The 144179-nt window shown below is 29.2% G+C and overlaps 10 protein-coding genes and 2 long non-coding RNA genes across 14 annotated transcripts in view; 5 read left to right on the top strand and 7 right to left on the bottom strand.

Annotated features, from left to right (window-relative positions):
* Positions 1 to 2330, bottom strand: part of LOC123270292 (toll-like receptor Tollo) — a 4869-nt gene extending 2539 nt beyond the window's left edge. Inside the window, exon 1 of the mRNA XM_044736285.1 lies at positions 1 to 2330. This exon is cut by the window's left edge and continues 2539 nt beyond it. Coding sequence (XP_044592220.1) covers positions 1 to 2151 — 2151 coding nt within the window. The 5' untranslated portion in view covers positions 2152 to 2330.
* Positions 2331 to 70434: 68104 nt separating this feature from the next.
* LOC123270556 lies at positions 70435 to 75763 on the top strand. Of its 2 annotated transcripts, none has more exons than XM_044736668.1 (5): positions 70435 to 70700; positions 71958 to 72299; positions 74626 to 74711; positions 74794 to 75034; positions 75471 to 75763. In XM_044736668.1, exons 1-5 carry the CDS (start codon positions 70526 to 70528, stop codon positions 75728 to 75730), a joined length of 1104 nt encoding a protein of 367 aa, XP_044592603.1. In that variant the 5' UTR covers positions 70435 to 70525; the 3' UTR covers positions 75731 to 75763. The 2 variants fall into 2 exon arrangements, with proteins under 2 accessions (XP_044592603.1, XP_044592602.1); XM_044736667.1 differs by having other exon boundaries at positions 74791 to 75034; positions 75471 to 75759.
* Positions 75764 to 78270: 2507 nt separating this feature from the next.
* On the top strand, positions 78271 to 78480 carry LOC123271087. Its single transcript, XR_006510775.1, has 2 exons — positions 78271 to 78312; positions 78420 to 78480. It is a non-coding gene; the product is annotated as an uncharacterized LOC123271087 (long non-coding RNA).
* Positions 78481 to 86699: 8219 nt separating this feature from the next.
* On the bottom strand, positions 86700 to 88529 carry LOC123270818. Its single transcript, XM_044736966.1, has 3 exons — positions 88503 to 88529; positions 87012 to 87251; positions 86700 to 86936 (listed from the first exon to the last, which is right to left on the bottom strand). Exons 1-3 carry the CDS (start codon positions 88527 to 88529, stop codon positions 86700 to 86702), a joined length of 504 nt encoding a protein of 167 aa, XP_044592901.1.
* Positions 88530 to 89192: 663 nt separating this feature from the next.
* Positions 89193 to 95866, bottom strand: LOC123270817 (fibrillin-1-like). Its single transcript, XM_044736965.1, has 17 exons — positions 95608 to 95866; positions 95156 to 95545; positions 94830 to 95084; positions 94515 to 94772; positions 94171 to 94431; positions 93864 to 94115; positions 93550 to 93801; positions 93230 to 93481; positions 92914 to 93168; positions 92592 to 92843; positions 91608 to 91859; positions 90841 to 91092; positions 90513 to 90764; positions 90185 to 90436; positions 89857 to 90108; positions 89529 to 89780; positions 89193 to 89452 (listed from the first exon to the last, which is right to left on the bottom strand). The coding sequence occupies exons 1-17, from the start codon at positions 95834 to 95836 to the stop codon at positions 89193 to 89195; spliced, it is 4428 nt and encodes a 1475-aa protein (XP_044592900.1). The 5' UTR covers positions 95837 to 95866.
* A 91-nt stretch (positions 95867 to 95957) lies between these two features.
* LOC123270565 lies at positions 95958 to 100745 on the bottom strand. Its single transcript, XR_006510628.1, has 3 exons — positions 100713 to 100745; positions 100401 to 100649; positions 95958 to 96044 (listed from the first exon to the last, which is right to left on the bottom strand). It is a non-coding gene; the product is annotated as an uncharacterized LOC123270565 (long non-coding RNA).
* A 155-nt stretch (positions 100746 to 100900) lies between these two features.
* LOC123270816 (multiple epidermal growth factor-like domains protein 6) lies at positions 100901 to 103685 on the bottom strand. The gene is made up of 5 exons (XM_044736964.1): positions 103643 to 103685; positions 103292 to 103556; positions 102843 to 103229; positions 101016 to 101101; positions 100901 to 100945 (listed from the first exon to the last, which is right to left on the bottom strand). Exons 2-5 carry the CDS (start codon positions 103518 to 103520, stop codon positions 100901 to 100903), a joined length of 747 nt encoding a protein of 248 aa, XP_044592899.1. The 5' UTR covers positions 103521 to 103556; positions 103643 to 103685.
* Positions 103686 to 113007: 9322 nt separating this feature from the next.
* On the top strand, positions 113008 to 113987 carry LOC123271086. The gene is made up of 2 exons (XM_044737325.1): positions 113008 to 113223; positions 113281 to 113987. Exons 1-2 carry the CDS (start codon positions 113115 to 113117, stop codon positions 113925 to 113927), a joined length of 756 nt encoding a protein of 251 aa, XP_044593260.1. The 5' UTR covers positions 113008 to 113114; the 3' UTR covers positions 113928 to 113987.
* Positions 113988 to 114990: 1003 nt separating this feature from the next.
* Positions 114991 to 121267, top strand: LOC123271084 (augmin complex subunit dgt6). Its single transcript, XM_044737322.1, has 4 exons — positions 114991 to 115453; positions 116774 to 116921; positions 116993 to 117135; positions 120147 to 121267. The coding sequence occupies exons 1-4, from the start codon at positions 115063 to 115065 to the stop codon at positions 121112 to 121114; spliced, it is 1650 nt and encodes a 549-aa protein (XP_044593257.1). The 5' UTR covers positions 114991 to 115062; the 3' UTR covers positions 121115 to 121267.
* Positions 121268 to 123202: 1935 nt separating this feature from the next.
* LOC123271085 (ankyrin repeat domain-containing protein 17-like) lies at positions 123203 to 124553 on the top strand. Its single transcript, XM_044737324.1, has one exon. It carries the CDS (start codon positions 123303 to 123305, stop codon positions 124548 to 124550), a length of 1248 nt encoding a protein of 415 aa, XP_044593259.1. The 5' UTR covers positions 123203 to 123302; the 3' UTR covers positions 124551 to 124553.
* Positions 124554 to 126876: 2323 nt separating this feature from the next.
* On the bottom strand, positions 126877 to 130966 carry LOC123270814 (homeobox protein 2-like). Its single transcript, XM_044736963.1, has 5 exons — positions 130764 to 130966; positions 129767 to 130534; positions 128690 to 129367; positions 127114 to 127265; positions 126877 to 127030 (listed from the first exon to the last, which is right to left on the bottom strand). Exons 1-5 carry the CDS (start codon positions 130795 to 130797, stop codon positions 126917 to 126919), a joined length of 1746 nt encoding a protein of 581 aa, XP_044592898.1. The 5' UTR covers positions 130798 to 130966; the 3' UTR covers positions 126877 to 126916.
* A 1925-nt stretch (positions 130967 to 132891) lies between these two features.
* Positions 132892 to 143976, bottom strand: LOC123271083 (major facilitator superfamily domain-containing protein 8). 2 transcript variants are annotated; one of them, XM_044737320.1, is made up of 9 exons: positions 143944 to 143976; positions 138387 to 138437; positions 137887 to 138324; positions 137463 to 137706; positions 135779 to 136087; positions 135372 to 135471; positions 135143 to 135277; positions 134954 to 135066; positions 132892 to 133546 (listed from the first exon to the last, which is right to left on the bottom strand). In XM_044737320.1, the coding sequence occupies exons 3-9, from the start codon at positions 138079 to 138081 to the stop codon at positions 132975 to 132977; spliced, it is 1668 nt and encodes a 555-aa protein (XP_044593255.1). In that variant the 5' UTR covers positions 138082 to 138324; positions 138387 to 138437; positions 143944 to 143976; the 3' UTR covers positions 132892 to 132974. The 2 variants fall into 2 exon arrangements, with proteins under 2 accessions (XP_044593255.1, XP_044593256.1); XM_044737321.1 differs by lacking the exons at positions 138387 to 138437; positions 143944 to 143976 and having other exon boundaries at positions 137463 to 137702; positions 137887 to 138024.
* Positions 143977 to 144179: the final 203 nt, after the last annotated feature.

Here is a 144179-nt window from a genome sequence, read left to right as displayed (position 1 = left end):
GGGGCTAGCGCGCTTGTGCACCATTTCACACACTACCGCATCTAAATCCATAACACGTGGGTGCTGCCTTGACCGTGATAGTTCGTTTATCTTAGGCAACCACTCCATTGAACAGTCACACAAAATAGGATTATCACCAATATAAAATTCCGGAATATTACGTTCCATTGGTACTTCTTGAATTGCTAAAGCCGTTAAATCTAAATGCCGGATTTCATTACCGTAAAGCACTACTTTCTCAAGACTGGTTTTACGCAAAAAAGTACTAGGAGCAACACTACGAATGTTGTTGTTATTTAGAAACAAAGTTTCTATCCCATCTGGAATACTAGATTCCATAATTTCAGTAATAAGATTCCAACTGGCGTCCAGCATTTTGATCTTTAAGTTACCGTGTACTGTATAATAATTTCCTAGTTCACTTATCTGATTATTGTGCATGTCAAGCCACTCTAAATTACCCGGTAAGTAACTGTAATCGAACCACAACAATTTATTGTCTGAAATATTTAACCAAACAAGCGTAGATGCGGTTGTAAATACTCCGCGAATTTCGGTCAATTGATTACCGTCCAAACGTACAGCACGTAAAACTGGATTGTTTGCAAAAGCATTCTGTTCAACGTGTCTTATAGCATTGCTCGCTAAATTAAGCACTTGAAGAGCTGGAAGCGTTGAAAAAGTATCACGGGATATATTTTCTAGTTTATTGTCCACTAAACGCAGTCCATACAGTTCATTTAATCCATAAAAAGATTCATTGTCCACTTTAACAATCTTATTGTTCCCCAAATCTAAAGTCTTAAGGTCTTTCAACTCGCGAATTGATTCCGGAATTTCCGTGAACAAATTACCACTTAATGAAATATCCTGAAGGTTGCTCATATTTGTAAAAGTCCGTCGGTGAAGAATCTTCAGTTTGTTAGCATCCAGAAACAATTGCATCACAGAATTCAGTCCTAAAGTATGTGTGGCTTCAAATCGCGTGATCCGGTTGTGGGAAAGCGTCAAAGATTGCAAATTTTGCAACGCGCTGAAGCATCCGTCCACTAGGATATCAATATTGTTGTGCTCTAGCTTGAGAATCTGAAGACTGACGAGTCCTTTGAAGACACTAGCATCAATTTTGGTCAGTGCATTGAAGGACAGGTCCAGATAAACCAATTCTCGAAGTCGTGTGAAGGTATCCCGGTTCACCCAATGACTGGTCAATTCGTTGCTGCTCAGGTCCAGGTTCTTAAGCTTGGTTAGATTGTCCAGCAGACCTGGAGCTATCACGGACAGCGAATTGTTGCTCAGCACCAGCTCCAGGAGGTCCGAAGTATCCGAGAAAAGCTCAGGCGGCAGCGCAACTAGCTTATTGCTTGAGATATTGAGTTTAAGTAATTCTCCAAGACCTGCTAGTGCATGATCGCCTACATGACGGATCTCATTATCCTGGAGCATCAACGCTTTGAGATTCTTGAGCGCAACGAATGAATTATCCGGCAAAACACTCATGTCATTGTCACTTAAGTCCAAGGATTCGAGATTTGGAGTGCAAGCTGAGGTCCAGTCGGTAAATCCAAGCGAGACAGTGTCCTGTAACTTGTTACGCGTTAAGTTTAGTTTCTTGAGATTAGTTACCGGACAGAGAATCTCAGCAGGTAGGGTCCAGATATTATTATCCGGCAAATAGAGTTCTTGTAGCGCATCAAGTCCTCTTAATGAGTCTCGGTGTAATTCTAGGGTCATTCCTGACCAGTCATTGTTGAAACTCTGCAATGTTAGCAATTGGAGGGTTTTTAAGGTTGCAAATGCACCCGCGGGTACGTAACGCACTTTACACTTTTCAACTTCCAGAGTTTTGAGATTCTTACACGCCCCCAGAAAATTTGTGTTCTCAAATTGGCTTTCAAAGAAGAGAACGTCATTGCATTGGAGTTTAAAATTCTCAATCGACTCTAATTGGATTGATGAAAGATTTCCGATTATTTCTTCAGCGCTCCCGATAGTCCGTAATTTACAACCGAGGGTCTGGATGTCGGTGTTTGAATTTGACCAGTCACAACCACGAGGGGCCTCTAGGCTCGTTATACTGCGGGCCGTTGTAGACTCATAGGTTATTGTGCCCAATAAAATGATACCCAGTAACATATCACACAGCGACATGATGCCTGATAGGTTTATTAATTATTTTTCACTAATTGTCACGCACTCATCACAGTATTTAATATTATTTTAAACTAAGTGTTAATAGTCCGTCTATTAGTACACTAGCATCGCGTGAAGTTTTTAAGCCACCGGTCTGACCTTTCGCGTTCAGCGGCGGTGGATAACTGACAATCTGCGATGCGTGAGTCCACCAAGACGCTCGCTCTCCCCACTACTCACTTCTGGGTATCCCTACTCCAGGCGCCACTGGAGATTCTCGGAATCCCTTCCCGAGTGCTGTCTTTGTTTAGGGTTACAACGTAACTGTCGAGGAAAAAGTTTAGGTGGGGGGCTAAGGGCTGCCGAGTGAATATATCCGAGTTGTGAAGTGAAGCTGAGTAGAGTGGGCTCAGGAGTGTGTGTAGAGTTGAGGGAAGGGAAGGGAAGGGGAGAACAAGAGCGACTATGCTACTTACTAGGTAAACATTAGAGGCACGCTGGCACTTGTGGGTGAACATCAATAGAACTAAACTGGACAACCTAACTATTTTAGAGGAATATAGTTTATTAGCAACTGTTTTAATATTTATTAAGAGGAGATTAAAAAGGGAAGTTTTTGGTTTAAAGTTAGACTTTATGGGGAATTTATTTTTGAATTAAAAATAATTTGATAAATTATTTAGGACGAGGAAATTTAAAATGTTTGAGGAAAAATTTTTTAAACGTTTTTATTGGAAGCGGTTTTAAGTAGGATATACTGACCATTTCTTAGAAGATGTTTGTATGTAGGGTAAAGGTACCGTTACTGACCACTGTACCTTTTTGGCCACTCTACATTCAAATTAGTATATAAATCATTCTATAAATATAAAATAGATCCACGGGATCTGAAAGTATTAAAATTATAAATATAGTACTTTTATTATATAAGTTCCGTTAAATGTGTTTTTAAATTTTGTTTTTATAGCAGAAAATAACGTAAAAATTTTGAAAATTTAAGTTTTTTACTTGATTTATAATAGAAACAAATTTTTATAAATTTTATTATAATTGTAGTTATAATTAATTATCTATATTATTAAGAGAATAAGAAAAATTTTGTGTCTACGATAGCCATAAGATAAAATCGGTTTTTTTAGTGAAATTTAGTGTCATTGCAAAGGTCTTGAATTTGTGCCTTTTCAAGGTTTTATATCATTTTAGATAGTCAATTTATTATGATAAGTATTTAGACTGAATTCGAAAATTCTCTATCTCTAGATACATAATTAAGAAATGACCTTGTATCTTGTGAACTACTGACATTTTTGAAAATATAAGCTCATCCTGATGTTACACTCATCGAGACCTTTCATTTTAATACCCACATCAATTTTTCATATATTTATATATATTATATATATGTATGTATGAAAAATATATCAAAAATGCATGTAGGTACTCAAATTCAAGCTCTTGATGAGTGTAACATCAAAATGAGTTTATATTTTTAAAATATCAATAATTAAGAATTGACCTTGTATCTTGTGAACTATTGACATTTTTAAAGATATAAGCTCATCCTGATGTTACACTCTTCGAGATCTTTCATTTGAGTATCAACATCAATTTTTCATATATTTATATATATTATATATATGTATGTATAAAAAATATATCAAAAATGCATGTAGGTACTCAAATGAAAGCTCTTGATGAGTGTAACATCAAAATGAGTTTATATTTTTAAAATATCAATAATTAAGAATTGACCTTGTATCTTTTGAACTATTGACATTTTTAAAGATATAAGCTAATTACGATGTTACACTCATCGAGACCTTTCATTTGAATACCCACATCAATTTTTTATATATTTCATATATTTATATATATTATATATGAAAAATATATCAAAAATGCATGTGGGTACTCAAATGAAAGCTCTTGATGAGTATAACATCGGGATGAGCTTGTATCTTAAAAAACGTCAATATTTAAGAAAGTACAGTGCAATTTAACAAAAGTCATTAAATATTTTTTGTAATACGACCTGTAAATACGTCTAAAATTGAATAATGTTCTAATAAAAATTTTCATACAATCTATCACTCAAACTATCTATATATCTATACTATTTTTGTATATTTATCAAGAATTCATTTTTGTAATTAATATTTGTGTCATAATATGACTTTCACATGATATTCAGCGGATCACCTGCAGAATTCCGCAACTTTTTTACACGGGAGATTTAATTTTGGAAAATTTATCAACGATTTATATAGCTAGTAAAATTTCGATAACTTTCAAACAAATCGACTAGTTATTTAAAATTATTTAGTAGAAAGCTTCTGTCTTTCAATTAAAAATTAAAATGAGTGATATTTATTAACTAAAAATTGTCTAGACTTGAGATTAAATGGCTATTGATAAAACTATTGTTCGACAATGTAGAATTCAATATTTAATTGAATTCTGATGCATTTGTCCAAATTAATATTTAAAAATTCGATGTATTTACAGTCTTCTTAAGATATAATGAAAAATCTATAAAATATACAATTAATTATTTCCGAAACAAAATTTTCTGTATCATAATGAAGCTCATAATGAAATAAAAGCTAAACTAATAATCATAAGTTGGATATAAATGTATACATTTGACATTTATGTGCATTTTATACATTTATATATATATATATATATATATATATATGAGAGTGTCTTTGGAATGTAGTCATACTTTGTAAATATTAAATTTTTTTATAATTTTTCTTTTGATTTTATGCATTAAAAATTTTTTAACCAAAAAAAAAACTACTTTAATTGTATTACTAAGTTGTTAATTGTATAAAAGTAATGTACTTGACATAAAAACAAATTTCACTAAGTGTAATAAGCATTTAAAACGTCCTTGGCCATCTGTTTGACATCCCAAGCGTCTAGCTAAACAAATCGCAGCCGTATATACATATAGACACGATGGATGTACATAAAATGTCATATATATATATATCTGCTCATCTTGTATCTTGTTATTTTATTCTCTCAGTACAGTCTTGTCTCCCTTTTTATTTTTCTTAGTTCTTTGGTGCTTATCCAATTCAAACGAACCGCTCAGCTTGTCGTCTAGCACCCCACACGTGTGAAACCCATTTTTCGTGTGCCCCCATGCTATTTTATTATATTATACAAAGTCGGGATTTAAAAGCATGCTTTACACCCTCGTTTAGTTAAAAAAACAAATTTTTTTTCTCAAGCTTTAATTAACAATCTCATTAGAATTTGGATTTAAAGAGTGTGTTATATTGGGCGCGTTAAAAGGAAATTCGGGTTACGCTTCTTTCTTAAAATGTAAGCAAGTCACTTTATTCCAAAATAATGCGTGGATATTTTTAAGTACTTTTGGTAAAACGTGGGATTTTTCTCTTAGAGGATCATTCTAGTCTTACATAAGTTCAGGTGATTGATAGTTGTTCGTCAAAGAATTTTTATTTCTTAGCTTTAGCAATACAAACAATTTAAATAACAAATTACATTTATTTTGTGGTTTTTTTAAATATTTTTGATTTTGGCGACTTAAATTGGACATTTATTAGGATAACTAGCAACCTTGCAGTCACTATGTGACTGCCGTGATTTTTGAACTATAAATAAATAAAATTTTGCTTAATAATGAATTTTGTTAAATTGCACTCGGAAAAAAGTTAACTGTAATATTCACTCGGATTCCGGTTAATTTTTATAGTTTCAAACAGTAAAGCGGACATCGCGGTGGCAAAAATATAAATATTACAGAAATTAATGTAGAAAGTATAAAAGCCACAATTTATAATTTAATATCCGAAATAAGTAATTAGTAGCTGTCACTATTGTAAATAACGATTTTTTCATGTTAAAAAATTACAGTTTCAAACAGTAAAAATTGCTATTTCAATATATAGTCCATATTATGAAGAGAAGGGGAACTCAGATGAAAAAGAAGTGGGTCTCACTCTGAGAGAATTTAACATTTGAATCAGTAAAAATTATACTTTTAAAATATACATTTTACCAGTCCAAGCAATAAGTCAGTAATTACGGTTTGATTTTTAGCGTTGCGTTTAAAATTTACCATTTTACTTTGTAAATATTGACGTTGCTTGTATTAGAAATTTACTAACTTTATTTTATACTTTTTACATATCATTGCGATCATTTTTTAGGTACTAAATGATAAATATCAGTCTGAATTCTTAATTATTATACTTTAACATTTTAGACATTTACATAGCGAATATTACTGTTTGAAATAGTATTTTCTTCCATGTAAAGAGTAAATTGTAACGTTTAAATTGTAAATATTATAATGTGAATAGTAAAATCACGATTTTACTGTTTGGAATGGTAATTTTTAGCAGTTGATCATTAATTATTATAAATCGACTGTTATTTATTACAGTTTACTTTTTTCCGTGCACTGTATTTTTTTAAATATTGTGATTTTTGAAAATACAAGCTCATCCCAATGTTACACTCATCAAGAGCTTTCGTTTGAGTACTCACTTGCATTTTTGATATATTTTTCATATATACATATATATACTATATATAAATATATAAAATATATGAAAAATTGATGTGGGTACTCAAATGAAAGATTTTGATGAGTGTAATGTCAGGATGAGCTTATATCTTTAAAAATGTCATTAGTTGACAAGATAGCAATGTTTGTTCTTAATTATTGACATTTTTGAAAATATAAGCTCATCCTGATGTTACACTCATCAAGAGCTTTCATTTGAGTACCCACTTGCATTTTTTGATATATTTTTTATAAATACATGTATATAATATATATAAATATATGAAATATATGAAAAATTGATGTGGTTACTCAAATGAAAGCTCTTGATGAGTGTAATTTCAGGATGAGCTTATATCTTTAAAAATGTCATTAGTCAACAAGATAGAAATGTCAGTCCTTAATTATTGACATTTTTAAATATATAAGCTCATTCTGATGTTACACTTATCGAGACCTTTCATTTAAGTACCCACATCAATTTTTCATATATTTTATATATTTATATATTTCACAAATATCATATACAGGGTGTCGCAAAAGTAACGGACGCTACTGTAGCATCTGATGAAAAAAATGATTCTGAGACGAAAAGTCCTTAGCCATTTTTCAATTAACCGCATAGATAATTAATTATTAATTAAAAATAACGTCTCTTTATTTGTTAGAAAGAGAGCGCCAGTGTCCAGTAAAGTATGTGCCAAACAAAGACACAACTAACTATATGACTAACTAGTTTCTATAGCTAACGTAGTCACACATATTTACTTACACATTCACACGTGCAAGCGTCTTCGTTGGAACGCACTTGACTTGACGCTAGTGCTCTCTCTCTCTAACGCATAGAAAGACGTTATTTTAATTAATAATTAATTATCTATGCGTCTGATTAAAAAATGACTAAGGACTTTTCGTCTCAGAATTATTTTGTTTATCAGATGGTACAATGGCGTCCGTGACTTTTGGGACACCCTGTATATAATATATATTTTAAAGATATAAGCTCATCCCGATGTTACACTCATCAAGACCTTTCATTTGAGTACCCACATGATATTTTTTATATATTTTATATATATATGATATTTGTGAAATATATAAATATATAAAATATATGAAAAATTGATGTGGGTACTTAAATGAAAGGTCTCGATAATTGTAACATCAGAATGAGCTTATATTTTTAAAACCGTCAATACTTAAGAAAGTACAGTGCAATTTTACAAAAGTCACTATTTAATAAACCAACATTCATTTATTTATAGTTTACAAGTCACATAGTGACTGTAAATTTCAAAAATCCAAATAAATATTATTGAATCTCTAGCTCTTGATCTTAAAAAAATGTATCTGCAAAAAAAATGACCGTGAAAACAAACAATAGCCCCTAAAGTGTAAAAGTAAGCGATAAAGAGACTAATAGGACGTTATCGAATTAAAAAGTGGATGTACACGTCAAGGTAAAGACATGTCAGCTCTTCGATCATTCGAACGCTCACTCAATCTCTCTCGAACTTAACTCTTTATAAACTAAACCCTTTTAATCTCATTGAGTCCCTCAACTGAGCTGCCTCGCTCGGATTCAGTCGGTCCCCAGTCCAGAGTAGAGTTTGATCAGGATCTCGATCTCATTCTTGGCAACAACCTCGTTGTCGTTGTCGTTGAATTTATTTATTCTTTTTCACAGTTGTCTGTTGTATCAATTCCTCTTTCCACAGAAGATGCCAAGATCTTCTGTCCTTCTGAACACAACAACAACCAACAACTGTAGTAGAGTGTGTATGGTTATGTGTTCTCTTGTGATCTGGGTTTACTGTCCAAGCTAACCGCTATCAAACACACCGATCAACGAGGATTCAACTAACAACGAGACCGATAAATCAGGCGATACACGGGCAAATCAGTCGTTTGGTGTGGCCTTGTGCCTTCTTTACTTATCCTCCTTCTATTCCCCGGTTTATTTTCTTCTTTAACTTGTTCCTTTTCTTACCAACAATTCGTGTTGCGATATTTTCTTGGCTCCGATTATATTCTTTTTTCCATCCTTTTTATTCCTATACTTACTTATACTTATATGTATCCTTAACTTTATTTTGAAACTTGTAAACTTGTTGTAGTCCTTGTTTCGTTTTATTGACCGGTACTAAAGCTATAAGTCTTTTCATTTCTTCTTCTCTCATTTCCATTCTAAGCAAACACATTCTCCCTTTATTCCATTTCAACTTTTTGCACAGCTCTGCTCCTTTTATCGTTAAGTAATTGCTTTCAAATTGACAGCAAGTACTTTCAAGCGCTTTTTTTTGCAAACTTTTTTATCAACAAATAAAGACTTTTGATCGATATATCTTTAATGAGAGAACTTCTTTTCAAAGGACAATTTTTAATATTTTATATAGTCATTATAGTATTTTTTCAACCAGAAAATTTATTCAAGGGTCATTAATTATTTTTTTACACAGAAATTAATATAAAATTAGCTAAGCTCAATAATTATGCTAAAAATATCTACTTTTGTTGAATTGCACTGTACTTTTTTAAATATTGACGATTTTAAAGATATAAGCTCATCCTGATATTACACTCATCGAAAGCTTTCTTTTGAATACCAACATGCATTTTTTATATATTTTTAATATATACATATATATATAATATATATTTTAAAGATATAAGCTCATCTTGATATTACACTCATCAAGAGCTTTCATTTAAGTACCCACTTGCATTTTTAATATATTTTTCATATCTACATATATATAATATATATAAATATACAAAATATATAAAAAATTGATGTGGGTACTCAAATGAAAGGTTTTGATGAGTGTAACATCAAGATGAGCTTATATCTTTAAAAATGTCGATATTTTTCAAAATACAAGATCATTTCTTAATTATTGACATTCTTAAACATACAAGTTCATTCTGATGTTGCACTCATCAAGAGCTTTCATTTGAATACCCACTTGCATCTTTGACATATTTTTCATATATACATATATATAATATATATAAATATATAAAATATATGAAAAATTGATGTGGGTATTCAAATGAAAGGTCTCGATGAGTGTAACATCGGGATGAGCTTATATCCTTAAAAATGTCAATAGGTGACAGGATACAAGGTCATTTCTAAATTATTGATATTTTTAAAGATGTAAGCTCATTTTGATGTTACACTCATCAAGAGCTTGCATTGGAGTATCCACTTGCATTTTTTATATATTTTTCATATATACATATATGTGGGATATATAAAATATTAAAAAAATTGATGTGGGTACTCAAATGAAAGCTCTTGATGAGTGTAACATCGGGATGAGCTTATATCTTAAAAAATGTCAATAATTCACAAGATATCTGTAAAATTGCACTGTACTTTCTTAACTATTAATATTTTTAAATATCTAAACTCATCCTGACGATACACTCAAGAAGTGCATTTATTTGAGTACCCACTTGCATTTATGATATATATTTCATATATACATATATATAATATACATAAATATATAAAATATATGAAAAATTGATGTGGGTATTCAAATTAAAAGTCTCGATGAGTGTAAGATCGGCATGAGCTTATATCTTTAAAAATTTCAATAGTTTTCAAGATACAATGTCATTTCCTAATTATGTATCTAGTGATCATTTTCGAATGCAGCCTATAGTAGACTTTTTAAGTCTCTTGGTAGTATTTTTTCTTGAATAAAATTTATAATAGTAGATCGTAAAAATTATTAAGTTACAAGTATATTCCACCATTACTATTTTATTTAATAAAAATCCTTGAATTTTCTTTCCGTGTATAATTACCTTAGTTTATTAAATTCATTACCAATTATTCAATTCCGATCGACGTAATTGGTCTAGACAAAGATAGATTAATCAAGCACCCGTTACAAATAATTCTGCACCCAACCTAGTTTTTAAATGGCATGATAAAATAATTAGATTCCTCTGACGTAATGTTTCAAACACCTCCCACATAATCTGAATTAAAATCCCGAAATTTAAAATAGACGGCTCTCACATTGGATTAATAGATTGACCTGATAGTAGCGTTAGTGGTTCCAAGACGCGTGCGGTCGGGTGTGGGCCGCATTTAGTTTAATAATGGAGCAGATAGTAACGATCGGCGTGCTATGCCGTACACAGTTGCATCAGTGAATCCAAAGCGTTTACGGTTACCCACTTGAGGAGAATAGACTCCATCTCAGGAGACCCTATCAATTATTAACAATCCTGACGACGTGATATGTATTTTTCATGGACCATTGAATTATTGAGTCATCTAGATCCCAAGCAGCATTCTAAGACTCTAGAATGGAGGATCTAGATTGATATGTGTAGTTAAGTCGTTTCCAGAACAGAATGCTTAAAGTTGATGGCTGGTGGCCAGAGCACTGCATTTAAAAGGCTGATATGAAGATGAGCGGTGGCATAACTCTTTCTGCTCGCTTGACAGAATAATTTGTTAAATGTTCCGAGGGCATATGGACAGAGGGGCCCAATACCAATACTAAGGCTAACATATATGCACACACACATGTCGAGAACTTACTCGTACACTTGAGATTCGCATACGAATGCCCATCGGCAAGCTGCCAGGCTTACATCACGTTAACAAGACTGCACAGCCCGTTAGCTCTGTCAGGAATTATTTAGTTGTTGACTTGAGAATTAACCAGATTCATTTTTTTAACTAATTATCTTTGTCATGCTTAGATGGTTATTTTAGTGCTTCTTTGTTCAAAAATTCTCTATCTCTAGATACATAACTAAGAAATTACATTGTATCTTGAGAACTATTGACATTTTTAAAGATATAAGCTCATTCCGATGTTATGCTCATCGAGACCTTTCATTTGAGTACCCACATCAATTTTTCATATATTTTATATATTTATATATATTATATGAAAAATATATCAAAAATGCAAGTGGGTACTCAAATAAAAGATCTCGATGAGTGTAACATCAGGATGAGCTTATTTTGCCAAAAATATCAATCATTAAGAAATGATCTGGTATTTTGTCAAATATTGACATTTTTAAAGATATAAGCTCATCCTAATGTTATACTCATCGAGACCTTTCATTTGAGTAGACACATCATTTTTTCATATATTTTATATATTTATATATATATATTATATATATGTATATATGAAAAATATATCAAAAATGCAATTGGGTACTCAAATGAAAGCTCTTGATGAGTGTAACATCAGTATGAGCTTATATTTTAAAAAACATCGATAATTAAGAAATGACCTTGTATTTTGTGAAATATTGACATTTTTAAATATATAAGCTCATCCTGACATTACTCTCATCGAGATCTTTTATTTGAGTACACACATCAATTTTTTATATATTTTATATATTTATATATATTATATATATGTATATATGAAAAATATATTAAAAATGCAAGTAGGTATTCAAATTACAGCTCTCGATGAGTATAATATCAGAATGAGCTTATATCGCTAAAAATATTAATAGTTAAGTAATAACCTGGTATTTTGTCAACTATTGACATTTTTAAAGATATAAGCTCATCCTGATGTTACACTTATCGAGACCTTTCATTTGAATACTCACATCAATTTTTCATATATTTCATATATATATATATATATATATATATATATATATATATATATATATATATTATATATATGTATATATGAAAAATATATCAAAAATGCAAGTGGGTACTCAAATGAAAGCTCTTGATGATTGTAACCTCAAGATGAGCTTATATCTTTAAAATATACGTTATATATATGTATATATGAAAAATATATGAAAAATTGATGTGGGTACTCAAATCAAAGCTCTTGATGAGTGCAATTAAACAAAAGTTATTATTTAATAAAGCAAAATTTTATTTATTTATGTGAAATTTTCGCAGAATTTTTTTTTCGTGTACAAATTGTTTAATTTAAATTGTAGGGCAAAAAAATAGTTATTCCATAAAAAAGTCTAAATATAACTGAATTTTTTTTTTTTTTTTTTTCATTTAAAAAATCCTAAAATAAATAATTACAATGATTGATATCAGCTAGAATGTGAGTGAGTTTACAACGAACCAATGACTAACGAGAAACGTGATGGGAATGAAAACAAATAGACTCTCTTATAAAGTAATGTAAGTAAAGTGACAAAGGAACGAGTTGCGAATTGCGGGTTGTGGTTCAGTTGACTTTAACTCGAGGATTTTCGATTATTTTTCACTTCAAAGTATGTCGGGCGTAATGATACCGAGTATTAAAGTATTAAGTTGACGCAGCACATGGGACATGCCCGATCGAGAATTGCATCTGCTTTTGTAACTTAAACTCCCTATGTTGGTACTCTATGGGCTTGTGTGGTTTGTTGTCAGCTCGTTGCACAATTACAGAGAATTAAAAGACCCGAGCACTATATACTATATTTGTGTTATGGTATATAGCGTGTGGTTGCTTGATAAATCTAGTGTGGGTTACATTGGGATGAAAAAAACGAGACGCGTGCACTACAGCCACTCGCACATCTGTACGGCCTTTTTTTATTTTTTTTTTTTTTGCGATAGACAGACATGTGATCGCTGATCGAGAATGTTGACATCAGAGGAATTTTTTTTTTTTAAATATTTTTGCAAAGTCTTGGAATTTTTTAAGTAATTTTAACTGCTTTGTTTTCACAAAAGAAAGTCATATTTATATTTATATCACGTAGGAATTACTCATAGATTCAATTGTCCTGAGTCTTGTCATCGATAAAAATAACTAGCGGTTTATTATTTTATGAATTCAAAGTCACAATTTAAGGCACGTATTATAAATTAAACGACTTTAAAGGATATTTATACTTTTCTTGACATAAAGAACAAGAGTTTATAATTTATACGGGTATTTCCGAGTATGAGAACGGCATTCGAGTATTGAATCACCGTTATCTTGATATCTATGATACGAACAGAGTAATATCACAAAAACGCTGTTCTTTTATGTATTTATTCATGTTATCACTTATCTGGCTATCAAAAAACCATTATTGATAAAGACACTTGATATTGATATACATTTACAATAACTTTTTTTTTTTCTTATTTATTTCAACATCCACACTTGAGCTCTCTTTGCTCTATGATTCATTTCTGATAAATATGTTATCATCTTTAAAAAATTTTAAGTGCTTTAAATCTACCTGTTACAAATATTTTATTATTATTACTAGCTACATATAAATGAAGAACATTTTACTTTATTAAGTAATAACTTTTGTTAAATTGCACTGTACTTTCTTAACAATTGATATTTTTAAAGTTATAAGCTCATCCTGATGTTACACTCATCAAGAGCTTTCATTTGAGTACCCACATCAATTTTTCATATATTTTTTATATATACATATATATAATATATATATTTTCAAAATATAAGCTTATCTCGATATTACACTCATCAAGAGCTTTCATTTGAGTACCCACTTGCATTTTTGATATATTTTTCATATATACATATATATAACATATAAAAATATATAAAATATATGAAAAATTAATGTGGGTACTCAAATGAAAGGTCTTGATGAGTGTAATGTCAGGATGAGCTTATATCTTTAAAAATGTCATTATTTAACAAGGTAATAATGTCAGTTTTTAATTATTGACATTTTTGAAGATATAAGCTCATCCTGATGTTACACTCATTAAGAGCTTTCATTTGAGTACCCACTTGCATTTTTGATATATTTTTCATATATACATATATATATATATATATATATATATATATATATATATATATATATATATATATATATATAAAATATATGAAAAATTGATGTGGGTATTCAAATGAAAGGTCTCGATGAATGTAATGTCAGGATGAGCTTATATCTTCAAAAATATCATTAGTTGACACGATAGCAGATCATTTCTTAATTATTGATATTTTTAAAGACATAAGCTCATTCTGATTCATATATATATACATATATATATATATATATATATATATATATATATATATATATAATATATATATATATATATATATATATATATATGACAAATTAATGTGGGTACTCAATTGAAACGTCTCAATAAATTTAATCGCAAGATGAGCTTATTTTTTTTAAAAATGTCAATAGTTCACAAGATACTAGGTCATTTTTTAATTATGTATCTAGAGATATTTTCAAATGCAGCCCAAATATCATCATAAATTGACTATCCTGAAAACAAAATTTCTCTTATTCTCTCAATAATATAAATTACTATTATTATTATTTCTTTTGAAAATAATAAAATTTTCCGAGTCCCTAATATAAAACTCTGTTATACATTTATAAAACAGATAAATATAAAATAATAATATATAAAACCCGGATTTATCTTTCTCGTGAGCTCTAGCTAGATTTTTACAACTTATCAGTAAATACAATAAAAAAAAAAAAATAACATTTCAACAAACCAGACATTCTCTGATAATAATTCAACAAATTAAATTATTATTTTTCCAGTTACTATAAAACATTTACGAATTTTGTCGAGTAGATAGCGAGTTTGTTTAGTAACTTATAAACTAGCGTTCAGTGAACTTGGGTGACCTCCACTACTAGAGTACTAGCCGTCGAGTGTATGTTATGAATTTTTTAACACACCCTACTACTCTTTACTCCATGACCTCCGTACTCTTAGATTCACTGCTACCATACTCTGCCATATAATACACATAATACCTAACAAACTATATAATACAGAATACAGTAAACTTTATCTACATAACCTAGAATAGTTATATTATACATTAAATAGTTACATCAACTACAACCATAATGCCAATAGACGTATCTAATTTTTTTTTTCTCCTACTTGTGCGGTTACTCGCTCTTTATCATTGTTTTAATGCCACCGTTTATTAAAGCCTTAACATTTGCTCACTAATATAATGTCTCTTGAATTTTGCTATACATCTAACCTCATATCACTTCTTACGTAATTACTTACGTATGTCTTAATTACGTCAGAAAATTATTATTATTATCTAAAGTGGCAATTGATTTTGAGAGTTTAAAGATAATAAGAGAAGTTTAAGGAGATCCATGCGAAGACAACTTTTTAAAACTTCCTGAAAATTTGTAAATTTAATCTACGTGAATAATTCATAAAAAAATTATAACAGTAGATTTTCGGGGTTTAATCAAATAATTAGCTTTGAAAATTGCAATTTTTACATAAATGGAGATTCCACCAGTTGTTTATTTGGTTAACGATTTAATGCAATTAACGATTTAAAAAAAATTTTATTTTCATTAAATTAATTCAAGAATTGATTCATTGAATTAATTCAAGAATTAATTCATTGAATTAATTCAAGAATTAATTCATTGAATTAATTCAAGAATTAATTCATTGAATTAATTCAAGAATTAATTCATTAAATTAATTCAAGAATTAATTCATTGAATTAATTCATTTAATTAATTTATTGAGTTAATTCAAGAATTTATTTATTTATTTATTTATTTATTTACTTCCCAAAAAGATAGATATACAAAAATCGTACATATAAATCCTTAAGAGGAAACACAATGTTCCCTGTGCATAGGTTCGAGAAGAGTTAATAGGCATATATGGTTAATTTATCATGTGTGCCTATTTAACAAAATATACTTAGTATTGAAAAATTTGTACATTATTTATAATAGAAAAATATAAAGCGAAAACATAGAATAGCACCAGAAATGTGCAAGTTTTGTAAAAGTTATAATTATTATTCTTCATACGATTAAATACTATTATTACGACTAGCGCAAGTGACATATCTTTTATTCGGTTGCTAGTTGTTTCTGACTGGACGTCAACCATATTTTAATATTATTTTTAGTTTTTTTAGTGAATGTATGTGTATTCTTTATTTCATTCGGTAGCTTATTAAAATATTTAATTGCAGTATACAGTGGACTGCTTTGAAATTTAGTCTTCGTTATTTTAGGTGCTTGGATTATTTTGTACCTAGATCTACCTTCATAATTATTATATTTATATAAGCACGTACTAAAGAATTTAGTCAAACTACAAAGTACTTATTGCTGTTTAATATTTAATATATATTTGTACTCTACTCTAATTTTTTTTAGAATTCGTTCTTGTACAGTAAAAAGTACAGTAAAAATTTAAGAATTAATTCATTGAATTAATTCAAGAATTAATTAGGTTTTAAAATTGTAATTTTTACATGTAAAATAGAGATTCCACCAGCTGTGTATTTGGTTAAGAATTTAATGCAATTAACGATTTAAAAAAAATTTTATTTTCATTGAATTAATTAAAAAATAAATTCAAGAAATAATTCATTGAATTAATTTATGAATTGATTTATTGAGTTAATTCAAGAATTAATTCATTGAATTAATTCAAGAATTAATTAGGTTTTAAAATTGTAATTTTTACATGTGAAATGGAAATTCCACCAGCTGTGTATGTGGTTAAGAATTTAATGCAATTAACGATTTTAAAAAAATTTTATTTTTATTGAATTAATTGAAGAATAAATTCATTGAATTAATTCAAGAATTAATTAGGTTTAAAAATTGTAATTTTTACATGTAAAATGGAGATTCCACCAGCTATGTATTTGGTTAAGAATTTAATGCAATTAACGATTTTAAAAAAATTTTATTTTTATTGAATTAACTAAAGAATAAATTCATTGAATTAATTAAAGAATAAATTCATTGAATTCATTCAAGAATAAATTCATTGAATTCATTCAAGAAATAATTCATTGAATTAATTTAAGAATTAGTTCATTGAATTAATTCAAGAATTAATTAGGTTTCAAAATTGTAATTTTTACGTGTGAAATGGAGATTCCACCAGCTGTGTATTTGGTTAAGAATTTAATGCAATTAACGATTTTAAAAAAATTTCATTTTCATTGAATTAATTCAAGAATTAATTCATTCGAACTCATTCAAGAATTAATTCATTAAATTAATTCAGAGGTAATTTCAGTTAATTCAAGAGAATTAATTGAATCAATTTAAGAATTAATTCGGAATTAATTCAGGAATTAATTCATCGTTAATTCAAGAATTAATTCATTAAATTAATTCATTGAGTTAATTCAAGAATTAATTAGATTTTAAAACTGTAATTTTTACATGTAAAATGGAGATTCCACCAGCTGTGTGTTTGGTTAAGAATTTAATGCAATTATCAATTTTAAAAAAATTTTATTTTCATTGATTTAATTAAAGAATAAATTCATAGAATTAATTCAAGAGTTAGACAGTAAACATAAATAAATTTGAAGGTTAGGGACACTCTTTTTGTGTTGTCAACTGTATACAGGTAATTCAGAGTGATAAATTTTTTATCAGTCAATTAAATGTTAATAATTATTTAATGAGTAAATTTATCGGAAATTTCCTCAACAAATGTCATTAATTAATTTTAAGACGCATAACAAATATATTTCTACGTTTTATTTTTTTGTAGACATTCTTTACACTAGGAGGATACTTGGATCTTCTTAGAAGATAAACAACTATCTCAGTAATAATATTTCACTCAAATGGATATTTCTCAGCAAGGTTTGCAAAAAAACAAAGTATCACATGTGCACAGGTGGACCAAGAAGCGAATATGACGATCGTGATCACAACACTCTGCTTAAGATTCATATTACATTCACTTTAAGCTCATATTACGATAATACGATCGTCAAATCATCTGACCCTTAGTCCACGTGCAGCATTAATTACTTCAAGCATTTCAAATCTTTGATTTTTTCTTAATAAGTTTGAAAAAACTTCTACGTAATTTTTGATAATTATATTTGTTAGATAAGCACTTGCTTTTTGTAAGGCTCTATTCTTTTGGAGAAAATTCTTATGTAACATTTAAAAAGTCTAGCCGGGTGTTAATTTGTTAGATACGGTCAAGAATAATTGAGATGACATTTATTCAAATTTCAAACGCGAGATAATGTGAAAGTATTTATATTATAAGAGCCGTTTAAATGTTTGAAAATAAGTATCGAGATAATTGGAGATAGCCTTGAATAATTTGAAACTCATTTAAGATTTTTAGTTGAAAAAAAAAAATTATTTTATTTAATTAATAGAAAGTTTAAGGAAAATTAAGAAAATTACTTAAAAATTTTCTCTTTATAAGGAATTTTTGAATAAATTACAATTTTTATATTTTATTTTTTAATTATAAAAATTATAAGAACAAATTTTAAAGCTTTTAATTTTTACAAAATATTTATTCAATTTTTTTTTAACTTCGAATTTTTGATAAACTTTAAAGAAAATCTAATTAAAAAAAAAATTGATATCTTTGTCTAAAAAATTATGAACAAAAATTTAGAGGTGAGATTTTTAAAATATTTAAAAAAATATGTTAAAAAATCAGGATAAAAAATATTACTCTAAAAATATGAAAAAAAAAAAACAATTTTTCATTTTTCTAACTGGAACAATATAAAATATCAAAGTTGTATAATAAAAATAAAGAAAAATTATTTTGTGGACTTTCTTTTAATTAATAGAAAGTTTAAAAAAATTACTTAAAAATTTTCTCTCTATAAGGAATTTTTGAATAAATTACTTAATTTTATTCAATTGTTTGAAGTAATTTGACTTATAATAAAACTTAATCATAAAAATTATAAGAACAAATTTTAAAGCTTTTAATTTTTAACAAACTATTTATTAACTTCAAATTTTTGATAAACTTAAAAAAAAATCGAATTAAAAAAAAATTGATACCTTTGTCTAAAAAATTACGATAAAAAATAATGTTACTCTCAAAATATGAGAAAGAAAACAATTTTTCATTTTTCTAACTAGAAAAAAGTTGCATAATAAAAATTCAATGCAATAGAGATTTGTCCGATCAAAAAACACAATTGTCGATTTCATCTTACTGACATATAACCTTAAAAGTTCGATTGCCTAAATTAAAAAGAGCCTAATCTTTAAATGCAATGTGAATAATCTTGGCTTGAATATGAATTAATGAGAAGTTAGTTACAGCTCCCGTCAAGAGCAAAAATATCAACGCGTCAAAATAGACACAACTTGTAAAAATATAAACATAGAAATCAACGAAAAAAATAGTTTCATCAGCCTATTGTACTTGAGACTTGAGACAGGTAATATTTGAGCCGATGAAGGACCCAAAAACTGCTGGTTCACGCTCAAGCATTTGATATTACCTCATATAAAAAATCAACTTGTCATTCTGTGAGGAGGAATCACGCAATTAAATTCTTGGTATCAACGAAGATCCCATTGTTATTGCCAGTGTCAGAAAAAAAATATAATAGAAATTTAAAATAATAAATGATGTCATAATTTTTGTTCGAATGATTTATTCAGTTTTGTTGAGATTGTGTAATTTTTGATTGTGATACAGATAAATAATTATTCTCTCGTTATTTTAGATTGTGTAAGTTCTAAAGTTGTTTGAAGCTTTTGTCAGGATTTTCGTAGCTACACAATAAGTTTTGATCGATTATCGATTTTAGATTGTTCCAATCAACTAAGTTTAAGATTTTAATTCTAAAATTTTTAATTTTTTTTTTTATTTAAAAAAAATTTTTTTTTTTTAGTTAATTGTTTTTTAATTATTATGATTTTTTAAAAGTAAATATAATTATAAGAAATTATGTGCGATTACAATTATAAAAATTTGCGGATAGTTCCGTAACATCCGCTAGGTGGCGACGGAGCGTCCAAAGTTCTCACTTGCAGAGCGACGATTCAATTTATTAAGTACCATTTAAAATTTTTAAGTTTACAGTTTTTTTTCGCTTGATTTATTTCTGAAATTTTTATGTTAATTTCAATATTATAAATATTAAAAAAATTTCATTAATATTTTCCGAGCATTCTTTTATTTTGTAATAAAATTTATTAATTTTTTTCTTTAAGATTTTAATTCTGAAATTTTTTTAATTTTCACCGTAATTTTCTTTTCAATTGATTGTTTTTTAATTCTTATGATTATTTAAGGAGTATATATAATTACAAGAAATTATCTGCGATTACAATTATAAAATAATAGTTCCGCGACAGCCGCTAGGTGGCGACGGAGCGTCTAAAATTCTCACTTACAAAGCGGCAATTTAAGTTATTAAGTACTATTTAAAATTTTTAAATTGACAATTTTTTTTCGCTCGATTTATCTTTGTAATTTTCATAAGTTAATTTTAATATTATTAATATTAAGAAAATTCTATTATTTTCTTATAAAATTTTCTAGACATTAAACAAATTGGTAATTTTTCAGCTAAATTGCCCGATCCAATGTGTATTATTTTACCTCAATGATATTATTTGTCCAACCACGACAAAAATTTATATAAAATTATAAATGATTGCAATCTCTCAAGAAAAAAATCATTTCGCGCAATTGAAACAATTTTTGAATTGCATTGAGATTTGCTGTAAAAAATTTTATTACAAAATTCTGAAGTATTATATGGATCATTTTTATGGGTGTAAATATTTCGAAAGCTCTAATTTAATTTAAAAATGATCAAAGTTTTTTGGATATTTAACAGATAGAGATTACGTTACTTCGATTGTTATTGTAAGATAACTAACGATTATCTCGTTATTTCGGATTGTGTAAGTTCTAAAGTTATTTGAAGCTTCTGTTGGTATTTTTATAGCTACAAAATAAGTTATGATGGATTATCAATTTTCAAATTTTTATTCTAAAATTTAATAATTATTTTTTTTAATTCTTATGATTTTTCCAAGTTAATATAATTACAAGAAATTATCTGCGATTATAAATATGAAATTCGCTTATAGTTCCGCGACATCCGCTAGGTGGCGACGGAGCGCTCAAAGTTCTCACTTGCACAGCGGCAATTCAAGTAATTAAATACCATTAAAAATTTTTAAAATAAAAATTTCTTCCACTCAATGCATCTTTAAAATTTTCATAATTTAATTTCTATATTAAAGAAATTTTATTGTTTTTAATAAAAATTTTCTTGATATTAAGCGGATTATTTTATTTAGCCAAAATATCTGATTCAATTTGAATCATTGTTCTTCAAGTTTATTAATTTTCCAACTACGACAAAAATATATTAGACAGCTTAAAAAAATGTAGGTAATTTTTTGAGAAAAAAATTATTTTGCGCAATTGAAAAAATTTTCAATACGGAGCGATCTACTGGGCTACAAAAAAATTTACCGCAAAAGTATGAGGAGTTCATCATTTTTTTGATAGAATTCATTTAGGAAGACCAATTTGCTTTTTGAATTTTATAAAATCCATTGAGATTGTATATTTTTATAACTGTGAGCAAAAGATAAAACCAAATCATAGAAATTTCCATTTTTTGCTGTAAACATTCAAACAAAAATTACGTATCAAGTTTTTATACAGCCGGGAGTCTAAAATCTACCCAAGCAAATTCGAAGAAACAAAGCGGCTTTAGAAATAAAACTCTACTTATTTTTTTTTTTATTATTATTTAAACAGTTGAGAGTCTCGTTAACACGCACGCGTTCAATTCAAGCAGTTATCCCGTTCCCTGGTATAAGGTATAGTATCGTTGCGTCTTTTCACTCATGCAGCATACACGTAGTAGGGTACACACTCTTGCCAGCAGTTAGCAGTAAGGAGTAAAGTTAAGCGGAATTCTAGCGATTTTATTCGTACGTGTGGCATCGGTGCTCGAGCCACGCGATGTTAAGCTAACCGAAACTTCAGGGGCGGTCTCCATGTCTTTTTTATTAAAAATTAAAGCTCCGCCTGCGCCTGTATCTTGGCACGCCTTCCTCAATTAGAATAATTTAGCTTATTAAATTCTGCATATATATTATACTTGTACACACACATCATATTTTACATAATTACGGATTGTAATTAAACTAAAACCGAAGTAATAAATCCGTGCTTGGTAAAGTCTCAATGCATCCAGAATTTCCTCGGACTTGTATTGAGGATGTGGTCACATCCGTTCTACATTTTACATTATTCTGTGATTTAAAAAACAGATGGTTTTTTTTTATTTCCACAAAAGATGCCTGACGTCTCCACTTTATATTACTATACTCCAGGACTCTGCAGTTAAGTTACACCGGCGATTAAATCGGACGTGGCAATCGGATGCCATTTTGCTGTCGTCCTGCTCGAGCTGATAGGGTGGTCTAGCCAGAGAAAAGTTCGTTAAATTGCATGGAACTCAGCCAGCAAATTTATAAAATTGTAGACAAATTTTAGTTTGTAATCAAATTGATGAAAATATGGAAGTTTTTTTGATTTTAAAGTCACACGGAGAAATAGTATATTACACACCTAGGGGAGTAAAGTAAGAAATGTCTCAGATCACATGTAATTGTTGGCCGAGGCGAAGCCGAGGTCAACAAACATGTGATCTGAGGCTTTCTTATTTACTTCCCGTGGAGTGTATACTATTTTTTTGTCCGACGAAGGCGGAAAGCGGCAACTTAGTTTAGCGCAGCGGGACGAAAGTTGCCACTTTCCGCCCGGAGGGCAAAAAAAAGTATTGCTATTGTAGCGATCCAGTGGATCGTGAACGTAGTATTGTGATTAGCTCAAAACAGTATTGTCATTTTCAAAATATTATAACCTGATATACTCTATACTTCCGATTCTTATATTAACTTTTCATGGTATGTGAATATGTCAAAACGTATTGCGATCATAAAGAAACGTTTCCTTACTATGGCGAAACGGATCGTGATTATCACGATCCACGACGCCTTCAGCGCCACCACGCATAACCAACTCTGAAACTTACGAGTGGATTTGTTTACAATTTTGGTGATGAAATAGTGATACCCGTGTAAAAATGATATGATATCATTATGAAGCTCATAATGAATATCATAATGAATCTCATAGTTTGGCACTAATGTAAGATTCATATATGAGCCATATCAATACTTTGGAAACCCGTAATAAGTAAAATACCTGTGAGAGCGAATCTTTCTTAAGTAGATTAGTAAAATTTTAATTTTTTCTGTTAATCAGAGGAAATGTATAACAATTGAGAAAAACAGTATTTTTATCATGCACTATACTGTTGAACTACTTAACTTTCCTCCTTGATTTTCTTAACTTGGAAGAATATTTAGAAAAACATTGACTATCTTGGTTTAAAAAAAATTTTTAACTGAAAAATTTTTTTCGTCTTAAGATAATTATTTTTTATTTTGAAAACAATTTATATCGTCCTAAAAATTTCTTTAATTTAATTATTTTGCATTATTTCCTGTGTATAGTTATGACTCAATAACTTTATATCACGATTTAAAAAGGCTAAAAATATCATTATGATTTTATGCAGATATGACCATCATTACCATTAAACTTTGAATTCAATTCAATATCATTATGATTTCATAATTAAATTATGTTAATATCATCATGGAGATACTATCCTAACGAATTTCCAACAGTAAAAAAAATTTTTTTTCTTGAATTATGAATAAAAGGCAACAATATATTATGACTTGAATGTTTTGAATGGATTCGTGTTTTTGGAACATCACGACACTGTATCTTCAATTTAAAATCGTAAAAACACAATATGAATGTGAAAATGTTCTATCTACCAAATTTTGAATTTAAATTTGCTTTTTTATATACACAGAAAGAAAAATTTCTTGACTGGAGTTAAAATTTTTCTTTAAATTATATTCTTGGTAAGTCATTTTTTCTTAATTCTATCATAAATACTTGATTCAATAAATTTTAATATTTAATCAAGATTTTTAGATACTTTAGGGATGCAGTGCCACCTACTTCAGCTGAGAAAAAAATTTTCTCACCTTGAGAAAATTTTTCTCGAGAATATTTGATACCCTTCTTATATTATTTTACAGTGCAATTATACATATTGAATGAAAAAAAATGATGAAATATTATTTGATCTTCCCAATTGACATGTTAATCAATAAAAATATTTATGAAAATTAACTTCTATCTTTATATTTAATTTTTTGGACCTCGAGAGAAATTTTCTCTCGACAAGAAAATTAACTTCTATCAAGAACTTAATTTTTTAGAGCTCGAGGCTGAATTTTCTCTTCACAACAAGATTTTCTTGACTTAAATAAATTTTCTTGGATCAAGATCCGTATTTCTTAAAGCAAGAGAATTAATTTTGTTGGAATAGGTGAAATTTCTCGTCAAAAAAAATTTTTCTTTCTCACCTACGGACGGAAAGCGTCAACTTTCGTCCCGCTGCGCTAAACAAAAATGCCGCTTTCCGCCTCCGTCGAGGAGAAAAATAGTATACACACCACGGGCAGTAAATAAGATAGCCTCAGATCACATGTTTATTGACCCTGGCTTCGCCTCGGACAACAATTACATGTGATCTGAGACATTTCTTATTTTACTGCCCTAGATGTGTAATATACTATTGCCCTCCGGGCGGAAAGTGGAAACTTTCGTCCCGCTGCGCTAAACAAAGTTGCCGCTTTCCGCCTTCGTTGGACAAAAATAGTATATAGCCCTTAGGAAGTAAAAAAGAAAACCTCGGATCACATGTTTGTTGACCTCGGCTTCGCCTCGGCCAACAATTACATGTGATCTGAGGCTTTTCTTATTTTCCTGCCCTAGGTAAGAAATATACTATTTTTTCTTGTCTCGAGTGAACTTTTTTTTCCGTGAGTATTTCTCAACAGATCTAATAATAATTAAAGTTTTGATCCTACCTAGTGCTCACTGGACTATTTAAAAAAATCGCTATCGCTCCGTAAAATCCTTTTATTAACCATCTCCCCTTATTAAATCCATTATATTCACGTAGATTTTCCCCTTTGGATCCCTGCGCTAACCCTCAGCCCTCTAACAATCTAATCAGGGTCATTTTTATACCACAAAGCACATCAACCTGCCGCCACATGGTGTCTTTAGTCTTCTGTGGCGCTTAACTGACCCGTTGGCTACTTTTATGCACTTACATATCCACACGCGTGACATGAGGCTCTAGAATATTTTATCATCCGGCAAATTACGGCTCCTCTCCTTGCAGTACATAGAACATACCACATACCACATAGAACCCACTACTATCTACTAGATATTCACATCTATAAGCTAGCTTTATACACTTCGCTGATGTATCTGTTCCGACGCAGCATGTATAATACATTATATAGAATATAGGGATGGATCCAAGCTCCCCAATGGTCTTTTATATTATATCCACAGCCAATACATAGTCTAGAGCCACATGCATCGAACACATACTATGAGATCACAACTTGCAACCCTAACATACAGCTTCATGAATTTTTATTCCTGTTAACAAGATTTAGTCATGTGAAAGATGTTTTTTTTTCAAAATCTCCATCATGTGCTATAATCTAATCAATGTTACATATACCACGTGGTTATTTATATTTTATTTTATACCGTATATTTAATATTTATTCATTTTATTCATGAGATAGCGGAGCTGACCTCTTCAAGCTATTGCAGATTTATTATCATTGACATAATGGTGCTGGGTATCATGTCCGGATACTGCCAGTTTTAATCAGCAATAATTAATACAATAAAATAATTATTTTCACTAGCGCTTTGTTCTGACGGATTTATAACGCTCTATCTCCGGGATTTTAATATAATATTGTGAGTATATCAGTATTTGTGCTAATTAATGATTGATATTCATTCATACATTTCTGAGAATTATTATAGATTTTAATAGTGGAAAATTACGTACGGGATAGAAAGATAATGGAAGTATTAATAAATTAAATTGATTCTATTTTAATTTGTGGTGAATTTTGAAGTGGGTTTTTAATAATTTAGGTGACGTTTGAAACGGAAATAATTCTTTTATTTTAGTAGGAAGTAACATCTTATTTAGTTTATATTTAATAAGCTTTGTTAACTGATTTTTTAACGTAGGATTTAATAAATATTTATTAACAATAAATTATTTTTTAAATGTTTATAAATATTTGTTAACATTTAACAAATATTTATTTACAGTTAATAAGTAATTTATTAAGTAAAATTTATTAACTGCTAATAAATATTTATTAATGGTTAATGAATATTTGTTAACTGTTAACAAATATTTATTTAAAATAAAAAGCAAAAATAGCAATTTTCTTTTGACACTTTTTATAACCCTACAGCTAGAATACGTGATAATAATTAAATTCACTAAATAAATTAACATTTTTAATATTTAAAAATATAAAAGATAATTGTTCACTGTGTTAGAATTTGGTATTTTACAATAAACGTTATTATAATGTAATATAATTAATCCAAATAATTTATAAAGATGATTTTTGTTTATAAGCAATCTTTATATCATATGAAATTGCAAGCCAAATAAATTCACTCAACAAAATATTTATTAACTGTTAATAAATATTTGTTAACAATTAATAAATAATTATTAACTATTAATAAATGTACTTTCCTCTCAAAGAAATGTTTATTGAATGTTAAAAAATATTTATTAAAATTTAATAAATTAAATAATTGTGTTCAAATAAATAAAATTATTAATAGTTAATAAATCCTATTAGTGTAGTTATACGGACGATATTTTAATAAATATTTTTCTGTTATCGTGTTAAACAAAAAATTATTAGCTGACTGAAAGGTAGTTACGGACAATGTCTCGGATAGCTTAACTGTCCGAGCCCGAAGCGCGTAACCAAAAGATCCGGGTTCGATTCCCGGTCCGGGCTGTCCGAATTATTTTTTCGGTTGTCGAAAAATTCCCACTGAGTGGTCCCCCCTTTTCCTTTATCCTTTCTTCTCTCCTTTCCCAAAATTTTTCGTTCAATGACAAATTAGCTACCAAATGTATATGATTAACTCTCGAAGGATAATTGAGTTACAGTAACTTAAAATGTAGAGCTAGACATACTGAGTTAAAGTTTTGGGATGTGAGGGCGTTGAGTTATTTAGTGAAGTAAACGAAGATGTACAATTATAATTTTTATTTAAATATCTTTAATTGCTAATACACGCGTGTACTTAAAACGAGGTGAAGTTACGATTATGCGATACGAAGCTTGGGGGTCACTCGGTAGAACTCAAAATTTTCAAGTGTCCATCTCGGCCTCCGACCTCTCCTGGGGTAGGGGGTACTCGATGGAAGTATATAGAAAATATACTAAGGGTAGGAGTACTTAGTTGTATGTAAGTATGAAAAATTGATATACGTAGGTACATGTACAGGAATGATTCTTTAGGTACACACAAATTATAGAATTGATATACGTAGGTACATGTACAGGATAGATTCTCAAATTATAGAAAAGTAGAAGTATTTTAGTTAAAAGGGATAGATAGAGAGAGAGAGAGAGAGAGAGAGAAAAATAGATATATAGGTATAGGTATAGAGAGCAATTAGTGAGGTCTTGGGTCCGGTCGCTGGCCAGGCGACAAGAGTTTTTAATCCCTTAATTGCTCTTTAGAAAAAGGTATGTTATTGAGAATATTTTGTGGAAAATATTTGGGAAAAAACCCTTAAGCTTCTTACAACAAACTTATACCTATTTTTAATCTTATGACAATTCATTTTATTAGGGTCTCGCCAGCTGCAAATGTGAATTTTATTATATTGCACCAAAATTATAATAAACTAAAATTTCCCAAAAATGCTCTTGCAGCAGACGAGATTTATCAGTTGTTTGGAATCACCAAGTAAATTATAATCTAGTATAATTGATGGTGATGAGACACAACTGAAACTTTTCTAACAAAATTCTTAATACCGTTGTAAAAAAATCTACAACTTAAGTAATTACTATATTAATTACCTATTACTAATAAATAATAATAATAATAATAATAATAATCATAATTATTAACTAAATAATTATATGCTAATAATAATAATTAAATAATGTTAATAAATATAAATAATAATCAAATAATATTAATAATCATAACTGATAATGAATTAAAATTAATAATTATAAATAATAATTATTTAAATTAATTTACAAAAAAAATGGTGGAAGATATGACCCCCACAAAGTTAATCAAGATGACTATTATGCCGATATTTAACTAAAAATAGTTTAAGTAACTATGTTATTAACGTACAATATAATAAATTATTTTAGGTATAAGAACTTTAATTAAATAGTGGTGATGGTAACTAACTAGATTTTCCTAGTTCAGAGAACCAACATTTTTTTTCTCTCAGTAAATTTCCATGATAATCAATTAAAAAAGCCTCTTTATAAAAGATGATTGAAAAAATTTTCCGGTCTCTTAAGTGCATACAAAACTTTAATTACAATAAATCTAAGACTGAAAGCTTACTGTACAGAAATATCCAATACCAATAACACCTTCGTTACTAAAAACTTTTTTTTCCCCTTTTTTATCACAGCACGCTCATAAGTTAACATACAATAAATATTTTAATGAATTCTTTATATCTCGCATCAATACTGTCACTGTCAGAGCTTTTATGGATAAATTTATAATAAAATCACCTAGAAGTAACTTTATTATTAAAGTACAATATAATAAATTATTTTAGCTAACTAAATTTTCAATTTTGACAAAATTTCTTTTGTAAAGCATACAAACAAGCATGTAAAATCAATTTCACGGGGAAAAATTCAACTAAAACCATAAATTACCGCTCAACGAAGAAATAAACTAATTACTCATCTAGAAGATAACAAGCGGCTTTAAAATTCATAAACTCTTGATTAAAAAAAGCATTGAAAATAAAAACAAATAGATAACATTAAGATAGTCTGATTACTCAAAGCAAAGCGGTATTCCACAATCCTCTAAGGATCCTCGGTTTAGGCTCTGATGGGTAGATACATAATGACCGGCCATCAAAATATCATTACCGAGATATCTGACGTAAGGGTTTTTCGAGTTAAGTTTTAAGTGCCAAGACTTGAATTCTGAGGCACGGTATATCTTGCAGTACATTAACATTAACATTAGTAGAGGCACAAGTATGAGATATAACTCAGTTATGCCTCGATGCGAGTCGTTAGTCCGATAAACTCGTGGCTAGATTCCACAATTCACAATGTATAAATATAAGTAACCATCGATGTAATTTAACCTGGCATTACTTGGCAATTATTCTGCTTATTGTTGGGCTATTATGTTCTTAGAATTATTACTCTACTGCTTTTTAATTACCTTTTTTTTTTTGTAACAATAATGCTTACTGATTCTATTCCACGGAACTTTTCATTTATTCATGAGTCATGAATAAATTAATTTGAATTATAAACAGACGTGCCACGATTTTAGGAATCATTTTTTATTGTTTTAGTCTTCCCACGATATTTCGTTACTTTTATTGAATTTTATTTTAAGTTATAAATTATTTATTACTGGCCAATTTCCGATTCACACCGGAAAAATATTTAGTGTTTTCGTCTTCTTTTCGTTTTCTTTTAAATAAATAAAATTTTGCTTTATTAAATAATGAATTTCGTTAAATTGCACTGTACTTTCTTAATTATTGACATTTTTAAAGATATAAGCTCGTCCTGATGTTACACTCATCAAGAGCTTTCATTTGAGTACCCACATGCATTTTTCATATATTTTTCATATATACATATATATATAATATATATAAATATATGAAAAATTGATGTGGGTACTCAAATGAAAGGTCTCAATTAGAGTAACATCAAGATGAGCTTATATCTTTAAAAATGTCAATATTTCACAAGATAAAAGGTCATTCCTTAATTATTGACATTTATAAAGATATAAGCTCATCTCGATGTTACACTCATCAAGAGCTTTCATTTGAGTATCTACATGCATTTTTCATATATTTTTCATATATACACTGATAGAAGGATTTAGGACGGAGTAATAAACTGATTTAGTAAAAAAATTTTTAGTCATTTATTTGGGAGAAAAAAATATTTTTTACCCATCAGTATTATTTGTTACAGTTTAATAAATTATTTTTTTATTCTAAATAAATTATATTAATATAAACAAAGCCTTATTATATAAAAATAAATATTTCTTTCCACCAAATAATATTTAGTAGTAGTTACTAAATATTTGTTTGGTAAGTATTGTCGGTAGATGGCGATGCTTTAATTCCAATGTCATACATAACCTATTAACTGACTGAGATTATTTTATTGAGCTTGATTTTGGAGATTTATCTTCCCTTTGAAAAGACACATCCTCCCAAATGGCTTGTATGTAATTTCTCAGTGGAGTTTAGTTTAAATTTGTTCAATTAGTCTATTATTGATATGTTAAAAAGTTGTTTAATTTAAAATTTTATAAATGTCTGAAATAAAAAATAATAATTTAATGAGATTATTTTCTTTATAATACCTTATATTTTAACTTAAAATTATTTATTTTAATTATTTTGATTTATTTTTAGTAACAAAAGTTAGGTTATACGGTAAAATTAGTTAAAAAAATTAATTTGTTTAATAGCAATAAAAGATTTATTGCGAAGCAATAAATCATTTGTTAATACTAAATATTTATTTGGCGGCAATGGGCTTTAATAAATTATTTAGTAACTATTACTAAATATTTGGTAATTAAAGGTTTGTTAATAAATCTTATTAAATAGAACTGAATTTATCTATCAGTGTACATATATATATATATATATATATATATATATATATATATATATATATATATATATATATATATATATATATATATATATATATATATATATATATATTTATATATATATAAATATATATAAATATATTTTATATATATATATATATATATATATATATATATATATATATATATATATATATATATATATATATATATATAAATAAAATATATGAAAAATTGATGTGGGTACTCAAATGAAAGGTCTCGATGAGTATAACACCAGAATGAGCTTATATCTTAAAAAATGTCAATATTTTACAAGATACAAGGCTATTTCTTAATTAAGTATCTAGAGATAGTTTTTAAACTTCAATTCTAAAGTTTGTCGAATCAGACGAATAATAATAACATAAATGCATATATTAATCGAGATAAGTCACTCTATAGACTGGAACTAAACCAATCAGGAATGATTTACGTTATTCGATAGCCAATTCAAACTCTAAAACTGCCAAAGTAAGTTTAGTTGTGAATAATATCAACATTTAGTTTGCGTGCATACGAATATATCACCCAGTTCTAAATACAGTCGGATTATTTGCGGATGGACATGATGCGCTATCAACCAGAACGACCGTTTTAATTTTAAAATAAGCGTAATCGAAATTACGAGTTAATATTTGCTTGATCACCGGGTACGTTAAAAGCATCGTTATCGATGACTTTGTGTACTCTCTATTTGAGAGCTTCAAATTGTGGCTTTGACAAACTAATTATTTGAATTTAACTGTGGTTACTACTGTGAACTTATCTCGATAAATAAACACATATATGTTATTTATTATAGATATAAAAATAAAAAGTTTAATTAATTCATTGAATAAATACTTCTCTTTTGACCGCAAATTCCTACCAAAAGGATGATCTTCAAATTTAACGCTAATTAATAATTATAATTATAAATTTTTTTTTTTTTTAATTAAATGTATTTTAATTGATTTTTATAAATAAATTTTGTTAAATAAAAAAATGTTTTATTTATATAAGTGAATTAATTTTAACGAGAGTCATGAATATTCGTTTTTTTTACGTGTCAAAAAATTCGAGACAATTGTTGCGTACAATATTATGCAATTATTATTGAAAATATTTTAATTGTTTGATTTTTTATAATTTATTTATCACCTTTCAAATGGAATAAATAATTTTTTTTTGTAATTTTAATTACAGTATGTTGTGGTCATGGTATGAAAATATAACATATGTGAGACACATGGATGTACTAGTTATTCTGTGTTAATTGAGTGTTAAATTTGAAGGGAGTTTTATTGTAAGAATTTAGGGAATACATTTTTTTTTCTTAAATAAAAAAAAATTTATTTAAGATTTTTTAAAGCTATTAATAAGATTTAGTAATAGTTACTAAATGATTTAGTAACAAACCTTTAATTACTAAATATTTAGTAATAGTTACTAAATAATTTATTAAAGCGCATTGCCGCCAAATAAATATTTAGTATTAACAAATGATTTATTGCTTCGCAATAAATCGTTTATTGCTATTAAACAAATTAATTATTTAACTAATTTTACCGTATAACCTAACTTTTGTTACTAAAAATAAATCAAAATAATAAAAATAAATAATTTTAAGTTAAAATATAAGGTATTATAAAGAAAATAATCTCATTAAATAATTATTGTTTATTTCAGACATTTATAAAATTTTAAATTAAACAACTTTTTAACATATCAATAATAGACTAATTGAACAAATTTAAACTAAACTCCACTGAGAAATTACATATAAGCCATTTGGGAGGATGTGTCTTTTCAAAGGGAAGATAAATCTCCCAAAATCGAGCTCAATAAAATAATCTCAGTCAGTTAATAGGTTATGTATGATATTGGAATTAAAGCATCGCCATCTACCGACAATACTTACCAAACAAATATTTAGTAACTACTACTAAATATTATTTGGTGGAAACAAATATTTATTTTTATATAATAAGGCTTTGTTTATATTAATTTAATTTATTTAGAATAAAAAAATAATTTATTAAACTGTAACAAATAATACTGATGGGTAAAAAATATTTTTTTCTCCCAAATAAATGACTAAAAATTTTTTTACTAAATCAGTTTATTACTCCGTACTAAATCCTTCTATCAGTGGAGAAATTTTAAAATTTGGTTCCAATTTTTAATATTACGACGAAAATCTTGGTCTTATAAAATTTTTAAACAAAAATAATATTTAATTTTACAAAAAATGTGCCTTATGATTTTTTAAAAAAACCAAAATTTTCATCATAATTCCAAAATAAAAATCATAATGAAAGGTTAAAATTTTTTTGTAATAAAATTTGAGCTATGAATTTTTTTTCATATTTAACAAATTACTTTAAAAATATTTGTTAAAAAATATTTTTTTGTGATTTTTGGCAAGTTGTATCTTAATAAAAAATGGCTATAAAAAAAAAAACATTTTGTAGCTTTGAGATTCTAGTTTTCAAAAGTTTTATAAAAAAAAAATTGACTCTGCAAAAACTTCCTAATTAATATAATAAATAAATAAAAAAAAAATAAAGCAAGGTCAATCGGTGCCTTTATATAAAAAAAAAAAAACTATCTTTTTAATTAAGAATTTATGTCGCAACAATTTTATTCTTCTTTTTCACATCCGATGACTCAAATAACAGCAATCCGCCAGATCAACCCATGACAATTAAACCAAAACCTCAATCATAAAAATTTCCGCGAACCACCAGATTAAAATCTCAATCTTGGTCCGAAAAACAATTATAACCTGTCATGATCAGAATGAAAAGCAGAACTAGAACAAGTCATGTAAAAAAAAATTGGATTTTGTATCTGTAAGCAAGCAAAAAAAAAGGAAAAAGAACCAACACAGCATTTACTTAGCGAGTTAAACTAACAAAGAGATTCTCGTGCTGGAACACCCGCTGTGGGCAACACGGCGTCCCGTAGCTAGACGAGGCAAACTCAGCGGCAAACAACACAGAACGTGTCAAAATAGCTATTATATAGACTATAGTCTGCAGATCCTGAATATAGAGCCGGAATTTCGTTTTATAATACTAAAAAGACTGACAGACAGGAAAATGCGGACGTTTATAAGCTCTGCTCGACCATTTTCAGCTATTGTGTGTTTAGTTTCAGCTAGGATTTGACTGGGTAATCCTGCAAGGTCTGCAAGGTCTGCTAGGAAACATCATGAGTCCAAACAAACTTAGAAGCTGCTACAAAATGAACTGGCCTATGTCAATAATGTTAAAATCTGCATTAAATTTAAAGTAACCGAACCCAATCCTTCCGGTTTTGGCTTAGGCTAATACCAAGTTTTATCTTGATGTGCCCCTGGGTTTTATTTGCTTTTCTAAAGAAATTGCTTTCACTCTTTGCTATCCTTGAATTGACGGCCTTGAAGCCAGGTCACTGGGTGAAAAAAGGCCAAAATCGGGTAATCTTACGATCCTGGCTTGTGTCCTGCTCGTGCTGGACTGCAGGACGCCTGTCGGTAGTTTGTAGGCTGTAAATCTTGGACATAAATGCAATTGGACTTACTAACAGCCTCACAAGATTTCATTTGCTACGCTCGTTTTTGTTAATTTTTATAGCACATTTTTATGGAGGTGTTTTATTTTTCGAGGTTGAAAATAGGATTTTTAATGGGTAAATGTTGGATTGGAAGGGGAGAAAAAAATAATTTATGAGGAGTTTTAGAGAAAATAGTTCGGAAAAGGTTACGGAGAAAACTAGTTAGATAAGAAATTGTTTTTTTTGAAAAAAATTTATTTTTTTTATACTTTTTACGAAAATTGAGGGAGGAAAACTAATTTTTTTATTTTTTTTTTCGGCAAAAAATAAGAAAACTGGGATCTTAACGCTACAAAAACATTTCTTTTTCAATTGAGATACTTGTAAAAAATCACCGAAAAAATTGAAATTTTCCAAAATTCACACCGATCAATCCCGTGTAAAAAAAAATCGTCTTAAAATTGTCGTTCGTTTAAGATCTTAAACGTGACACAAACTAAGACTATTTTAAGACTCTTTTAAGACGCCAAAAAAAAATTCCGAGAGCAGATTTTTGAAAATTTTCTTCTCGAATTTGTTTTGAAAATTAATTTTTAGACGATTTTACGACTTTCTAACCGCAATATTTTTGAGTAAGATGTTTTTAAATTGAATTTAAAATTTTTAAAAAATTATCTGACAATTTTAAGACTTTTTTAAGACGGTCCGTTTTAATTTTCCGGGGCTCTGTCGCTGTTAGCTCATCTTAAAATAGTCTAAATTTTTTTTTTAGATTTTTTTAAGACAATTTAAAGACACTCCATAATAATTTTCCGGAGCTGTCATTGTGATGTCATCTGAAAATAGCCTAAAAATTTTTTAATAATTATTTTGATTTTTTTAAGATTATTTTAAGATTTTTTCATGACGATTTTAAGATTTTTTTAAGACTATTTTAAGATTTAAGTCTTAAAATAATTTTTAAATAGTCTGAAAAAAATTTTAGAAAAAATATTAAAAAATTTTTAGGCTAATTTCAGATGACATCACAGTGACAACTCCGGAAAATTATTATGGAGCGTCTTTAAATTGTCTTAAAATGATCTTAAATTAGTCTTAAAAAAATCTTAAAAAAAAATTTAGACTATTTTAAGATGAGCTAACAGCGACAGAGCCCCGGAACATTAAAACGGAACGTCTTAAGAAAGTCTTAAAATTGTCAGATAATAATTTTTTAACAATTTTAAATTCAATTTAACAACATGTTACTCAAAAATATTGCGGTTAGAAAGTCGTAAAATCGTCTAAAAATTAATTTTCACAACAAATTCGAGAAGAAAATTTTCAAAAATCTTGCAACTTCCCGCTAATTCCATACTTAGGCGCTTAAAATTGCACCAATGACGTTTTTGAGCTTTTCGAGCTCAAAAATACAATTTATGGGTTATTTTGAGCTCTCCGAGCTCAAAGAGATTGCTTTCCTATCCTTTAAAGCTCTTCGAGCTCAAAAGTCTGATAGAGATTTGATAAGACACTATTTTTTGAATTTTTAAACCACAATAACTTTTGAATGAATAAACCGATTTTTACGCGGTTAGAAGCATTCGACGCAGTTTTTCAAGCCTCACAAAGAATCTTAAATTTTGAATTGATCGCGCTAGGAATTTTGGAGTTATTCCGAAAAAACACTTTTTTCGGTTTTCTTTCGTTCACGATATCTCTCGAATGAATCAACCGATTTTGACCGGACTGGTGGCGATCGACGTGGTTTTTTGAGGTTAAGAGCTGATTAGTTTTTGGAATTGAACCTCTAAGCCGTTTAAAAGTTATTCCAAAAAAACCACATTTGAAAAAAAATTTTTTTTCAGTTTTTTTAAGATTTCTCAAAATTTATTGATCTGAATCGGTCTAAATAGTTTTCAAAATCTAAGTTTGGTCAACCTCTTTTGAATGGCACCAACCGCGATGAAATCGGTCAAGCCGTTCAAAAGTTATAAGCGGTTCACATACTTTCACACACACACACACACACACACACACACACACACACACACATACATACAGACACCGTGACAACCTCGCGGGGATAGTCAGGGAAGCTTCCTATGACCTTCAAAAGTCGAGATCTGATGAAAACTCGATTTTTGCAAATCGGGGTGAAAACAATAACTTCCCGATTTTTAAAAATCTTCGATTTTCTTAGCGGGAAGTTAAAAATATAAATTGTGGATTACATTTATGTAAAGCACACATACATTCAAATCCCAACCGACTTAAGCGAGTAAAATTTTTGAATGCGTTCCAAAAAGCCGCCGAGAGGATAAAAAAGAAAAAAAAAATAAGCCTGTTTCGAATCGATTCGTGTTTCCGGAACATCAGGACACTGTATCATCAATGTGAAATCGTAAAAACACAATATGAATGTGGGAATGCATCCTGGCAATTCAAAGTTCGACAACTGTCAGGTATATATTTTATTATTGTGATTATTTATTATTATGGTTGCATGTGTGTTTTTGAGATTTAAATGCCTAGGACGGATAGGATAGAGCGTAAGCTGTAGTAGAGGTAAAAAATTTAATTTGCTACGGATGTGCTTTTCTAAATGGCATAAGCGTTTGTTTACATTTGTGAGCTGGCGTAACACGCCCAGAAGCTATTAATTTTAGTTTCTATGAGGTTTTTTACTATTATATTATATTATATATATACTATATTTTATATCGTATGAAAAGGTGTCTGGTTACTTTCTTGTATCAAGGATTGTAACATATGCTGATGAAAGGCTTGGAAGGATCCAAAGGATTTTAAATCTCTGGTGGATCTAGAGCGAAAAGAAAATATTTAACTATTTTTCCTACTTATTTTTTATTTTATTTCTTTACAATCTTTCAGGTTACACTGATAAAAGGATTGAATAACTATTAATGATTTAATTTATTTGAAGAAAATTATTTAATTTATTAAATTTTAACAAATATTTATTAACAGTTAATAAATATTTTATTTGGGAGGAAAGTACATTTATTAATAGTTAACAAATATTTATTAACAGTTAATAAATATTTTATTGAGTGAATTTGTTTGGCTTGAAATAAAATATGATATAAAGATTGCTTATAAACAAAAATCATCTTTATAAATTATTTGGATTAATTATATTACATTATAATAACGTTTATTGTAAAATAGCAAATTCTATTACAGTGAATAATTATCTTTTATATTTTTAAATATTAAAAACGTTAATTTATCTAGTGAATTTAATTATTATTATGTATTCCAGCTATAGAGTTATAAAAAGTGTCAAAAGAAAATGGCTATTTTTGCTTTTTATTTTAAATAAATATTTGTTAACAGTTAACAAATATTCATTAACCATTAATAAATATTTATTAACAGGGAATAAATTGTACTTAATAAATTACTTATTAACTGTTAATAAATATTTATTAAATCCTGATGTTAAAAAATTATTTATTATCAGTTAATAAAGCTTATTAAATATATAAAAATCCTTCTATCAGTGATGAATAGACGTCAAGCATTTTTTGTGGAAATAAGTAAAAAAACATCTGTTTTTTCATATTGTCATATTTTCATCAATCTGACTACAAACTAAAACTTTAAAACTTGTCTACAATTTTATAAATTTTCCTGAATATCAAACCTATCGTCAACGATACATCGTCGAACCCCCAATTGTACTCCCCCATCAATAAAACTTTCACCAATTACCCCAACAACTCGCCCCTTCAAAAAAAGGACAATGAACGTTGGCAATTAGGGCACAGACTAAATCAGTATAATATCCCGGGGTTTTGTGGTAGCAAATAGCAGGCTCAACACTAGTCACTAGACACTATTATCCAAACTACAGCCTCATAGGAAACATTGCACTGTCAATTGTATTCATTCAATATTGTCAATTCTCAGCATACATACCATATTGCCAAAAGGGCTTACAAGCAACGCCAACTGTTAAAATCTGTTTGCAAAATGCCCAATGTTACGTCCTGGGTTTCTGACCAGGCAAGGGGAGGCGACTGGTGCATGATTTCATTAAATATTTATCAATGGCTGTGTTTACACCTACACCACTGTTGCCGACTTAAGCGAACAATAGAAACGGAATATTTTATTGCTTATAATATTGGGAGTGCATTCATACTTTGGTATCATGCTGGTCTGGTGCTTATTCATTAAATAAAATATATATATGGTCTACGCCCAACAGAATCAAAAGTTAACATTTGAACCCATCGATTTTATTCGAAAGTGAGATAATGAAAAATTTGGGGAGTATTGATAGGGTCCGCCGCCGTCGAGTCAATGAAAGTGAATTCAATATTTTGACTGGATTGGTTGATTTGGGTGAAAGACACTCCATTTGGTTAATTAGAGTGGGTAATCAATTTATCCTGATCAAAGGTTTTTATGTTTACTGTTTATTGACTAGGGACAGGAATAGAATGGACAATTGTGGTGGTATTGGAGAAAGAGAGGGGGTTAGTTTAAATAAGGAGGTTGGCTGTCTAGACTACCGACGCTCGTCACTTAAAAGTTTAACGGTAAGTTTTGAAACAAATATATTATATAGGTTTTGGAAAAATTTATAAGTTACTTGGAAATTGTGGGTATTGTTTAAAAAGAATAGTTTATTTTGTTATTAAGAAGTACTTTCGATGTTCGGAGAATTTGATTGGGAACGGTGTTAATTTTAGAAATTGTTTTACTGATTAAAAATTGAAGTCGGGAAAGTTTTTAAAAGAAACGGTTATAGGGTTTTTATTTGATGTGATAAAAATAAATGCTTTTTTTAATGAAGAAGCCATAAGGGCGTATCCTGTTTTTTCGGTTTATTATCAATTATAGGTCAGAGTAAGAAAAAAAATTGCAAAGGCAATAGAAATTATCACTCCACAACTTAATTTATATCAACAAATATTTATTCAAGTGAAAAAACAAATGAAAAAATAAATTTATCAGGGTATTAGTCCTATGCCATCGTCATCGTCAGGATCATCTGTACCTAAGATCATAAAAAAAAAAAAATATAACTTGATAATAATAAAAAAATTTATAAACTATTACCATCGCTGAAAATTAAACTTTGATAATAACGATGATGTTTTTGTGAGACGGTGCTTGATGTACAAAATTGATTTAGTTCATCGAACTTGCTTCAAGATATTGGTATTAATGAATCATAACAATTCTCAAGAACAAAGTTCTTTTTGGTTTTTTTTTCAAACATCATCGGTATTACCAAATCCACGCCCTTATGACTGTAAAAAAAATTTTTCTTAAAACTAAAAAAGCGTATGACAAAAAAAATTTTTTTTTCGTTTTTCTCATAGATGTTAATGTGTTCAACATTTTTACATTGATTGGAGCAAAAAGAAATTTTTTATACGCCCTTTTGATTCTGCAGAACCATAAGGGCGTTTTTTTTAGATACGCCCTTATTGTTTTAGTAACGCGTTTTATCTATAAACAAATTTAAAGTACTTAAAAACATATGATTTTTTTCTTAAAATTCGAGCAGCTTTCATACTTCTGAGCCAACAACTTTTACTTTCTAGAGTAGATTCCATAACGCTCAAAAATCCCAAAACCAAAAGTTTCCATAAATCATCTCCAATCCATCCTTGTATTGACACACCCAAAATGAACCTTAGATCTCGCCCCATAATTATATCCTTAGATCCACCCGAAAACCGGCAAGCTGCTTAAAAAATTACAAAAAAGCCAAAATCTTACCAAACTGACTCCTAATTACCCATTTAGGAATCCCATAAATAATTCAAAATCTCCATAAAAAATGACAACGAGGATGTGCGTCCCAAATGACCATATTGTCCCCGGACATAATTCCCAGCAGGGAATCCCAATGTTTGCAAACGTCGCATAGCATCTTGTATATCCAGTATAGCATTGATCGCGATAAAACAGAATACGAAGGTGTGAAGCTCATATAAACAGAATCTGTGTGTATGATGATGCCCACACGCCTATTATATCCATAACCGCATCTGTCGGTCTGCTATTCATCGACGAATTCAATGACTTTTCCAATCTGACTGCTCATTGTCCGCCGTGCAATCGAACCTTTTCCAAAATACCGGCTTAGGCTCCAACAGAGCCAAGGAATCGTCTGCCTTTGTCAAAACGACTGAAGTTCCAAGAACAGGATCATGACCAGGATCTGTTGGTATGAACTTGTGCATCACTATTTCATTCCATCAGATCGGATACTTAATATTTACCAGAATTTTTTACGGTGCCGTTCCTTCCTTCAATTCCCCTTGAAGCTCTTTCTGGGCTTTGCATCACAAAAGTTCCGTTTGGTGCACACAGACCGTCTTAACATCCACTCAGTCTGGCACACGCACAGCCACAGGTATATAATGTATTAAAAACGTGACCTCGTAGTGTAGTGGATGATGGGGACTGTGTAAACAGAGGCCCAACCTCAATGTCTAGACTTACCTGGAGGCTAAAATATCCCCGTTCTCCTTCTTAGTCTTCAGTCTTCAGTCCTCTGTTGTTTTGTTCGGAAAAAATAAATTAAATGAAAAAAGGCGATGGCTTGAGGCCCGCCTCTTTGGGATTCCTTCACAAGAACCAAACCAGCGTGCAACAAGCAACAGGCAACAGGCAATAGCTAACACGGAACATCATCCTTGATCACAATAAGAAATAAGGTCTATTTCAAGATACCAGGAACATTCAATATTGTCTTCACAACTATGAGACAATACCCTTCAATCTATCAGCTATCATCAAGTGCAACAATACTGCCTTTTTCTCATGGCTCTAAGGGACCAAAGTCTTGGTCCCCAATTGGAAAATCAGGAGCTGGAGCAGGATTAGTGAATAGCAGAGAAATATTGTCGAAGAACAGATTTGGGATTCAGAATTTAGAATTGCTTTGGAGATCTGCTAGATTGGATTGTTGGATTGGGACACGGATATCTGTATCAGATCGAAGGTGAATGCTGATTTTATCAAGGCTTGGGAAGTTTATAGCATTTGTCGGAGGAATTTATTGGAGCGGTAATTCAAATTTTTAATGATCCTGGTGATTATATATCAGAATATTGATTTCAGAGAATTTTGTGGAGCTAAAGTGATTTATAATATTGTACTTTAATAATAGTTACTTTTATGTGATTTTTAAATAAATTTATCCATTAAAGCTCTGACAGTGACAGTATTAATGCAAGATATAAAGAATTCATTAAAATATTTATTGTATGTTAACTTATGAGCGTGCTGTGATAAAAAAGGGGAAAAAAAAGATTTTAGTAACGAAGGTGTTATTGGTATTGGATATTTCTGTACAGTAAGCTTTCAGTCTTAGATTTATCGTAATTAAAATTTTGTATGGACTTAAGAGACCGGAAAATTTTTTCAATCATCTTTTCTAAAGAGGCTTTTTTAATTGATTATCATGAAAATTTACTGAGAGAAAAAAAATGTTGGTTCTCTGAACTAGGAAAATCTAGTTAGTTACCATCACCACTATTTAATTAAAGTTATTATACCTAAATTAATTTATTATATTGTATTTTAATAACATAGTTACTTAAACTATTTTTAGTTAAATATCGGCATAATAGTCATCTTGATTAACTTTAACTCAGTATGCCTAGCTCTACATTTTAAGTTACTCTAACTCAATTATCCTTCGAGAGTTAATCATATACATTTGGTAGCTAATTTGTCATTGAATGAAAAATTTTGGGAAAGGAGAGAAGAAAGGATAAAGGAAAAGGGAGGACCACTCAGTGGGAATTTTTCGGCAACCGAAAAAATAATTCGGACAGCCCGGACCGGGAATCGAACCCGGATCTTTTGGTTACGCGCTTCGGGCTCGGACAGTTAAGCTATCCGAGACATTGTCCGTAACTACCTTTCAGTCAGCTAATAATTTTTTGTTTAACACGATAACAGAAAAATATTTATTAAAATATTGTCCGTATAACTACACTAATAGGATTTATTAACTATTAATAATTTTATTTATTTGAAGACAATTATTTAATTTATTAAATTTTAATAAATATTTTTTAATATTTAATAAATATTTATTTGGGAGGAAAGTACATTTATTAATAGTTAAAAAATATTTTTTAACAGTTAATAAATTGTACTAAATAAATTACTTGTGACTTATTTAGCTAACATTTCACTTTCCATGAAAAATTGATATTTTTCCAAATTCAATAAAAATGCTGTTGAATAATTCCAGTAATTCACCGCGGAAGAATCAGAAGATCAATACTGGCCTATATATTCCAACCTTTAATAAAATAAAACAATAAAACCAGTAGGTGAAACGGCAATATAAATTTTCCAATTACGTAAACCCAATTCTTGATTTGATTGAATAATCATTGAACTCGTGAAAGGAATATCTATCTCTGTGACAACGCGTCACAGGAATTCAATCACATGTGTACCTGTTGAAAGACTGGTAGTTCTCTCTACAGATATCTACTACCTCTCGAATCTCGGTAACATGATTCGTTGATTACTTTAATATACATATATTTCAATCCACTTTCCTCTCTATCAAATGACACTGTTTGTTATTTGTCATTTTGTCACTCTTCCAATTAAATTTCATGCTGTCTCATTTCTGAATAATCAAGGCCCTATCAAGATCTTTCTTCCCTTTATTTTTTTTTTACTCGGGTTTTAATGATCCGGATCATTAAAAATCATGTATGGTAACCCTATAGCTTGGGACGATGGAATCTCCATTTGGAATCTTAGGTTTTTTTTTTTAAATATTTTTTCACAATAGATTTTAGAGCACAATAGTGTTTAGGTTGGAGAAAAGATTTTTTGTATAGGTATTTTTAAATTGCTTGAGAAATTCTAGAATTACATCCACAATTCTTACTGTTTTTCATTTTATTATTATTATCATTACTCACAATATTTTTTTTTTTTTTAATAAATGTTTGATGATCATTTAAATAACTAATATTTAATCGGAAAAATAATTTTTTTAAATTTGATGTTATTTTGTTTTACAATAAGTTTAATCATTTTTTCTTGAACATTAATAGCTTAAAAATAAAAGGCCATTCGGCAGCCGAAATGGAAGTAGATTTCATTTATTTAGATTTTTAGATTTTAATGAATTAAATTTATTTTCATTACAATTATTATTACAATTATGTTACATAGTTATTATTTATTTATTTAATTTAAATGCCAAAGCAATCGCCGAATGGCAAAAATACAAAATAGAAGAGTATAAAGTACATGTAAGAGTAGAAACAGATCTACTAGATATTTTAACAAGTTATTAGTAATTACATATAGCTTATAATAATCAATTCTGTATTGTTTTGATATAATTTTGTGAACCTAAAAAAGTTGTGTTATACATCTCGCTAGTCATTTTTATATTTTTTGCTTCCAATAATTTCTGTGAATTATTTCCTGAATGAAAAATATTTAAAAAGTACTTTTGTTGAACGAACTTATGATTATTTTCTCTATAGTATTATTATTTTTTCGTTTTATTCATATCTTTTTTTATTTTTCTCGTGGTTTTTTCTTTCATCTTTTTTAACCAACTATTTTTTCTTTAATTATGTTTTTTTATTTATTTACTATATATTTGTTTATTCAATTCATCTTTTTTATCAACTTTTTAAATATTTTATTCAATTTTAATGTAAATGGTAAATGCTATTTATAGAATTTTGATAAGATATCGCGTTCAATTGTATTTGCATGGAAAAACGGAAAAATTGAAAATTTTTGCGATTTTTAAAAATTTTTGAATTGCTATTATTCCTGAACTATTCAATTTGGGAAAATAAATCAGTAGAAAAATTGAAGCTTATTAAATAAGCTTTCAAATACAATTTACAGAAATCCGATAGGATGTCGCTTTCCATTGTTATTGCACGGAAATAAGGTAAAAGCGAAAATTTTTTGCGATTTTTGAAAATTTTTGAATTGCTCTCATTTTTAAACTAATCGACAGATTTGGCTCATCTTAGAACTTAACCTCGGAAATCGTCCTAAGAATAAGTATGTTACGTTATATTGAGATCCGTATAGAATTACGGGAGTTAGAGAAGAGACACTGCCGATAATATCGTATATATATATACGAGGCCATAATTTATAGCTAAATTTGTCATTAAAGACAAATTTGGGAACTGGGGAAATAAAGGATAAAGGGGGGAGGAGGGACCTTACTCAGTAGGAATTTTTCGGTAACCGAAAAAATAATTCAGACAGCCCAGACCGGGACTCGAACCCGGATCATTTGGTTACGCGCCAAAGGCTCTACCAGTTAAGCTATCCGAGACATTGTCCGTAACTACCATTCCGTCACCTAATAAGACCTACCGAGTAATAAACACCACCGTCCATCTTACGGTAAAGAGCCATAATTTATAGCTAAATTTGTCATTAAAGACAAATTTGGGAACTGGGGAAATAAAGGATAAAGGGGGGAGGAGGGACCTTACGTATATATATATATATATATATATATATATATATAAATACATACATATATAAACTTTTGAACCATATGCATTTTCTGAATCCGCTTGACGAGCTGAGTCGAAATATAGCAAAATTTTTTAAAAGTTCCATCATGAGGACCAATGCAATAGTTAGATTTCTATGAAATCTACTAAAAATAAAAATAATTCATGGGCTTACGAAAGAATCTAATAAAAAATATTCTAGGTTATAAAAACATCCAAAATAAACAAATTAATAAAATTAATTCCCACAAGATAAAAAAAAAAAATTTAATTCAAAAATAACAAGCTAATACTGCTGGATTATAAATATATAAATAAAAATAATCATAACCTCTAACAAGGCATTTAAAAAATAGTCGGAACTTTAACAAAGCGCTGAGGAGACTAAAGAAATTTTTCTAAATTTTCTGTCAATTATTTAAAATTATTTCTCAATCCTTCATGAGTTACATTGTTATTTTTTTCGTAATAATAATTGTTAGGATCATGAATAGAATAAATACGTTGAATCTAACCTAATGTCGCAATTTTTTCGGTTAAAGCCACACAAAAAAAGTGATTGTTAAGAACTTTGGACCACTACCGCCATCTAGCGGAGGAAATATACTCCAGAGACCTCGTAACCTTGAAAATACTATGACTCAGAACGTACTGTAATGTTACATATTGTTCGCCGGCAGGTAGAAGGGGATTTTCAGAGTATTATTTACAAGAACTATTGTGTCTAGTACCTGCGCTAAAATTGTTTTGTTATTGAGACAGGGTTATCTATATATACGAAATATTTAGCTTTCATGCTAGTAAAGGTAGAGAAAATAAATATATTTTCTTATCGGAATGTTGCGACCTTTTCATTAGAAATTTTTCCGATTATGGCTTTATTTTATTTTTTTTTTTTTTACAATGTAAGAGACATAACAAAGTAAAATATGAAAAGATAAAAAAATTAGTTTTTTTTTTTTCTTTATTTTATGGACCACAAATAAATTTCCAAAGTTAGATATTCCAGAAAAGGTTGTTTAGTCTAACAATTTTTTCTAGATACACTTATCATGTGTTGGACTCAAGAAGTGACTTCGAGTTTAATAGCTTCATATGTTATGTAGTCGCCGCAGGTCATAAAATGTATTTTTCTTGAAAAATACTGCAGTAAAATTAGAATTCTTGAAAATTAATAAAATTGTAAACATAAAAATTTTCTATGTACAATAAAAGATTTAAAAAATATAATTTTATTTTATTTTCCTGTAGGTACTTGACGCTTGACTATTTAATGACTTCTATTTTTAAATCATTGATGTTCAAGGAAAAATTATAAAATTTAATTGATACTTTTGTTAAATTGCTCTGTACTTTTTTAACTATTGACATTTATGAAGATATAAGCTCATCCCGATGTTACATTCATCAAGAGCATTCATTTGAGTACTCACATGCATTTTTGATATATTTTTCATATATAATATATAAATATATCAAATATATTAAAAATTGATATGGGTACTCAAATGAAAGGTCTCGATGAGTATAACATCGGGATGAGCTTATATTTTGAAAAATGTCGATAGTTCACAATTTTGATATATTTTCATATATACATGTATATAATATATATTTGAAAGATATAAGCTCATCCCGATGTTGCACTCATCAAGAGCTTTCATTTGAATACCCACATCAATTTTTCATATATTTTATATATTTATATATATTTTATATATTTATATATGAAAACTATATCAAAAATTGATGTGGGTACTCAAATGAAAGGTCTCGATGAGTGTAACATCGGGATGAGCTTATATCTTTAAAAATGTCAATAGTTCACAATTTTGATATATTTTTCATATATTCAAATATATAATATATATATTTTTAAGATATAAGCCCATCCCGATGTTACACTCATCAAGAGCTTTCATTTGGTACTCACATGCATTTTTGATATATTTTTCATATATACATATATATAATATATAAATATGTCAAATATATTAAAAATTGATGTGGGTAATCAAATGAATGGTCTCAATGAGTATAACATCGGGATGAGCTTATTTTAAATATCGATAGTTCACAATTTTGATATATTTTTCATATATACATCTATATAAAATATATTTTAAAAGATATAAGCTCATCTCGATGTTATACTCATCAAGAGCTTTAATTTGCATACCCACATCAATTTTCCATATATTTTATATATTTATATATATTTTATATATTTATATATGAAAACTATATCAAAAATTGATGTGGGTACTCAAATGAAAGGTCTCGATGAGTGTAACATCGGGATGAGCTTATATCTTTAAAAATGTCAATAGTTCACAATTTTGATATATTTTTCATATATTCAAATATATAATATATATATTTTTAAGATATAAGCTTATCCCGACATTACATCCATCAAGACCTTTCATTTGAGTACCCACATCAATTTTCCATATATTTTATATATTTATATATCTATATATATAAGCGAAATACCACTCACTCATCACGAGATCTCCGAAACTATTCGCCCGATTGACTTGAAATTTAGCATAGTTACTCCATTCGTGATGTAGACGCTCACTAAGAACGGATTTTACGCAATTCCTAGCCAAAATGAATTTTTCGTCTACCATCACATATGCCCTCCCCTCCCTCCCTCTCATTCTTCTCCTCCCCTCCCGTGCCCTATAATCTTTCCCCTTCCTATATCTCTCTCTTTTTTTGGGGAGCGAAATATCATTTTGACCCTCTAATCTAAGAAACCATCAGTGGCACCCGTAAATTATCGAACTCAACCCCTACAACCACCACGCTAATCAACCTTTGCCATGGTTACCATTGTCATGGTTATCGTTGCCATGGTTACCGTTGCTATGGTTACCGTTGCCGTGGTTACCGTTGCCATGGTTACCGTTACCATGGTTGCCGTTACCATGGTTACCGTTATCATGGTTACCGTTGCTATAATAACTGTCAAAATGATTGATTTTAAATTTTATCGATTGACTGTTGGGACAGTAGGAATTCATAATCATACGTTTTTAAGAAAGAATAGCTAAATCATTAATAACTGAAATAACTTATATGTATTGGAATAATCATGAAGGATGAACTCGATTATATCATAACACAGATAAATTAAACATAAATATTATCAAGTTGATATTGTTAAATGATTATACTGATTTTAATGATTAAAATTAAAATGGTAAATTGTGTCTGATGCGTCTTCTCTAAAATTTTACAACGATATCGTTAAATTATTATAAAAAACGGTCGATTTAAGATAATTTCTAATAAAATGAGTAATAATAAATATATTTTTAATACCACTTAATTTGTTATGAATTTATTAATAACTAGCTGATACCCGCCCGCTTCGATAGGAATACAATAAATTTTTATGGTGTAACCTAGATGAAAAATATAAACAAAATGGTTAATTTCAAAAGATAATGAATATAAATTTTGAATTAGAGAAAAGTGATTGTTTGTGATGACCGGTGTTAGCGAGTATTAAATATATGAGAAAAGTATTTTATTATTAACATTTTTTTAAAATTAAAAAAATTATTGACATTTTTTAAAATTAAATAATACTATGAAGCGGAAAAGAATAGGAGTTACGGATAATTATTACGTGAATCGTTCCAACATTCACGGAGGAGGAAGAGATTGAGAAAGAAATAGGAAGGACCTTCTTAATAAGAGGTTATAGAATATGCGAGTAACATTCAGATAGCTCGGACAGGGATTCGAACCCAGAACCTTCCGGTGACATGTCGGCTACTCTACCATTTGACCTATCCGGTCTAGACTAAATGTTTAGGATAACATTATTATAATGGGAACGCATCTCACTACACAGTACGTCATGGGTGATGCGGAAATCTGTCTAATGACAGATTTACTGACTAACTGACCCATTGATTGATTGATTATTAATAATAAAATACTTTTCTCATATATTTAATACTCGCTAACACCGGTTATCATAAACAATCACTTTTCTCTAATTCAAAATTTATATTAATTATCTTTTTGAAATTAATCATTTTGTTTATATTTTTCATCTAGGTTACAACATAAAATTTTATTGTATGCCCAGCGAAGCGGGTGGGTATCAGCTAGTATTTAATATATTTATATATAAAAAATATATCAAAAATTTATGTGGGTACTCAAATGAAAGGTCTCAATAAATGTAATCTCAGGATGAGCTTATATCTTTAAAATCTTCAATAGTTCACAAGATACAAGGTCATTTCTTAAATATGTATCTAGAAATAATTTTTGAATAATATAGCACTAAAAAAAAATCCATTGTTTTCGGCCCACCCTAATAATTATATACATTTTGGCAATAACTTATTCCGCCTGATAAAAAAATTCCCATCGCCTCTATAATTCAAAGGACCCTCAATTGTCCGGTAAAAAATTTCACACACCACTCAAAACATCAATAAAAAAAAACTATATATTTCTTTTTCCGTATATTAAACCACAAGAGACTTGAATTCCCATAAAAAAGACAGTTTATCACCGAAAATATTATTTAACAGGAATAGTAATAACAACAACAATAATGTCGTGTTGTCGTCGTGGAGATAATAGAAGAAGTGAAATTAGGGAAGGTATCACAACTACAGTATATGAAATTTCTACATATGACATAAATATATAGTTGTGTACACTTTCGCGAACAAAAAGACGACAAAGAAGGAGAAAGTTGTCAGATGAGGATGAGAGTGGAGGATATAGGAGCATATTATACATAGAGAGAATGAGGGATGGGATAGGAGTAAAGATGAGCAGAAGCAGATGCAGCTAAGCGTGAGCTGGCTGCCGTATGTCACACGCCTCATGTACTATGCAGATGAGCAATACATTATACACCTAATGTAATGCACGGTAAATACCACAAACCAGTATCTGCATATATATGCACACCGTACACCATATATGCACACCATACATACGAGATGTAGTCTACTCACACATCACCAGGTGTGTAAACATACTTGTGTATATTAAATTATTTATGTACGCTCCGATAATCAATAGTTATTATTACCGTGACTAATTAATGTTGTGGTTATTGTCCGGTAATTAATTTGAATAAATAGAGTGATTATTGATTTATTCGGTATGGATAATTTTAGGAAAAGTAATAATTGATTCTATATTTTTAGAGAAAAATTAGTGAGGAATATTATTGATAAATAATAATTTTATTGCAACAGAAAAAAAATTTTTTTGATACATTAAGAAGATCCAAGGGACGCTTTTTGACCAAGTAATTAATTAATTAATTCGTTGAATTAATTAATTCTTTGAATTAATTTATTCCTTGAATTAATTTATTCCTTGAATTAATTCATTCCTTGAATTAATTCATTCCTTAAATTAATTAATTCTTTGAATTAAATAATTCTTTGAATTAATTAATTCTTTGAATTAATTAATTTTTTGAATTGATTAATTAATTGAATAAAAAAGTATTTTTTTGAAAAAAAATTTTTTTGATATGTTAAGAAGATCCAAGGGACGCTTTTTACAAAGTAATTAATTAATTAATTACTTGAATTAATTAATTCCTTGAAATAATTAATTCCTTGAATTAATTGATTCTTTAATTTAATTAATTCCTTGAATTAATTAATTCCTTAAATTAATTAATTTCTTGAATGAATCAATTCTTTGAATTAATTAATTCCTTGAATTAATTAATTCTTTGAATTAATAATTCTTTGAATTAATTAATTACTTGAATTAATTAATTCCTTGAAATAATTAATTCCTTGAATTAATTGATTCTTTAATTTAATTAATTCCTTGAATTAATTAATTATGAAATAATAAATGATAAATTTAAATTAACTTCTATCTTTATATTTAATTTTTTGGAGCTCGAGAGAAATTTCCTCTCGACAAGAAAATAAACTTCTATCAAGAACTTAATTTTTTGGAGCTTTGAGGCTGAATTTTCTTAAAACAACAAGATTTTCTTGACTTAAATAAATTTTCTTGGATCTAGATACGTATTTCTTAAAGCAAGAGAATTAATTTTGTTGGAATAAGTGAAATTTCTTGTGTTAAAAAAAAAATATTTTTTCGCTCAAGAAAATAATAAGAAAGAAAAATAATTTCTTGGCTATAGTGAACCTATTTTTCTGTGTGGATCTCCTTAAGCCTAATATAAGATATAAAAATGATTCTAAGTGTTTTTATTTTATTACGGTTATAATTATAAACGTTGTTGTTGTTATTGTTCATAGGCTTCATGGCCAATTAAATAAATAAATAATAATAATAATAATATTGTTATTAAAATGAATAATTTATATGAGAATTTAGAAGCTGTCATGCCAGAGTTCTATTGAATTTAAATAATTATTATTCATAAGACGTTTTGATGCTGTCAGATTGATCCTTATCGATACTTTCACTGGGCATGTGATGATGTTTGTAAATGTCACGGTTTTATTAGGCAAGTCTGTACTGTAGCATTCGTATAAATACATAGAAGGTTTAGATTTGATTCGATTCGATTTTAGATTTAAGATCGGAGTTTAAGGGAGAGGTAGTGGGTAGTTATGGAAATCATGACAAGTTCTGTTGATGAGTGATTATATAATTTTTTTTGTCAATGAGGTTTGATGGAGGATGCTGCGGCATTTACATATTTGGCTCGGAGGTTAGAAAATTAGGCGTATGGGGAATGACGCAGGAAAAAATGGATTAGGGTGTCTTAACGTAGGAAACAGGTGGGATGTATATTATACGGACAATATTTTAATAAATATTTCTCTGTTATCGTGTTAAACAAAAATTATTAGCTGACTGAAAGGTAGTTACGGACAATGTCTCGGATAGCTTAACTGTCCGAGCCCGAAGCGCGTAACCAAAAGATCCGGGTTCGATTCCCGGTCCGGGCTGTCCGAATTATTTTTTCGGTTGCCGAAAAATTCCCACTGAGTGGTCCCCCCTTTTCCTTTATCCTTTCTTCTCTCCTTTCCCAAAATTTTTCGTTCAATGACAAATTAGCTACCAAATGTATATGATTAACTCTCGAAGGATAATTGAGTTAGAGTAACTTAAAATGTAGAGCTAGACATACTGAGTTAAAGTTAATCAAGATGACTATTATGCCGATATTTAACTAAAAATAGTTCAAGTAACTATGTTATTAAGGTACAATATAATAAATTAATTTAGGTATAATAACTTTAATTAAATAGTGGTGATGGTAACTAACTAGATTTTCCTAGTTCAGAGAACCAACATTTTTTTTCTCTCAGTAAATTTTCATGATAATCAATTAAAAACGCCTCTTTAGAAAAGATGATTGAAAAAATTTTCCGGTCACTTAAATCCATACAAAACTTAAATTACGATAAATCTAAGACTGAAAGCTTACTGTACAGAAATATCCAATACCAATAACACCTTCGTTACTAAAAACTTTTTTTTCCCCTTTTTTATCACAGCACGCTCATAAGTTAAGATACAATAAATATTTTAATGAACTCTTTATATCTTGCATTAATACTGTCACTGTCAGAGCTTTAATGGATAAATTTATTAAAAAATCACATAGAAGTTACTATACTATTAAAGTACAATATAATAAATTAATTCAGGTATAAGGGCTTTAATTAACTAAAGTAATCCCAGATTTTTCTTGTCATACCTAAAAGCACAATCAAATAGCTATCTCAAATTCGAAACATACCACAACTGTATATTCTTTAGACCATTTTTTTTTTTTTTTTCATATATAAACATATACAATAAGTAGATTTCAAAAGCGACTTTTCAATAGTTGAGAAAATATTTGGCAGTTAAGAATCACAATATACACACGCGCATGTAGGTATGCACCTGGTAGGTCACCTCCCAATAGTAGTATAAATAGTACTATTTAAAATTTATTATATTTTCTATCCAAAAACGTTTCATGCTGTTTACCCCTCGTTCCTTTATTCAATCCAATTCAACGATCTCATACAATGCTTTTCTTAAATATAATGCCTTGTTGTGTACCCACAATGGTTTTGGTTGATACAGCAGCCAGCGCATCAATGAATAATTCTTATTTTAAGAGCTTGTGTCGGTAAGAGCTACCAATTGTTAACAAGGTTGCGCTTTTATCTAAGAGATGGAGTAACTTCCTTAACATTCATAGTTTAAATTGCATAAAATGCAATCCTTTTTTTTTAAATGGTTAACATTGATTAAATAACTAGAAAGCAAGTTAAATAATCTCACTGTAAGTTAAAAGACTTAACTTATTGCCGTAACATTTAATCCGTTGGCGTTTAAAGTTTCTAATGGTCTTACTATCGCTATTTTCAATTACGATTTAAACTGTTTGACCAAGTTGTAACTTGTGTGAGTCAAAACAAACTTTAAACTCGGGCAAGAGTTAGTTTTCACACCACAAAAGCGAGAATCCGTATAACTAAATCTTTGTGGAACCTGTGCGCTACTTGATCTATGGTCGCGCGGTATGTTAATTGATACCCATCACCTGTTTGTAATGGTATTACCAATTTGATACCAAGTGAAGGAGAATCCAAACGCCGGGTGCTATCTGTTAAGGTATTAATTTTCACAGGTGCTAAAATCAATATCTTATCACAGAAAAAAAGGTTCTTTGAGCCAAGAAAATATTTTTTCTAATTATTTTCTTGAGCGGGAAAAAATTTTTTTTGACTAGAAATTTCTCTTATTCCAACAAATTCTCTTGCTTTAAGAAATGAGTATCTTGATCCAAGAAAGTTTATTTAAGTCAAGAAAATCTTATTGTGAAGAAAAAATTCAGCCTCGAGCTCCAAAAAATTAAATATAAAGATAGAAGTTAATTTTCATAAATATTTTTATTGATTAACATGTCAATTGGGAAGATCAAATAATATTTAATCATTTTTTTTCATTCAATATGTATAATTGCACGGTAAAATAATATAAAAAAGGTATCAAATATTATCGAGAAAAATTTTCTCAAGGTGCGAAAATTTTTTTCTCAGCTGAAGTAGGTGGCGCTGCTTCCCTAAAGTATCTAAAAATCTTGATCAAATATTAAAATTTATTGTATCAAGTATTTATGATAGAATTAAGAAAAAATGACTCACCAAGAATAGAATTTTTCGAAAAATTTTAACTTCGGCCAACACAACTTCGGTCTTCCTTCAGGCACCCGACAAATTTTCTTTAGCCAAGAATTTTGTTCTCCCGTCAACAAATTTTTCTTTCTGTGTACCTATTTTTATTCATAATTTAGTTATTTTTTGTCAATAATTCAATTTAAAAATAAAAGAATCAATTTACGAAGGACTATTATTTACATACTCTTGACAAGTTTAATGATTTTTAATTGAATTAATTACTTGGTAACAGTAGATCGTAAAAATTATTAAATTACAAGTATAGTCCATCGTAACTATTTTATTTAATAAAAATTACGATAGTTAAATATTAAAAATTCCTTCAATTTTTTTTCCATGTACAATGTAAATATTTTACAGAATATTTACACGCAATACACGGAAGAAAATTTCTACGAAATTTTCCAATAAAGTTGTCGTAATTCTGGATTGTACTTGTATTACCAGTAAATTTCAAATATTTTAGACGAAAATTGTTCAGCGCTGCCTCTGGATCTTTCCAATAGAACTAACTAATTTTTCAATAGTTTAATTGGAATGTTTTCAAATTAGTGTGAGTGTTGGCCGTGCACAGCGCTAGACTCGCGAGTTTATGTAAATGCTGAAGGACATTAATAGTAGTTTACCTCGGATAGCGTAGAGGGAGAGTCGTCTGGCTACAAACTAAACAGTTCTGGGTTCGATTCCCGGACGACAAATTCCGATTTTTTTTTTTCGGTTACTGCAAAGTTACCAATCAGTCGAACCTCCTACCTTCTCCCTTCCTAAAATTTATTCAAAAAAAACCTTGTGTCAATTTTTACAATAGTTTAATTGTAAAGTTCACTAACACATCTTGTATAATTAGCTCTATAGTATTGGACTTTTTAAGCCTGTTGGTAGTCTTATTTGTTGAATAAAATTTACAATAGTAGATCGTAAAAATTATTAAATTACAAGTATAGTCCACCGTTACTATTTTATTTAATTAAAATTACGATAGTAAAATATTAAAAATTCCTTCTATTTTCTTTTCAAATTAATCTATCATTGTAGCTGTAACAAAAATATTTATCTTATTATTAAAAAAGCTTAAATTATAAATACCTAATTCAAAAATAGTCACTGACACGGAATTATATAAAAATATATATCATAAAATATAGAATTTCAGAACCAAGTCTCAGTTGGGTGTCGACGGAGGTGGCATTAGTATATCATGTATATTTCTTATGCTTTTATATATTACTGCAGTATCTTTGTGTTATTGTCCATTGCACTTCTGGACATTTTCCATAAAATTATCCCTCTAACTTTTTTATTTTTAAAAATATTCTAAACTCTCTTTCATTAAAAAAAAAAATAATTTAGAATAAATAATTATATAATTCTTAGTTCGATATTTTATTAAATTTGACGTTTTAACAATTAACGTTTAAAATTAATTAAATGGCTAAACTATATTTTGATAATGAGACAAAGCACCGTAAAGTAACTAAAAAAAAAAAAAAAAAAAAAAAAAAAAAAAAAAATATTAAAAACAAGCAGGCTAAATTTGTAAGCAGCCAGACCGAGTGAATTGAGTTTTTTTTTCCGCGTTTAAGCCTTCTTCGTATGTTCGATCGACCGGAAACCAATTTCACGGACTGTCGAGAACCTTTAAAAATCAGAATATTTTTTTTTTTATTTATTTATTTAAAAAAGAAAAAATCTTTTTTAAATTATTGTCATAAAACTTTTTTTTTTCTCTGGTATTGTTGCGTTGTAAAGAGTCAATTGGACTTGGCATTTTTATTTGCTGAAATTAGCAGTTTTCTTTTGAGAAATATATATAGGACGCTCTAACTACTGATCGTTTGTCAAATCGTAAAAAGGTAATTGTGTGCTCTGCTTGTTTTAAAGCTTGTTAAGAAAAATATACTGGAAAGATTTATTGGATTATATAGTTTTCATTGTTTTTATTAATAGCTTTAAAACTTTGAGGATTTAAAAATAAATTTCATGAGAAAATACTCATGTAAGTCAACAATTCTAAAATTATAAGAAGATTAAATAAGAAAAATTATGTTTTCAGGATAGTCATATGATAAAATCGGTTTTTTTTTTAGTGAAATTTAGTGTCATTGCAAAGGTCTTGAATTTGTGCCTTTGAAAAGGTTTCATATCATTCTAGATAGTTAATTTATTATGATAAGTATTTAAGCTGCATTTGAAAATTATCTCTAGATGCATAATTAAGAAATTACCTTTTATCTTGTGAAATATTGTTATTTTTAAAAATATAAGCTCATCCCGATGTTATACTCATTGAGACCTTTCATTTGAATACCCACATCAATTTTTCATATATTTTATATATTTATATATATTATATATATGTATATATATAAAATATATCAAAAATACATGTGGGTACTCAAATGACAGCTCTTGATGAGTGTAACATCGAAGTGAGTTTATATCTTTAAAAATGTCAATAATTAAGAAATTACCTTGTATCTTGTCAACTATTGACATTTTTAAAGATATAAGCTCATCCCGATGTTATACTCATTGAGACCTTTCATTTGAGTACCCACATCAATTTTTCATATATTTTATATATTTCACAAATACCATATATGTAAAATATATAAAAAATGCCATGTGGGTACTTAAATGAAAGGTCTCGATGAGTGTAACATCGAAATGAGTTTATATCTTAAAAAATGTCAATAATTAAGAAATGACATTGTATCTTGTGAACTATTGACATTTTTAAAGATATAAGCTCACTCCGATGTTACACTCATCGAGACCTTTCATTTGAATACCCACATCAATTTTTCATATATTTTATATATTTATATATATTATATATATGTATATATAAAAAATATATCAAAAATACATGTGGGTACTCAAATGACAGCTCTTGATGAGTGTAACATCGAAGTGAGTTTTTGGGCGAGAGGAGGGAAATCTTCATAGACACCGGCTAGATGTTGGTGATGTTGGTTGCCGGTAGTGTGAGATTCTTACTCACTAAAACCCTCCCCTCTCTTGTACCTGATACTACGGGACCGCGTTAGCATTACTTCGCAGCACCAGGCCCCCTCCACGCTGCTCCCGCAGCTTATTTCTCCGCTTCATCTTATTCCTCCGCTTCTTCTTTTTCTTCTTCTTCCTCCTCTTTTCTCTTCTCCAGCAGGACCTCTCTTACATATCCCGTCATTGCTGTCCAGTTGTCTGTCGACGTCAGCATCCAAGGGACGACGTCTTCGGGCCTTTGAGGCACTTCCTTCTCTTCCCGCCAACGCAGTCGTATTTCAGACCAACGTTGGCAGTCGAAAAAGGTGTGCTCAGCAGTGTCAGCAACTCCCGGACAGTAAACACAGTAAGGATCGTTTCGGATCCCCATACGATGTAGGTAGGCATTGAACTGTCCATGACCAGTAAGGAACTGTGTGAAATAGTAGTCTACCCCCCCGCAGTCCCTCAGTACCCAGTCACGGATCTGCCCAATAAGTCTATACGTCCAACGCCCTGTCTCCCCGGTTTCCCAGCGCTCTTGCCAGAGCTCAAAGGTCTCCTCACGTTCGCGGGTTCTCACGTCTTTCATGAGTCCTTCGCCAGCCCGCCGGGCATCCCAGATCCGCTTCCTTTCGAGACCCAGTAGGTCGATTGGAATTACCCCCGAGATGACCAACACAGCTGCCTCTGAGACCGTTCGATAGGCGCAGGCTATCCTCAGCGCACCTCTTCGTTGTACCGATGCCAGTTGCTTCCGATATTTCTCTACTTTGAGTGCCTCTCCCCATATCTCTACTCCGTAGAGCATAATCGAGTTAGCGACACCCATGAGAGCTCGTCTGCGGCTGCTCCTTGGTCCCCCGACATTTGGCATAAGCCGGGAAAGATTTGCCACCGTCGTTGCTGCTCTTGTGGCCACACTGACAATCTGGTCTCGAAACGTCAATTTCGAGTCTATTGTCACTCCGAGGTATTTCAGAGCCCCCCGACTCTCGATGTGTTGATCCACAACTTGAGTCTGGAAGGGGTTCGGAAACCACCTCTGAGCTGTGAGTACCACCACCTCCGTCTTCGCGGTGGCCAGCATCAACCCATGATCGTTAAGCCATGCGTTGATGGAGGCCGCAACAAGCTTCACCAATCCCTGCGCTTCGCCTTCGTTCCGCGCAAGTATTAGTGCTGCCACGTCGTCAGCAAAACCCTCCAGCTTTACCTCCTGCGGTAGATCTAGGCGCAGAAGTGCATCATAAAGGATAACCCAGAGTTCTGGTCCGAGGATTGAACCCTGCGCTGCTCCTCCACTCAGCTCCTTCATGACCTGTCCTACAGTAGTCTCATACATCAAGTAACGATCACTTAAGTAATCATTTATGATGCGAATGAGATACTCCGATAGACCTAATTTCCGAAGCGCCCTCATTATATCCGGCCATCTTGCCGAATTAAATGCATTTTTGACGTCAAACGTCATCATTATGCATACTGGACGGCACTGATGATGACCCGTCCAGGCTTGTTTAGCAAATGAAAGCGCTTCCGAAATGGCACCAATTGTACTGCAACCCGGCCGAAAGCCATGTTGGTTTTCAGCCAGGCCACCAGCATCGGTCACTTCTTTCCGCAGTCGATTCCTAATAAGGGCTTCGAAAATCTTCCCTGCGACATCTAACATGCACAGTGGTCTGTAGGACGAAGGTGTATAGGGTGGACCTTTACCTTTATCCAACAGAACCAACCGTTGCAGTTTCCATCTTTTCGGAAAGACTCCAGTCGAGATGCAGGCGTTGTAAGTATCAAGGAGCAGTTGTTCATGCTAACATCGAAGTGAGTTTATATCTTTAAAAATGTCAATAATTAAGAAATTACCTTGTATCTTGTCAACTATTGACATTTTTAAAGATATAAGCTCATCCCGATGTTATACTCATTGAGACCTTTCATTTGAGTACCCACATCAATTTTTCATATATTTTATATATTTCACAAATACCATATATGTAAAATATATAAAAAATGCCATGTGGGTACTTAAATGAAAGGTCTCGATGAGTGTAACATCGAAATGAGTTTATATCTTAAAAAATGTCAATAATTAAGAAATGACATTGTATCTTGTGAACTATTGACATTTTTAAAGATATAAGCTCACTCCGATGTTACACTCATCGAGACCTTTCATTTGAATACCCACATCAATTTTTCATATATTTTATATATTTATATATATTATATATATGTATGTATGAAAAATATATCAAAAATGCATGAGGGTACTCAAATGAAATCTCTTGATGAGTGTAACATCAAGATGGGCTTACATCTTAAAAATATTAATACTTAAGACATGACCTTGTATCTTGTCAACTATTGACATTTTTAAAGATATACCCTCATCCCGATGTTACACTCATCGAAACCTTTCATTTGAGTACCCACATCAATTTTTCATATATTAATATATTTATATATATATTATATATATGTATATATGAAAAATATATTAAAAATGCATGTGGGTACTCAAATAAAAGCTCTTGATGAGTGTATTATCACAATGAGCTTATATTTTTAAAAACGTCAATATTTAAGAAAGTTCAGTGCAATTTAACAAAAGTCATAATTTAATTTTGCAAAATTTTACATATCAATAGGTCACAAATACACGGCAGTCACGTAGTGACTGCCAAGTTGCTAGTAATTTATAATTTAGGTCATCAAACAAGAAATAAATTATTGAGATTATTTATTGCTGGATTATTTATTTATTCAGCCATATTTATAGCTTTACACTCTAATTTACATAATTATTATTCATATTCATTTTCAAAAATAATTTTTTCTAATTATCTAAAATAAGATAAAGATAAATTACAATTTTCAAAAATTTTATTTCTTGACCTCGAACATAATTATCTCATTATATTCCAACTATTTAATATTGATATTCATTAATATTGAATTTTTTTTTAAAGGAAGGATTTTCCTCGTAGAATTTTTTCATGATAGCCTCAATATCGATTGGCGGTGAGTCAGTAGGACTGAAAAAAATATATATTTTAAAAACATATTTCAATCAATTTAAAAATTTTTAAATTATAAATACTTAAAAAATAAATGAGCATTATGAGGCGTGCACTTTTAAATTTTTTCAAAAATATCCAATAAAAAAAAAAAATTTTAATTACCTGAAATAAATTGATCCATCCGTTGTTGTAAATGGATTTAATTGTATTGGACGACTGAAAAAAATTTAATTTTAATTAAATATTTAAATTTATGCATTATAATATTAATAACACTTACTTATAGTCAGGATTGAAATCATCTTCGTAATGTTCCGGTCTAAAATAAAAAAAAAATATATATATTAAAAATTAAAAAATTATTAACTTAAAAAATAATTAAATAATTACTCAGGAGGAATGTAAATTCCCCAATTTTGATTAGGGTCCTCATAGATTGGCCAGCTTGCCGCCATACCGACAGTGCACAGGACAATAATTAACTTCATTTTTATTTACTGTTTGATCTTTAACTTACGTAGAAAATTTTTAAACTGAGTCAGCGAAAGTCGTAATTCTTCTATATCTCTGAATACAATGAATAATATAATGCGGCATTGTCAAAATAGACGTCATTTTTTAATATAAAACATCTGTATGCCAGATATTTTTTCACTTTTAGGTTGTTATCTTTTTTTTATTTAAACACCATCAATCATTAATGCGATGGTTAGCAGGAATAATTAATAACTTTGGGTAATTTAAATTTTATTAGATAACTCAATAATATATGTGATAAAAATGAGATAAATTCATATTTTAGCATTAATTAATGAGAAATTCTATTTAAAATAAGTAAGAGATAAAATATTTAATTTTATGACTAAGTTGTTGAAAAAAAAAAAAAAAAAAAAAAAAAAAATAATAATATTGAGAAGAATAATAAAACAAAACAACAATAAAAATAAAAAAATTAAATTTTAGAGATAGAAGAGCGCAGAGTAAAGCGAAGATGGAAAAAGTAGTAAAAAGTGGGGATGGAACAGAAAGAACTATCAAGAAGTTTAAGTTCCTCCGAGAGATGGCGTACAGTGACAAATCTAGTCATGTGGATTCTTAATTCCTCTTTAAGGAGATCCAAGTACCCTGGTGTAAAGAAAGTCTATAAAAAAATAATACGTAGAAGTACTTTTTCTTAAAATTAATTTTTGAAAATTAATAACATTTCTTGAGGAAATTGTCCGATAAATTTACTCATTAAATAATTATTAACATTTAATTGACTAATAAAACAATATAGCAGTCTGAATTACCGGTATACACTTGACAACACAAAACAAGTGTCCCTAACCTTAAAATTTATTTATGTTTACTGTCTAACTAAAATGACTTCGATGTTCTAGCATTTAAAAAACCTTGGTTACTTATGCGCATGGGTAACTAAGCAAGCGGTGTTGCCAAGTCAAATACAAGACTTTAAACAACGCAAGTTCCCAGTGATTTTTCATAAAAATTATAAAATATCTCCGCAATACCTTCGGAAAGCTACTTTTTTAATTGTTTTAATCTTTAGCTTATTATTTTTTCAATCAAATTCAATGAAAATAAAATTATTTTTTAATCGTTAATTGCATTAAATTCTTAACCAAATACACGGCTGGTGGAATCTCCATTTTACATGTAAAAATTACAATTTTAAAACCTAATTATTTGATTAGATATCCCGGAAACTTACCGTTTTTTAATTTTTTTATTAATTATTAGATTGAATTTACAAATTTTCAGGAAGTTTTAAAAATTTGACTATTTCGCATAGATCTCCTTAAATATTCAGATTTTAAAATTCCAACTATGAGAGCCGTAGCCACCTAGTGGAATTTTTTGAAACTAACTTTTTGATCCAATTCATTTTTTATTACTAAAAAGATCCAAGTAGCCTCCTAGTGTAAAGAATGTCTATAAAAAAATAATACATGGAAATACTTTTGTTATCTTAAAATTAATTTTTGAATTAATTAATAACATTTGTTGAGGAAATTTCCAATAAATTTACTCGTTAAATAATTATTAACATTTAATTGACTAATAAAACAATATAGCAATCTGAATTACCGGTATACACTTGACAACACAAAACAAGTGTCCCTAACCTTAAAATTTATTTATGTTTACTGTCTAACTAAAATGACTAAGATGTTCTAGCATTTAAAAAACCTTGGTTACTTATGCGCATGGGTAACTAAGCAAGCGGTGTTGCCAAGTCAAATACAAGACTTTAAACAACGCAAGTTCCCAGTGATTTTTCATAAAAAATATAAAATATCTTCGTAATACCTTCGGAAAGCTACTTTTTTATTGTTTTAATCTTTAGCTTATTATTTTTTCAATCAAATTCAATGAAAATAAAATTTTTTTAAAATCGTTAATTGCATTAAATTCTTAACCAAATACCGGCTGGTGGAATCTCCATTTTACATGTAAAAATTACAATTTTCAAACCTAATTATTTGATTAAACCCCGAAAACCTACTGTTATAATTTTTTCATTAATTATTAGATTCAATTTACAAATTTTCAGGAAGTTGTAAAAATTTTACTCCTTAAATTAATAATATCTGGTTAAACAGTAGAAAATTTTGCGTTAAAAAATTTAGAAGATCATTCCTTATTAATCAATGAAAAGATGTGAAGATTGTAAATCTGGGATGAGTCAATCCTTATTAATAAATAAATAAATAAAAAAGCATAAACCAGGAGACCTAAGAGCATCATTAAACCTCAAGTTGATTCATCTTTCTCAAGTACCGCGGAATATTTTCTTTTCCATATTTAAGCTCATCATGATCATGGTTGCTCTTTACCGACCACACAACTTGCGGCGTTTATGGAACCGTACCAAGCCAATTACCTCAACTCATTCCAGTTGCCTCGAAACTGATTGAAATGAGAAACAGACGGCCGAAATTCAAAAAAAGTATAAATTTTTCTGTAATTTAAGTCACACTTGATTGATGGGACGGTTTAATTTAACAATTTAACATTAATCACCCCAATAAAATAGATATTTAATCCAATTGGTATTCAAAATAATTTTTAGCATTAAATTCGAATTCTTGAAACAATTTCAAATATATATTGATAACATAATTTAAAAATTAAAAATAAACTTTGATCTGAAAAAAAATCAAGTGTTTTATTCACTAGAGACTTTATTCCGCAGAAATAATAATGGTTTATTCCAGTAAATAAAATATACTGGACGGTTTAGTTTTTAGTGTATAACCGAGCTAATCTCAAAAGCAATCGTCAATACTTGTCGGACTTATAAATGTGAGAAGGGATATTGGTAAGTCGTTTTATTGGGTATATTGGGCCTTTGAGCGTATAAAAGATGCGAAAACTGCTTGTGCATTCAAGGGAGATCTCGGTCTTGTAGTCTCCCTGGATAGCGGAAAATATTAGCGGCACCTTTTAACACACTACCCAAAAAAACAATCTTGGATCTCCATTCTTCATTCCCTTCTCAATATCCTTCGCATTTTTCACGGTTCCCTTGCCTCCAATCATTCTCTTTTCTTTTGCACTCTACACTCCATTGCTACATGATCTTTTATTCAATATTTCTTATGCTACTGTAGAAGATACTTGACTTATACTGCACACTATACTAATCCGAACTCGTGCTTCAGCAATCTCGATTGGACCAGCATTGTTTTTATTCACCGAGGCATTCCGAGTCATTTAATAAAAGGGTTAAATTAAACAGTTTGGATGAATTTTAAAATCCTGGAAATACGTTCTGCAATGTCAAAAGGATTTATTAACTATTAATAATTTAATTTATTTCAAGACAATTATTTAATTTATTAAATATTTTTTAACCAATAAATATTTACTTGGGAGGAAAGTATATTTATTAATAGTTAATAAGTATTTATTAATAGTTAACAAATATTTATTAACAATTAATAAATATTTTGTTGAGTGAATTTGTTTGGCTTGCAATAAAATATTATATAAAGATTGCTTATTAACAAAAATCATCTTTATAAATTATTTGGATTAATTATATTACATTATAATAACGTTTATTGTAAAATAGCAAATTCTATCACAGTGAATAATTATCTTTTATATTTTTAAATATTAAAAACGTTAATTTATTTAGTGAATTTAATTATTATCATGTATTCCAGCTATAGAGTTATAAAAAGTGTCAAAAGAAAATTGCTATTTTTGCTTTTTATTTTAAATAAATATTTGTTAACAGTTAACAGAAATATTCATTAACCATTAATAAATATTTATTAACAATTAATAAATTGTACTTAATAAATTACTTATTAACTGTTAATAAATATTTATTAAATTCTATGATGTTCAAAAATCATTTATTAACAGAAAAAATGCTACTATAAGCGTAACTACACGGAAAAAAGTAAACTGTAATATTCACTCGGATTTCGGTTAATTTTTATAGTTTCAAACAGTAAAGCGGACATCGGGGTGCCAAAAATATAAATATTACAGAACTTAATGTAGAAAGTATAAAAGCCACAATTTATAATTTAATATCCAAAATAAGTGATTAGTAGCTGTCACTATAGTAAATAACGACTGTTTCATCTTAAAAAATTACAGTTTCAAACAGTAAAAATTGCCATTTCAATATATAGTCGATATTATGAGGAGAAGGGGAATTTAGATGAAAGAGAAGGGGCTCTCACTCTGGGAGAATTTAACATTTGAAACCGTAAAAATTATACTTTTAAAATATACATTTTACCAGTTCAAGCAAGTCAATAATTACAGTTTGATTTTTAGCGTTGCGTTTAAAATTTACCATTTTACTTTGTAAATATTGACGTTGCTTGTATTAGAAATTTACTAACTTTATTTTATACTTTTTACATATCATTGCGATCATTTTTTAGGTACCAAATGATAAATATCAAAGTCTGAGTTCTTAATTATTATACTTTAACATTTTAGACATTTACATAGCGAATATTACTGTTTGAAATAGTATTTTCTTCCATGTAAAGAGTAAATTGTAACGTTTAAATTGTAAATATTATAATGTGAATAGTAAAATCACGATTTTACTGTTTGAAATGGTAATTTTTAGCAGTTGATAATTACTTATTATAAATCGACTGTTATTTATTACAGTTTACTTTTTTCCGTGTAAAATTAAACATTAAGGTTTTACCATAGAAGGATAAATATATCACGATAATATTTTTTGAGTCATAATTTATCAGTCAAAAAATTCTCAAACAAAAAATTCTTAATCTAATTCTTCAATAACTTTCATGAATTTCATGAAATTTCATAGCCAAAAAAAAATATTGAATACCTGCCTGCAGTTAAACTACTAAAAAAATAGCATTGATCTCGAAACCGCGGCTTACAACGAAGCTTAACCTCAAGATAAACAGCCTAACAAAAAAAAAATATGTTTTACTAAAGAATAGATTAAGAATCACGCACTCTTAGCTTTCGGTGTTTATACATAGTCTTTTGGAGAGTCGAAAAAAAATTAAAGAAGGGACAATAAGTCATTCTTTAAGTAACTGTGACATCGAAATATCAACAAGGTATAAAAGTGCTTCCCCTATTGATGTCCCGAGGTAAGAAAGGTGTTCGTTTGAACAATTTAACTCCCTAAGGCGAAGATTAAAGCGACTACAGTCTACAGTAAAAGATTTTTAAATAAAAACTATTTGAGGGTAGGTTCAGTCTTTTTTTTATTCTTCTGCTCACCTTTACTTAGATTGGATGTATCGCATCGATGTCGGTAAATAGACGACATGATATATATATATGTATGCGGATGAAGGGACAAAACGATCTTACATCAATGGAATATTGTCAAAATATTGCTGCGGTCTTGGATATGTCGATAGTTTCTTATTATTATGAAGGATATATGGATGAAAAATACGGGCGTAGATTCTTTTGAAAGTTACCTTTGTGGCCACTGAGAACATGTGCCTCAGGGTGACTCTCGTGTGGTGCAGGATGCTGAGAAATAATAAGTTCACCGTTTTATATGGCTCAAATGATCGGCTGGTAGATACATTGGATACCACAGAGATATTCAATTTGGTGAAGGAGTTTTAAAGAATTCGTATTGGATGATAATTTTGGTGGTAAAAAATATTTTTAACTTTCCGCTAAGAAAATTGAAAATTTTCAAAAATCGGGAAGTTATTTGTTTTACACGGAAAAAAGTAAACTGTAATAAATAAGAGTCGATTTATAATAAGTAATTATCAACTGCTAAAAATTACCATTTCAAACAGTAAAATCGTGATTTTACTATTCACATTATAATATTTACAATTTAAACGTTACAATTTACTCTTTACATGGAAGAAAATACTATTTCAAACAGTAATATTCGCTATGTAAATGTCTAAAATGTTAAAGTATAATAATTAAGAACTCAGACTTTGATATTTATCATTTGGTACCTAAAAATGATCGTAATGATATGTAAAAAGTATAAAATAAGGTTAGTAAATTTCTAATACAAGCAACGTCAATATTTACAAAGTAAAATGGTAAATTTTAAACGCTACGCTAAAAATCAAACTGTAATTATTGACTTGCTTGGACTGGTAAAATGTATATTTTAAAAGTATAATTTTTACTGTTTCAAATGTTAAATTCTCCCAGAGTGAGACCCCCTTTCTCTTTCATCTGAGTTCCCCTTCTCCTCATAATATCGACTATATATCAAAATGGCAATTTTTACTGTTTGAAACTGTAATTTTTGAAGATGAAAGAGTCGTTATTTACTATAGTGACAGTTACTAATCACTTATTTTGGATATTAAATTATAAATTGTGGCTTTTATACTTTCTACATTAAGTTCTGTAATATTTATATTTTTGGCACCCCGATGTCCGCTTTACTGTTTGAAACTATAAAAATTAACCGGAATCCGAGTGAATATTACAGTTTACTTTTTTCCGTGTGCCCCGTTTTTCGAAAATCGAGTTTTCATCGGATCTCGACGTTTCGAGGTCCTAGGAACCTTTCCTGACTATTTTCACGATGATGTCCGTACGTCTGTATGTGTGTGTGTGTGTCTGTGTGTGTGTGTGTGTGTGTGTGTGTGTGTGTGTGTGTGTGTGTGTGTGTGTGTGTGTGTGTGTGTGTGTGTGTGTGTGTGTGTGTGTGTGTGTGTGTGTGTGTGTAAACCTCTCGTAACTTTTGAACGGCTTGACCGGTTTCATCGCGGTTGGTGTCATTCGAAAGGGCTTCGCCAAACTTAAATTTCCTGTAAGTTGGAACCGATTCGGACCAGTCGGTTTCGAGAAATTACAAAAAAAGTTGTTTTTTTTTCATTTTTTTTAAATATCTCCAAATTGGCTGAACCGATCAACTTCAAAAACTAATCAGCTCTTAACCTTGAAATTCCGCATCGATCGCCACATAGAGCGTCAGAATCGGTTGATGCGTTCGTGAGATATCGTTGTCGAAAAAAATCGAAAAAAGTGTTTTTTTGTAATAACTCCGAAATTTTTCATCAGATCAATTTTTTTGTTCAGAATCATTTATAGAGCTCAAAAAACCACATCGATTGCCGCCTACCGCGTAAGAATCGGTTGATTTATTTATTTAAAAGTTACAGCAGTTTGAAAATTAGAATAATCGTGTTTCATCGAATTTTGATAAGACTTTTGAGCTCAAAAGCATAGCAAAGCTATCTCTTTGAGCTCGGAGAGCTCAAAATAACACATAAATTGTATTTTTGAGCTCGAAGAGCTCGAAAACGTCATAAGTGCAATTTTAAGCGCCTAGGTATGGAATTAGCGGGAAGTTGCAGGGATGGCCTTCAGGGTCAACCATTTTTCTAATTTTTTTTTTTATCAATTTACACTGATAAAAGGATTTGTTTATATTCAATAAGCTTTATTAACTGTTAATAAATGATTTTTTAACGCAGGATTCAATAAATATTTATTAACACTTGATAAATTATTTATTAAATACGATTTATTAAATGTTAATAAATATTTGTTAACAGATAACAAATATTTATTAACTGTTAATAAGTAATTTATTAAGTACTATTTATTAACTGTTAATAAATATTTATTAATGATTAATGAATATTTGTTAACTGTTAACAAATATTTATTTAAAATAAAAAGCCAAAATAGCAATTTTTTTTGACACTTTTTATAACTCTATAGCTGAAATACATGATAATAATTAAATTCACTAAATTAATTAACGTTTTTAATATTTAAAAATATAAAAGATAATTATGAGCTGTGATAGAATTTGTTATTTTACAATAAACGTTATTATATTGTAATATAATTAATGCAAATAATTTATAAAGATGATTTTTGTTTTTAAGCAATCTTTATATCATATTTTATTGCAAGCCAAACAAATTCACTCAATAAAATATTTATTAACTGTTAATAAATATTTGTTAACTATTTATAAATACTTATTAACTATTAATAAATGTACTTTCCTTCCAAATAAATATTTATTGAATGTTAAAAAATATTTATTAAAATTTAATAAATTAAATAATAGTCTTCTAATAAAGTAAATTATTAATAGTTAATAAATCCTTCTATCAGTGTTATAGTATACTAAAAATATCTAATTTATAATTCATTCGCTCATCCAAGTGTTGGATTTTTTTTCAAGCAGGTATAAAAATCTTTAGATCCTCATTCATACTATTTCTAGTTCTTACAAATCTTCAGAAATTATCTCCTACTAAATAGAGAAATTTAAATCCAGAGCCTTTGAATTCTTCTACGATCTTGAACTCGGGGAGGATTAAGAACCAGAGTCTACAAAAATTCTAAAAAGTTTATAGGATAAACTGAAATGCACAAAATTTTATTGCTCTAATTAATGAGTGGCTCTATTTATTACTATCATTTATAATCTATCATATTGATAAATGTCTATGTTTATAATTTTACAGGTACTTTATTCTCTTTTATATCTGTGCTATCTGGCTTTTACCTTGGCATTGAAATTTGAATAAATAACAAACAAAAATGATAATTTTTCTAGAGCGATATTAACATTTACCTAATGTCACCAGATACCTGCAATAAATGTCCAAAATGGACCTGTCCAAGTGCCTGAGCGACGAGAAGAACCTCCAGGAAGTGATAAAAATATTAAAATCGCTAAAAATTTTTACAAAAATATAATCTAGTCTTAATTTTTAAATTGCAGTCCAAATATTTAGCTATTATATTATTTAATCAATTATTATGGTTCAAAATTTTCATGCATGTATAATTGCTTAAATATTCATTTTATTATTTTCAATGTGTTCTTTAAATATTATTTAACATTATTTATAATCTTGAAGTCGCTCATGACCATGCTGTTTATGGAACTGTTAAATAAACTAAAATAAAAAATTAAAATTAACATTTGCACATATAAATATTCTAAAAAAATATTTTATCCCCTCTAAATTGATCTCTAAAAAATAACCAACCAAATTAGTAACCAAAAAACAGGTTTAGATTTAATAACCTACCTCTACTCCATGAGAACGTATAATATTATACTCCAGCAAAAACAAGGTACGTCGATACCCAGAATCCCAGTACCAAGCCTGCTGTCGACCTGCCTTATTCAATAATAAGCCCCTCGGATCGAACTGTGCCTTCACGACTTCTCTGCAATCCAAGCGCAAGCAGATTACCAACGGCTGACGCAGCTGCGTAGCAACTGCGCCTGCGCGTACTAACACTCACACACTCACTTCTCTGTAGTTGACTTGGCAGTAGCCGAGCACACAGCTGTGTTATTGAGGACAAAGAATAGAACGACTACACTAATACCTAGCCTACTTGGAGCCTCGGCGTCCTACACACATTATCGAGTTTCTCAGTAGGTCTTTGTGTACTGCGTAGATACCACGTTGTTTTACTATTCATTTTTATTTTTAATATTGTTATTTATTATTTATAAATAATTATTATTTACAATGAATAAAGGCTACGCGTTGATTTATTGGGTTAATTCTAAGAACACCGAGACGGTTAAATTGTCAACGATTCCTAAAAAATGCAGGCAAAATGGCGCTGTTATAGCCTTGAAATGGAAGAATACCGTCACGGGTGCTAGTGAAAAAAAAGTTGCCAAGATTTTGAAAATTGCTAGTAAGTTTTTTTATTTCATATGTTTATTTATGACGATTTAAATCTATTTTCAATAGATTTATTTATAGCAAAAGTTATTTTACCCAACCACGTGGTCAAAATTTTTATTGATAAAATTTTGCTTTATTAAATAATGAATTTTGTTAAATTGTACTGTACTTTCTTAAATATTGACGTTTTTTAAGATATAAGCTCATCCTGATGTTACACTCATCAAGAGCTTTCATTTGAGTACCCACATGCATTTTTCATATATTTTTCATATATACATGTATGTAATATATATTTTAAAAATATAAGCTCATCTTGATGTTACACTCATCAAGAGCTTTCATTTGAGTACCCACATGCATTTTTCATATATTTTTCATATATACATGTATGTAATATATATTTTAAAAATATAAGCTCATCTTGATGTTACACTCATCAAGAGCTTTCATTTGAGTACCCACATGCATTTTTCATATATTTTTCATATATACATATATATATATATATATAATATATATAAATATATGAAATATATGGAAAATTGATGTGGGTACTCAAATGAAAGGTCTCGATGAGTGTAATGTCAAGATGAGCTTATATCTTTAAAAATGTCAATGGTTGACAAGATAAAAGCTCATTTCTTAATTATTGACCTTTTTAAAGATATAAGCTCATCTTGATGTTACACTCATCGAGACCTTTCATTTGAGTACCCACACGCCATTTTTGATATATTTTATATATATGATAATTGTGAAATATATAAATATATAAAATATATGAAAAATTGATGTGGGTACTCAAATGAAAGGTCTCGATGAGTGTAACATCGGGATGAGCTTATATCTTTAAAAATGTCAATAGTTGACAAGATACAAGGTCATTTTTTAACTATTGATATTTTTAAAGATATAAGCTCATTCTGATGTTACACTCATCAAGAGCTTTTATTTAAGTACCCACATGCATTTTTATATATTTTTCATATATTTATGTATATAATATATATATAAATATATAAAATATATGAAAAATTGATGTGGGTACTCAAATGAAAGGTCTCGACGAGTGTATCATTAGGATGAGCTTATATCTTTAAAAATGTCAATGGTTCACAAGATACAATGTCATTTCTTAATTATTGATATTTTTGAAGATTTAAGCTCATCTTGATCTTACAAATTCTCTTCTTCTCTTAATAATATAGATTAAATAATTAAAAATTATTTGTTATTTAATTAATTATTCCTTAAATTTATACAGAAGACAAACACGAGTTGAATAATTTAACAGTTGATACTTCTACGGGAATTTTATTGGAAAAACCAACGCAATCTACCCATCCAAGTTTAATTATCTCAAGATCGGATTTATTGTATGCAGCAAAGAAAGCGGCGAAAATAAAAATAGCCAAGCAAAAAGACTTTGATTCCAACAAATCGCAGAAAAATAAAAATTACACTTCTGCTGTATTTACTGCGCTAAGTGACGACGACACTTCGTCTTCTGATTCCAGCGACGACGATAGTCAAAGCGATAACGAAGATAATAGACAGTGTGAAGAGGATGATGTTACTGAGCAAGTTAAAAATTTATTGCAGTCCGGTAAGTTGAAATATTTAAAGTCAAATTTAATGTTTGTAACTGGTTTATCGTCAGCCATTTATTCGAATAAAGATTTGAAAACATCGCGTCAACAGCTGAGAAAAAACAAAAGGATAGAAATATAGTTACAGAGAGAGAAATGTTTAACTCACACACTCAACTACGTCTCAGGTTATGGGTATAATCAAGCGCGCTATTGCCAAATCTGTTTATTTATTCCGGCAAGTAATAAATACCAAAGTCATTTTATTACTTTACTTTATTAAATAAGTAAAAATCATCAATTATTAAATTGTTTAAATTATTTTAAATTATGTAGTAGTCTATTTCTTTAGTTTAATAATTTATTCAAGTTATAACTATACTCTTTACAATATTCGAATGAAGTTAATAAAGTTACACAATAATTAATCAATCCCGTAGAATATAGTTATCAGTAAAACGATACAATAGATTAAGTTCGTGTATAAGTATTAATGTCAAGATGGTACTCCGCGGTTACAATAATACGATACGTTAAGTAAAGGAAAATATGATAAATGTAGTAACCCGTAGATGTGTGTTTCTCAGAGGCTGAGGAAAATCTGCCTCGTGCCCCTTGACTCTTGAGAGTGTTAGTCTTTGCTAACACTTAGCGTTGTTCTTGGGGTCCCGTGACGTCATGAGCCCCTTGAATGCCGGGGAAGGGATTTTATGGCCCAAAGAGTAAGGTGGTTGACGCAAAATTTTCGAGAGTGGAAAAGTAGTCCCACAATTAAAATAAAGAATTTTTACGAATATTGGGAAGACTAAAATTAAAAAAAGTTTGGAAAATCCAAAAGTGCACGCCTCATAACGCTCATTCATTTTTTAAGAAAAAATAAATTGTGTTACTGATAAAAAAAAAGAAAATTATAATTAAGTAATTTCTTACAGAGTATTTTTTTTTTGTAAATATCAGCGCCCTTTTTTCTTGTTATATGCGTACGCAGTCTAAAAAAATCTAGCTTTATCAAGTAGCGCCATAGTTTTCATGTGACAAATAAGAAAAATTCGTTTGTCTTTGTACGGTTATATCGTAATAAATTTTAATAAAAATTCAATTTAAAAAAAAAAATACGTAAACTAGGCTACTGATATGAAATACGGACCCAGTTCATCGCATTCGTAAACTAATAAAAAAGGTCCGGTCTTGAAATATCAATTTGTTCGGGAGTAATCATTGGTACATCCAAAATGGGGTGACATCCGGACGTCCACGTAAAATTTTTTTCAAAACGTTTTTTTTTTCAAAATAGCTACATGAAATGATTTTAGAAAGTAAAAGATGGTTTAATTTAAGTGTTTTTTCAGTGTACATCTACTTATATTATTGTATAAGTGTAATATGGTTGTGATAGAGGCATTTAAAGGTCACAAAATTGCTTGACCTTGACGAGTCGAGTATAAAGCACAACCTCACGCGCTTCGCGCTATGAGGCGTGCAAAAAATTTTAACATTATTTTGATTCATTAGTTACGCTAGAAATTTATTTTTATTTTATTTTTTAGTAGAATTTTATTTTTAGTAGATTTCATAGAAATCTAACTATTGCATTTGTCCTCATGACGCAACTTTTGAAAAATTTTGCTATTTCCTGACTCAGTTCGTCAAGCTGGTTCAGAAAATGCCATTAGTTCAAAAGTTTATATATGTATGTATTTATATATTTATATATATATATATATATATATATATATATATATATATATATATATATATATATATATATATATATATATATATATATATACACAATATAACGCGGCTTATCCGGACGATAGCGTCTCTAATTCATAATGGATCCGTTTCAAACTCAACATACTCCATTTTTAGACGATTACCAAGGCCAAGTTCAAAGATGAGCTTAATCGGTTAAGTAGTTCAGAAATTACAGAGTTTCAAAATTTTCAAAATCCTAAAAATTCATTTTTTGGCAGATTCTTTCGCGCATAACTTTTGAATGAAATAACTTATCGAACTTTTGTAAATTTCATTTTAAAGCCCATTAAACAAGCTTCAATTTTCATGTCATTTTATTTACCTAAACTTAAAATAACCTATTCGTCTGTAGGTTTTTAATGAAATTTTACTTTTGCAGTCGTTATGCAGTCGTCAATATTATTCTATTACTCCAATTAATGAATAAATGAATTATGTTATTATTATATATAATTAATAAATAAATAAATTATTAATATTTATAATTAAAATTTGCTTTATGTGAAATCTACTTCCATTTCGGCTGCCGAATGGCCTTTTTTATTTTATAAATCTATATTTTAATAATCAATAATTTTTTTTCAGCGACAGTAGAAAATCTTAATTTTCTAAAACGATTAATAGGAGTAATGGAAAAAGTTTGCCATCAACGAGTCCCTGTAAAGCAAGAAGTAATTATTCTGGTTTCTTTTTTAAAAATTCAATCAATCTATTACAATTTATTTAAAAAAATACTTTTTTTTTTTTAAGAAGGAACCAAGCGTGCAAGAAATAATAAACCAAGAAAAAGAAAACATTCACTCAAGCCTTGGTTCGTTTTTACCACCGATGACAATAAACGCAATATCGCACCGCAATCCAGATTTAAGCGACTGGAAAAAGCTAACTACTGACATCCTGGTTGAAATTTACGGCAAGGAATTAGCATTTTTGTCTGCGAAAGGTCGCAGAGGTGCTCGGGGTATCGATCCAAATGTATATCGCTCTGTCTATGGTATGCTCTGCATAAGTTATAATTTATTTATTTATTTACCAAAATTTTAGACCCTGAAGCCTTAGCTCCCTAAGGGCCTTACATATAAATTAATACATATTACATAGTAATAATAAAAGTTGTTAACAGTAATAGAAATGATAATAATACAATAAGAATAAGAAGTAAAGTTGTCTCAGAGCAAAGCAAAGTCTATCTAAGTAATTGAGTTAAGTTACCAATTAATGACTCTAGTTTATAAATCAAAAGAAAGAAAAGAAAAACATAAATTTGAATAATTAGTAATTTGGACAGTTATGTAGTGACAATTATTTATCATCTTTATCCACAAAAAACTTGTAACACTTTGATCGAAATTCATTGTAATCAGTAATCGACACATTACTTACATATTACTTACATTTTTTGAGGCTAATAAAATAATTATTGTTTTTAGATTTAATTAATATGCGATTAGGCTGGATATTGCCCTCCAAGGAATTTGTGAGGCATGTTAATAAAGTGTGCTCTAACCGCAAGAAGTACGCCAGGAAACCACCCGCGGGAACTTCAACTAGTCAAGAAGTTGTTAGTGAAGAAGACCCTATTGCTACTTTGGAACAAGGTGACTTTGATCACCACCACGAAATTCAGTATCCTGACAGTAATTTTTGCACGATTCAAATTTCTGAAACTTACAGCCAAGCTCAAATGTAATTTATTTTTTGATTATTAATTTTTAAGTATAGTTTAGTTTGTCATTTATTATAATATAAAATAAAATAAACAATTGTTTTGATAAAAAAAAAAAATATTGATTATTTAATATTAATAAAAAAATATTATTAAATAATTATTGAAACTAAGGATATATATTTTTTTCACCTTTCAAATTTTAATCAAAAATTTGTGAACTGTAAATAAATAAAATTTTGCTACATTAAATAATGAATTTTGTTAAAGTGCACTGTACTTTTTTAATTATTGGCGTTTTTAAAGATATAAGCTCATTTTGAGGTTACACTCATCAAGAGCTTTCATTTGAGTACCCACATGCATTTTTTATATATTTTTCATATATACATATATATAATATATATTTTAAAGATATAAGCTCATCCCGATGTTACACTCATCAAGAGCTTTCATTTGAGTACCCACATCAATTTTTTATATATATTTCATATATCCATATATATGATATATATAAATATATCAAATATATGAAAAATTGATGTGGGTACTCAAATGAAAGGTCTTGATGAGTGTAACATCAGGATGAGCTTATATCTTTAGAAATATCAATAGTTGACAAAATACAAGGTCATTAGTTAATTATTGATATTTTTAAAGATATAAGCTCATCTTGATGTTACACTCATCAAGAGCTTTCATTTGAGTACCCACATGCATTTTTTATATATATTTCATATATACATATATATAATATATAAAATATATGAAAAATTGATGTGGGTATTCAAATGAAAGGTCTTAATGAGTGTAACATCGGCATGAGCTTATATCTTTAAAAATGTCAATAGTTGACAATATACAAGGTCATTTTTTAATCATTGACATTTTTAAAGACATAAGCTCATCTTGATGTTACACTCATCAAGAGCTTTCATTTGAGTACCCACATGCATTATTGATATATATATATATATATATATATATATATATATATATATATATATATATATATATATATATATATAAAATATATGAAAAATTGATGTGGGTACTCAAATAAAAGGTCTCGATGAGTGTAACATCAGGATGAGCTTATATCGTTAAAAATGTCAATATTTCTCAAGATATTAGGTCATTTCTTAATTATGTATCTAGAAATAGAGCATTTTTGAATGCAGCCCAAATATATTAACTATAAAAAAAAATATTTTTTTTTTCTCATTAAAAAAACTAAAATGGTCGATTTTTTATGTGCTACCTTAAAAAAATTAAAATTTAAGATAATAATTAAAAAACAAATTATTAACTTAGCATAATAATTTTAATAGTCTAATTTAAAAAATAAATATAAATTTGTAGTAATTATGAATGATATATTTAATGAGAAAAATATATATTTAATTGACTTTAAAATAGAATAGTATTTAGTTCTATAATTTAAAGTCTAAAGGCATTATCCAGTCCACTGAATTTTATATAAACGTTGGATCCGTTTAATGGAAATAAAATATCTCGGTGTAAATTCGTAAGCTGGACAGCTGGTTGATGGAGAATTTACGAAGTCAATCGATCGGAAAGAAAATAAAAAAAACGCTAAGTATCCCGAGGAATTCCCTTATATTGTATTCTTTACGATTATAGAGAAACCTGTTATATATATTAATAAAAAACAATAATAAACACTCTAAATGTGTAAGCTCGGTAATTTTAAAAAATTAAAAATTTAATTTTAACCCTGGAGTGTAATTATTATTTTTTATTTTTCTAATTTGTCTAACGCAAATTGCAGAGTGTCTAATTAGGCGCAATTAATTACTGAGCTGAGGTATTCCTAGATCATTTATGAAGGGTAAAAGTATTTATAGATCGTGGGGCGCACGTGCTTTGGACCGCACGCACGCTGAGCCGCAATATGCAACATGCGGTCTGTTACATAATAGCTAATCGGTTGGGTATCCATAAAGCCATAAAGGTGTCTTCTAAATCAATGTGTAATATTACCTGATTTTCTCTATCGAGAATCGGTAACACTATAATTAATTAAGCGTTAATTTCTTTAGTCAAAAAGATTTTTTAAAAATTATTTTAGAAAAAGAAACTAAAGAAAAAAAATGCCGTCGATTTAAAAAAAAATTGTTTGTTATTTTTAAGTTTAAAAAATATTTTTTTAAATTAAATATTTTTTCCCGGTTATAATTTTAAAACATAAAAATATATATTGATTAAAAAAAACTTCAATTTGATAATTTAATGACACTTTTTATCGACAAAAAAAAAGATAGTGGCTCGTAATAGAATATAAAAATTTTTTTATTTCAAATTTATTAGTCACTCTAAAATATTTTAAAACCACAATAGTCTTTTTTAATAAAAAATTTTTTCAATAAAAAATTAAAATAAAAAAAATACTTTATTTTAAATATTAAAATAAATATATTTAATTCTTAAAAATGTCTTGCCGTAAAATTATTTTTTATAAAATTTTTTTTTTAATAATTGTCATGATATTAATTAAAAAATCTCATGAAGAAGATATTTTTAAAAAATGTGCTTCATTTATCCAAAATACAAATATATCGCCTTGTATGGAAGAATGTGAAGTAGTAAGTACTAAATAATTATTAATTATTTTTTAAAGATGATAATAATAATAATTTCTTGAAAATAAAACATTTTATTCTTTTATTTAATATAATATTATTTTTTTTAGTGTTATAACTATGGAAAAGGTTGTTGTGAGCCTTATGAGTGTGTACCAAATCCAATTATCGGAAGAAATGTTTGTACTATTATTAATCATTAAATAATTATTTATTAAAGATTGATAAAATAAATATTTTTAATGTTAATAACATTTTTCGGACAGTAAATTTATTACTTTAGTATAATTTAATCAATCTAAACCAAAATGTAATTTTTAATTTATAAAATAACAATAATATCAATTTAAACATGTAATAATCATATGATTAGTTGTATTAAGTCAAAAAATATTTCAAATATTCAAAAGTAATTTAATAATCTTACAAGAAGAACAGAAACAAAATTAATTTAACTGATCGTTAAATAGCCATATCAAAGCAAATTTTTTTTTAAGGGAGTTGGGAAAGAACGGATAGGGGAAAGGGGGACCTACTCAGTGGGAATTTTTCCGTAATTGAAAAAATTATCAGACAGCCCAGACTGGGAATCGAACCCAGATCTCTCGGTTACGCGCCAAGGGCTCTACCAGTTAAGCTATCCGAGACAAGTACTGACTACTTTATTCAGTCACGTATATAAGACCCACCGAGCAAACAACGCCACCGTCCATCTTACGGTAAAGAGCCATATCAAAGCAAATTTTAAGGGAGTTGGGAAAGAATCTTTCGTTACGAACAAAGTAGTTTTCCTCGGGCGATATTAGATAATACAGTGAATTCTGCTGCGTATCGATAGGTAGCTTCTTGTATAATTTTTACACGCTTTATATTAGCTTCACTTGTATGTCAGTTTGTCAGTATGTCAGTATGTAACTCTCCGTGGGTAATCTGCGCGCCTGCGGCCTTCCTTGGTTCTGGTAGCCGTTTCTCAGGCTCGCTCTCCGAAATCGAACTCTGATTCCCCGTATTTATAATATTTATAAATAATTATTTTTTTTATTAGCTTCACTTGTATGTCAGTATGTCAGTATGTCAGTATGTAACTCTCCGTGGGTAATTTGCGCGTCTGAATATTTTTGATAATCAACAAATAATAGTTTAAAAAAACTAAAAAATCACGCTTTTATAAATAAACCAAACTAAAAAGTAAAAAATAAATAATAGTTTAAAAACTAAAACACGCTTTTTATAGAAAACCAAACTAAAAAATAGAAAATAAATTTAAATTAAGAATAGTGTTAAAAATTTCAATAAATATAAATTAATAATAGTGGAAATAAAAAAAATGTATTTTATTTTAAAAAAAGCGTGGGGTGCTTTTTAAGATATTATCAAAATGATAATCACTCTACTCATATCTGTCAATAAAATATTTATAACTATTGACACCATGCACCTCACGCTTTTTTTAAAATAAAATACATTTTTTTTATTTACACTATTATTAATTTATATTTATTGAAATTTTTAACACTATTCTTAATTTAAATTTATTTTCTATTTTTTAGTTTGGTTTTCTATAAAAAGCGTGTTTTTAGTTTTTTTAAACTATTATTTATCTTAACTGATAAAGGGGAAAAGTAAGAAGAATAATAAAGTGTGTCCATAGATACTACACAAACCCGAGTACACTGATAGAAGGATTTATTAACTATTAATAATTTAATTTATTTGAAGACAATTATTTAATTTATTAAATTTTAATAAATATTTTTTAACATTCAATAAATATTTATTTAGGAGGAAAGTACATTTATTAATAGTTAATAAGTATTTATTAATAGTTAACAAATATTTATTAACAGTTAATAAATATTTTGTTGAGTGAATTTGTTTCGCTTGCAATATCATATGATATAAAGATTGCTTATAAACAAAAATCATCTTTATAAATTATTTGGATTAATTATATTACATTATAATAACGTTTATTGTAAAATAGCAAATTCTATCACAGGGAATAATTATCTTTTATATTTTTAAATATTAAAAACGTTAATTTAATTATTATCACGTATTCTAGCTGTAGGGTTATAAAAAGTGTCAAAAGAAAATTGCTATTTTTGCTTTTTATTTTAAATAAATATTTGTTAACAGTTAACAAATATTCATTAACCATTAATAAATATTTATTAACAGTTAATAAACTGTAATTAATAATCACTTATTAACTGTTAATAAATATTTGTTAACTGTTAACAAATATTTATTAACATTTAATAAATTGTATTTAATAAATAATTTATTAACTGTTAATAAACATTTATTAAATCCTATGATGTTAAAAAATCATTTATTAACAGTTAATAATGTTTATTAAATATAAACAAATCCTTCTATCAGTGTATATATGCAAAAGACAATCTTAATTAACATTTAGCGCATCCTATAATAAAATTAAGATAGAAAATATGTGTTGCAAACACTGATAGAAGGATTTGTTTATAGTTAAAATATTTGTTAATATTTAACAAATCATTTATTAGAGACCACTTTTAGTCCTTAAAAAATATTTCTTAGTATTTAAGAAGATTTATTAATATTTAATAAATGAATATCTGATTTATTAAATACAAACAAATCATTTTAAATACTAAGAAATATTTGTTTGATACTAAAAATGGTCTCTAATAAATGATTTGTTAACTATTAACAAATATTTTTTAATACAAAATAAATCCTTCTATCAGTGAACTATTTTTACACGGAAAAAAGTAAACTGTAATAAATAACAGTCGATTTATAATAAGTAATGATCAACTGCTAAAAATTACCATTTCAAACAGTAAAATCGTGATTTTACTATTCACTTTATAATATTTACCATTTAAACGTTACAATTTACTATTTACATGGAAGAAAATACTATTTCAAACAGTAATATTCGCTATGTAAATGTCTAAAATTTTAAAGTATAATAATTAAGAATTCAGACTTTGATATTTATCATTTGGTACCTAAAAAATGATCGCAATGATATGTAAAAAGTATAAAATAAAGTTAGTAAATTTCTAATACAAGCAACGTCAATATTTACAAAGTAAAATGGTAAATTTTAAACGCAACGCTAAAAATCAAACTGTAATTATTGACTTGCTTGGACTGGTAAAATGTATATTTTAAAAGTATAATTTTTACTGTTTGAAATGTTAAATTCTCCCAGAATGAGAGCCCCTTCTCTTTCATCTGAGTTCCCCTTCTCCTCATAATATCGACTATATATTGAAATGGCAATTTTTACTGTTTGAAACTGTAATTTTTTAAGATGAAACAGTCGTTATTTACTATAGTGACAGCTACTAATCACTTATTTTGGATATTAAATTAGAAATTGTGGCTTTTATACTTTCTACATTAAGTTCTGTAATATTTATATTTTTGGCATCCCGATGTCCGCTTTACTGTTTGAAACTATAAAAATTAACCGAAATCCGAGTGAATATTACAGTTCACTTTTTTCCGTGTAACATGATTGGGCAAATATATATTATAATCTTATAATTGAATTGTATTTAATTTATTATTTAAAGATATTGCATTATCTCATATACAACATTGGGAACGCATCAACAATAATAGTAGTCTTGAGGATATTAAAAATTTAAAATTTAAAAAATTGAATATTTTCAGAAATATTAGTAATTGAATAGATGATGATGATAAATTGATCTTATAATCATAATAATCTTATAATAAAATTAAGATGAAAAATAATTTTTGTAAACTATTCGTAACATGATTGGTCAAATATATCATAAGCATGAAAATATATACAAACTCTATAGTCAAGTGCGCGCTTGCGCGCGCAAATTCAATTCTAGTAGCTACAAATTTTAGATTATTTTGTAATTGGTATTTAAGCACTTAGTCTTATCGATAAATTTCATCTAGTGCTAGGTCTATTGATAATCTTTTAAAGATTGTAAAGGAAAATTTTAATTTTATGCAAATTAACCCGGTTTTAAAATTGCACGCCTCAAACCGGAGATTGAATGACTTTATTTAAAGTGATTAATTTTTGAAATTGTAATGAAAAATATACAAACATAAAATATTTATATTTGAAATATTTATAACAAGCATTTTTTCAAGCTCACCCTATTTTATAATTTTAAGACCCTTTACACAAAAAAAACGCCAATCACCCCTTGCGTTTAATAAACTCCCTCAACCGATTCGCCACACAAAATCAACCCGCATCCCCTAATCGCAACGAATTACCATAGAAATGTAATTCGAAGATGAAAAGTTTGCAAACATATATCTTTATTATAATTATAATTAAACGAAAGTGGTCAATATATTGCACTTTTTTTAATTTTTTAAACAGTTTATGACTTTTGAAAGTTTTAGAAGTGTACTTTCTATTTAAGTGCAATTGCCAATACTCTTCAATTGTAAATTATTCTGTTGAGCGTATATGTATGTACATAACGGGATGCGTGAGTAATTGTCTAAAAATGACAGTATTAAATCACGATTTAAGTACTTTGATACTAACGACTTTTTAATGGATGCTGGAATTTTGTAAATTGTATGCAGAGGTGCGGTCGTAAAAGATTTCAAGTATTTTTAAGGTAATAATGAGTATAAATATAAGGATGCAGATGAAATTATCATAATACATGATTTACATCGTAATTTTGTGATGATCAATTGTGAGATTTTAATGTGGAAAGAATTTTGGGAAAAATTGAATCCTTAAAAATTTTTAATTTATTAAAAAAATTATTATTTTAATATTATACGACAATAATTATAATAATTATTGTACGATAATAATTATAATAATTATTATTATACGACGCAATAATTATAATTATTATAATATTATAATTATTATTCGACAATAATTATTTTTTAAAAAATTAATTAAGGTAAAGAAAAATTAAATAAAAAACTAGATTATAGCTTTAAGAAGATTCACGCAAAGTAGTCAAATTTTTAAAATTTCCTTAAAATTTGTAAATTCAATCTACGTAAATAATTAATAAAAAAATTAGAAAAACGGTGAACCCTGAAGGCCATCCGTGTAACTTCCCGCTAATTCCATACCTAGGTGCATAAAACTGCACTAATGATGTTTTTGAGCTCTCCTAGCTGAAAAATACAATTTATGTGTTATTTTAAGCTCTTCGAGCTTAAAAAGATAGCTTTTCTATGCTTTTGAGCTCTTTGAGCTCAAAAGTCTGATAGACGTTTCATAGAACAATATTTTTTTAATTTTCAAACCGCACTAACTTTTGAATGAATCAACATTTTCATGAAGAATCTTCAAGTTTGAATTGATAAAACTAGAAAATTTGAAGTAATTCCAAAAAAACACTTTTTTCGGTTTTCTTTCGTTCATGATATCTCTTGAACGAATTGACCAATTTGGACCGGCTTGACGGCGATCGACGTAATTTTATTATGCTAATAGCTGATTAGTTTTTGAAATTGATCAATGCATCCGTTTAAAAGTTATTCCAAAAAATGTCGGAGTTATGTTAAAAAAACACTTGTTTTCAAATATTTTATCGAGGATATCTCTCGAACCAATCAACCGATTTCTACGTTCTTGGTGGCGATCGACGCGATTTTTTAAGCTCTAAAAATTATTTTTTATCATCGACAACGATCTGAGAAGAAATGACGAAGTTATGTCAAAAAAACACTTTTTTCGATTTTTTTTTCGTTCACGATATCTCTCGAACGAATCAACCGATTTTGACCGGATTAGCGACGATCGGCGTGGTTTTTCAAGCTTAAAAGCGGATTAGTTTTTGAAGTTGATCGATAAAGCCGTTTAAAAGTTATTCTAAAAAAACCACTTTCAAAAAAAATTTTTTTCTCATTTTTTTTGAGATTTTTTAAAATTTCTCAAAATTTATCGGTCCGAATCAGTTCAAATTCACAGGAAATTTAAGTTTGAGGGAACTCTTTAGAATGTCGTTTAGTAGATTCCGATCGATTTAGTCGTTCAAAAGTTATAAGCGAGTCACATAGTCACACACGCACACACACACACACACACGCACATAGTGACAACATCGCGGGGGTGGTGAGGGAAGCTTCCTATGACCTCAAAACGTCGAGATCTGATGAAAACTCGATTTTTGCAAAACGGGGTGAAAACAATAACTTCCCGATTTTCTTAGCGGGAAGTTAAAAATTATAACAGTAGGTTTTCGGGGTTTAATCAAATAATTAGGTTTGAAAATTGTAATTTTTACATGTAAAATGGAGATTTCACCAACCGTGTATTTGGTTAAGAATTTAATGCAATTAACAATTTAAAAAAAATTTTATTTTCATTGAATTTGATTGAAAAAATAATAAGCTAAAGATTAAAATAATAAAAAAAGTAGCTTTCCGAAGGTATTACGGGGATATTTGATATATTTTATGAAAAATCACTGGGAACCCGAGTCGAAATTTAAGTCGTAGATTCAACGTTTTAAACGTTCAAATCGTAAATTCGACGTATTGAACGTTGAAAACGTAAGTTCAACGTATTGGACGTTGAAATCGTAATTTGAACGTATTGAACGTAAAAAATATAGATTCAACTGTGTTAAAAAAAATATAATTGGATCATATATTTTTTTTAAAACAGTTGAATCTATATTTTTTACGTTTAATACGTTCAAATACGTTCAAATTACGATTTCAACGTCCAATACGTTGAACTTACGTTTTCAACGTTCAATACGTCGAATTTACGATTTGAACGTTTAAAACGTTGAATCTACGACTTAAATTTCGACTCGGGAACTTGCGTTGTTTAAAGTCTTGTATTTGACTTGGCAACACCGCTTGCTTAGTTACCCATGCGCATAAGTAACCAAGGTTTTTTAAATGCTAGAACATCGAAGTCATTTCAGTTAGACAGTAAACATAAATAAATTTTAAGGTTAGGAACACTCTTTTTGTGTTGTCAAGTGTATACCGGTAATTCAGAGTGCTATATTGTTTTATTAGTCAATTAAATGTTAATAATTATTTAATGAGTAAATTTATCGGAAATTTCCTCAACAAATGTTATTAATTAATTTAAAAATTAATCTAAGATAACAAAAGTATTTCTACGTATTATTTTTTATAGACATTCTTTACACTAGAAGGGTACTTGGATCTCCTTCTCAATAAATTAAAATACGGGAAATCTCAGTACGATATGAGACCAATTTAACCAAAAATTGATCACAATCTTGACTAACAGCTTTCTCACATCTAATCTAGATCTTATGGGCGTGATACATCCCCTAAATAATCGACAGCATCTATTGATATTGATACTGGTGATATTGATGAAGATCGAGAGCATCAAAGGACTCCATAAATCTGAGAAATCCATTAAATAAACCATGAACCGTTATTGAGTCTGAAAAGTTATTTTCCGAGTAGAAACAGTACAGTAGCCCCAACGAGTATCTTATCTAATAAAACATAAACTGCTATAAATAAATGACACCCCAACACCCTAAAGTGTAAGTAGTGTGTCCCCTAACCTCAAAACACAGCAATATATATATCAGGAGCCGGATTGGCCGAGTCATGATGCAGTTTAACTCAACGTGACTCATCAGGTCATGAGGTTGTCTTTGTTGGCGCAAAAAGTTGAGTAGAAATATTTTATTCCAGCATAAAATATTCCGATTCCATCTATGTAGTACATATAGCTTGCATAGTCATAGATCAAGGGAGCTTGTTTGTACTTACCAAGGAAGATCCCCTAATCCAATGTGTCGCTGTAATGTTTCAGCTGTAGTGGGAAGAGTTGGGAATACTTTCTCTTCAACGGATAGGAGAACGAGGGTTAGGTACTGTTCCAAATTAGAGGCACTTGCACGGGGATTTTTGCCAGAATAAGTGCTTGGAAGGGTGCATGACTGGATAGTGGATGGGATGCTAGTGCTTCTATGAACAAGGGCTTGGTTGGATTGAAGGGTCCTCGGTGATTGGTAAAGTCATGAGACAAAGGGCTCATAACTCAAACGGTTGCGATGGACCTAAGGTTTTTTTGACTTGTTTTTGGTGATTTTATTAGAGTTTTTTAAGGAAAAATTGTCGTATTACGACTATAAAACTCCCAACACACCCAAGCTCTACTGTCATCAATATATTGATAAATATATTTTGCTGACTATGGTTCAAAATACTGACAGTTGGAGTACAAATAAATAACACATTTTTTATAATTAAGTACTTTTTATTTAGCTATAATTTATAGAGCGAAATTTTGTTATCTGTTACAATTTAATTTAAGTACAAATTTAATTGAGTAAAACTGTACTTTAGTAATGTATATTATTATTCTAAATGTTATAAATTGCATTCAATTTTCCATAGACTATCCATTATCATTAAGCGTGGACTAAGATATTGAAATCGTCGTGATCAGATACCACATCACCATAAGCCACGATACAAGTATTGTATAGTGGAGGTTCGAGTTTTCCAACGCTAGTCCTATTAGGATCATTATCTTTCATAGTGCGACAAATAAGATATGGTTTATTGTCTGCAGTAGCACCTCCATAAACGGCTTTGTCAAGTGTGTACGATGAATTTATCCATTCCAAGTTCGAACCGATCACCATCTATGAAAAAAATTAGTTTATGAAAAAAACGTAAAAAAATAAATTAGATGACTTTTTAGATCATACAATACTTACTTCGAACTCCGACGAAACTATTACTTGATTGAAATATGCCATATGGCATTGGACGAGGTTAGTTGCATTGATTTTTATTATTGTTCCTGGGATTACTAAACCTTCGTGAGCTCCACGACAGACGTATACTGGTAAACCATCATCTATTCCAGCTAAAATTCCGTCACCAAGTTGTGCTTCAGATTTGTAATTGATCCAGGATACTGACGCTATAGGAAATACAAATCGGTTAAAGGTGTACTAGAAAGAAGCAAATTCATTTAAAAAAATTAGAAAAACGGTTGACCCTAAAGGCCATCCCTGCAACTTCCCGCTAATTTTATACTTAAGAGCTCAAAATTGCGCTTACTACGTTTTTGAGCTCTTCGAGCTAAAAAATATAATTTTCGTGTCATTTTGAGCTTTCCGAGCTCAAAAATCTGGTAAAAGTTTAATAAAACACTATTTCTTAAATTTTCAAACCACAATAACTTTTGAATGAATAAACCGATTTTCACGCAGTTGATGGCATTCGAAGCAGTTTTTCAGGCGTCATAGAGAATCTTCAAGTTTTAATTGATCGAAGTAGGAATTTTAAAGTAATTCCGAAAAAAAATTTTTTCGGTTTTTTTTCGACAACGATAACTCACGAACGAATCAACCGATTTCGACTGGGCTGGCGGCAATCGACGTGATTTTTTGATTTTAAGAGCTGATTAGTTTTTGCAATCGATCGGTAAAGCCGTTTGAAAGTTATTCCAAAAAAAACCACATTTGAAAAAATTTTTTTTTTGTAGTTTTTTTGAGACTTCTCAAAATATACTGGTTTGAATCAGTCCAAATTGTATTCAAAATCTAAGTTTGGTCAAGCCCTTTCGAATGACACCAACCACGATGAAATCGGTCACATTCCATACATAAAGTATTGAGACTAAATTTACTTATTGAGACTATTCAAAAGTATGAGAGGTTTACATATGGCCACACATACACACACACACACACACACACACACACACACACACACACACACACACACACACACACACACACACACACACACACACACACACACACACATACACACACACACACATACACACATACGGGAAGTTAAAAAGAATCCTAATCAAATTTAGACTTCTCAGTAGAATTAGCGAACGTAATTGACTTTGAAAACATAAATTAAATCATGAAAATACGAACATCCAGGTTTTGAAGATAACATTTTTTCTCCCTCGTTATGTTCAACGTTTTGACAAGTGCCTGATACGCATGAGTAAGCGGTTGACAGACAATCGGATGGGTTAGAACACTCAGCGGTCAAAAGACTGTAACATACATTATTGTATCCGATATATTTTGATCCACATTGACATTCTCCTTCAATGCACTCAGAAAATTTAGGTTTACATCCGGATGAAGCATGACAAGAGTCGTGCAAACCTAGAAGAAGTACAGTTTATTACGATAAGATGAACCCATTCATAAAGTAATAAATAAAATGCTTACGTTCAGCGTATGTGTAACACTTTCCATCGGCAAAGTAAGTATTTGTCAAGTATTCACAGGCTTTAGAAGTGTCAACTGGAATCTCCGATTCTAAAGAATAATTGCAGTGATAAGAAATGCATTAGCAATAAAGAAAATTTAAATTTTAGACTTACGTAATGGGATCTGGTAACAGTTGTCAGCATCAAGATAGTATCCTTCTAAACATTTGCATTGATCGATGTCAAAAAATGAATTTGCCAACCGATTACAGGCTGTAGCAGAATAGGCTGGTACATTGGGTTCTAGAAGAGAACGATGGTTGGAATTGAAGATAAGTTGAACTAAGAGCAATGTTTGTTCAAATTAAACTTGAGTCTTTAACACTCACTGTTAACGTAGACATGGCAGTTTCCGTTCGCATGATAGTAATCTGAAGGACACTGGCAAGTTTGCAAATCAGAACAAATGGCATTCTCCGCAGCGCAATCCGATGAACTGTCACAGAGTGCGTTGATTAAACCACGACACACTCCAGTTGAGTTATCATAGTTGTCCCAACATTCACACTTACCACTGCTACTGCATTGAGCATAAGGGAGGAAGTCACATGCTTCCGTTGAGTCACAATCCTCTTCAAGTTCTATGTTAAGTGTTAAATGTAATCAAATTTCAAATCAACTACTTGAAAATCATTATTGGATACCAGAATTACTCACTGGTTGCATATTTGAGACAGGTGTTGTTCTCAGCGTAGTAGTTTATAGGACACTGGCAAGTTTTTTCAGTTGAATCCATAGCTCTCTCCACAACGCAATCCGTTGAATTATCACAGATTTCGTTGATTAAACCACGACACACTCCAGTTGAGTTATCATAGTTGTCCCAACATTCACACTTACCACTGCTACTGCATTGAGCAAAAGGGAGGTGGTCACATGCTTTCGTTGAGTCACAATCCTCTTCGAGTTCTATGTAAAGTGTAAAATGTAATCAAATTTCATATCAACTACTTGAAAATCATTATCGGATACCAGAATTACTCACTGACTGCATATTTGTGACAGTTGTCGTTCTCAAAGTAGTAGTTTGAAGGACACTGGCAAGTTTTTTCAGTAGAACAAATAGCACCCTTCGCGGCGCAATCCGTTGAATTTTCACAGATTGCGTTGATTAAGCCCCGACACACTCCAGTTGAGTTATCATAGTTGTCCCAACATTCACACTTACCACTGCTACTGCATTGAGCATAAGGGAGGTGGTCACATGCTTTCGCTGAGTCACAATCCTCTTCAAGTTCTATGTCAAGTGTTAAATGTAATCAAATTTCGAATCAACTACTTGAAAATCATTATCTGATACCAGAATTACTCACTGGCTGCATATTTGTGACAGTTGTCGTTCTCAAAGTAGTAGTTTGAAGGACACTGGCAAGTTTTTTCAGTAGAACAAATAGCATCCTTCGCGGCGCAATCCGTTGAATTTTCACAGATTGCGTTGATTAAGCCCCGACACACTCCAGTTGAGTTATCATAGTTGTCCCGACATTCACACTTACCGCTGCTACCACATTGCGCATATGGAAGGTGGTCACATGCTTCCATTGAATAACATTCCTCTTCGAGTTCTATGTTAAGTGTTAAATGTAATCAAATTTTGAATCAACTACTTGAAAATCATTATCGGATATCAAAATTACTCACTGACTGCATGTTTGTGACAGTTGTCGTTCTCAAAGTAGTAGTTTGAAGGACACTGGCAAGTTTTGTCAGTAGAACAAATAGCATCCTTCGCGGCGCAATCCGTTGAATTTTCACAGATTGCGTTGATTAGGCCCCGACACACTCCAGTTGAGTTATCATAGTTGTCCCGACATTCACACTTACCACTGCTACTGCATTGAGCATAAGGGAGCTGGTCACATGCTCTCGTTGAGTCACAATCCTCTTCAAGTTCTATGTTAAGTGTTAAATGTAATCAAAGTTCGAATCAACTACTTGAAAATCATTATTGGATACCAAAATTACTCACTGGCTGTATATTTGCGACAGTTGTTGTTCTCAGCGTAGTAGTTTATATGACACTGGCAAGTTTTGTCAGTAGAACAAATAGCATCCTTCACGGCGCAATCCGTTGAATTTTCACAGATTGCGTTGATTAAGCCCCGACACACTCCAGTTGAGTTATCATAGTTGTCCCGACATTCACACTTACCGCTGCTACCACATTGCGCATATGGAAGGTGGTCACATGCTTCCATTGAGTAACATTCCTCTTCGAGTTCTATATCAAGTTTCAAATATAATCAAGATTAGAATTAACTAATCTAAAATAATCATCAGATTTTAAAATTACTCACTGGCTGCATGTTTGTGACAGTTGTCGTTCTTCAAGTAGTAGTTTGAAGGACACTGGCAATTTTTGTCAGTAGAACAAATAGCATCCTTCGCGGCGCAATCCGTTGAATTTTCACAGATTGCGTTGATTAAGCCCCGACACACTCCAGTTGAGTTATCATAGTTGTCCCGACATTCACACTTACCGCTGCTACCACATTGCGCATATGGAAGGTGGTCACATGCTTCCATTGAGTAACATTCCTCTTCGAGTTCTATATCAAGTTTCAAATATAATCAAGATTAGAATTAACTAATCTAAAATAATCATCAGATTTTAAAATTACTCACTGGCTGCATGTTTGTGACAGTTGTCGTTCTTCAAGTAGTAGTTTGAAGGACACTGGCAATTTTTGTCAGTAGAACAAATAGCATCCTTCGCGGCGCAATCCGTTGAATTTTCACAGATTGCGTTGATTAAGCCCCGACACTCCGAAGTTGAGTTATCATAGTTGTCCCGACATTCACACTTACTGCTGCTACCACATTGCGCATATGGAAGGTGGTCACATGCTTCCATTGAATAACATTCTCTTCGACACACTCCAGTTGAGTTATCATAGTTGTCCCGACATTCACACTTACCGCTGTTACCACATTGCGCATATGGAAGGTGGTCACATGCTTCCATTGAGTAACATTCCTCTTCGAGTTCTATATCAAGTTTCAAATATAATCAAGATTAGAATTAACTAATCTAAAATAATCATCAGATTTTAAAATTACTCACTGGCTGCATGTTTGTGACAGTTGTCGTTCTTCAAGTAGTAGTTTGAAGGACACTGGCAATTTTTGTCAGTAGAACAAATAGCATCCTTCGCGGCGCAATCCGTTGAATTTTCACAGATTGCGTTGATTAAGCCCCGACACACTCCAGTTGAGTTATCATAGTTGTCCCGACATTCACACTTACCGCTGCTACCACATTGCGCATATGGAAGGTGGTCACATGCTTCCATTGAATAACATTCCTCTTCGAGTTCTATGTTAAGTGTTAAATGTAATCAAATTTTGAATCAACTACTTGAAAATCATTATCGGATATCAAAATTACTCACTGACTGCATGTTTGTGACAGTTGTCGTTCTCAAAGTAGTAGTTTGAAGGACACTGGCAAGTTTTGTCAGTAGAACAAATAGCATCCTTCGCGGCGCAATCCGTTGAATTGTCACATATTGCGTTGATCGAACCCCGACACACTCCAGTTGAGTTATCATAGTTGTCCCTACATTCACACTTACCGCTGCTACCACATTGCGCATATGGAAGGTGGTCACATGCTTCCATTGAATAACATTCGTCTTCAAGTTCTATATCGAGTTTCAAATGTGATCAAATTTTGAATCAACTACTTGAAAATCATTATCGGATATCAAAATTACTCACTGACTGCATGTTTGTGACAGTTGTCGTTCTCAAAGTAGTAGTTTGAAGGACACTGGCAAGTTTTGTCAGTAGAACAAATAGCATCCTTCGCTGCGCAATCCATTGAATCGTCACAGATTGCGTTGATTAAACCCCGACACATTCCAGTTGAGTTATCATAGTTGTCCCGACATTCACACTTACCACTGCCACCGCATTGAGCATATGGAAGGTGATTACATGCTTTCGTTGAGTCACATTCGTCTTCAAGTTCTATATCGAGTTTCAAATGTAATCAAGTTTCGAATAAATTAATCTAAAATAATCATCGGATTTTAAAATTACTTACTCGCCGCATATTTATGACAGTTTCCGTTCTCAAAGTAGTAGTTTAAAGGACACTGGCAAGTATTGTCAGCAGAACAAATAGCATCCTTTGCTCCGCATTCTGTAGAATTTGAACAGTCAGCATCAATTTTTCCCAAGCAGAGATGTCCTTTTTGCTGATAATCATCTTTGCATTCACAAGTGTTCTTGCTAGAACATCTTGAGTATTTGATGCTGCGGCATCCTCGATTGTCTCCACAAAATTTATTTAGCTCTGCAATGATATGGCTTTATTGTATGTCAACGTTTTAATATTTTCATTATTATCTTAATTATTTACATACCTGTTGCTTTTATGTAGCATTGACTTTTGTCTGCTGATAGATAATCACCACTCTTACATTCGCACGTTCTTGATTCACATTTTGACCCTTTTGTTGCACAATCTAACTCACTGTCACACTCTTCTCCGTAGATACTTCTACATTTTTCATTGACTTTAATGAAATTGGACTTGCAATTGCACGTTTTATTGCTAGAACATTCCGTGTATTTAAGTCTCTGACACCCTCTATTATCTTCGCAAGTACTACCCAGATCTAGAACAATTATAACATTATTTTATTTCATGTTATCAAACGTCATTACTCTTAACCTTACTTGTAGCCAATGCTAAGCACTGTTTTCTGTTTAACGAGTGATAGAAGCCGTTAGCGCATTCACAAGAACATCCTTTACAAGTCGAATTCTCAATCGTACAGTCAGAGTTCAATAGACATTCTGTTCCGATTAATCGCTTGCACTGTTTATTTTCCTCGAAGAAATCAGACTTACAAACACATTTATTGGACGTGCATTCAGCGTTATCAATAGAACAGCAGCCATGCTCGTCTTCGCAGTGATCATATAATTCTGAAATAAACCACAATTGCTAATTAACCTATGAATATTAACACTGAGAATATGAAAAGATAAGATACCTTCTGCGTATTTATAGCAAGTTATCTTGTCTGCTAAATAGTAGCCTTTTCGACACTGACAAGTCCTTGATGTACATGTCGAATTACTCATCAGGCACTCATCGGCTTCCAAACATTCTGCGTTAGCTAAACCCAAACATTCCTTTCCTTTTAATTGGTAGTTGTCATTACACTTACAAGTATTATTATTTGAGCAACTCGAGTGCATGACATTACGGCATCCTCTGTTGTCTTCACAGAAATCTTCCGATTCTGTAATCACATTGTAAGTTACTTTTTTATATAAATCTCACCTATTCACTCAACCTACATACCTTTAGCAAGAGGGTAGCATTGACTTTTGTCTATCGATGAGTAATAATCAGCCTTGCATTTACAAATATGGGACTCACACTTGGAGTTACTGACTCCACAATCAAATTCATTAACACAAATTTCTCCAACCAAAGCTTTACATTTTCCACCCACGAGGACGTAGTTTTTGATGCACGTACATTTACTTAATAAACACTCGGAATACTGAACTTTAAAGCAGCCTCTGTTATCTTCACACCAATCTTTAGGATCTGTAATATTATCTGTTTAAAATTTTGTTACTAATACAATGAAGGCAAAACTTACCTTTAGCAAAAGGATTACACTCTGTTCCATTTCTGGATGAGTAATAACCATCATTACATTGACAGGTTCTAACCTGTGGGTTGCATGTTGAGTTACCGATCATACAATTGGAGTCGTCACTACAGTCAGTATCAATAAGTCGCTGACACTGATTACCTGAGTTAAAAAAGCCTGGCTTACATTCGCATTTATGATTCTTAGAACACTCTGTATTCTTGATGACACTACAGTCAGTATCACTTTTGCAGTTTTCGTTTACGTCTGAAAAAAAAATATAGAATTAATTTTCATACACAGTTTCTTGTGGTAAACATTAGCCATGATAAAGAATAAGATATTCTTACTTTCAGAAAACTTGAAGCATTGTTTATTGTCAGGCTTTGCATAGTAGTTTTGTTTGCATTTACAAACATTCTGATTACGATCACAAATACTGTGATCGACACCACAATCGCCATCATTTTTACATTTTACCTCCAGAATTGCCTTACACTGTTTATTTATTGTAACGTGTTTGTCATCGCAGACACATTTCTTCTTACGACAAATTGAGTACGGTAACTCTTGACAGCCATTGTCGTTATCACATCTGTCTTTCAAATCTATAATATTTCAACCAATTAGAATGCAATAAGTGGATTTTTCCAAGTTTAACTTACTTCTTGCGTTTCTCAAGCATGCCTTGCCATTGGACGTCAAGTAGTGGTGCGTGTTACAAATGCATTTATGATTCCTGCAAACTGAGTCCTTAATCCGGGGTGAGCAGTCCCTTATAGACATAACGCAGTATTGTTTCGGGTCATGACATTCGCCATTGTAATTGCGGTAGCCTGATTTGCAGACACACTTGTTTTCTTCGCAAATAGTGTGGTTCATCACGCAGCCTTCATCAGATTCGCAGTGACCTCCTGCAACTAATCAAAAAAATCAACCAATAAGTGTTTCATTATTGAGCTGTTGGTAAGAAAATGACGAGTAAACTTACCGAGAGCTACAGGTAGGCAAACTGTTTTATTAGTAAATGATGGATAGTAGTGCTGCTTGCATCGACACTCATGACCCATACACTCAGAATTCAAATCAGGGCAGTCCGAATGTTCAGTGCATAATCCACCGATGGTAGAAACACATTTGTCATTGATCTGCAAAAAACCTGGCATACATTGGCAAACGCTTTCAACAGAACAATACGTGTTTGGTATCAGTTGACATCCTTTTTTCGTCTGACAAGAGCCCATCACCTTTTCAGGAAGAGGAATGCAGGACCTTTCGTTAGCAGACAGGTAATGATTATTTGGACAGGCACACTTGGAACCATCGCATACTGAATTTTTCACGCTGCATTCTTTAGATTGGTTGCAATCTTTTCCGATACCTAGAAAGTTTGTCCATTAGCTACACTCATGAATTTATTTGTATAACGTACTGCAAGCTTACCTAGTTGACACTTTTCTAAAGTATAAGGTAAATAGCCTCGATGACACCAACATGTCCTTGATTTCATGTCACAGTATGTATTCTCAGCAGAGCAGTCATTGGTAGTATTACACGAGGCATAAAGGCCACCTACGCATTGTCCATCACGCATAAATTGGTAATTACTGCAACTTTTCTCTACGGACTTTGAAATTTCTAAACAAGATCTACTGTCTACGTTGAATTGCATTCCTTCTGAGCATTTGCATTCTCTGGATATATAACCCTAAAAATTGTATTATTTAGAAATTAATATATTGCCAATCTTCTGGATATATTTTTACCAAAAGCAAATCACGTATTATACGGTACCTTAAGAGAAACAGCACAAACGAGGCCTCGATCGCCAAACTCTGTACATTGATTATGACCTTTGCACAGTTCTCCAAACTGTATTTCTTTTCATAAGAAAGTATATGGGTCATTTCATGTCAATTCAACGACGTTGCGACGGTGACCCTCTTAGATTTTTATGATTTTTTAATATGTTTTTATACATTGAGAAAGAAGTTCTCAGCTAACTTTTTAGCCTTTTATCTCATTCCATTCTGGAGTTGTCGATTTTTGAATAAATTAACGAAAAAAATTTATGTTTCTGACAACAATTGAAATAACCTAATTCTAGGGGTGTGCGAATATTCGAGTTTACGAATAATTCACCTCGAATTTCGAATCGAATATTCGAATAATTCGAATAGTTCGAATAACTCGAATAATTCGAATATCTCAAAAATCTGCTAGAAGTTGAATAAAACACTATTTTTCGAATTTTTAAACCGCAATAACTTTTGAATAAATGAACCGATTTTTTCGTTGTTGGTAGCATTTGACGCAGTTTTTAAAGCCTCATGAAGAACTTTTAAGTTTTAATTGATCGAACAAGGAATTTCAAAGTAGTTCCCAAAAAACGATTTTTTCGATTTTTTTCGTTAACGATAACTCACGAACAAATTAACTGATTATGACCGGGCTAGCGGCAATCGACGTGTTTTTTTAATATTAAGAGCTAATTAGTTTTTAGAATTGATCGGTCAAGCCGTATAAAAGTTATTCCAAAAAAACCACATTTCAAAAAATTTTTTTTTGCAGTTTTTTTGAGATTTCTCAAAATCTACTGGTTAGAATCGAACCAAATTGGGCTCAAAATCTAAGTTTAGTCAAACCCTTTCGAATGGTGCCAACCGCGATGAAATCGGTCAAGACGTTCAAAAGTTATGAGAGGTTTACATACGACCGCACACACACACACACACACACACACACACACACACACACACACACACACATACACATACACATACATATACACATACATATATACAGACGTACGGACATCATCGCGGAAATATTCGGGAAGGCTTCCTAGAACCTCAAAACGTCAACATCCGTTGAAAACTCGATTTTCGAAAAACGGGGTGAAACCAATAACTTCCCGATTTTTGAAAATTTTCAATTTTTTTAGCGGGATCCCCGAGTCGAAATTTAGAGCCTATATAGAACCCTTTAGTCCGAAATAGATCCGACTGAGAGCCCTGTAGTCCCATAGCTTTGATTTTGAACCCACAGATCCGAACATTCACCGAGAGGTCCGATTTTGAACCCTCAAGTCCGTCAATATTAGCCTCTTCATAAATTTTTATTAACTACAATTAAATTATTCATGACATAAAAAATTGAAAATTAAAAATAAAAAAGTAAAATAATATGAATTAACCCATGTACACAGAAAGAAAAATTTCTTGACTGAAGAACAAAATTCTTGGCTCAAGAAAATTTTCGGGTGCCTGAAGGAAAGCCGAAGTTGTGTTGGCCGAAGTAAAAATTTTTCTTGAAATTTTATTCTTGGTGGAAGTCATTTGTTCTTAATTCAAATTATCATAAATACTTGTTGCAATAAGTTTTTGTATTTGATCAAGATTTTTAGATACTTTAGGGAAGCAGCGCCACTTACTTCAGCTGAGAAAAAAATTTTCTCACCTTCAGAAAATTTTTCTCTTGAATATTTGATACCCATTTTATATTATTTTAGCGTGCAATTATACATATTAAATGGAAACAAATGATGAAATATTATTTGATCTTCCCATTTGACATGTTAATCAATAAAAATGTAAATGAAAAATTACTTCTATCTTTATATTTCATTTTTGGAGTAAGAGAGAAATTTTCTCAAGACTAGAAAAATTTACTTCTATCAAGAACTAAAATTTTTGGAGCAAGAGGCCAAATTTTCTTAAAATAACAAGATTTTCTTGACTTAAATAAATTTTCTTGGATCAAGATACGTATTTCTTAAAGCAAGACAATGAATTTTGTTGGAATAAGTGAAATTTCTAGTGTTAAAAAATAATTTTTTTTTTCGCTTAGAAAATAATTAGGAAGAAAAATATTTTCTTGGCTCAAGTGAACCTTTTTTTCTATGTAGGAGTCCCCAGAGTTGAACGATGGGGCCAAGACTGAACAACTCAGTCTCAGCCGTTCTTTTGGTGAACCAGACTTGAACCAAGACTGGCTCATCTAGCTCTGGCTATTTAATGGTGTGCTAGGCTTGGGTCAAGACTGAATAACTTAGCCTTGGCCATTCAATGGAAAATCTAATGTTAATTAATCATTAAGTAAGAGAAGGGGGAGGGGGCAAAATGGACCTATTAAGACAAAAATGTGAAATCCTTAATGTTTTTCTCTGATTTTACGTTTTTTTTAGTCTTTTGCCAAGTATTTGACATTAATTTGTTCTGTTTATTGAAAATAAAAAATTGAAAATGTGGGGCAAAATGGGCCACCTTCAGAAAATATTATCATATGAGTTTTTCAACTTGTCTTACTTTTTTTGGCCTTTTACTGAGTTTATGGTATAAATTTTTTTTGTGTCTATCGAAATTAAAAAATTGAGAAAAGTGAGAAATCTCAAAAAAATTAAAAAAAAAAATTTTTCAAATGTGGTTCTGTTGGAATAACTTTTAAACGGATTTACCGATCGATTCTAAAAACTTATCAGCTCTTAATCAAAAAACCACGTTGATCGCAGCCAGCCCGGTCAAAATCAGTTGATTCGTTAGTTAGTTATTGTTGTCGAAAAAAAACCAAAAAAAGTATTTTTTCGGAATTACTTAGAAATTCCTAGTTTGATCAATTTAAACTGAAAGATTCTTTGTGAGGCTTCAAAAACTGCGTCGAATGCCGCCAACCGTGTAGAAATCCGTTCATTCATTCAAAAGTTATTGCAGTTTAAAAATTCAAAAAATAGTGTTTTATTACACTTCTATCAGATTTTTGAGCTGGGAGAACACAAAATCACACGAAAATTACATTTATTAATAATTGATTTTTCTATCAATTATTTAATTAAAATTTCCATCAATAATTAAAAAATTAAATTTATTAACTAAAAAAATTTTTCTTCTTGATCTGAAGAGAAAAATTCTTCAACTAAGAAATTTATATTGGTTTAAGTGAATTTTATTTGATTCAAGAATTTTTCGTCTTGATTCAACACAATGAATTTTTTTAAAATTATTGTAAAAATTTATTGTTTAACGAATATTTGTTAGCAAATGCTAAAATTTAAAATTTATTATTCAACCAAAACAATTACATATCGTCAAAATTGATATGGTCTTTAAAAAATTTAAAATTTAATAATTTACAGTTAAATTTTTAATATTGATAATTTTAAATATTAAAATTTATAATAAAATATTGAAAATCCACAGAATGGTGTACAAATTCTAGAGTAATATAAGGACTTGACTTTTGCATTGTTTTTAATTAATAACCATGTGTAAAAAATAGTTAATTTTCATCAAAACACAATATTAAATAACATAAATTATTAAACCGTCACACTTCATCATTATATAGATTTAGCTTATAAGAATGATGAGATGCGTAGCAGCTCATAGGTCGTATAGTGTAGGGGTTAGGTATCGGTCTAGCAAGCGCGCGGCTCGGGTTCAAATCTCGGATAGGGCGGATGCGATTTTCACTTTATTTCTATGATTAGCGAAAGTTAGGTTTAAATAAGAGTCAAACAGTCTGAATTTGCGTTAGCCTCTACATTTAAAATCAAATAGAAAAAAAAATGATGCTTAAAAAATTAATTTTTTTATTATTTCTTATGGAATAGCATGAGGCAGACTTGAAAATTGACTAAGGCACAGTCCTGGTAACCAGGCATGGGCCAGTCGTGGCAACTAAGGGAAATAAAAATTAATTAATAAAAAAATAATAATAAAAGAGGACTCAGGGGTTCAAAATCGGATCTAATTTTTATTTTCATCAGGTCCGATTTTGAGCCCTAAAGCGCCGAAAACGGAAATTTGTAGCGCTTGTGGGACCAAAACCGGACCTACTTAAACATGGAAACAGGCTCTAGTTTGAGCCCCTAAGTCAGAAATAGATCCGATTTTAGAAGGTTCTAAATGGGCTCTAAATTTCGACTCGGGGAAGTTAAAAATCATAAAAATCTAAGAGGGTCACCGTCACAACGTCGTTGAATTGACATGGAATGACCCATATGTTATTGTTATATCTGAGTAAAATACTTGGATATATTCTCACTTTAGTCTGACCCAAAAGTCTCGTGTAAGTATCTGCAGCGTTTTTGGATAATTTTCGAACACAAATCTGCCAGAAAAATTTTGGACTAGAGTTTTTTAAACTCAATGCAGATACTTGATTGAGAATTTTGAGCCAGACTTTTTTAAGGTTTGTCCCTATTTGTAACTAGGATTTGTTACGAATAATTATTTTACTTGATACCCTGTTGAGGCCAGATTGGGAATAATATTTGGTCTTTCTTCGATACGCTTCGTGTAATCGATCATAATGGTAATTCTTAGCAAGCTCAGGGATCAATCGATTTCCGATAGTAGGATATGAACAAATCGTGCTATTCCACTCTCGAGAGGTTTTTCTACAAACACATGTACCATCTACTGAACATTTTGCGTCAATTATAGCTTCACAGTCGTACCAGTTGTGACAGTTGTCTCCCAGTTTGGCTTTGGGTAAAATTTTTATATTAATAACAAATTTAATTGACTTTCAGGTTCTATTGTAATTACCTTCTTTTATGCAAACATATTTGTACTCAGTGAGTTGATCTCGGAAAATATTGATGCATTTATAATTGGAGTCACAACAGGGGTGCGGAAGATTTGGATTACACTTTAATAAGAAACAAAAGCGTTCAATAAATTTAAACGTTCACCTTTTAGGAATAAATTGTGAGAAAATTTACTTTATTTTTAATTTAATCTTTTAAGCCATAGTAGAGTATAGCCTTCGCACGTTCGCGCTTAAATTAAGGCAAGCAAAAGAAATGTTTTATGTACGTCATGTGTAAGATGGAATTTAATCAGACTTACCAATTGGCGCCATTCACTGCATTGATTGATGGATAATTCTGGATGTAGTGATGAGTTAGCTGCGATTTCTACAATTGAATTTGCCACTACTTCAATAAATACCAAAAGTAATAAGATTTACTTTAATTTAACCGTATTTTATCCGAAAATTATTTCAAATTTTCGGTTGAGAAATTTAAAATATGACAATTTTGTTATTCGTTACTCTAATATGAAAAAAGTCCAAAGACATAAAAATGCATTTCGAAGTATGCTTCCGTATGAATAGATATCATAGAGCATTGACGTATTAAAAATATTTTTTCAAATTTGTTCGATTTTACCAAATTACTCGAAAGATTACCTACTAGATAAAATTTTAATCAACACTATAGTATTAATTATATGCACGTTACTTGGATTCGTTTGTAATAATAAAACGATGCATCGCAGACGAATAGTGTTTGTATTTGGTAATAGTTGAGACTTTCATAGGTCTGAAATGGTCTGGATTGTTCTAGAAATTTCTAGAATGATCTAAAAAGCTTTAGTATGTATATCAATGTTCTGATCGATCGAAATTGTTCTAGAAAATTCTAGAATGATCCAGAAATTTCTAGAAAGGTCTGGGAAGTTCTAAAATCTACGTTTAGATTCTGATCGAATGAGAATGTTCTAGAAAATTCTAGAATGATGTAGAAAGTTCTAAAATAATATGGGAAGTTCTAAAATCTACGTTTCAATTCTAATCAAATGAGAGTGTTCTAGAAAATTCCATAATGATCTAGAAATTTTTAGAATGATCTGGAAAATTCTAAAATGATATAAGGAGTTCTAAAATCTACGCTTAGATTCTGATCGAATGAGAATGTCCTAGAAAATTCCAAAATAATCTGGGAAGTTCTAAAATCTACGTTGAGACTCTGATCGAATGAGGATGCTCTAGAAACTTCTAGAATGATCAAGGAAGTTCTAAAATTTACGTTTGGATTCTGATCGAATGAGAATGTTCTAAAAAATTCTATAATGATCTAGAAAGTTCTAAAATAATCTGGGAAGTTCTAAAATCTACGTTTAGATTCTGATCGAATGAGAATGTCCTCGAAAATTCTAGAATTAACCAGAAATGTCTAGAATTATCTGGGAAATTCTAGAATGATATAGGGAGTTCAAAAATCTATGTTTGGATTCTGATCGAATGAGAATGTTCTAGAAAATTCTAGAATGATCTGAAAAGTTCTAAAATAATATAGGAAGTTCTAAAATCTACGTTTAAATTCTAATCGAATGAGAATATTCTAGAAAATTCCAGAATGATCCACAAATGTCTAGAATGATCTGGGAAATTCTAGAATGATATAGAAAGTTCTAAAATCTACGTTTAGATTCTGATCGATTGAGAATGTTCTAGAAAATTCTAGAATGATCTAGAAAGTTCTAAAATAATTAGGGAAGTTCTAAAATCTACGTTTAAATTCTAATCGAATGAGCATGATCTAGAAGATTCTAAAATGATCTAGAATAACTCCGAGTAAACTAGAAAGCTTCAAAATGTATGTCAACATTTTTATCGGTCGAAAATATTCTGGATTGTTTTAGTAACTTTTAAAACATCTCAAAAAATTAAAATATTAACAAATGACTATTTAAAATAACCCAGCGAAGCGGGTGTTCACGGCTAGTCTCAAACATAAAAATTCATTCAAGATCAAAAATATGTTCAAAATTAATTGATAACAAATAAAAATATAAAAATTGGTCACTAACCGTATATATTTATAAATAAGACGAAAAAATACTTGGAAAACATGGTTACTTTTTCCCCTTGAAAATGACGAGTAAACTTACCGAGAGCTACAGGTAGGCAAACTGTTTTATTAGTAGATGGATAGTAGTGCTGCTTGCAGCGACACTCCTGACCCATACACTCAGAATTCAAATCAGGGCAGTCCGAATGTTCAGTGCATAATCCACCGATGGTAGAAACACATTTGTCATTGATCAGCAAAAAACCTGGCATACATTGGCAAACGCTTTCAACAGAACAATACGTGTTTGGTATCAGTTGACATCCTTTTTTCGTCTGACAAGAGCCCATCACCTTTTCAGGAAGAGGAATGCAGGACCTTTCGTTAGCAGACAGGTAATGATTATTTGGACAGGCACACTTGGAACCATCGCATACTGAATTTTTCACGCTGCATTCTTTAGATTGGTTGCAATCTTTTCCGATACCTAGAAAGTTTGTCCATTAGCTACACTCATGAATTTATTTGTATAACGTACTGCAAGCTTACCTAGTTGACACTTTTCTAAAGTATAAGGTAAATAGCCTCGATGACACCAACATGTCCTTGATTTCATGTCACAGTATGTATTCTCAGCAGAGCAGTCATTGGTAGTATTACACGAGGCATAAAGGCCACCTACGCATTGTCCATCACGCATAAATTGGTAATTACTGCAACTTTTCTCTACGGGCTTTGGAATTTCTAAACAAGATCTACTGTCTACGTTGAATTGCATTCCTTCTGAGCATTTGCATTCTCTGGATTTATAACCCTAAAAATTGTATTATTTAGAAATTAATATATTGCCAATCTTCTGGATATATTTTTACCAAAAGCAAATCACGTATTATACGGTACCTTAAGAGAAACAGCACAAACAAGGCCTCGATCGCCAAACTCTGTACATTCATTATGACCTTGGCACAGTTCTCCAAACTGTATTTCTTTTCATAAGAAAGTATATGGGTCATTTCATGTCAATTCAACGACGTTGCGACGGTGACCCTCTTAGATTTTTATGATTTTTTAATATGTTTTTATACATTGAGAAAGAAGTTCTCAGCTAACTTTTTAGCCTTTTATCTCATTCCATTCTGGAGTTGTCGATTTTTGAATAAATTAACGAAAAAAATTTATGTTTCTGACAACAATTGAAATAACCTAATTCTAGGGTTGTGCGAATATTCGAGTTTACGAATAATTCGCCTCGAATTCGAATCGAATTATTCGATTCGAATTTTGAATCAAATATTCGAATAATTCGAATATTTCAAATAATTCAAACAGTCGCTTTCTGTCGATAAACTAACTAATTTTTTTGTAAAAATTAATTCGTTTTATTTATTTGACTAAATAAAGTCTTCATAATTATTTAATAGTAAAGTATGCTTATTATTGTAGTCTAAAGATACATTATTCTTACATTTTATTTATTTTACTCCATTGATCGTATTGTTTTTTTATTTCTTACCATTTTTATCAAATACTTAAAAATTTTTGTATTGAATTAGGTTATGTCAATTGTTGTCAGAAACATTAATTTTTTTCGTTAATTTATTCAAAAATGTACAACTCCGGAATGGGATGAGATAAAAAGCTATAAATTTAGCTGAGGACTTCTTTCTTAATGTACAAAAACATAAAAAAAAATTAGGAAAACGGTTGACCCTAAAGGCCATCCCTGAAACTTCCCGCTCATTTCATACTTAAGCGCACAAACCTACACTTATTACTCTTTGAGCTCAAAAATATAATTTTCGTATCATTTTGAGCTCTTCGAGCTCAAAAATCTGCTAGAAGTTGAATAAAACACTATTTTTCGAATTTTTAAACCACAATAACTTTTAGATGAATAAACCGATTTTTTCGTTGTTGGTGGCATTTAACGCAGTTTTTGAAGCCTCATGAAGAACTTTTAAGTTTTCATTGATCGAACAAGGAATTTCGAAGTAATTCCCAAAAAACGATTTTTTCGATTTTTTTCGTTAACGACAATTTTGGGATTCCTCAAAATCTACTGGTTCGAATCAAACCAAATTATGCTCAAAATCTAAGTTTAGTCAAACCCTTTCGAATGGTGCCAACCGCGATAAAATCGGTCAAGCCGTTCAAAAGTTATGAGAGGTTTACATACGACCGTACACACACACACACACACACACACACACACACACACACACACACACACACACACACACACACACACACACACACAGACGTACGGACATCATCACGGAAACATTCGGGGAGGCTTCCAAGGACCTCAAAACGTCAACATCCGTTGAAAACTCGATTTTCGAAAAACGGGGTAAAACCAATAACTGCCCGATTTTTGAAAATTTTCAATTTTCTGAGCGGGAAGTTAAAAATCATAAAAATCTAAGAGGGTCACCGTCACAACGTCGTTGAATTGACATGGAATGACCCATATGTTATTGTTATATCTGAGTAAAATACTTGGATATATTCTCACTTTAGTCTGACCCAAAAGTCTCGTGTAAGTATCTGCAGCGTTTTTGGATAATTTTCGAACACAAATCTGCCAGAGAAATTTTGGACTAGAGTTTTTTAAACTCTATGCAGATACTTGATTGAGAATTTTGAGCCAGACTTTTTTAAGGTTCGTCCTTATTTGTAACTAGGATTTGTTACGAATAATTATTTTACTTGATACCCTGTTGAGGCCAGATTGGGAATAATATTTGGTCTTTCTTAGATACACTCCTTGTAATCGATCATAATGGTAATTCTTAGCAAGCTCAGGGATCAATGAATTTGTGATAGTAGGATATAAACAAATCGTGCTATTCCACTCTCGAGAGATTCTGCTACAAGCACATGTACCATCTACTGAACATTTTGCGTCAATTATAGCTTCACAGTCGTACCAGTTGTGACAGTTGTCTCCCAGTTTGGCTTTGGGTAAAATTTTTATATTAATAACAAATTTAATTGACTTTCAGGTTCTATTGTAATTACCTTCTTTTATGCAAACATATTTGTACTCAGTGAGTTTATCTCGGAAAATATTGATGCATTTATAATTGGAGTCACAACAGGGGTGCGGAAGATTTGGATTACACTTTAATAAGAAACAAAAACGTTCAATAAATTTAAACGTTCATCTTTTAGGAATAAATTGTGAGAAAATTTACTTTATTTGTAATTTAATTTTTTAGGCCATAGTAGAGCATAGCCTTCGCACGTTCGCGCTTAAATTAAGGCAAGCAAAAGAAATGTTTTATGTACGTCATGTGTAAGATGAAATTTAATCAGACTTACCGATTTGCGCCATTTACTGCATTGATTGATGGATAATTCTGGATGTAGTAATGAGTTAGCTGCGATTTCTACAATTGAATTTGCCACTACTTCAATAAATACCAAAAGTCATAAGATTTACTTTAATTTAACCGTATTTTATCCGAAAATTATTTCAAATTTTCGATTGAGAAATTTAAAATATGACAATTTTGTTATTCGTTATTCTAATATGAAAAAAGTCCAAAGACATAAAAATGCATTTCGAAGTATGCTTCCGTATGAATAGATATCATAGAGCATTGACGTATTAAAAATATTTTTTCAAATTTGTTCGATTTTACCAAATTACTCGAAAGATTACCTACTAGATAAAATTTTAATCAACACTATAGTATTAATTATATGCACGTTACTTGGATTCGTTTGTAATAATAAAACGATGCATCGCAGACGAATAGTGTTTGTATTTGGTAATAGGTGAGACTTTCATAGGTCTGAAATGGTCTGGATTGTTCTAGAAATTTCTAGAATGATCTAAAAAGCTTTATTATGTATATCAATGTTCTGATCGATCGAAATTGTTCTAGATAATTCTAGAATGATCCAGAAATTTCTAGAAAGGTCTGGGAAGTTCTAAAATCTACGTTTAGATTCTGATCAAATGAGAATGTTCTAGAAAATTCTAAAATGATCTGGGAAGTTCTAAAATCTACGTTTGGATTCTGATCGAATGAGAATGTTCTAGAAAATTCTAGAATGATCTGGAAAGTTCTAAAATAATATGGGAAGTTCTAAAATCTACGTTTAAATTCTAATCGAATGAGAGTTTTCTAGAAAATTCCAGAATGATCTAGAAATTTTTAGAATGATCTGGAAAATTCTAAAATGATATAAGGAGTTCTAAAATCTACGTTGAGACTCTGATCGAATGAGGATGCTCTAGATTCTTCTAGAATGATCAAGGAAGTTCTAAAATTTACGTTTGGATTCTGATCGAATGAGAATGTTCTAAAAAATTCTAGAATGATCTAGAAAGTTCTAAAATAATATGGGAAGTTCTAAAATCTACGTTTAAATTCTAATCGAATGAGAATGTTCTAGAAAATTCTAGAATGATCCACAAATGTCTAGAATGATCTGGGAAATTCTAGAATGATATAGAAAGTTCTAAAATCTACGTTTAGATTCTATCCGAATGAGAATGTTTTAGAAAATTCAAAAATAATTAGGGAATTTCTAAAATTTACGTTTAGATTCTGATCGATTGAGAATGTTCTAGAAAATTCTAGAATGATATAGAAAGTTCTAAAATAATTAGGGAAGTTCTAAAATCTACGTTTAAATTCTAATCGAATGAGCATGATCTAGAAGATTCTAAAATGATCTAGAATAACTCCGAGTAAACTAGAAAGCTTCAAAATGTATGTCAACATTTTTATCGGTCGAAAATATGCTGGATTGTTTTAGTAACTTTTAAAACATCCCAAAAAATTAAAATATTAACAAATGACTGTACTATTTAAAATAACCCAGCGAAGCGGGTGTTCACGGCTAGTCTCAAACATAAAAATTCATTCAAGATCAAAAATATGTTCAAAATTAATTGATAACAAATAAAAATATAAAAATTGGTCACTAACCGTATATATTTATAAATAAGACGAAAAAATACTTGGAAAACATGGTTACTTTTTTCAGCTTCAGAAGATACTTATTTCGATACTAATACACGCAATAACTAGTTATGAGTGAACTTAGAAAAAATATTCGTAGAATATTCATCGATACATTTGAGTAATACTTGTGGTTTATATACTTGAACGAAACTTAGGTGGCTTGCTGCGATTGGTCGAAAAAAATGTGCTTTGCGCAAATTACTCACATAATAACTAGCTATCGCAAATTTTTGTTTTAATGCTATAGATCTGAGTTTTCATTCTAGATTCTATTATTATTATTTCGATTCTTACTTGTATACCATTCTTGGTTTTTCAAGGCTGGGTAGATGATAGCTGTCGCATTCCGCGTGTGCGCCACCGTCCTGTGTTTTTTTTATACTGTCCTTGTTTATTCAACGCTTTTTTGGACCCCAGCATGTCCTCTTTTCACTCCTGTATTTTCACTACATAATCAACCTTATTTTTCGCACATTTATATACTCAACTCTTTATTATTATCACTGCGACTGTGGACCGACTTGTGCTTTCTGTACTGTATTTACCCTATTCCTCACCCCTTTCTATCGGTTGTTGGAATAGTGGCGATGGGGAAACCACAGAGAAAACCCATGCCAGTACAGTTCGGCTACCGGAGTGACCCCCCGACGGTTGGTGTTGGAACTATTCGAACAACCGTCGGGGCTCGAACCCTCGCCTCACGGCATGATGTGCGAGCGAACTAACGGGATAATGACTTAACCCGCTCGGCCATTATGCCGCTTTAATTCCAGATTCTATTTTTTGAGATAAAATTAAACGTATTTTATAATTGTGATAAGATCTTTATCGATAAGCTTGTCCCGGAAAAATTTCTTGAAAAAAGAGATGTTCCTAATTCGTATTTTCATTCATTTGTACCGAGGCCAAATGGCCGAGTGGTAAATCATAAATACTTTATCTAAAAATTACAAAAGTAATGGCATTTTCCAAAAATTTGACAGTAGTACAACTGCACGGATAAAAAAAATTAACTTGATTTAGAAGAAAAATTATCAAATCAAAAATATCATTTTGAAAAATTTTATCATCTTTAATCACAAAGGAAAATTTCTTAAATTAAGTAATATTTACTTGGACCAAAAACAAGAAAAATTTTTTCTTAAACTGATATTTTTGGTTCAAAGATTTTTCTATCAAGTAAAGTTCAAGCAAAAGGGATTTATTATACCCTGTTGGGATTTATCATCTAAATAAACGTATTATTAATTTATTTTCAATATATGTAAAGCTACAAAAAATGTACAACTGCAAATTATTATTGAAAAATAGTTAGCTTTGAGTTTTTCTACGTAAAAAACCAACGATAATCATCAGTATCTCCGTATTAATATTTATCAATCGCAATAAAAGAATATCTAAGTTTTTTTATTGGACTTGGTGACAAATTTAACAGCTTTTCGTGAGCACGAAGTAATAAACAGTTATCAAAGACTGTTGTAGCAATAAATATTTAGTAATTGTTTAAATTAAATATTCATTGAAACTTTTCTGACAATAACATTAAAACTATTTGTACATCTGTAAATATAAATTTTCTTTGATTAGTTAAATGTATTTAATTAACAAATATGATTTAATTTACCTGACTTAATTAATAAATTATTTTTAATTAATAATTATTTAATTTATAATTTTCATTATAATCACATGTTTTGTTTTATAAACAACTTTCATTTTTTTAACTTCCCTCTAAGAAAATCGAAGATTTTCAAAAATCGGGAAATTATTGTTTTCACCCCGTTTTACGAAAATCATCGAGTTTTCATCGAATCTCGACGTTTCGAGGTCCTAGGAAGCTTCCCTGACTATTCCCGCGATGGTGTCTGAATGTCTGTGTGTGTGTGTGTGTGTGTGTGTGTGTGTGTGTGTGTGTGTGTGTGTGTGTGTGTGTGTGTGTGTGTGGATGTATGTAAACCTCTTATAACTTTTGAACGGCTTGACCGATTTGATCGCGGTTGGTGCCATTCGAAAGGGCTTGACCAAACTTAGATTTTGTATATACTTTGGAACGCTTCGGACCGGTAGATTTTGAGAAATCGCAAAAAAACTACAAAAAAAAATTTTTTCAAAAGTGGTTTTTTTGAAATAACTTTTAAACGGCTTTACCGATCAATTCCAAAAACTAATCAGATTTTAACTGCCGCCAGTCCGGTCAAAATTGGTTGATTCGTTCGTGAGTTATCGTTGACGAAAGAAAACCAAAAAAAGTGTTTTTTTCGGAATTACTCCGAAGTTTTCCACTCTGTCAATATAAACTTAAAGATTTTTCATGAAACTTAAAAAACTGCGTCGAATGCCACCAACCGCGTGAAAATCGGTTCATTCATTCAAAAGTTATCGCGATTTAAAAATTAAAAAAAAATAGTGTTTTATCAAATTTCTATCAAACTTTTGAAAGCATACAAAAGCTATTTTTTTGAGCTCGGAGAGCTCAAAATAATATACAAATTGTATTTATGAGCTCGAAGAGCTCTAAAACGTCATAAGTGCAATTTCAAGTGTTTAGGTATAGAATTGGCGGGAAGTTGCAAGGATCGCCTTCAGGGTCAACCGTTTTCCTAATTTTTTTTTAATAAAATAACAAACTAAACAAAAAATAAAAAACATCAAGTCTAGTAACTATTAAAATTGCTTACTAGATATCGTTACCCAACAAAGTCACCTTCAATAATCTAACAGCGCAATATATGTCTTACAGTTTACATGTTAAATTTTTTAAAAAATTTACTTTTGATTTTTTTTTTATTTGAAATTAGATAAAAAAAATTGGGACGACGGTTGACCCTAAAGGCCATCCCTGCAACCTCCCGCTTATTTTGTACTTAAGTGCTCAAAATTACACATTATGTTTTTGAGCTCTTCGAGCTCAAAACTCTAATAGCAGTTTAATAAAACACAATTTTTTGAATTTTCAAACGGCAATAACTATGGGTGTGCGAATAGCGTTCGAATCGAATAGTACTATTCGATTCGAAATTCGGATCGAATATTCGAATAGTTCGAATATTTTAAATAATTCAAACAGTCGTTTTCTGTCGATAAACCAACTAATTTTTATGTAAAAATTAATTCGTTTTATTTTATTTGACTAAAGGAGTCTTCATAATTATTTGATAGTAAAGGCTGCTCATTATATTTGTAATAAAAATTTCTTGGTGTATTTGGACCCCCTGTTTCGGGGCACCTTGTCATTTTGACATTTCTCCGGGAAAATTCTATTTTATTTTAAATAAGATCTACGACACGATGGTTCAGACATTGAAAGAGTGTAAAGGTAGCAATGAAAAGCGACAACAATGAAAACGTCGCACAAGCTTTTTAATAAAAGATTTTATAGATATGATATTTATCATATTTGTGAAATATATAAAATATATAAAAAATTCGTGTGGATATTTAAATGATAGACCTCGATAAGTGTAACTCGAGGATGAGCTTGTATCGTTAAACATATCATCAGTAGACAAAATACAAAGTCATTCTTCAATTCTTGCCATTTTTTAAGACATAAGCTCATTCTAATATTACGCTCATCGAGACCTTTCAACCTATATGATATTTCCCATATTTGTGGAATATATAAAATTCATAAAAAATTCATGTGGGCTATGTAAATATTACTATAATGTAATATAGCTATAGACGTAATTTATTTCAGTTAAGAGAAAAATAAATTAATTTAAATAATCTTAGCTAGAGATAAAGCTATAGAATTTCCATAGTCTATATTTACACTTTTTCAATGTCTGATCTATCGTCCCCGTAGATCTCGTTTATTAAAAAAATCGAATTTTCCCGGAAAAATGTCAAAATGGCGAGGTGCCCCGAGGCGGGGAGTCCGAATACACCAAGAGATATCCATTACAAATAATAAGCAGACTTTACTATCGAATAATTATGAATACTTTATTTAGTCAAATAAAATAAAACGAATTAATTTTTACACAAAAATTAATCAGTTTATTAACAGAAAACGACTGTTTGAACGACTATTTGAGCTATTCGAACTATTCGATTCGAAATTCGAATCGAATAATTCGATTCAAATTCGAGGCGAATTATTCGTAAACTCGAAGATTCGCACACCCTTAGCAATAACTTTTGAATGAATGAACCGATTTTCACGCGGTTGGCGACATTCAAGGCAGTTTTTGAAGCCCCATGAAGAATTTTCAAGTTTAAATCGATCGAGCTAGAAATTTCGAAGTAATTCCGAAAAAATACTTTTTTCAGTTTTCTATCGTCAACGAAAACTCACGAACGAATCAAACGATTTTGACCGGCTTGGAGGCGATCAACGTAGTTTTTTTTATGTTAAAAGCTGATTAGTTTTTGAAATTCATCGGTAAAGCCGTTTGAAAGTTATTCTAAAAAAACTAAATTTCAAAAAATTTTTTTTTTAGTTTTTTTGAGATTTCTCAAAATCTACTGGCTTGAATCGGTCCATATGGTATTCAAAATCTTAGTTTAGTCGAACCCTTTCGAATGGCATCAACTGCGATCAAATCGGTCAAGTCGTTGAATTCCTTCGATAAAATTTGGGTTTTCGAGTAATTGTTTCTGGGGAACTTTTTTTTTTTTTTTTTTTGAGGAAATTGGCCAGCTCTGGGGAAAACCAGATTCCAAATTTTTGAAAATTTTCAATTATCTTTGCAGAAAGTTAAAAATGTTTTCATTATTTATCATGTCAAAAATGTTTTGAATATTGTTGCTTATTGGTGGGAGAAATAACTAAATGTTGAAACAAGAAAACGGACACTTTGAGAGAGTCGACTGTACATACCAATTGAATTGCTTTTACATTCTCTACAATTTTTTGAAAAATTTTCTTTTCATCAATATCGAAATAAAATTCAAATTTTTAGTTTTTTGACAGTATGAAAAACAAAATTATTTTATTCAGTACCAAAACAAATTTTAAATTTGAGAAAACCTTTTTTTTTATCTTTGTCTCATCTTAGTTCAATTTAGTTATTGTTATATATTAATTAAATAGAGCCAGTTATATAATTAGATTTCAATAGGACAACCACCTCAAGTTAAATGAAATTAAATGATGCTATTTTTAAATTGACGTCAAATACTGACAGCAATTGATGACAAATCATTTATCAACAGCCAATAATAACTACCACTTAGAAAGTTACTTCTGGCGCCATCTATTATATTCTTCTCGAACTTAATTCCCGTACCTCCAAGCTACTAAAACTCGTTACCATTTCCAGATATCTATTTATCTATCCATAATTTTCTCTAACCTGCGAAAAAAAAAGCGTATCTTATCCACGTGGGTGAAATAAACACAGTAACTAAATGATAAAAATCGTTAATTATTAATCGTTATTAAAATGGTAGTAAGTGACCCAAGTGACTGTGACAAGTTAACAGAATTAAATACATCTCTAAATAAATCAACAGCAATTGTAGAAAGCCAGGATTCATCAAAACGAAAAAGCCGTAAGTCAATAACACTTAATACCTCCATAAAATCTCCAAAAAAACGTTATTCTCCAGACCTTGAATCAACACCAAAGCGCAAGAGTATTCTAAAAGTCAGGGCAAGTTTCTCGGATGATCATAAGATGGAAATGGACTTACCTGACCTTCAACCCGGAAGCGTAGGAAGTGGAGACAATTTTTTGAGCAATTCTGCGGAATTTTACCAGTCTCTAGAAGAATTTGTAGCTCAGGAGCGCTTGATTACATGTGAAGGAGAAGCTTCCTTCTGCTGCCAGGACATCGAGGAGGATGATGAGCTATTCCTGATTGACATTCCCAGGCACCTTAATCCCCATGATCTGCTAGGTGTGACTCTGGACACTGAAAGAACCAAGAAGAAGCTTAAGATTAGCCATCAGAAGTACACCTGGATCCCTGATGAAGAAAGCAGAGATATTACCTGCATTTTTCCGACCAGAGAAGACAAAAAGCCCTTCCGTGCTCTCAGTGTCAAGGCTTTGGGGAAAATTTGTATCAATAAGGCTAAAATTGCTAAGCCAGAAGAGGATATGGATGAGCAAGATGATTGCAAAGGAGAGAAAAAAGTATTTTTTCCTCAAGGGTTGAAAATTAGGAACCCTCTGTCAGGAGAACCAGTCAAGGTCAAGAAAGGAAAGAAGATCAAGGTTAAGGAGGAGAAGAATAGTTCTGATGAAGATTAATTAGGTTTTATGTATTAGAAATGTAAATTTTAAGTTGGTTTTAATAAATATTTTGGTATTAATTTGAAAATAATTTTTTTCGTTTAAAAATTAATTATTTGTTTAAGGTTTGTTTTATTATTATTTTTTCTAGGTTTATTTTATTGATTTTTTATAGGTTTACTTTTTTTTTTATAAAGAAATTTAGAGATTTTTTTGTAAGAATTTTAGGGCCTGAGAAAATTAAGTTTTGGAGGTAAGTAATAAAATTTTATTTTATTTTTTTAGTGGTTGATAAATTATAAAAATTTATTTTGTAAATTAAAAATTAATCTAATGAAAAATCTATAATTATATTTTATCATTTGTTTAAATATATAAATTTTAATTTATTTTATAAAATTCTTTAAAACAATTAAATTACAAAAAAAAATTTTTTTTTATTAAATAACACATAATTTTTTTTTAAATCTAAAAATTAAATTTTTTTTAATTTTATTTGTAATGATAGAATAAAAAAAAAAAAAAACATTTTTTAATTCAAATTTGGCGCCTTTTTAAGAATTTTTTATTGGTGATAAATTTAATTCCTGTTAATTCAGTAGAGCTTTAAAATAAAGTTTTTTTTTTTTAGATTACTTAATGCTTTTTTTATAAATAAAATTTTTTGTAATTTTAAAATTATTAAATATTATAATAGTGTCAATATGATGTTGAAATAAATTAAAATATATGTTGACGTCAAGGTAGATGTCTCTGGTAGCTACTAATAATCATTTTAGTTTGTAACCGGCGTCAGTCACAACTGAACATTAAGTTTAACCTCATTCTTAAAAATTTATAAAAATTATTTATTTTTTACATTTTATAATAAAGTTAACATGTGTTTTTTTTAATTTATTAATTAAAATTTAAAAAAAATAGTTTTTTAAAATTGCACTTATATAATTTTTCAATTTTTTTTATTAAATTTAAGCAAAAAAATTATCTGAAAAAAAATTCATTTTTTATTTTCAAAAATTTCTACATTAATTTTTTTTATTAAAAAATTATTAAATTTTTTTGTAATAATTTTTTCAATAAAAAAAAAAATTCTAAAAATTTTTAGATGTCATAAATTCTTTTTTTGGCTTAAAAATAAATTAACAGTAATATAATGAGTGATTACGGAGATGGGTTGGAGAGGATGCTGAAAATCCTGAACAGGATCCACCCAATGAGCAAGGACCTGGAAAAATTGGTGAGCCCGACGATGTTCGAGCAGCCGAACACTACCGGGTTCATCCTGCTCTCACAGTACTTGCTGTCTACTTACGACCAGGAACGCTTTGAACAAGCTGTCCAGTGGCCGCTGCTGAATAAAACTGAGGAAGGAAGGTACCGCGCTCAGGTGAAGAGCTTCATTGGGACTGTCTTCGAGGAAAACGATGACTTTACCATGTCCTCTATTCAGTCTTCACATCTGCACACTGCACGTGGGGAACATTTTATCAACCTGATGGTTGATTTGACTTTGATTGTTCTCAGGAAAGTTTGCGAGCGGCAAAGTAAGTATAAACATTAAAAATTAAGAAATTACCTTGTATCTTGTAAACCATTGACATTTTTGAAGATATAAGCTCATCCTGATGTTACACTCATCGAGACCTTTCATTTGAGTACCCACATCAATTTTTCATATATTTTATATATTTATATATATGTATATATGAGAAATATATCAAAAATGCAAGTTGGTACTCAAATGAAAGGTCTCGATGAGTGTAATGTCGGAATGAGCTTATATCTTAAAAAATGTCAATAATTAAGAAATGACCTTGTACCTTGTGAACTATTGACATTTTTAAAGATATAAGCTCATCCTAATGTTACACTCATCGAGACCTTTAATTTGAGTACCCACATCAATTTTTTATATATTTTATATATTTATATATACATTATATATTTTTATATATGAAAAATATATCAAAAATGCATGTGGGTACTTAAATGAAAGCTCTTGATGAGTGCAACAACAAGATGAGCTTATATCTTTAAAAATGTCAATAATTAAGAAATTACATTGTATCTTGTAAACTCTTGACATTTTTAAAGATATAAGCTCATCCTGATGTTACACTCATCGAGACCTTTCATTTGAGTACCCACATCAATTTTTCATATATTTTATATATTTATATATATTATATATTTTTATATATGAAAAATATATCAAAAATGCATGTGGGTACTTAAATGAAAGCTCTTGATGAGTGCAACAACAAGATGAGCTTATATCTTTAAAAATGTCAATAATTAAGAAATTACATTGTATCTTGCAAACTCTTGACATTTTTAAAGATATAAGCTCATCCTGATGTTACACTCATCGAGACCTTTCATTTGAGTACCCACATCAATTTTTCATATATTTTATATATTTATATATATTATATATTTGTATATATGAAAAATATATCAAAAATGCATGTGGGTACTTAAATGAAAGCTCTTGATGAGTGCAACATCAAGATGAGCTTATATCTTTAAAAATGTCAATAATTAAGAAATTAAATTGTATCTTGCAAACTCTTGATATTTCTAAAGATATAAGCTCATCCTGAGATTACACTCATCAAGACCTTTCATTTGAGTACCCACATCAATTTTTCATATATTTTATATATTATATATATATGTATATATGAAAAATATATCAAAAATGCATGTGGGTACTCAAATAAAAACTCTTGATGAGTGTAACATCAAGATGAGCTTATATCTTAAAAAATATTATTTATTTATAGTTCATTATGGCAGTCACATAGTGACTGCAAGGTTGCTAGTAATTCATTAATTCTAAATTAAATATTGAATTTTATTAGCTGGAAAAAAAGGTTTGAGATATCCAAAACAGTGGGACCCATTGACAGAAACTCTTTTCACAAATATCACCGCTAAAATGCAACAAGATGCTATAGATAAGACAGAAAACTACGAGGATATTGAAAAACGAGCTGTGGAAAGAATGAAGTAAGTATTTATTGACTTCCTGACTGTTTATAATTATAAAAATATAAAAATAAAAATTTATTTATTTTCAGAGAAACATCTGAGCGTATCACAAATTACAACGAAAATATTTTTAAATTAAAACCCGAATTAGCAGAAGTAGTAGCCAAGTCTGATGTCGATGAAGATCTCAAAAAGCGCCTGGTTGATATTAAAGATAAAGAAGCTATAAAAGGTATACAGAAAAAAAAAAAGATTCACTTGAGTCAAGAAATTATTTTTCTTTCTAATTATTTTCTTGAGCGAAAAAATATTTTTTTTTTTTAACACAAGAAATTTCACTTATTCCAACAAAATTAATTCTCTTGCTTTAAGAAATACGTATCTAGATCCAAGAAAATTTATTTAAGTCAAGAAAATTTTGTTGTTTTAAGAAAATTCAGCCTCAAAGCTCCAAAAAATTAAGTTCTTGATATAAGTTTATTTTCTTGTCGAGAGAAAATTTCTCTCGAGCTCCAAAAAATTAAATATAAAGATAGAAGTTAATTTTCATTAATATTTTTATTGATTAACATGTCAATTGGGAAGATAAAATAATATTTCATCATTTTTTTTCATTCAATATGTATAATTGCACGGTAAAATAATATAAAAAGGGTATCAAATATTCTCAAGAAAAATTTTCTCAAGGTGAGAAAATTTTTTTCTCAGCTGAAGCAGGTGGCGCTGCTTCCCTAAAGTATCTAAAAATCTTTATCAAACATAAAAATTTATTGTATCAAGTATTTATGATAATCTGAACTAAGGAGGTTCGAGCGAATCTAATGTAAAAAATAATTTCCAACTTTGAGCTTTGAAATTAAGTATACGTATAAATAAATACGTAATTTATCTAATCCCAAAATTAAAAAAAGATTCACCGTTTAGTTACTTAGATATTAAATTTTAAAAATCACATATTTTATCTCCTTATACACGGGCTCTTATGGCGGACAAACGTTTTGTCGAGACTTTAATTATTTTTGTCAATATTAACCTCCCAACTTTAACGGATAAAAAATTATACACAAGAAACTTGGATTACTGCAAAATATAAAAACAATTTAATAATAATAATACATTACCGATATAATTTTTAAAATATTCAAAGTCAAATTTAATGTTTGTAACTGGTTTAGCGTCAGCCATTTATTCGAATAAAGATTTGACAACATCGCGTCAACAGCTGAGAAAAAACAAAAGGATAGAAATATAGTTACAAAGAGAGAAATGTTTAACTCACACACTCAACTACGTCTCAGGTTATGGGTATAATCAAGCGCGCTATTGCCAAATCTGTTTATTTATTCCGGCAAGTAATAAATACCAAAGTCATTTTATTACTTTACATTATTAAAAGTAAGTAAAAATCATCAATTATTAAATTGTTTAAATTATTTCAAATTAAAATAAAAAATTTTGACGAATATTGGGAAAACTAAAATTTAAAAAAAAATTTTAACACTATTTTGACTCATTAGTTACGCTTGAACTTCTTTAAGAAAAAATGTCCCACCAAGAATAGAATTTTTCGAAAACTTTTAACTTCGACCAACACAACTTCGGTCTTCCTTCAGGCACCCGACAAATTTTCTTCAGCCAAGAATTTTGTTCTCAATTCTTCTAAATTCCTTCCAGAAATGTTGCAAGATGTTGACGCCAAAGCATAAGTAACCAAGGTTTTTTAAATGCTAGAATATCTTAGTCATTTTAGTTAGACAGTAAACATAAATAAATATTGAGGTAAGGGACACTCTTTTTGTGTTGTCAAGTGTATACCGGTAATTCAGAGTGCTATATTCTTTTATTAGTCAATTATATGTTAATAATTATTGAGGATATAATTGAGGATGGTTTTACTTGTATCACTGTAGAGTGTTTTACAAGGGAGGGTGGGGAATTATTGTCTCTCCACTTTTTTCTCCGCATTATAATCTCTCAACCCCGTCATTATAACTCTCAACCACTTTTTCGTCCCCACCCCCCTGCATGTCGGGATTTTTTCTTTCATGCCCGACACACATGTGCTGCGACTGTGGCCGACTTACGCGTTATAATCAGTACCTGCATTTGCATTACGGTCTTAAATAGTATGGAGGTACTTCTATAATGACATTTTACCTCCATAACTATACGGGAAAACCACAGAAAACCCGACCGGTACAGAGGCTGGCAATGAAACGCACATATTCTTAGTTTATAATCATTGAAAAATATTGGTGCGCGCCGGAATCGAACCCTGGTCCCACTCTTTCGAAATGCAGGTACCGAGCCGATTAGGCTATTGCCAAGCTTATGTTAATAATTATTTAGTGATTAAATTTATCGGGAATTTCCTCAATAAATGTTATCAATTTTTAAAAATTAATTTTATGATAACAAAAGTATTTCAAGATATTATTTTTTTATACACCGATAGAAGGATTTAGTACGGAGTAATAAACTGATTTAGTAAAAAAATTTTTAGTCATTTATTTGGGAGAAAAAAATATTTTTTACCCATCAATATTATTTGTTACAGTTAAATAAATTATTTTTTTATTCTAAATAAATTATATTAATATAAACAAAGCCTTATTATATCAAAATAAATATTTGTTTCCACCAAATAATATTTAGTAGTAGTTACTAAATATTTGTTTGGTAAGTATTGTCGGTAGATGGCGATGCTTTAATTCCAATATCATACATAACCTATTAACTGACTGAGATTATTTTATTGAGCTCGAATTTGGGAGATTTATCTTCCCTTTGAAAAGACACATCCTCCCAAATGGCTTGTATGTAATTTCTCAGTGGAGTTTAGTTTAAATTAGTTCAATTAGTCTATTATTGATATGTTAAAAAGTTGTTTAATTTAAAATTTTCTAAATGTCTGAAATAAAAAATAATTATTTAATGAGATTATTTTCTTTATAATACCTTATATTTTAACTTAAAATTATTTATTTTAATTATTTTGATTTATTTTTAGTAACAAAAGTTAGGTCATACGGTAAAGTTAGTTAAAAAATTAATTTGTTTAATAGCAATAAACGATTTATTGCGAAGCAATAAATCATTTGTTAATACTAGATATTTATTTGGTGGCAATGGACTTTAATAAATTATTTAGTAATTATTACTAAATATTTGGTAATTAAAGGTTTGTTACTAAATCATTTAGTAACTATTACTAATTCTTATTAAAATTCTCTTTCATTTCAGAAATGGCTCAAGATGTTTACGCCAAAATAGAAGAGCTCAGAAAGAAAGTAGAAGAGCAAGACGAACTAATGAAATACTCAGAAGAAATAAATAACCTAGTAAAAAGCGTCTGCGGCCAGGACCGCGTAATTTTGGACGGAAGCAAGCTTCCCAAAGTAGATCTAGATAAACTGAGCAAGTACCCACTTAACCCAGAAGCGAGAGTCTTAGTTCAGAAGCTGTACAACGAAGACGGGCTCCTGGTTCTCCGAAACTGGCTGGTGGTCTTCAAAGCAGTGCTCAATTGTTCCAGGAACAATCTCACCCAAGAGGAATTCACTCCGGAGGACAATGAGGTCATCAAAGAGCAAACGGAGGTCTTGAAAGAAATGTCAGAAGAGCTGAGTCAGATCCAAATTAGAATGAAGGAACTAGCTGATAAATTACCTAAAGAACAGCTGCAGCCGCGAGCTCCAGATGACGGAAAGATCCTCAATCTGAGCCTCGAATTGGAGAACCTGGGTCTTATGACTGAGAAGCGGCTGCTGTTGACGCCCAATACGTCTCTGCCTGCTCTGTTCCTCAAAACTGATGTGTCTTCGCCGCTAGCAGGTCCTTCAACTACTATTGTCAAGGACATGCAGATACCCAAGCTTAAGTTTGATGATTCCATTGATCTAGGCGCGACGGAGAAGAAGAGTCTTCCTCCGAATTTGATGAGACTCTTCACTGGATCCAAGAGCGACCTTATTAGTACTCAGAGCACTTCTGAATTGGTCAGAAATTATACCTTGAATCTGTCCAGTTCCTTTTGTTCCTTAGGGAAGAAATCTTCCTTAAGGAGGGTCCTTTCTTCTAATGGGTCACTGCTGGACCAAGATGAAGCTAAAGAGGAGAAAAATTTTGATAGCAGCGATGAAATTAAATCTATGGCTGATATTCTTCGGAAATATAAAGCTGATGGGGATACTTCGAAGTTGTCTTCTTGAAAGTTAAAGTCGGTTGATATTAATATTGATGTATATTTTTTTTTTTAAGTAGTTATAGTGATTGTTTATCAAATCTAGTTGATCTAGATGTAAAAGTTTGATACTTTTAAATTTTGTACTCCTTTTTTCAAATAAATTTTGTAAAAAAATTAATTATTGCTTTTATTATGAACTCTAAATAAAAATTTTTTTTAGTGCATAAGATACTAGCAACCTTGCAGTCACTACGTGACTGCCGCAGTGTACTATAAACAAATAAAATTTTGATTTATTAAATAATGATTTTTGGTAAATTGCACTGTACTTTCTTAAATATTGACGTTTTTTAAGATATAAGCTCATCTTGATATTACACTCCTCAAGAGCTTTCATTTGAGTACCCACATGCATTTTTGATATATTTTTCATATATACATATATATAATATATATAAATATATAAAATATATGAAAAATTGATGTGGGTACTCAAATGAAAGGTATCAATGAGTGTAATCTCGGGATGAGCTTATTTCTTTAAAAATATCATTAGTTAACAAGATAGCAATGTTAGTTCTTAATTATTGACATTTTTAAAGATATAAGTTCATCCCGATGTTATAGTTATTAAAAGCTTCTATTTGAGTACCCACATGCATTTTTGATATATTTTTCATATATACATATATATATATAATATATAAATATATGAAAAATTAATGTGGGTACTCAAATGAAAAGTCTTGATAAGTGTAATCTCAGGATGAGCTTATATCTTTAAAAATATCATTAGTTGACAAGATAGCAATGTTAGTTCTTAATTATTGACATTTTTAAAGATATAAGCTCATCCCGATGTTATAGTCATTAAGAGCTTTCGTTTGAGTACCCACATGCATTTTTGATATATTTTTCATATATACATATATATAATATATATAAATATATAAAATATATAAAAAATTGATGTGGGTAATCAAATGAAAGGTCTTGATGAGTGTAATCTCAGGATGAGCTTATATCTTTAAAATTGTCAATAGTTGACTAGATACAAGGTCATTTCTTAATTATGTATCTAGAAATAATTTTTGAATGCAGCTTCAATGATTCTCTAAATATTATAGATGATTTATAATGATACGACATGATTAAAAATAATTAAAAAATTAATTATTTTCAATCATATAAAATCATTTTGTTTAATCATGGATTTTTATTTAATTTCCAGGTATAAAATTTATTTATAATAATTTTGTAGTTATAAAAATCAAAAAAACTGAAAAATCTCTAAAGTTATACTATTTTTTATAATAATAATCTCTTTATCCCCACCACAGCAATAATTTCCTACTTTTATCTTATTTGCGCGTCTGCGCAAATTGTAAACCAACATGGCGCTAGGCCGACTTTTAGGCTACAATTCATTGTATTAAATTATTATTTTAGGTATCAAAAATCTACAATTTTAAATAATATTAATTAAACTGATCAAAGAACAAGAAATTATATTGCTATTCAAGATAATAAATTAACTACAAACAATGTTAATCGGTCATAGTTTAACCTTGAAACAAATAAACGGTAAGTATATATAGATATGTTTTAATGTATTGTCATTAATTCCATTAAGAGATAACCAATACTTACAATTTTAAAAATAAAATCCTAATTAAAAATGTGTAATTATAAATCCATTATATACTAATTAGCCGACGTCATATAACTCATAATATAACCTATTAAGGAAAATTACTAGGTATAAGTAGAAGGGGAAATTTCTTAACCTGCCCCTTGACTTAACTATACTCAATAATTAGTAAAATATATAAAGCCGTTTTTCTCCGAATTGTCCCATAAGCTTTATAGCAATTCAAATCTAAAATTCCTGTAAGAATTTTCAAAGCTTCTTACATTATTGTCTGTAATTTTTTTATTATATTTTCTTTAAAAATTATTTTCTTGCTAAAGTGTTCTTAATTTTTTTGGTTTTAACTTCCAAATTTTGAACATCTTTTTAAGTCAAAAATTTGAAGTTTTTATCACTTCCCTTGAAGTTCCCTTGAAGTATAACCAAAAATTTTCAACAATCAGTTCATAAAAGAGACAATTTAGTTGTAAATTTTGCAAATTCAAGATCTACAAAACTACTAAATGATAAATTTAGTGTCAAAAAGTGAACGGTGTAATTAAAAAAAATCAAAAAATCAATAATGTACATTCTAAATTACGTAAACGATTACGACGAAGAGCAATCGAAGCTCCGTTGGGCAATTCACGATTCAAAAACAGAATTAGTGCACCAAATGATAAAAAACAACGCCAAATTGAAGAACCACGTGTTGCATATATCAGCTCGCCTTGGAAACATCGCCATCTTGAAGCACTACATCCTGGCAGGGATTGACGTCAACAAAAGAGGCCTAAGAAAGGACAAAGGATTCACACCACTCCAAAGAGCCGTATCTCGGAACCAATTTGAAGCTGTGAAGCTTCTAATTGAAGCTGGAGCCAAGGTCAATCCTGAATTTGTCAATTTGAGAGTCTGCAAGGAAAACTGTTCAATTTTGAACCTAGCTGTGAGCAGCGGCCCCAATTTGGCGATCTTGAAGCTCTTATTGGGTAACAATGCTAATGCAAACCAATCTTGCGGCAAATGTTACTCGCCTTTAGTGAAAGCCATTCATGATCATCAGGAAGAGATTGTTAAGGTTCTTTTGGAAGCTGGCGCTGATGTTAATTTGCGTTGCAATGATGCGGATGATGAGATAACGCCTTTGCACATGGCTGTTAAGCAAAATCAAACGGAAATTGTCAGGATTTTGTTGGCCAAAAATGCTAATATCAATTCTGTTACGACTTACAGAAGAGAAACCGTTCTTCACAGCGCTATTCAAGTTTTTGTTGGTCCAAAAGTTGTTAAGTGTGTTCTAAACGCGGGAATTGATGTTAATTTGGTGGATTGCAACAATAGAACTGTTTTGGAACTTGCTGTTACTAAGAACACCAAAAGTACTGAGGTTATTAAGGAACATTTGGTTAAAATGAAAGCTGCTGGGTTGTTTTTGGGTGATAAGAATTTGAAAGCGATTGATGGAAAGGATTTTGAGGAGTTTTTTGAATTGTGCTGCAAAGAAGTTGAAGTTATGAAGAATTTGAAAATTAAGCATACAATTGTTACGGTTTATGATTTGATGATTAAAAAAGAACAAGATACTGCTTTGAGAATCAAGTTTAGTGAAAATTGTGGAGGTATTTTGGATTTTAAAGAAAAATTTCCGGTTTATTGGGATATTATTGAGTATAAATTCAAAAGAGTTTTGGTTAGGCAGAAAAGGTTAAAGAAAGTTAATTATTTTTTGGATCATGTTTTTTGGAATATATTGCCTACTTGTTTTGTTTGGAGTATCTTGGAATATGTGGAAGAAGATTTTGTTGAAGAGCTTTTTAATAAATTGTGAAATTTTTTTATATGACTGGTAATTTGAATAAAATTATATATTTTTTTAAGTTTATTGGAAAAATAAAAAGATTGGAATTTTTAATATTGATTTTTATTATTTAACCTTTATTAATATTATTAAGAGAATAAGAAAAATTTTGTGTTTAAGATAGTCATATGGTAAAATCAGTTTTTTTTTTTAGTGAAATTTAGTGTCTTGATTTGAATAGTTAATTTATTATAATGATTTAGGTTGCATTTGAAAATTTTCTATTTCTAGATACATAATTAAGAAATGACCTTATATCTCATGGACTCTTGACATTTTTTAAAATATAAGCTCATCCCGATGTTATACTCATCAAGACCTTTCATTTGAGTACCCACATCAATTTTTCATATATTTATATATTTATACATATGTATATATGAAAAATATATCAAAAATACAAGTGGGTACTCAAATGAAAGCTTTTGATAAGTGTAACATCAGGATGAGCTTATATTATTAAAAATATCAATAATTAAGAAATCACCTTGTATCTTGTGAAATATTGACATTTTTAAAGATATAAGCTCATCCTGATGTTACACTCATCAAGAGCTTTCATTTGAGTACCCACATCAATTTTTCATGTATTTTATATATTTATATATATTATATATATGTATATATGAAAAATATATCAAAAATGCAAGTGGGTACTCAAATGAAAGCTTTTGATAAGTGTAACATCAGGATGAGCTTATATTATTAAAAATATCAATAATTAAGAAATCACCTTGTATCTTGTGAAATATTGACATTTTTAAAGATATAAGCTCATCCTGATGTTACACTCATCAAGAGCTTTCATTTGAGTACCCACTTGCATTTTTTATATTTATATATATATATATATATATATATATATATATATATATATATATATATATATATATATATATATATATATATATATATATATATTATAGATGGGTGATTCTCTGTAAGGATGTTTTTTGCTGTCCCAGGCATTTTTTTATTAGAAAAATTGTTATTTTGTTACTAAAAAAAATTTATTACGAAAATATAAAAACATTTCTATTTGGAGCATTGAAAACTAAAATGAAATAAATTTTGGTTTTTTTGCTATAAATTGATAAACCACCTTAATAACAGTCCCCTGGGCTGTCCCATTCCCAAAATTAAAACTTTAAGATTCAATTTTAAGTTATTCGTCAATAGTATATAATTTGGTCGATAATGTTTACAAACTTAATTAGTTAGCTAACAATCTTCTTCAATAAAAAGTATCGAAAATTAATTTGTTTCATTAAATTCATTAAACCAAAGTTTGTCCCAGGCATTTTAAGAACAGTCCCCTGCCAGAAGTTCAAAGCCAAAAAAAAAATCCAGCGTGTTATTTTACCTTTTGTAAGATTTATAAGTATCTAACTAGCCTTGAGTTAATAACCATAGGGCTGTTAGCGCTTTATCGGCATTTTATTTAGTGTCAAAGCAACGTTTGTCCTGGAAATATGTGTCTGGGCCACTTAAAAACTCAGTCCCCTGGCAACTATTTTTATTTATAATTTATTTATAAAATTCGATCCATAAGTCTTAATATTATTCTAATTAATGTAAACATTCATCGAAAACTTGAAAATAAATAAATGAATATATGAAAAATTGAAAGGTCTCGATGAGTGTAACATCGGGATGAGCTTATATCTTCAAAAATGTCAATAGTTCACAAGATAAAAGGTAATTTCTTAATTATGTATCTAGAAATAGAGCATTTTAAAATGCAGTCTAAATACTTATCATAATAAATCGACTATTGGTGAGAATGATATAAAACCATAAAAAGACACAACTCCAGGTCAAAACTTTTCCAGCGATACTAAATTTAACCATAAAAACCCATTTTATCATATAAACACACTGGTCACAAAATTTTCGTTATTCTCTTAATAATATAGATGATCTACAGGAAGTAAAAACAATGACTCGACGATAAAAAATGACCTCGATTAAAATATTTTCACTTCAATGAAAATAAATAATCATAACTATTATTAACGCTACATTTTAGCATAATTTGATGATTTTAACTCTCGGATATCTTCAGCAAGTCACAATGTCACCCTAGAAAACTGGACTACTGATTTTTTGAGAAGAACTGGTCAATCATTGGGCTTCATTAAAGTAAACGACAAAACGACAAAGAAATAATATACAGACAACTTAACAATGCAGCTGTCGTTGAGCTAGAGTTGAAATTGCTTCCGGCAATTGATTATCAAACTTAAAACATAAAACTTATTAATTTTTTTTGGAAAATAAATAAACATTGTAATTTATTTATTTTATTACAGTCATTCATTTTTCATATATTTCAGTCAGCAAATGACATTAAACCACCAATCGCACACTTGCAATTGTTGGTTAAAGAGCGTTCCGTCTGGACAGACCATCTGCACACCTGAATTGCTACCATAGCAAACATAAAACACCTTGAACATAAAAAAAAAAACAATTATTTCATCAAATTTTAAGCTTAAGCTTTTATAGTAATGATTTATAGTGAAATAATTACTTGACAACGCGAAGACCTATCTGCGATATAAATATGAGTGTCTGTATGCGTCGGGCATAAAAATTTCTTGGTAGCGCGTTGGTTGTATTCTGTATTTACTGGATAATCTCTGCCAGGGATTCCAGGGATCGCTCCATATTTTGAGTGTGAATCTGAAGGAAGTTTTGTAATATTTTTTTTAAAAAGCCTGCACGCATAAATAGTATATTACACACCTAGGGAAGTAAAATAAGAAATGTCTCAAATCACATGTAATTGTTGGCCGAGGCGAAGCCGAGGTCAACAAACATGTGATCTGAGGCTTTCTTATTTACTTCCCGAGGAGTGTATACTATTTTTTTGTCCGACGAAGGCAGAAAGGGGCAACTTCGCTTAGCGCAGCGGGCCGAAAGTTGACGCTTTCTGCCCGTCGAGCAAAAAATGATTTTTTTTGCCCTCCGGGCGGAAAGTGACAACTTTCGTCCCGCTGCGCTAAACTAAGTTGCCGCTTTCCGCCTTCGTCGGACAAAAAAATAGTTTTTTGCTCGACGGGCAGAAAGCGTCAACTTTCGGCCCGCTGCGCTAAGCGAAGTTGCCCCTTTCTGCCTTCGTCGAGCAAAAAAATAGTATACACTCCGCGGGAAGTAAATAAGAAAGCCTCAGATCACATGTTTGTTGACCTCGGCTTCGCCTCGGCCAACAATTGCATGTGATCTGAGACATTTCTTACTTTACTTCCCTAGGTGAGTAATATACTATTTTTCATATAACCTGCATTGAAAATGTGAGTTTCAATGCCTGTTGAGCCAACCGAAACTAGACAATTTCAGACCAATGCGACTGTGCCGGGCAGGTATCAATTATTTCTTCCCGGCGGACAGAAAATGACGATTTTCTGTCCGCGAGGTGAAGTTGCAGCTTTATTTTCAATCCTATCAATTGTTTGTTTATTTTATACCTTTATAATTGTCATTCTAACCGTTAACTGTATTGACATATCATAATTCTGTTATTTAGCATAAATAAGAATGATAAAAGAAAACTTGTCAATTTACGAATAATGTTTCAAAGCTCAAAGTTGGAAATTATTTTTTACATTAGATTCGCTCGAACCTCCTTAAGACACTTTTAAGACACCAAAAACAAAAATTCCGAGAGCAGACTTTTGAAATTTGGTTCTCGAATTTGTTATTATAATTAATTTTTAGACTATTTTGTGAGTTTCTTTAAAAAAATATTAAAATAGTCTTAAAAAAAAATTTAGAGACTATTTTAAGATGAGCTCACAGCGACAGAGTTCCGTAACATTAAAATGGAGCGTCTTAAAATTGTCGGATAATTATTTTTGAACAATTTCAAATTCTATTTGGAAAGAGCGTACTCAAAAATCATCTAAAAATGGATTAGCATAACAAATTCGAGAGCCAAATTTCAAAAGTCTGCTCTTAGAACTTTTTTTTTGGCGTCTTTAACCAAGCGACAATTTTAAGACGATTTTGTTAACACGGAAGTGTAAAATTTCAATTAAATTTGTCTTTTTTTGGCTCGCTTTAATAGAAAAAGTCTTCTGAATTTCCAAAATTTCGGAAGCACTTACCCAAATATTTGAAATGATTAACCCTCTGAAATTCTTTTCTCCTTAAATGACCATCCCTTGAAAACTCCCAATTTCTTCTTTCAGACACTTCTTCGCTGTTTTGATACTTGCGATTTCCCCTTGGAAATTGTGAACCTTCTAAGGGCCTAATGACGCTCAAAGACTGCATCGGTCTCAATTTTTTAATATTTACATCAGTTTTGCTAGGATCCCAAATTGTTTCTTTAACAGCGCCATCTGTTTCTTCGCTTTTATTTTGATCATCATCAATTTCTCGATTATTTTCAAAATCCTTCGGTCTTTTGACCCCTCCAAAATCACTCTCGTTTTTTATTCTATCATCAGATTTTTTTATACCATCAAACCAGTCTCTTGGTCGACTCAAAATTTGAACATTGTGAGCCTTGATAATATCCTCAGTATTTCCAAAATTTCTTATGTGAACTGGAAGAATGTTTTCCCCTATTTTTACCACTTTCAAATTTTTATTTCCAAAATTTCCATTATTTTGCATTTCTTTTTCATCTATTTTCAAAACTTTTAAATTCCGACCAATTCCGAAATTTGTTCTTTCCAAATTTTCATCGAATTTCTTATTTTTATCATTTTCAAAATTTTTATCATTGTTCAAAATTTTAAAATTTTTATCATTATCAGAATTTTGATCTACCTTCAAAACTTTCCAATTTTTATCATTTCCAAAATTTCGATGTTCAAAATTTTCATTATTAAAAACTTTTAAATTTCTGTCAATTCCAAAATTTTGTCTTTCCAAATTTTCATCAAATTTCATATTTTTGTCATTTTCAAAATTTTTATCACTGTTCAAAATTTTAAAATTTTGATCATTTCCAAAATTACGATTCTCAAAATTTCCATCAGCATTAAAAACTTTTAAATTTCTATCAATTCCAAAATTTTTTCTTTCCAAATTTTCATCAAATTTCATATTTTTATCATTTTCAAAATGTTTATCGCCATTCAAAATTTTAAAATTTTCACCACTATCAAAATTTTGATTCCCTAAATTTTCATCAACCTTTAACACTTTTAAATTTTGATCATTTCCAAACTTACGATGTTCAAAATTTTCATTAGCATTAAAAACTTTCAAATTTTTATCATTTCCATAATTTCGATGTTCAAAATTTTCACCAACCTTCAAAACTTTCAAATTTCTCCCATTACCAAAATTATCACTATTACTTTCACTCTGATTTCCAAAATTCCGCCTATTTCCTTTTCCAAAATTTCCCTCACCAAATTTCCACCGTTCAAAATTATCCTTCCGCTCAAAATATTCATTCAACTTCCTCACATTATCATTATTATCAAATTCTCCTAAATTTCCAATACTTCGATTCTTTCCAAAATTTCTTTCTTCGCCATAATTCCCACTTTCGGTCTTTTTAAAATTTTTCCAACTTTCCTGATCAATTTTTCCCGAATCTTTCCTCTGAATATTTCCCAAATTTTCACCAAATTTTTCATCCCTCCTTCCGGGACCAGTAATCTCATATATCCTCAATTTTTTTACAGTGTTACTCTTATTTCTCTCCCCCGAATTTTCCTCCAATCTTTTTTGATCCTCACGGCTCAAATTTTCCCTGTCAAAATCATTAATTGACGACGAATAGTAATAAAAAGGAGGCTGCAAAATCGGCCAGGGAATTCCTGACTCTGCGGAATCAATGTCACTCAAAACACTGAACTTTTTTCCAAAATTTCCATTTCCTTCCCACTGAATCCTTACAACATCTTCATCTTCGTCGCTTTCTTCTCCCAAATCTCCCCTTAATTTTTTTATTTTATTCTCTACACCTCTTCCTAAAGTCAAATTGAAACCTGCCGATTTTTTCACAATTATAATTATTAATTATTAATTAATAATTAATTAATTATTAATTAATTAATAATTAATTAGTTAATAATTAATTATTAATTAGTTAACAATTAATTAATTATTAATTATTGATTATTAATTAATAATTAATATTTAATAATTGATCAATTATTAATTATTAGTTAATAATAAATTATTAATTAATTAATGTTTAAATTATTTAATACTTACTGCAAAGTAACACAATAAAAAATTTAATATCCATAATATAAATTTAAATTTATTAAATTAATTATGACACTTTTATTCTATTTTTGTCGGCACAACTAATAAGACTAAATTATAGTTATAATTTATAATATTTTTTAATATAAAAAGGTATTGTTGTAAGGACAATTGTATTAATACAAAGTAGTTGCACGTAGAAGAGTCAGCAGTTTACTGTGCACTTGGAATCTGAGGATGTTGCTGCAAGCCTTTCCGTGAACAAATGTAAGAAAGGTAATTTAATTGGTAAATTGTAAGTATGTTTAATATTATATTTTTGTTAAGGTCTTGGCGTTTAACTTATCATTCATATATATCTATTGTTTATGATTTTTCATATTCACGTAATTAATTTATATGAGATTTAGATATTTATAATTTTATTATTGTGAAATATATAAGTCAGATTTTTAGATAATTATCTTATGGAGAAGTTTAATTTTTTTACTTAATCGTTTTTAATTTTTAAAATTATTATCTTCTTTTAAGTGAAATTTAGTGTAATTACAAAGGTCTTGACGTTAATTTGTGCCTTTTGAATTTATTATGATAAGTATTTAGGCTGCATTCGAAAATTGTCTCTAGATACATAATTAAGAAATTACCTTTGATCTTGTTAAATATTGACATTTTTAAAGATATAAACTCATCCCGATGTTACACTCATCAAGACCTTTCATTTGAGTACCCACATCAATTTTTTATATATTTTATATATTTATATATACTATATATATCTATATATGAAAAATATATGAAAAATGCATGTGGGTACTCAAATGAAAGCTCTTGATGAGTATAACATCAGGATGAGCTTATATCTTTAAAATATATATCATATATATGTATATATGAAAAATATATCAAAAATGCATGTGGGTACTCAAATGAAAGCTCTTGATGAGTATAACATCGGGATGAGCTTATATCTTTAAAATATATATCATATATATGTATATATGAAAAATATATCAAAAATGCATGTGGGTACTCAAATGAAAGCTCTTGATGAGTATAACATCGGGATGAGCTTATATCTTTAAAATATATATCATATATATGTATATATGAAAAATATATCAAAAATGCATGTGGGTACTCAAATGAAAGCTCTTGATGAGTGTAACATCAGGATGAGCTTATATTTTTAAAAACATTAATAATTAAGACAGTACAGTGCAATTTAACAAAAGTCATTATTTAATAATAAAGCAAAATTTTATTTATTTATAGTTCACAAGTTACAGCAGTCACATAGTGACTACAATGGTTGCTATTTATTATTATTATTAATTTTTTGTATTATTTAAATTTTACTAATTACTTAAAAAAAATCAAACTAAAATTTTCAGAATATTATCAAAAGAAGAGAAAAAAATTAAATAGTAAAACTTTGATATGTATCTTTGATATAATGATTCATTGTCCGCAATATTGAAAAGAAGAGACCAGTATTAACAAATAAGAAGCTATTCAAAAGGTTCAAGATATGATGAAGGATGCAGGATCTGTAAGATAAGCTTGTGAGGTTAGCAATAGGTAAAAGCAATAAATAAAAAATGAAACAACGGATGTTATTATGAACAAACCGTGCGTGATGCATGTCGTTGTCTTCACACTTGAGAAAAGACTTTTTCTATTGAGAAGGTAACTATGCGAGACTTCAAAAACGAAATAGTAATGATACCATCATCCTGTTTGTTTTATTTAGTATTTATCGACCTTGCTGTCTTTACATATTCTATTTTTTTTTACTTACTTTCCACATCAAAGGTTAAAAAATTTTATCAAAAAAAAAAAAAATAGATTTAAAAAAAAAAAATTTTATAATTTTTATTTAAAAAAAAAAAAAAACTTTTTTTAATTTTTATTAAAAAAATAAAAAAAAATTTTTTTTATAATTTTTTGCTCACATCTCAAAAAATAAAAAAAAAATACTTATTAAATTTAATAATTAGTCAGTACAATAAAAAAAAAAAAAATACCAAAAAATTATTTTAAAAAAATTTTATTTTTGTGATTTCTCAACAAACAAAGTGACTAAAAAATATTTATTAAATTCAGTCGAAATTTCACATTGTAAAAAATAAACTAATTGCTTTATAGTCAATTAAAAATTGCACATTAAAACATAATCTCATATAAAAATATATATTAAATAATAATAATAATAATTCAACGATGAGTATTCTTATCACCAATGAAAGCTTTAGACTCATCATTTTGCACAACCCCGTTATTAGACTCGCATTTATCACCCGTAAGATTTATCACCTCTGGACCTGAAAGATTTCCCGAGACGACTCCCTGCATCTCGACTTCCTTCGGAAGCTCAGCAGCCTCCGGCGAAGAAGCAACCCCTAGATAGCTGCTCTTGGTGCTCAACCGCTTGCTGACAGCTTGCAGCCAGATCATCGCGATCACTAGAGTAAGCCCAGTGATCCCGAAAGTGTGATAAGTGCCCCAGCGAGTGTAGATAAAACCCACGAAGACTGGACCTAGGACTCGGGCCACACATCCTGCTCCGGTCATTATTCCCATCCAAAGACCTTGAGGTCTAGGTCCCAGGACTTTTGTGAAAATTGTTTGTACTAACGTCACGCCGACTGGGTACCCTATTGTTGTGAAGCCGTACCCGATTATAAATTGGATCACTGTCATTGCTGGGGTGTACCTACACCACTCTTGGTCACTCGGGCAGCCGACGATTTCGGTGCCGTTTGATGATAAGCTTGCATTGTTTATTACTGCAAAAAAAGATAGATAATAAGTAAATTGCACTGTACTTTATTAAATATTGACGTTTTTAAAGATATAAGCTCATCCTGATGTTATATTCATCAAGAGCTTTCGTTTGAGTACCCACATGCATTTTTCATATATTTTTCATATATACATATATGTAATATATATAAATATATGAAAAATTGATGTGGGTACTTAAACGAAAAGTCTTGATGAGTGCAACATCGGGATGAGCTTATATCTTTAAAAATGTCAATATTTCACAAGATACAAGGTCATTTCTTAATTATTGATATTTGTAAAGATATAAGCTCATCCTGATGTTACACTCATCAAGAGCTTTCATTTGAGTACCCACATGTATTTTTTATATATTTTTCATATATACATATATATAATAAATATAAATATATGAAATATATGAAAAATTGATGTGGGTACTCAAATGAAAGGTCTCGATGAGGTTAATATCAGAGTGAGCTTATATCTTTGAAAATGTCAATGGTTGACAAAATACAAGGTCATTTCTTAATAATTGACATTTTTAAAGATATAAGCTCATCCTGATGTTAAACTCATTGAAACCTTTTATTTGAGTACCCATATGCATTTTTGATATATTTTTCATATATACATATACATTATACATAAAAATATATGAAAAATTGATGTGGGTACACAAATGAAAGGTCTTGATAAGTGTAACATCGGGATGAGCTTATATATTTAAAAATGTCAGTAGTTGACAAGATAGCAATGTAAGTTCTTAATTATTGACATTTTTAAAGATATAAGCTCATCCTGATGTAACACCTATCAAGAGCTTTCATTTGAGTACTCACATCAATTTTTCATATATTTTATATATTTATATTTTCCATATATACATATACATTATATATAAAAATATATAAAATATATAAAAAATGCATGTGGGTACTCAAATGGAAGCTCTTGATGAGTGTAACATCAGGATGAGCTTATATCTTTATCAATAATTAGAAAATGACCTTGTATCTTGTGAACTATTTACATTTTCAAAGATATAAGCTCATCCCAATATTACACTCATCAAGAGCTTTCATTTGAATACCCACATGTATTTTTGATATATTTTTCATATATACATATAATATATAATATATACATATATATATATATATATATATATATATATATATATATATATATATATATATATATATAATATATATATATATATAAATATATGAAAAATTGATGTGGGTACTCTAATGAAAGGTCTCGATGAGTGTAACATCGCGATGAGCTTATATCTTTAAAAATGTCAATATTTCACAAGATACAATGTAATTTCTTAATTATGTATCTAGAGATAGAGTATTTTTGAATTTAACTTTTAAGAAAAATTTCTTATAATTTATACTTACATTCTCGTTCGGCAATTATTGGAGGATCAGTAGAAGGCAATGGTATGCAAATAATTCTTCCTATCACCATAACAAGGAATCCGCCCCAAATCATTACTCTCCTTTCGTCAAATCTATCCCAAGTAATTAATTTATTAATTTTTTTTATTAAAAAAAATTTTTTTTTTTTTTTTTCTGTATAATAATTACCTTTTGCACAAGGGCTCAATAATAACAAAAACAATACAGGCTATAACAGCCCCGACACTCATTACTATCCCCATATAATAAAGAGACTCCTTTTTAGTCCATGCAAATTGATCCATGGTCAACGGAGTACCTAGTCTATTAAAAAAAAAAAAATTATTTTATTAAACTATTTAATATTCATCTAATTAATGATTGTTCTATTTATTAAAACAAAAAAAAATTTACATACGTTTCTAGTAATACAAAATTGAAAACTAAAATAATGAAAGCACAAATGAGCGTCCAAGCTGCTACATAATCTGGCTTTATTGCTTTCCATGCTTCTTTTTCTATAAAAAAAAAAAAAAAATTAAAATGAATAATACTAATTGAAAATATATTTTAAAAAGCTTAATTTTCCTAATTTTCTATTTTATTTATTTTTATTTAAATATTCAACTCGATAATTTTTTTAAATAAAATGTGTAAAAATGTTAATTCTACTTTTGAATGATTTAAAATTACCGCGCTAATAAAAAAAATAATCAGCACCGCAGTAAAAAAAGAAACTATTCAAATTTCAGCTATCAGTCATTTTTGAGGAAATAAGCTTGCATTTTTTTCTTTATATATTAAATTTTTTTGGAGTAAAATTACCAGAAGCTTTCCCTTGATCTCTCATAGCTTCACGGGCAGCAATTTTGTGTTCAGTGAAGACCCAGGGCAGGATAAAAATGAAATTAAGCACTCCGAAGAATACATTTATCCAGCCAGACATTGTGTACATGTTGAAAGGCAATCCCCAGATAGTAAACCCTGTATCTCCTAAAGGAGTCACTGCCGCTTGAAGACCTGGACCTACTACGAATCCTAATACCTGAGCTAGTGATACCATCGACACGGCTTTTGTTCTTTCAGCTAATTTTGTTGCAGCTGATAAGTAAGATCTCGCTACTGCGATGTTTGCTGTTAAAATAAAGATTTTATAAATTATTACTAGTAATTTTACAGTTTTTAAAGATATAAGCTCATTGCGATGTTACACTCATCAAGAGCTTTCATTTGAGTACCCACATGCATTTTTGATATATTTTTCATATATACATATATATAATATGTACATAAATATATAAAATATATGAAAATTGATGGGGGTATTCAAACGAAAGGTCTCAATGAGTGTAATGTTGAATGAGCTTATATCTTCAAAAATCACAATAGTCACATATATTTTGATATATTTTTCATATATACATATATATAATATGTATTTTAAAAATATAAGCTCATCTTGATGTTACACTCATCAAGAGCTTTCATTTGAGTACCCACTTGCATTTTTGATATATTTTTCATATATACATATATATAATCATATACATAAATATATAAAATATATGAAACATTGATGTGAGTAATATTATTCAAATGAAAGGTCTCAATGAGTCTAACATCAGGATGAGCTTATATCTTTAAAAATGTTAATAGTCACATACATTTTTGATATATTTTTCATATATTCATATATATATATAACATATATTTTAAAGATATAAGCTCATCTTGCTCTTATACTCATCAAGAGCTTTCATTTAAGTACCCACGTGAATTTTTTATATATTTTTCATATATACATATATATGATATATATAAATATATAAAATATATGAAAAATTGATGTGGGTATTCAAATGAAAGGTCTCGTTGAGTGTAACATCAGGATGAGCATATATCTTTAAAAATGTCAATAATTACATGCATTTTGATATATTTTTTCTATATACATATATATGTTATATATTTCAAAGATATAAGTTCATCCTGATGTTATACTCTTCAAGAGCTTTCATTTGAGTACCCACATACATTTTTCATATATTTTTCATATATACATATATATAATATATATAAATATATGAAATATATGAAAAATTGATGTGGGTATTCAAATGAAAGGTCTCAATGAATATAATGTCAGGATGAGCTTATATCTTAAAAAATGTCAATAGTTAACAAGATACAAGGTCATTTCTTAATTTTTGATATTTTTAAAGATATAAGCTCATCCTGATGGTATACTCATCAAGAGCTTTCATTTGAGTACCCACATGCATTTTGATATATTTTTCATGTATACATATATATAAATACATAAAATATATGAAAAATTGATGTGGATACTCAAATGAAAGGTATCGATGAGTGTAACATCAGGATGAGCTTATATCTTTAATAATGTAAATAGTTCCGAAGATACAAGGTCATTTCTTAATTATGCATCTAGAGATTTTAGAATTTTTTTGGTATTCTTCATTTACAATGAGTTAAAATAAAAATTTACCTGAACTAACCCCAACAATAAACCTTGCAGCAACCATCCATGTCTTTTTATCACCAGGAATTATTTCCAGAGTACTATAAATAACTGATGCAATTACAAACAGTGCTAATGTTAATAATAATGGAAGTCGAACAGATCCACGCTTGTTCCCCCACCATCCAATTATTGGGGAGAATAACATCTGCCCAAATGGATTTGCTGCTACTACATATCCGATAAATTCTTTATGTACACTAGGATCTAACTAAACAAAAAAGTGTAATAAAAAAAAAAATCTTCAATTTAAAATCTTTAAAAAAATATTTTTTTTTGTATAATAAATAGAAAAAAGAAAAAATTTTTTTTTCAACTAATTTTAATGATTAAATTCTAATAATTAATAATTATTATTTTAACTTACAATAAATTGTAATAAAATAATTACCTTATCTAAATATGGCCAAACTCCAGTTAAAACAATACTGAACGCTAAAGACATTAAAAACATTGTAAAATATATAACATAAATACTCCTCCATCTTTCTGTGCGTTCTTCAACGGTCTCCAAATCGTCGTCAACTCTCAATTTTCGTTTACGTTCTGATGAACGTAATAATTTAACACACGGTAGACATTCCATTTTTTATATAAAATTCAACTATTCATAAAAATATATATTACTGGTAATCGATTAATTATCACTTATAATTGCTTAATACCAGCGGTAATCACAAGAGTATAATTAAATAATCATCGCATTTAGTGACAATCATTTTCGATAGCTTTCATCTTTATTTCGACATTAAAATAAGTAATTATTTTATTATTTGTCATCTAATGGCCTTAGTTATTAATGTTAAAGCATTCATCACATATCGATTATCTGGAAATAAAAAAATTTTTTTAATCATTATAATTATTGTTATTGTTATTATTTTGACTTACTAGTCATTGATATTCAATGAGATCAGTCATTGTGGCAAGAGAAATTTGACTCTGAAAAAAAAGAAAGTTTTTCTTAGTAAGTAGGTTGAATTTTTGAAGAAATTTTTTAATTAATTATTCATAGAAGCACTAAAAAATTTTAATTTTTAGAATTTTAATGAATAGAATTTTAAAAAATTTTAATTATTTTTAAAAATTTGATTTTTAGAATTTTAATAAATAGAATTTTTAAAATTTTGATTTTTTTAATTTTAATTATTAGAATTTTTAAAAATTTTGATTTTTAGAATTTTTAGAAATATGATTTTTAGAATTTTAATTAATAGAATTGAAAAAAATTCTAATTTTTAGAATTTTAATTATTAGAATTAAAAAAAATTCTAATTTTTAGAATTTTAATTTTTAGAATTTTAATGAATAGAATTTTAAAAAATTTTAATTATTAGAATTTTTAAAATTTGATTTTTAGAATTTTAATAAATAGAATTTTTAAAATTTTGATTTTTTTAATTTTAATTATTAGAATTTTTAAAAATTTTGATTTTTAGAATTTTTAGAAATATGATTTTTAGAATTTTAATTAATAGAATTGAAAAAAATTCTAATTTTTAGAATTTTAATTATTAGAATTAAAAAAAATTCTAATTTTTAGAATTTTAATTTTTAGAATTAAAAACAATTTTGATTTTTAGAATTTCAATTTTTAGAAATTTTTAGAATTTTAAAAAAATACTAATTTTTAGAATTTAAAAAAATTCTAATTTTTAGAATTTAAAAAAATTCTAATTTTTAGAATTTAAAAAAATTCTAATTTTTAGAATTTAAAAAAATTTTAATTTTTAGAATTTTTAAAAATTTTGATGGATAGAATTTTTAAAAATTCTAATTTTTAGAATCTTACTTCATAGAATTAAAAAAAATTTTGATTTTTAGAATTTTTGAAAAATTCAATTTTTTCTAGATTTTAAATTAATAATTTCCTTAACTAAAATTCACTAATTTAAAAATTTTTTTGTTATTATTGTCATTTATTCGAATTAAATAAAAAATATTCAATAAAAAAACTGTAAAATTATTCTTTTTTTTTTTTTCGATAAATTTTTTCTTTTATATATATATATATATATATATATATATATATATATATATATATATATATATATATATATATATATATATATATATATATATATATATATATATATATATATATATATATATTAGAGTGGTTCAAAAAAAAAAGTTTTTTGCCTATCATCTTAAAAGCTTTTCTGAGGTATTAAACAAATTCCCTTCAAAGTGCAGCTTGATATCTTAATTCTTCATGAAGCTCAATGAATTTTTATTTTCCTATGTAAATAACACGTAAAAAAATTTTATTTATGTTTTTTATTTAAGTTTTCATCCGGTGAAACTAAAAAAAAATTTTTTTTATGCATTTTTCGTCAATTATTCTTGTAGAAAATTTAATTCTCTACAAAAAAGTACTTAGGGAGTTTCTTCGTAATCTTAACAAGTAAAAAGTTATTGAGCTTTAAATACACGCACAAAAAAATATTTGAACGAAGATAGTTTCAAAGCATCTTTTCGAAAACTTTTTTAGTAACTGCATGTATTTATTTCAAAATTTATCAAAGTAGACTGTTTCTAATATAATTAACACATGTCTTTTGGTGAAGTATTAACTGTGAATTATGAATAATTTTTCTCATTACAATTTGGATATTTTTTCCTATGAGCAATGATTTTTTAAAATTGAACTTGAATTTCATTACGGAATCTGAATCAAGAGCAAGCTAGTCCTTCCGGATGTGTACTGAATTTAATTTTTTTATTTAAGAACATGTAGGACAGGTGAATATTTAAATTTTGAACTCGATGCTGGGACGCTTTTTGACCGAATGAAAAATCATGAAATTTTGCAGGAGAACGTAAATAGAAGTCCTTCGTGAATTGATTCTCTTATTTTTAAATTTAATCTTTGAAAAAAAAATGATAAATAAACAGGTAGAGTTCGTTCGTAAAACTGCCTTATCTCAGGAGTCATCACATATTTAAGTAAATTAGTATACGTTGCGCGCGCAAGCTGCGTGAACTTAGTATGGAATTATCTATATTTTCATACTTATGATATATTTGACCAATCACGTTACGAATAGTTTGTCTAATTGTGTATATTTTCATATTTTTCATCTAAATTATAAGAGTGGACTAGAATTTCAATTTGCGCGCGCAAGCGCGCGCCTGACTATAGAGTTTGCATATATTTTCATGCTTATGATACATTCGACCAATCACGTTACGAATAGTTTGATGCCGCATACATTTCATCTCAATTTTATTATGGGATAAGCTTGACTATAAACAAATTGCTAATAAATATACAACCAATATAATCTATAAGACTTATTTAATTTTTGGTTATTTTTTATTTTAGTTTATATTACTTATAAGACATAATTATTAAAACTAATTATCAACAAAAATTAAATTTACTATATATCTTCATGTAGGCCGCAAGAGAGTGCTAAAAGTAAATTATCTAGTTTAATTTTTTTAAGCAGTGGTTAGAGTATTTACAAAGTCTGGTAATCTCCTTCAGTGCATTTTACATGTGGTTCAAATAAACAAACTGATAAATTCAATCGTCATTTGTTGTCACTGGTCAAGACTGAATTACCGATATCAGACTGTATACCATGTTTTTAAGAAAAAGATATAAATTACATAATCAAATACTTTGGAACAGAAAATGTGATACAACGTGGATTCTAAAATCATATCTGATTAAATTTTCTTTTATTGCGAGTATTTAAAGCTTAATAACTTTTTACTTGTTATGATTACGAAAAAACTACCTCAGAACTTTTTTGTAGAGAATTAAATTTCCTACAAGAATAATTGACGAAAAATACAAAAAAAAAAATTTTTCGTAGTTTTACCGAATGGGAACGTAAATAAAATTTTTTTTACGTGTTATTTAAATGGGAAAATAAAAATTCATTGAGCTTCATGAAGAATTGAGATATCAAGCTGCGCTTGGGAGAGAATTTTTTTTTATACCTTAGAGAAGTTTTTAAGACAGCAGCACTTGAAAAAAAAAATAAAAATGTTTTTTTTGGACCACTCTAATATATATATATATATATATATATATTTATTAATTTAAAAATAAAAATTGACAAAATTCCATTTTTTTTACCCCAAAAATTTCTTTCAACTTTTCAAATTTATATCTAATTCCTCCTCTCTTTTTTTACCAAAATTTAAATGTAAAAAAATATTATTTAAAATCAAATATTTTCTCAATTTCCATTAAATAGAAAATCAATTGGAGGGCCGCAAGGAGCTACGACTCCATGGCCTTAAAACAATAAATAATAATAATTAAGAAACTAACATAAAATTCTAGCCGATACTCAGGTAGTATCACGGAAAATATATTCAATTTATGGCCATTTGATCCCTGGTAATTTTTGTCTCTATTGAATAAAAAAACCTGTTTAATTCGCTATTTCAAGGTCAGAATTTAAAATAACCTAAAGAATAAAAAAAAAAAAAAAAAAATTTCAAATCCTAGGATTTATAGATAGCGAGTAAGTAAACATTCCAATTAATATATAGATAACTTTAATTGGTAATTATTGAATTTTATTACAAAATTTATTTATATCTTAACCAGATATAAATATATATAAATAGAAATATATTTTTTCTAAATGATTAAAATTTATAAATTTATAAATTTTACAATTAATAATTTATTAATAAATTATAAATTTATAAATTTATTAATATTTTGTTGAGTAACTTTATTAGTCATGTCACCACAACACACTATTAAATAAACGATTATAAATTAATTAAAATGATAAAAAGGCTTCAAAGTCTCAATTATCTAAACTTTTTTTATTATTTCATTTCTGTAACGGAAACAAAGTGATTATATTCCAATCGTATGTCAAATGTCTGCTATTAAGATATCTCTTGATGCTTTAAGTATTATTAAAATTATTGCGCTTTGAAATTATAGTTTACAGTTTATAGGCAAAGACAAAAAATATATAAACAAGAAATATTGCATGCTAATAATTATGTAATTATTATAGATGCAAAAAAAAATGTTTACATGTTTTTGAAGCGATTTTATGAGTTGATATTAAATAGATCATATAGATAGAGAAGGTAATTACTGATTTAAAAAATTTTGTGCTTTAAATTTAATTTTTTAGCTCTAAATTGATTATAAATTGAAGAAAACATTTTTTTTCTAATTAATTATTGATAAATTATTATGTAAAAAAAGAAATTCAAGAATTTTTTTTATTTTAATGTTGAAAAATTTATTTTTGGCTGAAATTTGATTAAAATAAAATTATTTATGACTAAATTAATAAAAAAATATCAATAAAATTTTTTTTAAAAAAAAATATTGATAAATTATTATGTAAAAAAAGAAATTTAAGAATTTTTTTAATTTTAATGTTTAAAAATTTATTTTTTGCCAAAATTTAATTAAAAAAAAATTTTTTTCTGACAAAATTAACAAGAAAATATTAATAAAAATAATTTTAAAAAAAATATTGATAAATAATTTTGCAATAAGCAAAATTCAAGAATTTTTTAAAAATTTTCTTAATTTTAACATTGAAAAATTTATTTTTTACCAAAATTACATTAAAATTATTTTTAAAACAAATTTTGATAAATATATTTACAATAAGCAAAATTTAATAATTTTTAAAATTATTTTCTTAATTTTAACGTTAAAAAATATATTTTTTCCCAAAATTTGATTAAAAAAAAAATTTCTAAAAAAAAATGTCAATTTTATTAAAATAATAATTAACTTTTTAGATATAAAAAAATAAATTCGATTTTAGTTGCTCCAAAATTTTATAAAATTACATTTGTATTTTATTAAAAAAGAAAATAACAAATATTATTACTTATATTTTACAATTTTTAATTAAGAAATAAATCTTTTTTCCTTAAAAAAAAAAATGATAAAAAATGCCGTAAAATTTTGAATTAAATCTTTTATTGAAAAATAAAAAAAAGTTAGAACAATTTTTTTTAACCTCAATAAAAAAAATTAAATAAAAAATTTTTTAGCTTTAATTATTAAAAAATCGAAGCTTCGTTCATCTGACACAACATTATCGAAACAATAACAACTATTCAATCCTTATTTCAGTATTATCATCGCGAAAAAAAACACATTGCCGATAACACAACAAGCAAGAAGCAACAAGCGATGAGTAAGCATGAAAACAAAGAAGACAAGATTAAATAAACCGCGATCTCTTTGTCTTGGAAGTTATCCAGAATATTTATTTATTATATACATTAGATTTTCTCAATCTAAGTTATAATTACCGATTAAAGATTTTTTATTCAATTAAAAAAAAAAGACCGCAATTTATTATTAATTTAATTATTTTTCTTAAATCTGAAGAATATTCTTCAGTAAATATTTTTCTAACAAAGAGTTTTCCTTTCACTTTTTTGCAATAAAAAATAAAAATAAAAGTATATAATTTAAATAAAAACTTACCGTCATTATTTGAATAAAAAACACTTAATAAAATTTTTTTGCTAACTAAGAAATAAAAAATTTCAAAAACATATTAGTGTAAAAATAAAATTAAACTTTTTTTTTAATTGTTTTTGTTGGTATAAAAACGAAAACATTAAGTATAATAATAATTATTGCAAAAAACAGAGTTACGCTGAGTACTTTACGTTAAATAAGAGCGTACTGAGCGTGATAGTAAGAGTAGAGTGCACACG

Source organism: Cotesia glomerata, linkage group LG8 (genome assembly GCF_020080835.1).
Source record: "Cotesia glomerata isolate CgM1 linkage group LG8, MPM_Cglom_v2.3, whole genome shotgun sequence".
Taxonomy (NCBI): Eukaryota; Metazoa; Arthropoda; class Insecta; order Hymenoptera; family Braconidae; genus Cotesia; species Cotesia glomerata.
This window is presented reverse-complemented; position numbering and strand designations above follow the sequence as displayed.

Coding starts and splice junctions, on each gene's coding strand:
- LOC123271086 (XM_044737325.1), top strand. CDS start 113,115: ATGGTAGTAAGTGACCCAAGTGACTGTGACAAGTTAACAGAATTAAAT. Junction 113,224..113,280: donor TTCATCAAAACGAAAAAGCC/GTAAGTCAATAA, acceptor GTTATTCTCCAG/ACCTTGAATCAACACCAAAG.
- LOC123271085 (XM_044737324.1), top strand. CDS start 123,303: ATGTACATTCTAAATTACGTAAACGATTACGACGAAGAGCAATCGAAG.
- LOC123271083 (XM_044737320.1), bottom strand. CDS start 138,081: ATGGAATGTCTACCGTGTGTTAAATTATTACGTTCATCAGAACGTAAA. Junction 137,707..137,886: donor TTTGGCCATATTTAGATAAG/GTAATTATTTTA, acceptor TTTTTTGTTTAG/TTAGATCCTAGTGTACATAA. Junction 135,067..135,142: donor ATTGAGCCCTTGTGCAAAAG/GTAATTATTATA, acceptor TACTTGGGATAG/ATTTGACGAAAGGAGAGTAA.
- LOC123270817 (XM_044736965.1), bottom strand. CDS start 95,836: ATGCAATTCAACGTAGACAGTAGATCTTGTTTAGAAATTTCAAAGTCC. Junction 95,085..95,155: donor TTGCCTACCTGTAGCTCTCG/GTAAGTTTACTC, acceptor TTTTTTGATTAG/TTGCAGGAGGTCACTGCGAA. Junction 94,773..94,829: donor ATGCTTGAGAAACGCAAGAA/GTAAGTTAAACT, acceptor GAAATATTATAG/ATTTGAAAGACAGATGTGAT.
- LOC123270818 (XM_044736966.1), bottom strand. CDS start 88,529: ATGGAAAGTGTTACACATACGCTGAAC. Junction 87,252..88,502: donor GTGTTACACATACGCTGAAC/GTAAGCATTTTA, acceptor GCTTCTTTCTAG/TACACCTTTAACCGATTTGT. Junction 86,937..87,011: donor TAGTTTCGTCGGAGTTCGAA/GTAAGTATTGTA, acceptor TTTTTTTCATAG/ATGGTGATCGGTTCGAACTT.
- LOC123270814 (XM_044736963.1), bottom strand. CDS start 130,797: ATGGATATTAAATTTTTTATTGTGTTACTTTGCA. Junction 127,266..128,689: donor TAATCATTTCAAATATTTGG/GTAAGTGCTTCC, acceptor AACTTCCTTCAG/ATTCACACTCAAAATATGGA. Junction 127,031..127,113: donor ATAGGTCTTCGCGTTGTCAA/GTAATTATTTCA, acceptor TTTATGTTCAAG/GTGTTTTATGTTTGCTATGG.
- LOC123270556 (XM_044736667.1), top strand. CDS start 70,526: ATGAATAAAGGCTACGCGTTGATTTATTGGGTTAATTCTAAGAACACC. Junction 70,701..71,957: donor CAAGATTTTGAAAATTGCTA/GTAAGTTTTTTT, acceptor AAATTTATACAG/AAGACAAACACGAGTTGAAT. Junction 75,035..75,470: donor TGTATATCGCTCTGTCTATG/GTATGCTCTGCA, acceptor TATTGTTTTTAG/ATTTAATTAATATGCGATTA.
- LOC123271084 (XM_044737322.1), top strand. CDS start 115,063: ATGAGTGATTACGGAGATGGGTTGGAGAGGATGCTGAAAATCCTGAAC. Junction 115,454..116,773: donor GAAAGTTTGCGAGCGGCAAA/GTAAGTATAAAC, acceptor GAATTTTATTAG/CTGGAAAAAAAGGTTTGAGA. Junction 117,136..120,146: donor AGATAAAGAAGCTATAAAAG/GTATACAGAAAA, acceptor CTTTCATTTCAG/AAATGGCTCAAGATGTTTAC.
- LOC123270816 (XM_044736964.1), bottom strand. CDS start 103,520: ATGCAATTCAACGTAGACAGTAGATCTTGTTTAGAAATTCCAAAGCCC. Junction 101,102..102,842: donor TTGCCTACCTGTAGCTCTCG/GTAAGTTTACTC, acceptor TTATTGAAGTAG/TGGCAAATTCAATTGTAGAA. Junction 100,946..101,015: donor GCAGTGAATGGCGCCAATTG/GTAAGTCTGATT, acceptor CCTTAATTTAAG/CGCGAACGTGCGAAGGCTAT.